The sequence below is a fragment of the Chenopodium quinoa genome, unplaced genomic scaffold, assembly GCF_001683475.1.
Source record: "Chenopodium quinoa cultivar QQ74 unplaced genomic scaffold, ASM168347v1, whole genome shotgun sequence".
Classification (NCBI taxonomy): domain Eukaryota; kingdom Viridiplantae; phylum Streptophyta; class Magnoliopsida; order Caryophyllales; family Amaranthaceae; genus Chenopodium; species Chenopodium quinoa.
The window spans coordinates 2,134,492-2,277,244 of NW_018744693.1; the positions used below are offsets into that span (position 1 = coordinate 2,134,492).

Here is a 142,753-nt window from a genome sequence, read left to right on the forward strand (position 1 = left end):
AGCGTTAGGCGCTACAGCTGGCGTTTGGCGCTGATCTGGAAATTCACGCGTTTTTTTAAAATTAGATAAAAATTGCTGTACAGGAGGATAAAATCGTATTTCCTTCAAAAAATGTTCTTTGATTTTAATTAAAACTCTGAAAGTCAACAAAAGTCAATTTATCAATGCTAATTGAATTAGGAATGAAAAGAACCTTCTAGAAGAATCTAGAAGACTAAAACCATTCCTAATTGCATTAGGAATGATAAATCTATATTAGGCCTTCCTCTAGGTCATTGGGCCGCACATAAGGCTCAAACCGGGCCCAGTTCAGTAAATTGGCCATAACTTCCTCAATATTCATCGGAATTGGGCTTATAATATATCGTTGTAAAGGTCTTTTCAAACCCCATCCAACTACACTACTATTGGACCCATATCATGGACCAACTAAACTGGATTGGATTTTTTCTTAAAATAAGTTTTCAAAAACAGAGAGAAGAGAAAAGAAATTAAAACTATCCGCAATACTAGACTTTCCACACTTTCACTTCATTCGATTATGATTCAACGCGCAAGGTACTCATCACCGGGTTTGGTTTTGGGGAGACACAAATGGGTGTCTACAGAAGCCCCCACTTTGACTGAGTTTGGAGAAACGCAAGTCTCAAAAACGAAAGTCAAAGTATCGATAGGGACGGAGAATGATTCAGAACGTTCTGCGATCCTAAATAACTCTTGTAATGCCGATACCTGCAAACTAGCGTTAGTTAAACATATAAAAGAGTTAAGAAATGTGTATCTTGCACCGTCGAGCACACGTCTCTGAAAGTAACCGATTTGCTGCCGCTTTACAGTTATTTTGATAACCTTCTGCCAAGAGAATGTCATCCCGCTTGAAAACCGCTACGCTTGTAACTGCTTCCAATATAGAAGATTGCTTCGCTTGAAACTATCCTCTTCCGCTTTGATAATATTCCACGTCCTAGGGAATACTATCGAAGATTGCTTCGCTTGAAATCACCTTCAGTTGCTTTTTGACAACTTTCCACAATCTATGGAACGCCATCTTGCTGTTTGTTTTGACAATCTTCCGCATTCTAGGGAACGTCATCGATCAATGTTGCTACATCTCGAGCCTTTTCTTGAATCATAGTGACAACCTTTCCAATCATAGCAAAAGTCGTCGAAGACCGCCTCATCATGAACCGCTCTTCTCATATCTTGGTGACAACCTCCACAATGCTAGCGAACGCCGTCGAAGACCGCCTATCTCGTGCTATTTTCTCAAATCTTGGGTGACAACCTCCACAATCTTAGCAAATGCCATCGAAGACCGCCCATCTCGTGCTATCTTCTCAAATATTTTCTCAAATCTTAGTGACAACCTCCACAATCTTAGCGAATGCCGTCGAAAACCGCCCATCTCGTGCTATCTTCTCAAATCTTTGGTGACAACTTCCACAATCTTAGCGAACACTGTCGAAGACCGCCCATCTCGTGCTATCTTCTCAAATCTTTGGTGATAACTTCCACAATCTTAGCAAACGCTGTCGAAAATAACTTTACTTGAAGTCATCCTCAGTTTTTGCGATAATATTCCGAAGAAAACTACCAAAGACCAACGCTTGTCGATCTTTAAAGCTCGCTTGAACTTTGCTGCCGCTAAAACCAGTATGTTGGTGTCTCCGTGATGAGCCAATTCCTAGGCGCTTTAAGCTAAGTGAGATGATCTTTCATCAGGTCGATCACTTATTGCGATTGTAATCAAATAGACTACTTAATCATGTCAAATTTCTTATAGGGGCTAACTGGCGTACCAAGGAACCCGAAATTGTTGTATGTGGTCAAAATCACCTTTCTAAGAGGCTTTGAGCTCTGTCGCTGATGGAATATCTCTGGCGCCAGAAATTGGCTCTGTCTCCCGACGCTGGAATCTTGCGCCAGGCGCTAAAAACTATTACCAGACGCTAGATGTTTTCGTCTGGCGCTGGAGTAGGGTCTTCCCTGTTCTGCTGCACCTGTATTTATTTTTTACTATAGAACTTTGCCAATCTCTTTAATTATATTAGGGTTGACCTAAGGTTTAATGTTACTTGACTTATTGACTCGACACGACTCAAGGCATAAACTTGACTTGCTGTGATTGACTCTAGGTTGACTCGACTCAAACTGTTTGACACATGTGCTAGACTCAAATCAAGGTGATATGACACAACATGACTCAATGTGTACATGACTTGTGTGTGCATCGTAATGTGATCGTGCGACTCGAAAATGCAAAAAGGCAAAAAAATTTCGTCATTTTTGTGGAGGGTACTGACTTTCTCCCGAAAAAAAAGACGCAAAAAAGAATCGAAGTGAAGTTTTTGAAGGTGCATGTTGAATGAGCTTAGTCAAATGTCATTTGATACTATCTCTCAAAGTGCAAGGATTAACCCATCCTAGGCTATCTCAATTGTTGACTCGATGATGAAAGCATTTGAGTAACTTAGGCACGGAGGCTAAGCACTTCATACTTCGATGTGCAATGATTGTTATGAGTGATGTTGGGCATTTTGACATGACAAGGCATGCTTCAGTGTTAAGATTTCATGACAAAGGGTTCCTAGGAAGTATATTTGGTCATGTATCTGTGCGGTGTGTGAAAGTGACACTAAAGTTAGGCCGCAAGGGCTAAGTGTGTGGGAAAATATATTGAAAAGAGTCAAATGGTGGTGACTCTTAGGCTAGGTAAGCTAATGATGTAGGGATCAAGCCCCCAAGTCTAGCTCTAAATGAATAGGGATGAGCATAGGAGATCCCTTGATATGATCAATTGTGAATGTAAATATGAATGCATTTTTATTACGGCCGCACCTCGATGTGAGGTTGCCTACGTATCCGTTAGGAATCAGGCCGAACGTAGCTCTAGCCGAACCTCGCACAAGTATGTGTATACCTCAAAAAGGTCTTTTTAAGGGTTGTAACGTGGTTAGGCTAAAGGTTATAGAAGAAGAGGATAAAGGCTCAAGACCCTCGATAAGCCCCCAAGGTGTACAACCTTGCTTTTGAATCTTTGTATTTTTATGCTTGAGTTTCTACTCTTTTTAAGCTCTTTTTTTTTCTTTAGCATTTATTTTTATAAGTGTGGGCAATCCCGATCATGCGGTTTATCACTCACTTGGCATTCATGTTTCTCAGGCACGGTACCGAGCACTCGATAAGAGACGCAATTTGAGACGTGTTCTTATCAAATATATTTTCGTATCAAAGACATTGGAACACTTACCCTTTTGTACACTTTTATTATTTATTTTTTCTTATTTTTGCTATTTTAATTTATTTTTTTTTAATTCACTCAAGCCTTTTTTTTTAGAATTGCATAAGTTACATACCATCCCGTCCCAAGGTTAGGTAGATGTGGGTTGAAAAAAGAAAGGTCCATCGTTAGACGAGGCTCAAAGTGGTTTACCAAAAAAAGATATATAATTGAAGGGTGAAAGGTAATATAATGTGGCTACAAGGGGTGCCTCAAATCATTGGTATACCTTGTGCTTAGTTCGACATGAATTTTTTTTTTTTTTTTTTTTTTTTGCAATATAATGAAATGATCATATATAAGGAAATAAATGCTCATTTTTATTAAAAGAAAATATATAATGATCCTAAAAAATAAATCTAAGGAGAATAAAAATTAAAGGTGCCTATGCTAGACTTATTGGGGAAAGGGTAAATAAAAAAGAAATAGAAAAAAGAGGTCACGAAATCTTGTCGTTGAAGCTCGCCTCTTGTCTTGTGTTGTTTCCTTTATCATCACTCGCTCTTCTTGTTAACTGGAGGCATGGGAAGCTTGTTATTATCAATCAAATGTTGGATAGCCTCCTTTAGCTTCTAACAGCTCTCAGTAGCATGGCTCCTACCTTCATGGTACTTGCAGTGTTCGTCTGGGTTCCAACTAGGCAATCTCTTTTCAGGTGCGGGATCTTGAATAGGTCCAATGGGAGTAATGATTCCTTTGGCATGGAGTCAATCGAAGGCATTATCGTAGCTCATCCCAATGGGGGTGAAGTCTTTCCTTAGTTGCTTCTTAGATCCTTGGTTATCCATGGCTAAAACTTCACTGAGATCAAAGGTACTAACATTGTTACTAGAGTGGGCGTTTACGGAGGAAGAAGGATTGTCGTTCTTCTTTCCTTTCCAGCCACCGTGGTTACTATTGTTAGTAGCTTTTTGCTTTGCGAGGTCATCTTCGATTTCAATTCCGATGTCATAAACGGCCTTGAAAGTATTCAGATTGTGTTGATATTTTAAATGCTTCGAATACTTCTCTTGGAGATTCTTGATAAACATCCTCACAAATTCTTTTTTAGTGGGCGCCTCAATCATCTTAGCGGAATTTTCCCTCCATTTATTAAAGAAAGAAGGAAAGCCTTCATTCTCTTTTTGTCTTAGCATCTCAAGTTGTCTGTAGTCGGTTTCTACTTGAATATTGCACTTGTACCTATCAACGAAAGCGTTTACTATCGATTCCCACGTAGAGGTTTTCTCTTTGTCAAGGGAGAAGAACCATTGTTGGCAAATGGTTTCAATAGATAGAGAGAACAGAGAGGGGAAAACCTTCTTATCGATACCCTTAATGTTCATTATAGTTTCGAAAACTCTTAGATGGAAATAAGGGTTATCTGTTGCCTTGAATTTAGGGATGTCAGTGGCGTTGAACTTATGCGGAAGAAGTTTCTTGTCCAGCGAGACCCCTTGTGAACTCATGCCCTGAAATTTATAGTCACTAGATAGCTTGCTCAAACTTTCTTGCATAAGGTTCATTTGTTGTTGCTTCACAGGGTCATCAATTTTGAGGGTTAAAGCCTTTAACACCTCAGTCACGTCATTTAATTGATTCCTAAGTTCATTGACCTCTTTTTGACTTGCCATTATCTTTTTAGCCTTCCTCTTTTGACGAATCGGTTTATCAAAAAGTGAGACCTGAACAAAGGTGTTGTCCTTGATTAATCGCCCTTCTCTCCTCGACCAAGTACTGTGGAAAAGGAATTTGGGGATATTCATTGTTAATTATTTGACTCAAACTTTATTCAACATGCAATGGATGGAAGAAGTGAAGAAAGATTGGAATATAATGTGAAGAGAAATGATGTACATGGAGAAATATGAAGAATTAGGAATAGAATGTACCCCCCAACTCAAATGACGGAAAGACCGACTCATGCATGAACCTAAGACATGGTCATGGTGATATATACTCAAAGTGTGTGCTAAGACTAGTGAGTGTAGGTGGTACGTTAAGACTCGTGTCATGACCATGTGGCTAGACTGTGACTTAGCGTCTAGACTCAATTACTGACTCGACAAAGTATTTTTGACAATTAATTAATAGAATTAACTAGCAAACTGGTTAATTAGACACTAGGTGATGACTCGACCAATAACGACAGGACTGGCGTCACACTGTGTAGTGTAGCGCCAGACGACAGAGCTGTCGCCAGGAACCACACTCCACAGAGTGGCGCTACAGTTTAGGCTTTGGCGCCAATGCTGGAACCTTAATCTGAGACTGTTTTCGGTGTTATTAATCAACAGGGGTATGCCTAAAGTCGTACTAGGTCAATTCTGATTAAAAAAATAGACTTTATTTACTCAAATTAATTGATTAATTAATTAATTAGGCAAAGTTCTTTAAGTCATTAATTTATTTAATCTCAACATAGGTCAAACAAACGATTAAGAAAACATATATATGCACAACGAACAATGCACAATTAGTCAACACAATATGATGCAATGAGTTTGCAACCTAACCATGTCGCATGGCTCTAGTTCTCTAAAGTTCGGGATATGGTTTAGCCAATAGAGGGTCCATGGTTAATTGTCCGGATGCACCGCGCGGAAGCCTAATCGTGAAGGGTTGGCGCGAGTAGATGGGACACCGCGAGTTTTAGAAAAACTCGCTTCCATGGTTTGGTGAATTCAACATTCTCGGATGTACCCTTTGTTTCTCAGAGCGTTCAATCAGGTAGATATAGCATGAATTCCCACAGGATTATGTCCATATGTAGAACACATATGGGTTTCAGAAAATTGAGAAAAAATTCAATCGGGAAGTAGGATCGAGCAAACAATACGAAAAACCGGTCGAAATTAGAACGCATATTTCTGGCTCGGTATTGGTGGAAGTTGGCGCCAACAATCAGAGACTGGCGCCAGATTTTAGCTGTAGCGCCTGGCGCCAATGCTGGCGTCTGGCGCTACGGTTAAAATGCTAGCGCCAATGCTCTGGCCCCTGGCGCTACTTCCCACATGCCTCAGCAGCTTTCTTTTCTCGATAAAATTTTCCAGTTTCACGCGGTGTTATTTCGGTCTTAGTTGTGAAAGATATTTCTCAAATTTCCTACGTGTAAAATCCTATGTTTTTAACTCATTACGGATGGTCTTTCCAATGAGATCTTTTTTATGCATATGTCAATAATGTTAATCAAAATTACGCACAAGAAATGCTTAGAACGCTTCGAGTCTCATCCACTCATTCTAAATCATTGCCGAAACAAATTCAGGAATTAAAATAAAAATCCTCTCCAGTGAAGTCGCCAAAAACTGAGGGAAATAAATTTCAAACGTTAACCCCTAGATTGAACCCCACTGTGATCATACGCTAAAGTCCGGTGGCGTCCAAAAGGGAAGAAGATAGAGCAAAAGAGTCGCCAACAAGTTTTAGGAACTTGTAAACCGTTCACATGGTGAAGGTTACACCCCTTAACGATCAAAGAGATCGTCAACTCCATAAGGTCTTGAACCAAATAAGGGTTAGGGGATGAAGGTACAAATCCAACCTAAAAGAGATTGAACCTGCCCTAATAATAGGCCTCTACTTTATTCTGATCGTATTCATGTGCGCTTTTTAATTAACATGCAATCAATAGGATTAACCCTAAACCTATTTATCTATGTTGGTTGAATATAAATGCACAAATAAATCTATTATTGGCGATCACTTGAATTATGATCACATTAACCCTAACAAGATTATTAATTATCTTATTAAGCGTGATTACAAGTACCAATTCCTTTTAAACATGCATAAAAGGCGTGATCAAGCAATAACAATAAATATCAAGCAACATAAAATTACTCAATAATAATAATATTCATAATCATCAAAACAATAATCATAATAATAATCATCATAATAATAATTATAATAATCATAATCATAATAATCATGTTAAAGCATAATAATAGCAAGATCCTAGGCATGATACTAACAAGATTAATAACAAACCCTACCATGTCACTAAGCAATAAAAATCAAAGCTTTAACCCTAACATGATACTAACATGAATATTAGAAAGAACATAAAAGGCATCATACTTTCAATCATACTAGATATTAAAATCACCCTAGACATGATACTAGGAATATCATAATAACAACCTAAACATGATTTCTACATCATAACATCAATTAAACCATTAAAGTACTTACTTTGATGCCTCGTACCTCTTTCTAATAACAAAATACACGCGTTAGTAACTTCAAGGAAAATAATAAAGCAACAATTAAATTAAATAATTGAAAGAGAGATTTGGGACCAAACCCTCAGAAATTAAACTTTTCACGTCTAGGGCGAATGCAACTTCGAATATGGCTAGGTGTATCTAGATCTAATGAATGCGGAATTTTGTATTTGAGAGAAGTTAGTTTAGAACAGAGAGAGAGCAATCAAGAAAATCTTGATGAGAGTTGGTGAATGTCTATAATTGGTGAATAAAAACGGAGTTTTTACGACGTTATTTATAAAGAAAAATCAGTCAAAAAGATAAAATATCAAAACAGAGTTCTGGCGCAGATAAAACAAGGTTGGCGCCAACGCTGGCTTATTGGCGCCAGACGCCAACATTAGAGCCAGGCGCCAATGCTAGCGCCAGGCGCCAAGCGTAGCGCCAGGCGCCAAGCGCCAAGCGTAGCGTTAGGCGCTACAGCTGGCGTTTGGCACTGATCTGGAAATTCACGCGTTTTCTTAAAATCAGATAAAAATTGCCGTACAGGAAGATAAAATCGTATTTCCTTCAAAAAATGTTCTTTAATTTTAATTAAAACTCTGAAAGTCAACAAAAGTCAATTTATCAATGTTAATTGAATTAGGAATGAAAAGAACCTTCTAGAAGAATTTAGAAGACTAAAACCATTCTTAATTGCAATAGGAATGATAAATCTATATTAGGCCTTCCTCTAGATCATTGGGCCGCACATAAGGCTCAAACCGGGCCCAATTCAGTAAATTGGTCATAACTTCCTCAATATTAATCGGAATTGGGCTTATAATATATCGTTGGAAAGGTCTTTTCAAACCCCATCCAACTACACTACTATTGGACCCATATCATGGACCAACCAAACTGGATTGGCTGTTTTCTTAAAATAATTTTTCAAAAACAGAGAGAAGAGAAAAGAAATTAAAACTATTCGCAACACTAGACTTTCCACACTTTCACTTCATTCGATTATGATTCGACGCGCAAGGTACTCATCACCGGGTTTGGCTTTGGGGAGACACAAATAGGTGTCTACAGTAACAGTCAGATATTATATAATTAACGTCAGTTATTATTCTATTTTTGTCAGGCATAATAATATATTAGTCAGCAATTAAAGTATTATATTCAGATAATAGATTAAAAGTTTCATATAATAGGAATTAAGGTAATTTAAGTTATTCCATTGTATTAAAAAATCAGAAATAATATTATTTCTTTCATGATTATTAAATTTTTAGTCAGGTATTATATTATTTAGGGCAGATCTCTCAGAAAAATGTTTTTGTTGTGTTTTTCTAAGGAATGATAAAATTTAATTCAGCTATTCTTATATTAAAGTCAGATATAAAATGATTCTAGGCAGATATTACTATATTTTAGCCAGAATTTAAATATTTTCAGAGTTTAATTAGTGTTAATATGTTATTCGATTTACGTCAGTTATTAATCTATTTTTGTCAGGCATAATAATATATTAGTCAGTTTTTTGATTATTTTGATAAGAAATTACATGAAATTCATAAGGAATTACATGATATTCAAATAGTTTCATTTTATAGTCAGATATTAGATAAGTAATGGCAGTAATTAATAAATTTTTGTCAGGTATTATAGAGTCAAAGTCAGGCATAACACTTAATAAGTCAGGAATTGAAGTGTTTTAATCATATATTAAATAAATAATGTCAATTATAAATCTATTTTCTTGATCGGTTTAAACTCAGAAATAAGCTAAACTTAGACAGGAATTAGATATTATTTGTCAGATATAATTTGATTTATCTTTAGTATTTGTTGATTTATGTGAAGCATAATAATATTTTAGTCAAGAATAATAATATTTTAGTCAGGAATTAAAGAGTAACAAGCTGATATTATATAATTTACATCAGTTATAAACTATTTTTGTAAGGCATAATAATATATTAGTCACCAATTAAAGTATTTTAGTCAGATAATAGATTAAATTTTTCATATAATAGGAATTAAGCTGATTTAATTTTTTTGTTGTAACCGAGGACGTCAGTTATTGAAATGACCTTTCTGCTTCTTTGTTCCCTAGTTTCACGCGCTCCCACCCTTTTCTCTTCTTGTTTACGGAGTACTATTTATTAACTCCAGTATTGACAAAAAAAGGATATTCTCCTCTAACTTTTCATCTTCTATTCTCTGTTTGAGTGAAGCATTTTCTGGAAAAACTTTGCACGATCGGATCATAATTGCATTTTAAGGTAAAATTCTGATCATTTTATACTTTTTTTTTTCATTGATTTTAACAGTTGTGCTTTGGTGATGAATTATTGATCTATTTAAGGTTTATTATGAAACGTTATTTATTTTAAAAAAAATCCCCTTTCATATGTGTAGGGAATAGTTTCAAGCCTTTAAAATCCCACTAGCTTGAACCCCACTGTGATCATACACTAAAGTGCGGTGGCATCCAAAAGGGAAGAAGATAGAGCAAAAGAGTCGCCAACAAGTTTTTAAGGAACTTGTAAACCGTTCATGAGGTGAAGGTTACACCCCTTAACGATCCAAGAGATCGTCAACTCCATAAGGTCATGAACCAAATAAGGGTCCGGGGATGATGGTACAAATCCAACCTAAAAGAGATTGAACCTGCCCTAATAATAGGCCTCTACTTTATTCTGCTCGTATTCATGTGCGCTTTTTGACTAACATGCAATCAATATATTTAACCCTAAACCTGTTTAATCTATGTTGGTTGAATATTAATGCACATACAAATCTATTATTGGCGATCACTTGAAATTATAATCACAATTAACCCTAAACAAGATTATTAATTATCTTATTAAGCGTGATTACAAGTACCAAATTCCCTTTAAACATGCAATAAAGGTGATCAAGCAATAAATAATAAATAGCATATCAAGCAAGATAATAAATAATCAATATCATGAATAATAATTATAATAATAATAATAATAATATCATCATAAATTAAGTAATTATAAATTATAACAATTATAATCATGTTAAAGCATAGCAAGATCCTAGGCATGATACTAACAAGATTAATAACAAACCCTAGCATGTCACTAAACAATAAAAATCAAATCTTTAACCCTAACATGATACTAACATGAATAAATATTAGAAAGAACATAGGAAGCATCATAACAATCATATTTAATATTAAAAATACCCTAGACATGATACTAGGAATAACATAATAACAATATAAACATGATTTCTACATCATAATATCACTTAATCAATTAAAGTACTTACTTGGATGCCTCGTACCTCTTTCTAATTACAAAATACACACGTTAGTAACTTCAAGGAAAATAATAATCAAACAATTAAATTAAATAATTGAAAGAGAAATTTGGGACCAAACCCTCAGAAATTAAAACCTTTCACGTCTAAGGTGAAGGCAACTTCGAATATGGGTAGGTATTTCTAGATCTTGTGAATGCGGAATTTTGTATGAAAAAGCAAGAAAGAAAGAATGCTAACAGATATTAATGTTATTGAGAATTGATGAAAGAAAGATGATGAATAAAGAAAATTGGTGAATGTTGGTGATTGTTAAGAGAGAATTAGAGAATTAATGATTGCGAAAGAAAACTGATTGTTGATGAATGATGATTGTAGATGGTGAAGATAGATCGTGAATTCGTGAATGAAAACGGATTTTTGATACGATATTTATAGAGAAAATCAGCCAAAAAAGATATTTTATCAAAACAGAGTCTGAAGATCGCAAAACCACCTTGGCGCCAGCCCTGGCTCATTGGCGCCAGGACCAGTGGCTAGCGTCAGGCGCCAATGGCTGGCGTCTGGCGCCAATCCTGGTTCCAGGCGCCAAGGCCTGGGGTTGGACGCTAAATTGGATTTCAACGCGTTTTCGAAAATCTGATAACTTTCCCGTACTGGAAGATAAAATAATATAATTTCAGTCGAAAATGTTATTTGATCTAAATTAAACTCTGAAGAATCCTAATTGAATTAAGAATGATAAAAACCTTCTAGAATGTTCTAGAAAACCAAAACCATTCCTAATTGCATTAGGAATGATAAATCATATTAGGCCCTCCCCTAGATCATTGGGCCGTACTTAAAGCTCAAACCGGGCCCAGTTTAGTAAATTGGCCATAAATTCCTTAATATTCATCGGAATTGGGCTTATAATATATCGTTGGAAAGGTATTTGCAAGCCCCATCCAACTACACCACTATTGGACCCATATCATGGACCAACCAAACTAGATTGTCTGTTTTCTTAAAATAAAGTTTTCAAAAACAGAGAGAAGAGAAAAGAAAAGAAAAGAAATAAAACTATCCGCAACACTAGACCTTTCCACACTTTCGTTTCATTCGATTATGATTCGACGTGAAAGGCACTCATCACTGGGTTTGGTTTTGGGGAGACACAAATGGGTGTCTACAACATGCTAATTATTTTCAGTGTTAGGTTTAATCTTACAATTATTTTTATATTATGTTTATTTTGCGTTTTTTATTAGTATTTATCAATTTGTTATTTGTTACTTAAATAATTTACTGCATGAATTATGAGTAACAGTTCTTGAAAAACAGAGTATTTGTTGCATGAATTATGTGTAATTGTTGTTGTGTTAATACATAATATAATTATTGTGTGTTTTGTTAGGTTATATGGATCCAGTAGATGACCCTCATCATATGGTGGCTATAGAGGATGCCCCACATGCGTTATCAATTCCAGAAATTTTATGCATGTACATTTTTCCTAAGTTGCCCCTAAAGCCCATGGCATGTGCAACTGTGTGTGTAAGCACTGGAATGAACTATGGTTTTTTAAGGCCTGGATCCCTCATCATGTTAGAGCCCAACAAGAAAGTGAAAGGTGGTGGAGGGCCAAAGATATAATTAGGAATAATGGCCATGGCTTTCATAATGGGATGGTTCAAGATTGGGCTGAATTTTTGGATGGGTTGCGTTGGTTATTTAAGGATGAAGAAGCTATGTACAGCAAAAAAAGGAAAAGGGAGGAAGCAACTCAACCAGTTATGCAGAAGAAGAAAATTAAGCTTAAATAGTCTTGTTAAAGTATAACTTGATGATTTAGGTAGGAATTAATGTATAGAATCTAATATAATTTCTTATTTTATTAAAATTAATGTAATGATGATTTTGAAGTACTAAGTTTATGCCTTTTGTATTAATTTATATCCCTTGTTTTCATTGTAAAGATGATGAAGCACTACAAAAATAAATGCTTTTTAGCAACTAAGTTTGGCAACAATTTTTTTAAACGTTGCTAAATAGCAACGAATATCCATTTTTTTCATTGCCTAATTAAAAGCGAAATTTTGTGCTTTAGTTTTTTAATAATTAATGGCTACATGTTTTTGATTTGTTGCTATTTAAAACAAATTGTCTTACTAGTTGTTACTAGATGGCATCAGATTTTTCTCTTTTTGCCATGTAGTAACAAATTATGACAACAAATATTTTATTTGTATTGATTTAGAAACAAACAAAGGCAATAGATCACTAGTAGAATAAATGTTATGGGAAGCCATAATAGGCAAGCGGTTTACAAAATCTGCTTCCCATTTAATTAATAAAATAAAAAGAGGGAAGTGAAATGGCAAGCGGTTTTGGCGCGAACAGCTTGCCTTTTAACTAATGGCCAGCGGTTTGGCCTTGAACCGCATACCATTAGTTAAATTGGCAAGCGGTTCAAGGCCGAACCGCTTGCCATTTAAAAAAAAAAAAAGCGGGATTACAATTCACAAACCCTAATCCCATCATATCCTCTCACGGCCTCTCTCCCCTTTCGCCCCTATTATTCTAGCTCACTTCTCAGTTCGCTCTCTCTCCTCTCATTCACTCCCTCACTTCTCTCTCCTCTCACACCTCCATTGTCACGTCATCTTCTCATCTCTCCTTTCTCCATCTCCTTCTCTTTCTCTCTCATCTCTTTCTTTCCTTTCTCAGTGAAATCCGGTGGTAGTCCGGTGGGTTTTCGACCCAATTTGAGCATTGATTTTCGATCCAATTCGAGCATGGATTTTCGAACCATTCGTGTGGGTTAAACGGTGGTAGTCCGGTGGTGGTGCGTGTGGGTTTTTATGGTCGAATTCGACGATAAAAATTCTAGATCTAGAGTTTTTATGGTCGAATTTGACCCATTAAACCCAAATTTAAAGCCAATTTCGATTTTTTTGTTGGTATTCAAGGTATTTCCTTTTATCCTTTTTTTTTTTGTTTTTTCAGTTTTTTTTTTAATTTTATTGTGATGGGTGGTTGAATTGGTTTGTTTAGGTCGATTTGTTGTTGGTGGGGGTCGTGGTGGACGGTGGTGTTGGCAGGTGTTCTCGTGTTGGTGGGGGTTGTTGTGGGTGGACGGGTGATGGTGGGTTGTGGTGCTGGCCGCTTTTCTGGTGTTGGTGGGGGTCGTGGTGGATGGTGGTGTTGGCAAGTGTTCTCGTGTTGGTGGGGGTTGTTGTGGGTGGACGGGTGATGGTGGGTTGTGGTGCTGGCCGCTTTTCTGGTGTTGGTAGGGGTCGTGGTGGGTAAGTGGCTGGGGGTCGTGGTGCTGGTGGTGTAGGGTGGTGGCTAGTGGTGTGGTGGCTGGCGGACGGTGGTGTGGGGTGGTTAATTTATTGTTGAAAATCAGAAATTGTAATTTTTTTTTGTTAATTTATTTTTTTTTGCTGTTTAAAATCAGAAATTGTAATATTACAACAATTAATTAATAAAAATATTAATGTTTTTATATATTTTTTGATTATGTATCAATTTAAAAACCAAAAAAAAAAAATTAAATTTTTAATACCCCTAATGAGCAGCAGTTTGGCGCCAAAACCGCTGCCCTTTCACTACAATTGGCAAGCGGTTCAGAACCGCTTGCCATTTTAAAGACCAATTGGCAAGCGGTTCAGAACCGCTTGCCATTTTAAAGACCAATTGGCAAGCCCCCTAAAGGCATGCGGTTCAGAACCGCTTCCCATTAGGGGGTTTGAACCGCTTGCCATTACTTATTTTCTACTAGTGGATTTTTGAATTGTTGCCATTAGAAACAAGTCGTCTAAAATTTTGTTGCTAGATGATAACGTATTTTTTTATTTGTTGCCATTGGAAACAAATTGTATTACATTTTGTTGTTCATTTATATGTAGTTCAATTTTTGCTATTATGTATAAAATTATTTGAAGACACTCTTCTTATTATTTGTTGCTATAATGACATCAAATAGAGACGAATTTCAATTTCGTCTCTAATTTAGAGACGGATTATTTATTTTGTCCCTAATTTAGAGACAAATATTTCAATTTCGTCTCTAATATTTCGTTCACTTATTATAAATTATATGTATAGAAGTAAACAAATGGTATTTTGTATAGTTGGTAAGAGATTCACCATGTGACTTTGAGGTCACAAGTTCGACTTCTACCAACTGCGACTCTTGAGACAGGGGATTCAAAGAGCCTTACATGCAAAGTCGAGCCAAGTTGACCTGACCTGAGTGAGATTTCAAATTGGTAAAGGCCTGGATCGGGTTGAACCGAATAGCTAATAGGGATTAGGTTTTTGTCTCGTAGTGTTGATAACAACCAATATTTATGATTTGTTGCTATTTTTATGAACCAACTTTAATAATTTGTTGCTATTTTTAGGAACCAACATTAATAATTTATTGTTATTTTAGGAACTAATATTAATAATTTGTTGCTAATTTTAGCAACGGCCAATAATGGTAATCTGTTGCCAAAGTTGGCAACGAATGCACCAAAAATAGCAACCATCATGGAAACCGTATTTAAATGGATGCAATATTGCAACAAAATTGCTTTGCAACTGGTACCCAAAATCCCATGCAACAAGCCTTTTTGCAACAACAAATTTTTGTTTCCAACCTGTAGGGAATATTTTCAAGCCTTTAAAATCCCACTAACTTGAACCCCACTGTGATCATACACTAAAGTGCGGTGGCGTCCAAAATGGAAGAAGATAGAGCAAAAGAGTCGCCAACAAGTTTTTTAGGAACTTGTAAACCGTTCACGAGGTGAAGGTTACACCCCTTAATGATCCAAGAGATCGTCAACTCCATAAGGTCATGAACCAAATAAGGGTTCAGGGATGAAGGTACAAATCCAACCTAAAAGAGATTGAACCTGCCCTAATAATAGGCCTCTACTTTATTCTGATCGTATTCATGTGCGCTTTCCAATTAACATGCAATCAATAGGATTAACCCTAAATCTGTTTATCTATGTTGGTTGAATATAATGCACAAATAAATCTATTATTGGTGATCACTTGAAATTATAATCAAATTAATCCTAAACAAGATTATTAAATATCGTATCAAGCGTGATTACAAGTATAGATTCCCTTTAAACATGCATAAAGGTGTGATCAAGCAATAACAATAAATAGCATCAAGCAACATAATAAATAATCATTAATAATCATGACAATAAATTATAATCATAATCATAATCAAAATAACAATAATAATATTCATGATCGTCATAAATCATAACAATCATAATCATGTTCATGTTAAAGCATGACAAAAATAGCAAGATCCTAGGCATGATACTAACAAGATTAATAACAAACCCTAGCATTTCACTAAGCAATAAAAATCAAATCTTTAGCCCTAACATGATACTACAATCATAAATATTAGGAAGAACATAGGAAGCATCACAATAATCATATTTAATATTAAAATTACCCTAGACATGATACTAGGAATATCATAATAACAATATAAACATGATCTCTACATCACAACATCAATAAATCAATTAAAGTACTTACTTTGATGCCTCGTACCTCTTTCTAATAACAAAATACACACGTTAGTAACTTCAAGGAAAATAATAAACAAACAATTAAATTAAATAATTGAAATAGAGATTTGGGACCAAACCCTCAGAAATTAAAACCTTTCACGTCTAGGGCAAAGGCAACTTCGAATATGACTAGGTGTTTCTAGATCTTGTGAATGCGGAATTTTGTATGTAAAAGCAAAGGTTTAGAAAGAAAGAATTGAATGTTTAAGAGAGATGAATGATTTTAGAGAATGCTAAAGAATTAATGATTGTTGATGAATGATGGATATGAAATGATGAATGAAAACGGAGTTTTTAATACGATATTTATAGAGAAAATCAGCCAAAAAAGATAATTAACAAAACAGAGTCTGACGCTCAGAAAACAGGACTGGCGCCAACCCTGGCTATCTGGCGCCAGACACCACCACTAGCGTCAGGCACCAAGGCCTGGGGTTGGCGCCAAGCCTGATACCAACGCGTTTTCGAAAATCCGATAAGTTTACCGTACTGGAGGATAAAATAATATAATTTCCTCAAAAATGCTATTTGATTTTGATTAAAACTCTGAAAAGTCAACAAAAGTCAATTTATCAATGCTAATTGGATTAGGAATGAAAAGAACCTTCTAGAAGAATCTAGAAGACTAAAACCATTCCTAATTGCATTAGGAATGATAAATCATATTGGGCCCTCCCCTAGATCATTGGGCCGTATATAAAGCTCAAACCGGGCCCAGTTTGGTAAATTGGTCATAACTTCCTCAATATTCATCAGAATTGGGCTTATAATATATCGTTGGAAAGGTCTTTGCAAGCCCCATCCAACTACACTACTATTGGACCCATATCATGGACCAACCAAACTGGATTGACTGTTTTCTTAAAATAAGTTTTCAAAAACAGAGAGAAGAGAAAAGAAATTAAAACTTTCCGCAACACTAGAACTTTCCACACTTTCGTTTCATTCGATTATGATTCGACGTGAAAGGTACTCATCACTGGGTTTGGTTTTGGGGAGACACAAATGGGTGTCTACACAACCCGTTGCTAAATAGAGTTGGCAACGAATTTTTGATGAATAACAATAAATTTTAGTTGATGCTATATTAACATAATTTTGTAGTGAAGTTTTTTGATTTATTTCTGTTTCTGTTATGGAGATGTATGAAGAAGGCATTCATTTTGTATTAAAAATCAGAAATAATATTATTTCTTTCATGATTATTATTTGTTTAGTCAGATATTATATTATTTAGGGCAGGATATAAATCATATTTCTCAGAAAATTATTTTTGTTGAATTTTTCTAAAGAATTTTAAAATTTAATTCAGCTATTCGTATATTATAGTCAGATATAAAATAATTCTAGTCAGATATTACTATATTTTAGTCAGGATTTAAATATTTTCAAAGTTTATTTAGTGTTAATATATTATATAAGTTATGTCAGTTATTAATCTATTTTTATCAGGCATAATAATATATTAATCCATTTTTAGATTATTTTGATCAGAAATTACATGAAATTCATAAGGAATTACATGATATTCAAATAAATTCATTTTATAGTCAGATATTAGATAAATAATGGCAGTAATTAATAAATTTTTGTCAGGTATTATAGAGTCAAAGTCTGATATTATATAACTCATGTCAGTTATTAATCTATTTTTGTCAGGCATAACAATTTGTTAGTCAGAAATTAAAGTCAATTATAAATCTATTTTCTTCATCAGTTTTTATATTATTTTCATCAGATATTACATGATATTCATTAGGTATTAGTAAAGTTATAGTCATTACTTAAACAGAAATCAAATAATTTCATTTTACAGTCAGATATTATATAAATCATGGCAGTAATTGACATATTTTTGTCAGGTATTAAAGAGTTAAAGTCAGATATTAAATAACTCACGTTAGTTTTTAATTTATTTTTGTGAGGCATAACAGTTTATTAGTCAGGTATTAAAATGTTTAAATTAGATATAAAATTTTAGTCATCTATTCGTATATTATAGTCAGATATAAAATAATTCTTGCCAGATATAACAATATTTTAGTCAAGATTTAAATATTTGAGAGTTTAATTAGTGTTTAGTATTTGATATTTTTAACTCAGAAATACATTTAACTTAGACAGGAATTAGAAAATATTAGTCAGATATAATTTGTTTTATCTTAGGCATTGATTGATTTAAGTCAGGCTTAATATTTTTTTCAGGTAATACATTATATAGTTAGTTTATAATTATAAGGAATTAAATAAAAAATTCAAGATTATTTTATTTGATACAAAACATATCCCAATATAAAATACAAATACAAATATTAAGCTGAAACTGCTTACCTCTGGTATGGAGTTGCTCATTGCAAGATCTTGATCAGTGAAGATTGATTTTGGTTCAATTCCACACATTGACTTTTTGAAATTTGAAAGCAGCCAAACAAATGTATCAGTCTTTTCATCAGTTATGAATGCACATCCAAACATTGTTGTTTTCCAGTGATTGTTTATACCAATAAATGGAGCACATATCAACCCATATTTGTTTGTTCTATATGTTGTATCGAAGATTAAAACATCACCATAAGCTTTGAAATCTTCAAGCATTTGGGAGTCACGCCAAAATAGCTCACAACATTATTTTCTTCTCCAAATTTCAATCTATAAAAGAATGAGGGGTCTTGATCTGCTCTTTCTTGAAGGGTGTCTAATACATTTTGCATGTCTCCACCTTCAACCATACTCATTTTCACCCTTGATACATAATTAAGGTGATCTCTCTTAGTATGACCTACACATTCTTCTCCTCCAGCTTCATTTCTTATATAATTATAAGCATCCATTGGTTTGATACCACTCTCAATCATGCTCTCAATTAGCTCACCCATTGGAGCTGATATTTGCCTTTCTGATCTTAAGTGATGTCTTTGAACTGTTATTACCAGTTCATGATTATGTTCCAACTCATGTGTAAGAACAACAAATCTATCTTCTGTATTTTTCTTAAAACGAATATGAGCTTTGCATCCAGTTCTTGTTTCATTTACCTCCCATTCTTTTCTCTTTCTTTCATCAGTTTTAACTAATATGGGTATTTCTACTGATTGTTGGTCACCAACTATCTTCATTTTACCCTTTGTATGTCCTTCTTTAGAGCATCTAAAATAAAACTCATATAGTTTATCATTGGTATCTCTTCTTTTTGTTGATTTTCTGACACTGAAACCAAGTGATCTTGAATGAGCTTTGTATAAAAAAAATCCATCATTGTAGTCCAACACAGTATAACCTACTAAACATCTACTTATGTTTTCATCCTTGTCATATTTGAAATAATCTGCAATAAAAGTAAATATAACTCATATCATATCGTATTTTTGTCAGGAATTACATTATTATACACAGTAATTATTTTTTTTTAAAATTTATAATACTCAGGAATTAGCATTTCTTAGTCAGAAATTAGAATATCCAAATCAGGAATTACAATATATTAGTCAGGAAATAAATTATCACAGTCAAGTATAATATTAGTCAGAATAATATTAGTCAGGAATAAAATAATAAAAGTCAGGAATTATATAGGAAATGAAAAAGATATAGATAGTATTAGTCAGGAAATAGATAATAATAATCAGGTTTCATATAATAATAGTCAGTTGGATTTTTTAATTTAGTCATAAATACATTAAAATTGTAAGGAATTAGATAATAATAGTCATAAAATAAATAATTATAAACAGGTTCAATATAAAAATAGTCAGTTAAATTATAGCATACAGGAATTAGATTTTTCAATCCAGTAATAAACATTTTGAACTTGTCAGAATCAGATTATTTTCACAAATTACCAAATTAGTCAGGAAATAGATTCTATAAGTTAGAAATTATATTGTTTTTGTCAGAAATTAAACTATATTAAACGCATACATCATTAAATTACAGAGCATTTAATTATCAATATACCTATTATAGCAACATCTTCATCTCTTTCTTCAGCATCTCTTTCTTCATTGATATTGTCTTCTATAATTACATTATCTGCTGCATACATTATTAGCATTAGTATATTTGAATTTTACTTTAAAATTATCAGAAAAATAGATTCAAATTTAAATTAATTTTCTACGACATGTTATATATACAATTCGAATTAAAATAGCTTTTATTGCAAGTTATTTGTCGAACTTAAATGCTATCGGAATATAATTAGCATTGATTTTAAATTATAAGTCGAAATTAACTACGATTTGAAATTGAATTAAATTATGCTTCATTCTAAATTAATAACGATCTGTAATTTCATAAGCATTGATTGCATATTATAGGTCTAAATTAACTCGAATTTACATACGATCGGAAATTAAATCGAAATTTTATACGATCTGAAATTCAATATGGCTTGCATATAAATTATAAATCGAAATTCATCATACAAATTCACTATTACATTTCACAAATATTATTTGAAATATTAAAACAATCTGAAATTATGAATTGTAATTTACCTTTTTCAGCAGTAATTGAACTAGAAATTGATTCTATGGGTGAATCAGATTCTACTTCATTCATCATTGTGTTGTTTGATTTCTCCATTTTTTTGATTTGAAGTGTTTGAAATTTGAAGATTTGAATGCTCTGAAATTTGAGGAAATGCAGTCGTTGAATTTCGTCGAAATGAAGAGTGTGAAGTTTTGAGAAAATGACGGTGCTCAAAATTTTAGGAAAATGATTAAAACAAAAAAATCAGACATTTTATTAAATGGCGCGCGGGCTTTGGTCGAGTTTATCAGGCCCGCGCCTTTTTCATTTACAGCCTGATCTCACGTGAGTCCAGTCTCACGCAAAACGTTTTGATGTTTATTTTTACGTCCTTGTTGAAACTTTTCAAGCAAAGCAATAGACAATTGAATTCAATCACAAATTCACAAGCATAACACGAGCAGACAACATTGTTACTTTATGACATTTTTTCAACAAATGGCAGCCCCTAATTTTACGTACTATTTATGCAAGTATTGCTGATATAATTTGCTATATTTTTCTTAAAAAATATATAATTTGCTATATTTAAACATGTGATTAAATGAATCTGAAGAGATTATTGGCTTTATTGTAATTAAGCACGTTGAAAGCCTTCCGCTTTTTCTACGCTAGCTAAACTGAGAAACCAATATAAAAGTATTGTAATTGACTAATTGAGCAATGAGCATGTTTGAAATTTAAAGTTAATTATGCTTGGCTTTTATTTTCTTGATCTAAGGCAATTTCAAATCTCTCCAACTTGCATTTTTCATATAATCAACGGGCTCAATACCTTTTAGGAGTGTTAATGGCCATAATCATACTTTTATAATATCATGATAAATCTTAACTTTTAAGTAGGAATTACACTAAGTAAAAATGTTGAGCCCATGAAAAAACCCCATATGTGAGTGGTGTGTTGTCCCACATTGGTTGAGTTTATAAGTAAGAATTTGTATTGGGATGTGTACTGTATCCCACATTGAAGAAATAAAAAAAGTTGTGTCCACTTTATAAGGCTAAGGGGCTACTCCCCTCATTGCCATATGGTTTTGAGATAGAACCTCCTTGATCGTATAAAGTGGACAGTTATGTCGGGTGTAGCCCTGGTTTGTTAATCAAAAACTTTGCATAATAAGAAGAGAGTTTGACAACACAATGTCAAAAAAAAAAAAGAAGAAGAAAGAAAGTAAGCTCTTTATTGTTCTAGATAGGGGCTTTGTTTGGCAAATGGCTGTTGGCTGGTTCACTTGGCTTGTTTGACCAGCTGGAATGTTTGGCTGTTTATAATGGCTTTTGAAATTGGCTGTTTAAGCTGACTGTTTATAAAAGTGTTTGGTAAATTAATTGTTTGTTGTTGGCTATTTATTAGATAATTTGTGGGCCAACAAAAAAGCTACTCAAAGCAGTTTTTTCATTTTGGCTTAAAAGCTAGCTTTTTCGCGGACTAAAAAGCCAATTATCAAGCACATTTTTTGGCTGTTTGACCACATAAAAAAGTCAAAAGCCAAAAACTAACCAAAAAGCCATTAAAAAGCCAATTACCAAACATGGCCAGGATTATTAGAGATGTCAATGGGGCAGGTACAACTTAAAATCCACCCCCGCCCCATCACCCATGGCGAATATGGTTTTTATCCCCATCCCCGCCCCACCACCCGCCAAACCAAGATCCATGCGGGGATGGGGCGGGTCTCCCACTTGACCTGCCCCACTGAATCCCTAAGGATAATAGTCTCAACTCTCAAGTCACATGTGGGTTAACTTAATCAATTTAGAAAAAAGTATTTTTTATATGACAATTAAAAAAAGTCTAGATTCAATCCTTCAGATAGTTTGTTACTTTACCTTTTTTTTTCCAGATCTAATCAGTTCAAATAAGTTAAGTTCGAAAAAAATAGGTTTTAATAAGGACTACTGTACGAAGTACAAATTACTATGAACATATATAAGTTTAGAAAAATGTTGTCCATCAATCTTAAACAACCAGAACCGTAAAGTAACATAAAAGAAAAATATAGTTGGAACTCTTAAAAGATTGTCAATATGGAATAGAGGGACTATTGGTACCGAGGTAGAAAGCTATATAACCCAAGGAATAATAGAAATTTCTTCACCTATTATCAACATTAAGGGGCCGTTTGGTTGGGGTTAATCATCAAAGGGAATGGAAATCAACTGCCCTCATTCCCTTTGTTGTTTGTTAGACCATTTTTCCCATTCCCTTCACCCTATTCATTCCCCAAATCCCTCTAACTTTATTTCCCACCCCCTAGGTATTTTCATTCCCATTCTCTACCCATCTTCACACCACCATCGGAAAACCAACCCACCTTCATACCTGACCACCGCCGCCCCTCCCCCCACCACCGCCCAGGCCCGTATTTGGGGCGGGGCAGGTGGGGCGGCTGCCCAGGGCCCCAAAATTTAAGGCCCAAATAATGCAATATGTTAAAAAGAAAATTAATACAGAATGCGTATTATAGGAAATTAGTCAAACCAATTGAATGCTTTATTAGTTATTCCCCTTGAAATTTCCACTAATCAGCTATCAATACTCCTTGAAAATAGCTCCTTCATTTTGGGAAATTGAATTTTCCAAATTCATTCCCCTAATCTAACTAAATTCCTCCGTATTTTTCACTCCTTCCATTATTACCTTTGTTTTTTCTGATTTTTTCATCTACCTTCCTTCCCAAATTAATTCTCAATAAAACGATTTCCCCCATAAACATTTTCTCTACATACATTCAATTTATAATGGGTTAACAAAATTTTAAACCTAAATATTTTCCTATAGTTATACTCTTTCAATTGCTTTCACATACGAGTATCAATTTTTCTTATCAATATTTTATACGAGTATTTGTTTATGTTTTTTTTCACCGTTAAGTGTTAAGTCTTATTTTGGATTTTCATCCTTGAATTTTGAAGATGAATTATTGCTGTCAGTCATATGAGCCATTATCCTAAATTCATTTCTAAGTTGTAAGTTCATCAATGTACTATTTTTTTCCTGAAATTATAAGTATTTCTTTTATTATAAATTTATATTATTGAACTATTCAACTGTACATGAAAATTTTCTGAAATATTCAATTTTAGATTAAATTATACGAATTATGATTAATAAAAACATGGATAAACTTTTACTTTATAAATTAATTCAATAATTTTTTTTTTTTTTAATTTCATACATTAACTAAATAATTCGTGTTTTAATGATTTTGCATCTAGGAAAGCTAGAAGAAAATGTTTGTAACTTTGTATAAGCGTTATAGTACAAATAAAATTTTATGCTTTAAATAAAGTGTTGCGTATTTTATTTAATTGCATACCCGATTTTTTTTATAAAAAATATACATTCTAATCTAATATTAGCAATTAGGGCCCATTTTTATGATTCGCCCCTATGCCACCAAAATCTCAGAAACGGGCCTGCCACCGCCGCCCCTCCCCCGTCCCTCGTCGCCCTCCCCTCCCTCGCAAAAACATCCCACATCCCCCGCAAAACCCTAGAAACCCCTCCCTATCCCCGTAAAACCGCCTCCCAGCCCTCCCACCATCTCTCGAAACCTTAGCGGCTAGGGTTTCGAGGGTAGTGGGAGGGCTGGACGGTGGTTTTACGGGGATAGGGAGGGGTTTCCAGGGTTTTGCAGGGGTTGTGCAGTGGGATGTTTTTGCGGGGGAGGGGAAATGTGTGAGGGCTCGAGGAGCGGCGGGGAGGTGCGGCGGTGGTCGGAGAGTGGTGGAGGAGGCGAGGCGGTGGTCGGCGAGTGGTGGAGGAGGCTCGGCAAGTGATGGAGTGGCTGTGTGGTGGCTGGAAATTGTGGGAAGTGAAGCAATGTGGTGGTGTGGTGGTTGGACTGGTGGCTGTGTTTCCTTTGTTATTCAAAACAAACAACACCCCAAATTTGGGGGATTTTCATTTTATTACGATTCTTTTCCTTTGTTCATTCCATTCTGATTACCCTTTGCGAACCAAATGACACCTAAGAGTAGTGAAGTAGTCTTACACACATAGCTAGGGTCGTGATGAGCTCACTATTAAGAGCTAGAACTAATCAGTGTGGCTTAGGTTTCTGTATTTTTGCCATTATTAATAATCCCATAAAGAATCACTCCAACTTCCTACTTACTTCATAAAAAATTATAATAGGTATGATCTTTTTGTCTATCTTGCATCTAAAACACATTCCAAAATCCAAAGTAGCATAATATTATAATGAGCTAGATACTATACATGCATTATTAATCGTCCTCAATTATTTGAATTATTATTCCAAACATTTATATATACATTTAATTAAAATCACTATAAATTGCTATAAATCACGAAACCTTAAACAAAAATCCTAAGAACAAAACTTTACTCCTAGACTTGATCAACCTCGTACTAATAATAATAATCCATGGACCACAATCCTCCAACTTCATCGAATCCCTTCGATTATGATTCAATTTCACTAGATGATGAGCTAATGCAGCTTATCAGTAATGCTTTTCCACAAACCCCTCAAAATTATGATGTTTCAGCTTTGTTAACTACTTCAACAGAGAATCAAGCTCAATATAGTCATGATAATTTATTGACTTTTAGTAACTCATTTCAAGCTTCAACTCAACTACCTCAACATAATAATGTTGTGGAGTTCAACTTTGCCACAGCCCCCGCCCCGGCCCCAGCCCCAGCTCCAGCCCCGAGTAAGGATGAGGCCGGGAAGAAGAAAGCGAAGGCCGTGGAAATTGAGCGGAAGAGGAGGCATGATATGTCCTCCCTCTACCAAGAACTTCGGTCGTTACTACCTCCTGCACTTATTAAGGTTAGTACTACTTTGTACCTCGTATACTTCTTGTAAGTGGACCAATTCAACCAAAATCTTAAGCTGATGGTTGAAAGTGGGGGTAGATGAGATTCGAATCCGTATCCTTCGTGTCACGCTGACTCTGATACCATGTTAGTGGACCAACGCAACCAAAAGCTTAAGATAATAATGACCCAGAAATATGTTTTATACTCTATTAATTATATTACTCTTTCCATTTCAATTTGACAATCTCATTTTGACTTTACGCAGTTTTTGAAATGTACCTTTGACTATCAATATCTTCATTGTTAATCGACCTAAGGTTTTGCATTAATTTGACCATTGTTCTGTCTGTAATTGCTTTGTTACAATGTTAGAAAATTTAGCCTCTATATACTAGCTTATCCATTTAAGATTGAGTAAGGCAGTATTTTGCTAATGTATGTGTTGCATTGTCCGATCGATGTAGCAGAAGAAGCGGTCGATTTCGGATCTCTTGCAAGTGACAACAAACCATATAAACAGCATGGAGGAGGGAATAAAAGCACTAAATGATAAAAGAGATGAATTATTGAAAATGACATCAGGTGCTGGAATAAGTTCAAGCAGTAGTAGCACTTCTAAACGGCAGCAAAGTCATCATGTGACAGTAAAACCTTGTAAAGATGGACTAATTGAAGTTATTGTTCGTACAAGTGCATTGGATGACGACGATCATGAAAATAACAGAGGTTTTCGCCTTTCGAAAATGCTCCGTGTACTTGGTGAAGAAGGGCTAAATGTGATCAACTGTGTTTCATCAAGAATTGGCAGTAATTTGGTTCACACCATACAAGCAGAGGTAATATATATATATATGTACTTCATACATTGCCCCCTCCCTCCCCATAAAATTGTCCCGTTGCTTTTTATTATTTGTAACTTTGAAATAATTTATATCTCACAAATAATATTCTAAAGTTGCGAATAATAAAAATCAAATTTTATTACTGGTTTAAGACGTGTTTTAGGCATCATCAAAAGTTTTATACTATCTCCGTTAAATGTTAAGTGCAACTTTGGAATATTTTATATTTCACAAATAATACCCCAAACCTACACATAACATTTTACGGAGGTATGTAGTAGATAATTTTTAAGGGACAAAGGAATTACTCCGTGTATATTTTATTTGTATATGTAGTTGATCTAATTATAAGTAACTTTGTTCCTCCAGGTTGACGATGGGAGAGGCTTTGATCTATGTCTACTGCGGCAGACATTGACGGATCACTCATGAATTATAAATTAGTAAAATTAATAAAATCATTTATTCGCATATTATATTGTACTTATTATAATATATGAGTATATGGCTTAATTTTCTTGGTGTAATTATTTTTTTAATCTATTTTAAGAGGCATTTTAGCATATTTTGTAAGGATGACAAAGACTTGGACGAATTGATTGAGAGTAGGTAAAATAGTACAAGTATTTCCCCTGGCCTCTTCCTTAATTAATGTACTTTTTTATTTGTTATAGTCTTATAGAGTGGATCATTATGCAACCCACTAGATTAGATCATTAGAGTATAAATAAGTAATTAATTAAATATCAAATACTTCTTCCTTTTTCAAAAGGTTTAAAGGTTATGTCTCAATACTTCAATAGTCAACACTCCCCCTCATATGTAAGATCGCTTAGTAAATTTTGTCATATATAATGTTTTATAGGCTAGAGTGCGTTTTTTTTCACTCCCCATTCACATGAATAAGTTGGCCTAATAGTGTACGTAGTAGTGTACTTCATTAAGCCATTAAAGATTCTAACAGTAGGTCTGATTCTAATATATACCATATTAAATTCGGGCATGGGCTACACCTTCACCAAAAGAGAAAGTCACTTTACAAGCAGTTTAAGGATGTTAGTTCCGTCCCAAAATCTATGAAAATAGCCCCTTTTAGCCTTATAAAATATAGTGTTTTATTCTCCCATACATTGTTTTATTCTCCCATACACACTCACATGTATTATATTGTTTGCAAGACTATGCCAACATATAACCTTGTATTTAATTTGAACTTCTGAAGTTATTTTTGTTCATTTTATATTCACCTATTCTAAAAAATAAAACTAAAAAAGATTAATAAGTATGAGACAAATAAGATTAAATAAGGGTTAATATTTAATAAGGGTTACTAAATTTCAAATTATAGTTTAAATTTTATACACACACATATATACACACACTTATTTTCTTTGTATTTGGCTCTGCCTCTCTTGAATCAAAAAAAAAATATATACACACACTAACAATGAAGTATAACTCAAACAGTTAGAGCATCCCTTTAATTATCGAGACCAAGTCTTTTTCATTGATATTTGATTTTACTCAACTCGTTTAAAGAAGGAAAATTTTATGAATAAAGCCTAATTTAATTTCCTTTAATTTACTTTTATTTATATCGTATTCAAGGTAATTATTGATTTAGGATAACTTTACAACAAATGTACACATGTAGTTTTTCATCGTTTGTGCCTACCCGTATTTCCTAAATATTAATGACATTACTTTCCAAGATATTTCATATTTTAAAGGAAATTTTACAAAAACCTCCTTATAATTTTTTTTTTTCGAAATCAAACCTTAATTAATTTTTTTTTTTCGAAATCAAACCTTGTCATTGAAGGGTATTAGCACATATCTAGGTGCGGCACCAATTGTCAGGTGTCTTGAGTTATACAAGCCAAATGTCATCATTGTATGTACAGATATCAATATATCATGAGATTCTTAGTTTCCAACATTTCATCTATGCTTGGCGCATATATGTACTCTACATTATTAGAATATATACAAGCCCAACATTTCAATAATTATTGTTTTGCATATTATTAAATGAATTAGTGTTATTACAATTTCTATTGTTAAAACCGTGGTTGATGTAAGATCAACAATATTTACATACAGAGATTAGAGGAATATTAAAAGGGGAGATTCTAGACAAAGACGGAGGAAACCATCCTTATAGAAGGAAGATATACAAGAAATCATCTTTAATGTAATTGTGGAATATATAAATAAAACTTTTTAAATTTTGATAAGTCATAAATATTGTACAATTCTTCTACATATAGAGAAGAGGATTTGACATTAAAAAGCAGATGTTGACTAAAATTTGTAAAACCATCAAAGTATTTTGCAAGGATAATTTTTTTTAACTTAGATATTCTCAAATTTGCAAACCTTACATTTGTAAAATTTGGAGTATTTCCAATATTGGTGAACATGATTAGTATCTCTTCTATATACTAGAAATTTATTTTCCAATACTTGGAATAATTATTGTAACTAGGAAATTGTTTAACTTAAATACTTTTTTGGGGTTACATGACAGAGAGAGAGAGCTTAAAGCTATGAATCCACTAAAAAAGAGCAAGGAGAAGGAGAGTTTTGAGAAATAAAGAAAAGGGCTAGGAGAGATAGAGTAGAGTCAAGAGAGGAAAAGGGACTGGAGGGAGAACGAGATATATAGATAGATAGAGAAGGCAATGTCGAGAGGAAATGTTAGCTAATTTGTAGCACTAATTTGTATCACTTTCCATAGTTATTTCCCCATAAAAACTTTATCACTAATCCTAACTTGTTAATACTACAAATTCATGTGTATCATTGCTATTATACAACTCGAACACACCCCGAATATCACAATAGCCGAACACACCACGAATATCACAATAACCGAACACAACCACGAATTTCACTTATCTTACCGTTGGGGGAGCACTCGCATCGCGCGTGCTCCAACGACTAGTGAGTACAAAATATAAGTACACGGTACAACATCAGCACACAATAAACATTTCAGTGTTTTTAATCTGTATTTGGAAAGAGAGGATCATTCAAAAAAAGGCGAGAGTAGAAAGAGCCAAAGAGCGTCGTTCCTTCTTCCCAAGTGCTTACTAGTAAAACACAACCAAGCTAAATTCAGCGGTAAGGATTTTTGGGGGCATTTTCAAAATTTTTCCAGAAATTCAACTCAATTTCTCACTCGCTAGGTAATTAATCCTTGTCTCATTCACTCTCATTGCTTAAATCTTTCGATTTTTCCTTTTTTTTCGGTTAATTTTTAGTTAAAATTGCTTAATTGAGGAATTTGCAAAGCTGAAACGGTTTATGCTGTAATTTGGAAGAGAAACGGATGAATTCTGGGAAATTGATAGCTGAATGTTGCTATTTCAGGATAAGTTATTGTTAATCCTTTTTAATTTAGAACTAATTGGGTGAAATTGAGACGAAATGTATTATTTGGTCATTTAGGGTTATTGTTGTTTCTTAATTTGATTGTTAGTTGTTGAATGTTTGAATAAATACTTTGAATTTAAAAACTATACCAAAATGGTTTATATATGTATAATTGTTGCAAAAAATTAGGAATATAATTAGTGGTCGGAATTTGAAACAGCGGGTGAAGGTTTAAACTAGCATGCCGGAACGATTCAAGTTGAGTCGAGTCGAGAAGTTTTCAAGAGGCATGGTCTTTTAGAACATTTATCAGGATCATGGCTTCATTATTGGATGAGAATAGTTGTGGCATTTTGTTTTGCTGTAGCCCCTTTTTGGTTAATTATGTTCTCGTGTTTGGTTTGCTAAATGACATGAGTATTCATAAGAAAGGAAGAGAAGTGGAAGGAAAGCCCTTTACAAAATCAAATTTCGCTTCCCTTCTCTTCGTTTCATTTTCTTTCATTAACCGAACATTGGGAAATAAAATCACTTTCCTTTCCTAACCTTTTCTTTTCCCCTCCCTTCCTTCCTTTTTCTGCTTTACTATAATTGAACTGAATAAAGCTGTAGTATGTGTTACTCGTAATTGGCTGAACATCCCGTTACTCCGATTTTTCTAGTGATGTCTACGTAAGGGGGGATATAGGGGCACTAGTGTACAATTTGTACATAGCCTTAGTGCCTTTACTCATATCAATGCAAAGAAGCATTATTAGTTTGATTTTATCATTGTAGAAAAGCAGCATCCATGATAAGATTTTGTGGTTAGAAGAACTTTGTTTGCTACACTTTGCTTCTTATTGGAGACAAAAAAAGATATTTCACACTTATAATCAATGTAATATAGTTTTTAGCCTGTTAGAGCTATTTCTTTCTCCCTCCATCCCTAAATAATTGGTTTCATTTCTACTTTATCCCAAAATTATACTTCATAGTCCACTTTCTAAATTTTCTTTGTAAAACTTGCTACTTCTTTGTTTTCTGCTTAATGATAAGTTAGAAAAGATTACTTTGTGGCATGGTAAAGATGTAAAAACTTAATTGAAGAAGGATAGTTATAGTAATTCAACCTAATTTCTTTAAAATGACCTTGAGTTAAATGTGGCCTATTGTATAGGACGAAAGGAGTATATTGTAACATCAGATTTGATCCAATGTGGAATCTCGTTGATGGAGATACAACAAACTTCATGATAAAAGAGAACTTGTGGCTTGGGAACTGTGAAATCTGAGGTATGGCTTTGTGCTGTCTGGCAGTCTGCTCTTACTGAAACAACTGAAATTTGGATTATATGTTTCATGAGAACTCTGGATAGAGGTAATTGCATACATTGACATGTGTATATCCATTGCTTGAGTTTCCTTTTCAATTCCAATTGCTATGAGTAGGGAAATTTTGAGATAAGAATATCTAGGTAGATGAGTGTATTGTGTAGATTTGAAAATTTTCATGCGCAGGAAGATAAATGTCATGCTGCACTTGCAATTGGTTAGCAGGAGTGCGCATGAAGATTATTGGCCTCTTACACTGCTTGGAATGCATTATGGATTAATAAATTAAGAGTACACATTAATGGATTTTTTACTATCAAAACAAACCATTCTTTTTAAGGGGATTTTGGAATAGGGTATAGCTGTATAGACTTGAGGTAATGTTAGCATTAACCTCCATCACTAAATGATGTTCATACTTGGCTTCAATGGACATTCCGAAAAAAAATTCACCTTTTTGTATATATGAAAACCTCGTTCATCTCCACACTTTCTTCTACTTTTCCTTCTTTATCCACATTTTCTCTTGCTTTTTCTTTCACTATCCACTTTTTTGTTTTAATTTAATCTATTTCTTTTTATTATTAATCCCTGATATATTTTTAAAAATTGGGTATACATTTTGTAGGGGATTATAGAGTAAATACATGCAATATTACAATGTGTGTGTTTATAGGTATTTTATGTCCATTTATTTACTTAAAAAATTATTATAATTTTGACATGGATTTTATAGAAATTAGATTAGCAGATTCAAGAGTTTCTCTAAAATGAGAATCTTGACTATTATATTGATGATTTTGTTTATTTAATGCAGAAGATTAATTTGGTTGAGTACATGCAAAGAAGAGCAGGCCAAATTAATGAAGGAAAAAGGCTTACACCATTTTGGGCCGGATAGACTATCCAAAGTTTGATGCTTGTTCTATGTAGCTCTCTAGCCAGTCACAAGGCTCCCATCCTTAAAACGTTACAATATATATATTCTTGGATCTTGATATCCCTAATTTTTCTCACCAAAACATTTGCTCCAAGTTCAAGCTGCAATTTGAGGTTTTCACACCTTTATTCTTTAAAGCACACTGCTTATTTTCCTCTGATTGATTTTTTAGTGCATTTTATTGTGGTCATTTGATTATTCTACTGCTTTGAATGTCTAATTTATTGTTAATTTTCTGTGTGTATTGATTTTCTGTGAATAAGAGTCAAGCGTGTTTGTTGCTGTTGTTGTAGATCTTATTTGATACCTAAATTGATCCAATCTTTCACCAAATGTGTAAACATGTCGTTTGAAAGATTACTCCAGATCATCGGAATCTGTAGCAAATTTGGCTACTTGTACTTCCTTGTAGCTCCACATCCGTTAATTGTATTATGGAAAATTCTATATGATGGCCTCTAATTATTCGTTGGTTTTTTTTTTGGGGGGCCATATTCTTAAGTGACCCTTTGCTTTTGTTTATATCTCCAATGTGCACTTGTATTTGTTTTGTGGTTAACCTTAAGTAAAATAAATAAAATTACTACCTTTTGGGTGCAATGGGTTGTTTTTTGTGGGTGGAGTTGGTTTTGGATGAGTGGGGTGGTTTTGCGTGGGTGGGGGTTGGTTTTGGGGCGGGGTGAGGTGGGTTTAGGGATGGGTTGGGGACTTGGGGGGGGAGGTTGGATTTGTTTTAAATGCGGTGGTGGTGGCTGGATGGCAGTGGTCGCAGCTAGGTGGTGATGGTTGGATTAATTAGGAGGGTAAGGTAGTAATTTTACTTATTGGAACTAAAGGTTAACCATCAACACCAAAAGTTAGCCATATAACATCTATAAGGGCATGTTAGAGATATTTGCAAAAGTCGTGGGTCACTATAGAATATGGCAATAGTAAATTTCCAATGTATACAATTATACAAAGTGCAATAATTAGAGGCCACCATGTAGAATTTCCCTTATTTTGGAATATCATATTTATCTGTGAAAAGTTGGTTGACATTTCAAAAATACGAGAAGAGGCTAAAAAACCATGTAAATGAGTTAGTGAAATGTTATAATTAGGATATTTATCTGTGAATAAACTGTTTTCCAAGTCATTTGACAAGATTGTTGTATGAGTATATAGTGAAGCATTTTCTAGATAATGGCTGAAACTCAATGGAAGTGGGTTATAACACTTTTATTTTTATTTTTAAGTACAACTGCTCTCTGTTTTTGTTCATGTACTTTTTGCTGATTGGTTATCTATCTAAAAGGATAGTTAAACCACTATTATTTTTAAGGACAACTTGTTCTCCGTTTTTGTTGTTGTACATTTTGCTGATTGGTTATCTATGTAATAGGATAAATACTCTTTCTCCTTGCTCCTCAATTATTATTTTTTTCTCCTCCCCGAATGGCTTTGCGCCATTTCTTATTATTTTCCTCCCCTGTTTGCCAACCCTTAGCGTCTCCATTTATGCGCCACAACTTTTCCACTGTTACTAATAGCCAGATCTAATAAACCCTGGGGAGAGTTAATGGAGGATGGATAAATAAAGTTTTGGTCTTTGTAGATATCCAGAATGGCATTGGCCTTTTTGGCAGAGAGATGGAGGAGGGAAGATATGTTGGTAGATGATAGATGGCAGAGGTGTAGTTCTAAATGAGGTGGTGAATGTGGTAATGAAAGTTAGAGTGGTGGTAGCATTGATGGACGTCCAAGAAATGGAAGGTTAGGGTAAAAATAGAAAAAGGAGGAAGAGAAGATAGAGGTTCATTAGTCAGAGTCTCAAAGAGATTGGGATATAGTATATGTTAATTTGCTACTCTTATTGACATATATTGCTTCCTTTTGACCTCCTATTATTAGGCACCTCTTTGTATCCATAGAATGATATAATTGTTAAATCTTATCTAATTAGCAAAGACCACATCTGTATCAACACCTCCAAGTTAAAAGTTAGACGAAGGCCGAGTTATGTGGTTATGTTGCAGGATTGTTCCTGAACACGTTAGTGCATAGTAAATTAGTTATATGGGAGCATTATTGTATTTATACATCTAAGAATACCTCCTCTCCGTGTCAAAAAAACTCTCTCTCTCTCTCGGGAAGGGAGTGTTAGAGGACTATACATATTTACTTGTACAATCTAATAATTGTACTTACTAACTAGGGGCAAGCAATTTGTATTTTTCTGCCATGTTTAACAACAATCATATTCATTTGTTCTGTAGTGTTGCCCCTCTTAAATCTAAGTCAGAAACCTGTGGCTAGGTTTGGGCTTGTATGCCTATACTCTTGTAGGGGAGAGTGGATTCATTGGGGAGCCTCTCAAGTGTGTGCTTCCTTGGGACTTGGGGAATCTCTTAGGTGAAATATCCTGAATCCCATATAGAGGTTTCTCTATCCTTTTCTGAATACAGAGAAGTAAATATTAAAACCAAAATATCAAAATTTAAAATACTTAATTTTGGACCTCATGTACAATATGGACTGTATGTGCAGCCCATTGTAATCATCTTGGTTTCAAAAATCTCTAGGCGTAAGAGGTACAAGTATTGTAAACCTGAGTGACGAGGCATGGGGCTGAGGCTCACACATCAAAGATTTTAGGTGCTAAGTTTTGGGGGAATGAAAAGTGCTTTGCCTCTAATAATTTATATTCTAATTTATAATTGCTACTGATGGCTATATGATTCCTGCTAAAGACTATTCCCAGTAGCAATGCATTGTTTTTCTGTCGTTTTGTCTGATATTAACTTTATAGATGAACCTAGCAGGCTATTTTTTCTTCTAAAAGTCGCTAATGCTGCTGCAGATTGTGCCATTATTGAATTGACTGGACAGATATATATAGGACATGTCTACTGACACTGCAAAGGAAAATGCCTCCATTGTTGATTCTTCTGTATCCCGGAAGCATGATGCCAAGAATTTGGAAGAACCAGGTATTTTCATGATGATTTTATTCCTCTTTGGCTTGATTCAAGCAATTTATTCTGCTAACGTAACTAGATTATAATACTGCAAGGAAAAAATTCTGTCAAGATTCGTTGGCCTTATCTTGTGGTTTTACTATTGATCATTTTTTTTCCAGCTGTTCAGTTGTAGTTTCCTTCTTGAATTTTTAGGCTGTCAAAGTTTGATGCCTGATTAGTGATTATGTCATTATGTGTCTTCCTGCACACTGTATTTTTCCTCTTCATTTTCCTTGACCTTTTCTGCATTCTAATGCGTGTTAGTACATTTATGTAATCTTTTTTATGCTTTTTGGGTATGCATGTCTACAGAACTGCGCTAATTAAAACTTTACCAAAAAGTGAAAATTTTGGTTTATGAGAACAGTGGTTGAGAACATCCAGGATTTTAGAGAATACTAAAAATGAATAGCAGATGCTGTAAAGGATGAGAAAGTTAACCTAGTACATAAACCTTTTTTAAATTAATTTGTTATTTTCAGTGAGGTCTTGCTGTGAATAATATTTTATAGCTACATACTCTAGTTTGAAATTTTGGCATTCATGAGCTTCTCAAAGGCTACCAACTAGCAAATATGGCAATTTTTTCGTTGATTGGAGTGAAAACAAGGGAGATCAACTAGGTTTTTGTTATTTATTTCCCAATATCCATTAGGTTTAGGCTCTTTTTAAGTGGATAGTGCTCTTGAACCATTCTATCTTTGCTCCCGAACCACTTTTTTTTTTTACACATACTTTGTATCCATACTACCCTAGAAACAAGAGCTTACATTAATTCGATTTCAGGAATGGAGGAAGTATATATCGTTTCTTCCCATATTTATTTACATATTTTAATTATTTTTTACACATTTTGTAAACACTAACAACTTAATATTTTTTTGACAACATATGCTATTTTTAAACCAGCAAAATGTTGCTTTTAAAACCATGTATAAGTGTAGTCAGTAAATGTACATAATTGGATATTTTCCTAGAAACTGTTTTATGACAATCAATGTATTCTCTCTCTCTCTCTCTCTCTCTCTTTTTTTTTTTATTTTTTTTTATTTTATTATTATTTTTTTTTATAATTCTGTAACATGCTTTATTTCAAAGTAGTTAACAAATAATATTGCTCAATACCTAATGAAATTTTTGTAACTTGAGCACACAACTTTGAGGTTAAGCAACTGATGACTTTATAAAGCTTTTATTGTTGTCTACTGTGTATTATGCATGTAAAAAATGTTTTTTTAAAATTGCTATAATAATTTATTAACTTTAATTTTTAATTTGTTCGCTTAGCCTTTTGAATCATTTTCGTTTATTTAGCTCTCTGAAGTTGAGTTTTGATTGACTTTTGCCAGCTTAGAATGCCTCTACATTATTACTTGCAAACAATTTCATTAGTATGTAGGCATGTTGCCAATTTTCACTCTTTATTAAGACTTTAGAGGTTCAGTACAATTCAAGTATAAAAATGAAGTTGATATTGACATTGATGATCAGATAGTAAATGATGCAATTCTATTTTGTAACAAAAGGTGATAAGATTATTAGCATGAAAGACTGATTTTGGTATAAGGATTGTTAATATCATACTTTCTCCCTTTCTATTTGTTAGTCCCATTTAAATTTGCACGGTTTTCAAGATAGTCAAAAAAACATAAATATCTCCAATTTAACACGCATAAATAATAAAAATTTGATATTTTTAAAGTAGACATTATAATGTACCTAACAAGATCCCACTTGACTATGTTATTTTTTACTCCATCCGTCCCCAAAACTTGACCCTTTTGGCCTAATTTTAGTCCCAAGATGATCGACCCATTTGCATTAAAATACCCACCGATTTACAACAATATTTGTGCAAAATTAGCTTCCAATATAAAATTTTGTTTTTTCATGTATTTTTAATCCTCTATCTTTCTACTTTTTTACAAACCCCATGTAAATTTATCTTTCCAATATGTTTTTATTTCTTTTTATTTAAGTTTTTTAATAACCACGAAATCAACCCAAAAGGGTCGAAGTTTTGGGGACGGAGGGAGTATGCTTGGCATTGAACACGACCAACACGTCGTCTATCAAAGTCGGATGACGGGTATATTATTGAGGATTTGTGCTCAAAGCTTCAAAGTTAAACCCCATTATTAGCATGAAGACTAATTTTGGTATAAGGATTGTAAATATCGTACTTTCTCTCTTTCTATTTGTTAGTCCCATTTAAATTTTGACGGGTTTCAAGATTGTAAAAAAACAAAAATATCTTTAATTTAACACGCATAAATATTAAAAAATAGATATTGTTAAAATAGACATTATAATTAACCTAACAAGATCCCACTTGACTATGTTATTTCTTATAAATTATTGAGGATTTGTGATCAAAGTTTTAAAGTTTAACCTCAAAAAATACAACGAGATAAACAAATAAAGATAGAGAGAGTAGGTGTTTAAGCTTCTAAAGTCAATTTTAGGATAATTTAGATGTAGTGATGTAAAGTATTCACCACATAGGGAAGCTATTTATTTGTGGAGAATTGGACTTCCAATTGGACATGTGGAGACAGTCAATGCGGTTTTGAGAATGTTTCATGCAATGTTACAAGGTACGGGGTACGATTCGAAACGTGGTACGGAAACGAATACGCGGAACGCTGCCCTTTGGTGATTCCGGTACGATGGGTACGAATATATATATATATATATATATATATATATATATATATATATATATATGAATGAAATACGAAAAAGTATATACTCTGTATTTTGAAAAAATAAAAATACTGCCTTGCCCTTGGGTCAATCGTATCTGATATTTTTAATAACCAAGGGAAAGTAAAACTGTAAAAGGGTGGGTGTCATAAAATAAAGAGGAAACTACTAGTGTGTGGGGTCCAATTGTTATATTTAAAAAGCCATTCAGTTTTCTGACTTGTCTCTCCTACTTTTCACTTAATTTATTAATAAAAAAATAAAAGTAGTATCCAATGTTCTGATTTCTCTCTCCTCTCTCCTATGTTTGTCTTCAACCTTTATTCTCCACCATTTTTGAAGCTTCAACACAGAGTGTCAACAACCTTTAACCCTAAAACGCAAAAGCATAACCTCAGTCTATGAAATCTAAATCGGGTTGTCAATTTCAAGATCTGAGTCGCGACCACAAGCAACCTGAGTCGCGTTTGTACCGCGTACGATGAACTAGGTCGCAATTCGCACCTCCGTACCGCGAACCTTGTAACACTTGTTTCATGGTGCTTTTGGTTATGGAGGATGGAATGACTTCTAATGAATTTCAATTCAAAAATTGGAACTAACATTGTTTTCTTAATGGCATGATGATATCAAAGGAAATTGTAGTTACACAATACCGACTTCTAGCCCTTTATTTTTATATTTAATTGAGTCTATGATGGAATAGATGTTAGGTGAGCAAAGGATTAGATTTTGTAATGTGGAGCTTATTGGGTCTAAATTTAAAAGGCTACTATAATTGAATAGTTGATGAAGTTGTTGGGGTAATAGGTGAAGAATTCTATTTCTATAGTGGAAAATAAGGTTTATGGTGTATGGATACTACCAATGCAACAGGAAACACAACATGGCTCAATAAGGATGTAAATAAGGCAATTATGAAGAGAATAGAATGGCTATCTTTGAATGATTGTAGAAAAGAACAAACTATAGCATAGTATGGTACATGCTGGTAAGATGAAGGAAGTTATTTTGATGATTAATTAAGTGAAAGGTGTATAAATATGTATACGACAAATTGCACTAGAGTTGCTGCAAAAGAGATCAATAAGATGGCAAGAAAAATGCAAGCAATGACCAATGGCCTCTTTATGGTGTGGTGTATGAAGGATGAAAGACAAAGGATTCTTGTTTATGATAGAGAGGTTGTGAACAGATTGACATAATACTTTGATAAGTTGTATAGAGGACATCATTCTTGAGGACGAAGAAGTCAAATTGGGCAATATGTGGAGGGATTAAAAAATATTGGTACAAAATGCTTTGGAGAGAAGAAAGTAGGGAAGTAGTTGCCTCAAATGGTATCCTTGTTGAGGTTTTGAGATGCTTAGGGAGGGATGTTATTGATTGGTTAATGATACTGCTGAAAAAAAAATTCGAGGACAAACAAGATACCACAAAAGATAGAGAAAAAAGACTTTTCTACCTTACAAGAATTAAGGATAAACCCAAGAAATAAAGCTTATGACTTATACCATGAAACCGTGGCTGGACCGGATATGCTTGGAATGTCTACCAATCTTTCAAAGCATCCATCTTACTAGTAATCTTAATACCCTGCTTTCTATTAGATCAGGTGTGGTTAAATTATTCATGCATATGGATATATTTTAAAAATGTTCAATTGCATTTGTATGTGCAAGGCTGAATTTTTTATCTTGTTTTGAACTAGAGCTTTGAAAATACTGTTGGCCTTTATTAACTGAATGAAATATTTAGTATGTTATTGCTCATATCTAACACTTTATATTTTTCGTTTAGCTTTATACATGTAAAAAAGTTTTTTTTTTTATTTTTTTTATTTATGTGTGGACTGATGTCGGACAAAGGTAAGTTGTAATCTCAGACAGTTCCAGCTGTAGAGCAAATGAGGAGAGAGACCCACCTAGGACAGAAGATAAGGGGCACAGTGCTTTGATGAACAATTCAGATATGGTTTTAAAAGATACGAAGTACTTTATCATTAAGAGCTTGAATCATGAAAATATCCAACTCTCAGTTGAAAAGGGAATCTGGGCTACCCAACTCATGAATGAGCCCGTACTGGAAGAAGCTTTTCATGTAAGATTGCTTCCTTTGATGTGATGATGTTTTATATCAATGTTGTATTTTATCGAGATTCCCTTATGTTGCAGAAATGTCGTAAAGTAATTCTGATATATAGTGTTAATTCAAGCGGATTCTTCCAAGGGTATGCACAGATGATGTCTTCTGTTGGCCGGAGGCGGGAGAATGTTTGGACACAAGGAACTGGTGCTAATAATCCATGGGGGCGCAGTTTCAGAGTCAAATGGTTGCGTTTAAGTAATTTGCCATTCCACAAAACTATCCATCTGAAAAATCCACTGAATGAATACAAACCTGTCAAAATAAGCAGAGATTGCCAGGTTAATAATGCATGAATTATCTCTTGCCTCCCCTGCTCAACTTTGAACAGAGTTTAAGTTGAATTAAAATATTTCAATTATTATCAGGAGGTACCTCCAGAAATTGGGGAAGCACTTTGTCAACTTATTGATAGAGAACCTGAAGAGGACCCAAGTCTGAAAAGGTAGTATGATAGGTCAGAGCTAAGCTAGTCAGGTTGGATGTGCTATTTGTGATTTTTTATTTACTCTATTTCAGGGACGCATTTGTTGTGAGGAGGCCTGGTGTGGAATCTGGATATTGTTTTCCTGAAGAGGGGTATGTTGCTCCTTCTATGGATATGACTTGGACCACAAAATCCATGCTCTACTCATCTTATCTATATCAATATCATACTGAAGCAAGTGGGTCCCTTATCGCACACCATGAACCTGTTGGATTATATCCTCCCAAGAGTCTGCCTATCTCAGGAAGTAAAGGTTCACTGACTAGGCAAGCCCATTGTAAAGGAAGTGCTTTAGACTCACCAGCTGATCACAAAGTTTCTTCTCAAGTTGATGGCATGCGGATGTCTGGTGAAATGAGTCCTCTGTGTAGTACTCTTTCTGAAGATGAGTTTCTTGAAATGGTATGGTCCTATCTTAGCTACTTTAGTTATCAAGAGGCTCATATGCTATATTCTTTTCAGCTTATAATTATTATTTTCTGCTGCTGATTGAATTATTTTAGAATATTTGAATTTTTATAGCTGCAGTAGTAATTTTGTATAGTTATCTTGCTAAAGCCTTTCCTTTGTATATACAGTTTTCACAAATATATGAATTATGAATTGTTAAATTTAGAGATAAGATATGGGAATATTACTCACATTAATCCTACCTTTTTCTTAATCTGCAATAAGAATTTCACTTTGTGAAGTCAATGTTAGAAATCTTATCTTTTGTTAGTTTTAATGAAAATTCAACCAAATTTACATCATTAGTAAAGGTGCCAAACTGCTGATTTGGTAATCATAATTCAAAATTTAGATGTGTAAACAACTCCCCCCTTCTCTCCTTCTCTCTTTCTCTCTCTCCACTCAACTCCCCTTTCTTGCTCCTAGCAAGCCTTCCACCTTGATAATGATACCTCATGGCTGCAGCCATTTCCCTGGAGTCTTGGCCAGCCTTTCGCAATGGCAATGACACCCTATGGCACCATCCACCATCACTGATATCCCCGCTCACTGCGTTATAGGTCATTTTATCTGAGAATGAATCGAGGGAGAGAGATCATTAATTGTAATAGATTGGCCTTAGGAGGGATATTTTGGTAATCCCGGTCTACTCTAGAAGCTGATTCGTTCTAATACTACTCGGAATTAAGAGAAAGACTGCTTCTTCAATAACGGAATAATTAAGGGATACAAGTAGTAGCTTTAGGCTACCAATCTCCTAGCAACTTGAGGCAACTCTCCAAGTTTTCCTCACTAATTTTTGGATACCTTTTTAAGTTACACATAGTGACTTACTTATACTAATGGTGAAGGTTGACCTTAAAGCTTACATGTGACTACTTAACGAAAATGGAGAAACCATAATAAAACATTCTAGATGCTAATTGCTTTTTTTCCTTCTCTTCTTTTTAATTAAATTTGTCGTCTACTTAAGTGGAGTTGTCTCTTCCTAGAATAGCTTTTTTTTGGCTGCTACGTCCTAAGGCTAGTCTATTACATTAATCCAATGAATTCTTCTTGGGCTCTTGATTCTGATTGTTTTTAGTATTTATGGTTGATTCGGTTGAATTTGATTCCTGAGCCAATTGCATAAAATTTGTGGCTCCCATGAATATGCTTATTGGCGTATTGCTGTTGTGATAGTGGGTGGTAATGTTGTTAAAGAGAAGATATGTAGCTGAGCAATGGTTTGTGATGGACTCGTGTCAACCGAACCTTCGGGTCTATGCTAGGAGGAGGGTTAAACAACAACCACAGTAACAGGAAGCAATCTCAAGGCATCAACACAACTCTAATGAAGTAGAAGACAACTAATTAAGAGGAAGAGAAGGAAAGAAAAGCAATCTAATTCTATTATGTTTCTTATGGTTTTTCTAATTATGATAAGTAGTCACATGTTAGCCTTAAAGTCAACTCTGAACATTAGTTATCTTAGTATAAGTATGTTAGTTTGGGTAATAGGAAGAGTATTCAGAAATTTGTAAGGACCCTTTGGAAAGTTGCAACCTCAAGTTGCTAAGGAGACTTGTAGCCTCAAGCTACTAACTTGTATTCCTTCAACCCATTAATGAGAAATTAGTCCTTTTATTATTATTATTATTATTAAGTAAATTTGTGTAGTCCATTACAAACTTGGTATCAGAGCGGTCGATCATGACGGGGCTGACGCTGACCCAACGCGCCGACGCGGTGGACAAGAAGCTTGAAGTCGAGTCTCAATTGAAGTCGATTGAAGAGAAGTTGATGAAACACGAGAGTTCCATTAGCACAACTGTTGCGGAAGCAGTGAAGCTAGCCATGGAGGATATCCAAAAAGCAATCACCGACCACTTCACGACACTGTTTAAAGTAGAGCAAAAGAGACAGGAAGAAAACAAAGTGAAGTTGAAAGGAAGGATTGATTGCTTCCAAACTGATCCAGGCAGCCATTGATAGGAGTAAAATCAAAAGGCTAAACAATTGAAGGTCTTAAGGGGAACTCAATCTCCTAATCCACCACTTTTACCACCGCCGGTGTTCAATTTGGAGGCAGAAACAAGTCAGAATCACGGGGAGTACCAAGTGCCGAATGCAACCCCGTATATGGAAGGCGAGCAGCAGTTCGCTGTTATGCCTGGAGACCACCAGACTAGTGGTTTGCGTGACGGAGAGCTCGGAGGATGGCGACGCGGCAACGCGCGTGACGGAGACCCTCGCGAAAGGAGCTAGTGGGAGCATAGGAAATTAGATTTGTCGGTATTTGAAGGTAAAGACCCTGATAATTGGATACTTAGAGCGGAGATGTTCTTTGACTTTTATCAACTCTCTCAACGTGAGAAAAAGAAGGCGGCTGTGGTAGCCATGGATGGCCCTGCCTTGAAGTGGTATCAACGGGAACAACGTCGGCGACGCATAACCCAGTGGTCGGAACTTAAACCAAGAATTTTGACCATTTCACGCCTGCACCCTATACGAATAGTGGCCGGCGATGGGGTAAGGGGGGATGGTGGAGGATTATCGCAGAAAGTTTATCGAGTTCGTTGCTCCCCTTTGAAGGAATTTCTGAAGACCTTCTCTTTGCCGAGTTTGTGAACGGGTTAAAAGGGGAAGTCAAAACCGAGTTAAGGACGTTGAACCCGGATTGTTTAGATCGGGCGATGGAATTGGCCGGATTGATTGAGGAGGACAAGGTGTACCACTATCGAAGAGGGGGAATTCGGGGAATTTAGTTTGGGCAAGCCCAACCGATGAACAGCGAGGCCTAATATCCCAACAATAGTGGCGCCCAATACAACAACAGTAAAGGGAAGGGTTTGGGCCTCGTGCAAACATACGGCCTGCCTAACCCACCGTAAGGCCATTGAACAGTTGGAAAAAGCCAGGACTCGCTTTAAAAAAGTCAAAATAGACGTGGATCAGTTTCGAGTGAATGGATGTTTTGAAATCGAACGAGAAAAAATGAATTTGATTAATTCAACTTAAACTTTAGAACAATTTGAAATTATGAAAACGAAACCATTCAGCTTGAACAACAAAAAGCGATTAATCAAGTCCGACAACGGGTTTTTCAACAAGCCTTACAAGGAGCTCTAGGGACTCTGAATAGTTCTTTGAACAATGAGTGACATTTACGAACCATCAATGCTAATATTGGCATGTTTGGTGCGATGAACGAAATAACTGATTAGCTAACAGGCCTAATACATGGCCTAAGGTAACTGAATCACAATCTTCAATCAATATGGCAGGCAGCTCCAGTGGATTGAACGACGGAAGGAGTGGACCACCGATGCGGAGACTCACCGTAGCGGATTTACAAGAATGAAGAGCCAAAGGGATTTGCTTTAGGTGTGATGAAAGGTGGGGGATGCAAACAAAAAGAGTTGAGCGATCTCATTGCCGGGCAAGGAGGCGAGGTGGAAGATGAGTAAGGTGGCGGCGGAGAAGGGATTGTTCATGATGAGGAAATCGAGGCTCCGGTGGAAGTGTCACTTTGCTCTGTGGTGGGTATCTCAAACCCTTAAACAATGAAGTTGAGGGGCACGGTCAAGGGAAGGAGTGTGAGTGTCATACATACATGAATTTTATATGTTTTTTTGTAAAAGTTTGTAAATATTTTAATTATATATATGCAATGGAAACTACGCAAAAAAACAAATTGGACAAATAGAAAAAAAACAAAGGAAGTATTTTTTTTATGGTTTAAGTTATGCAGCGGCAAATATGTTAAGTTAATATGATGTAAATAATCATAGAAGGGTGGCATGATATTTTGGGAACTTTTAGCAACCAAGCCAATCAAATATGAGGTTTTTCTATTTAAAATTACACATGAGAATTACTCATTTAAGTTTTTTAAGTGAGATAATTGTTGTGAGACGAGGACAATGTTTGAGTGGTAGTGTAAAATATTTTAATATTTATTGTGAGCTTGATTATAGAGTTTTGCTAGTTTCCACTCCTGTTTTTGATTAAATAGTAGGGTGTGCATAAAGTTCAAGTAAATTTTTATGGGGTGGGGACTTAAGTGGGAATGATATAATATAAAGTATCATTAATAGGGGTATATCTAATTGTATTGGGAAGAAAAATAATGCTAGTGAGGTTGTGGAAGGGAATAATGAAATAATATTGTGACAGAAATTAGTGGGAGTGAGAAATGACGAAATAGTTGTGGGTCTTTTTCAATTGTGAAAGCCTTGCAATAAATCAAAAACAAAGGGAGTCCCTGATGAATTCTTTGGATAAAGTCTATTTCTTTTGTTGAGAGAAGGCAAGGCTCGGAAGAGCACTTGGCTCCTAGTTAATCTTGTGGCCTCGTGGGAGCCTTGACCAGTCTTACCCTGCATTAACCTCCAATAAATATGATTTTCAAATTGTATTGCTCTTCTCATTGCATGAGTAATAGGGTTTTATTGTTTATGGATTACTACTTTACAAGCCCAATGAAGTCAAGGCTGCACGCTTTGTGCTTGGTTGGGGCCTCGGGGGGTGTTCCTCAGTGTAGAACATGCTTTGACAAGAAGTATCTAGCCCTTAGCTTTAATACTAATAAGGAAATCCTCAGTATAGAAACGTGGATTTCTGAAAAATATACTATGTGACGCAAAATACTTTGAAGCACAAAAAGAACCCTACCGATGATAGGAGGTAAAATCTCCTGCAACTTTAGCTAATGTAAAACACCGAAATTGACCTGAAGCTTAGGTTGATACAACTTCAGCCTCCAAGCTGTAATGTTGGCTTGACTGACTGAGCCTGGGGACTTACATAGTTTGATTGGTCGATTTACAGCCTGTTTACTTGATATCAGCTTGGCTATGGCTCAGGTTCTAGTCTTATCAATAGCTCACATAGTTTTTAATCTGCCTCAGCTGACATGTAACCTTATCCAGATGAAGCATGAATTACCAGATCTGGTTTTTTTCTCTATGGACAAGCTTTATAGTATATTAACCTGATTTTTGTAATCTAAAATTCTTGCTGCAGTCTTATGAAGAATATCTGGAGGCTCATACTAGAAGCATCAAGCAGGTAATTCATTAATCCATCCTGTTAGTAAGCATGCCTTTTCTATTATTTTTGTTTTCTTGGTATGAATTTTAGTGTGTAGTTACATTGCTTAACTCTGATTTACATCACTAAGTGGTCTCTTATTTCCCCTTTTATGACGTTCTTAAATTACAACTAATTCCTGACGGAAAATCAAAGAGGAATAAGAGTAGACAATTAGGAAAATTAGAGAATAGTCTTTAATTCGGAAGTTTGATTAATTCTTTTTTTAGGCACTTTTAGGGTTATTTTTCTTCCAATCTTCCATAAAAGTCAAACAATTTGTTTGGATAAGATTTTAGGCGCGTCTAGGCATTGAGGCGCAAGACGTTAGTGGTAATGCGCCATTTATTGTCTAGGCGAGGCGATTTTGATAAGGTGCAGCTAAGGCGCATCGAGGCGCACAAGGATTTTTTTTTTTCAAAAAATTTATTGTATATTATGTGCTCTTCACTTCAATGTGGCGCAAGGTGCTAGGAACTAGGAAATGCTTTGGTGCGCCTTAATCCTTTTTATACATTGGGAATTAGGAAAGGGAGAATTATTTTCACCCTTTACAAACTTACTATCTTTAAATTTCATCAATGGAAGTAGCATATTTACATAATCTGAAGGGAGAGAAGGGTAGAAGAAAATCAATTCCTCTGTTTGGGACTTTTGGGAGATGAATATTAGGAGAGGAAGAAAGTTTTATTTTTTTTATCTTACAAAAGGGAGAATTATTTAACCCTTCACAAGCTCATACCGATTTTAAACTTCATCCTTGGAGGTAGCATATTTACAAAAGCTGAGCCCCAAAAAAATTGGCCCTTAATCACTCCCTTCCCATGACCTCCTAGCCATTTGCTGCCACCACCAACCACCTTGCTAAATTTTTCGTCAATCTCACCACCAACAATACTGCGACAACCCTTGCAATTACACCTGAAGATGTCTGCACTTCTCATCATTATCACACCTCTAGTGAATACGAAGATAATGCAAATCAATTAAATAATTGCACCTCATCGGAAGAGAGATATAAATTCAGTCAATCATTAATAGTACAAAAGAGAGAAAAGGGGAAGAAAGAGAAATTTTGGGTTAGCTATCATGAGCGGGTGCGTGTAAGGGTAATCATAACAGTTTTGAAGGATTATATTTATTTAGGAAATTCTACATTGTGGCTTCCTGGTTTGGTTTGGGTTTTCTGCATGGTGAAAACAAGATTATTTTTTTTTTTGACTTTTTCTTTAGGGTTAATCTATATACATCTCCTTGTCAAAAAAACAAAAAACAAAATAAATAAAAAAAAAAGAAGTTAAATTACATCTAGTGCCCTCATTGCTCTTAATAAGGCTAACCCATGGAGAGAAAAAATATGGGTTGTCATTAATGGATGTAAGAGCATTTTAATCATTGTATTGTTTTGAAGGATTTTATAAATCTGGTAAATTCTAAATTTGGAAAATTCTACATGGTGGCATTTTGGTTTGGGGTTTTCTGCATGGTGGAAACCAAAATATATAGAAGTGACATTTTAAAGTGACCTCAAGGTATAGTGTATTACATCTGGTGCCCTTATTGCTCTTATATTATTTTATTGTACTGACCATCTCCTAAGTGAATTACTCTCCACTTCCACCATTGATATCTCCTCACTGTCCCAACCACCTGCACAACCAACCCATGACTCCACCTTCACCGCCAACCCCAGTAACCTTCACCTCCAAATTCTAATTTTTTGCTCATTAAGATAGGCAAATAAAAGTGGTTCTAAGACGTTGTCCATAAGTATTCTAATTCAGATAGTTCCAGCTTCGTTTCTAACTCTTAAAGTCCTAATATCTAGAAGTATTGTGGATGTGAGACCATGTGTCACAAAGAGTAAGAGTGATGCAAATGTATGAACCTGCATTATTGAGGAAACTCCAAATTTGTGTACTTTGTCTAGTACAAGTACATAAATGACAAGTACATAAATGGCAGAGGACAGAGGATTCAACTCAAGATTAATATTGATTGTTTGTCACTGGTATCATCTGATGAACTATTCTTTTCAAGTTAAGGTTACCAAATCTTCTCTTATTTGGATTAGGATATTACTAACAATGTGTTTGGATAGATAATTGGGAAGAAAAAGAAGGGGAGGGAGGGGAAGGGAAGAGGAGGAAAGGGATGAATGATTAGTTTTCCTCTCAAATCTCTCCATTCTTGGAGAGATCAATTTCTTACAACTTAATCCCTCCATTTCTCTCCCCTCCAATTCCCTTCCTTCCTTCATTTGTTATCAAATGAAATTTAATTCATCCCTCCATTTCTCTTTCCTTCCCTTCCTTTCCCTCCATTTTTCTTCCCTTCCTTTTGGTCCATTTCCTTCAATCCAAACAAAGTGGTCATTTTCCCTGCATTAAACTAGTAAATCAAGAAAAGTCAGGCAAGCCTTCTTCGGTCTTTATCATTATCAAGTATTACTTGTGCGTGCATGATGATGTGACTGAGATTAAAAAGGAGCTGCTTGTCTTTAATCTTTATGCTTATAATGCTTTACCTTTTGTGTGTTAGTGGCATTGCATATCACTGGGCTACTGGTATCAAGCAAGTGTTTTAGGTGCTAAATTTCTATAATAGTTTGCTACTTTATTTTTAAGGCATGGTCTGCTGAGCTGGTTTGTTCCAAGAAGGGGAGGGAGGTGCTAAAAAAAAGGCTTTGTTGATTGGCAGATCCAAATTTATATATAGATGTGTTGTGGTATCTTTGATGAAGCTTGTGTAATTTACTTTCAGGCTGGCAGAATATCACATGGAAAAGAAGATTCATCGAGTAAAGAGCGTGATCTTGATGACTTGTAAGCTACTAATTTCTTTCATTGGCTGTACGAAAGTAATGCACGTATGTTGCCGTCAAAAAAAAAAAAAAAAAAAAAAGTAATGCACGTATGTAATTGTCACTTACCGTTCTCTATCTTTGCAGACAAAGTCACAGTGAACATGGCAGTTCTCGCAAAAGGTCTCGTCGTTGATCTTCCTGTATCTTTATCTTTGGTGCCAAAGGAGGGTGAATTTGCAAAATCAGTCTGGTGTCAAGTTGCTGGCTTCGTGGTGATACTTGTCTATCAAGATTTTCGAAGCATATACAGGATTATTATGAGTTTTCTCCAGAACATAGAATTTATATTTCTTGTGCCTTTGTTCTGGCTGTAACATATTTATGTAACTATATATAGCACATTGGTTGTAGGATTAGAACCAAGTTGTACAGGAAAACAGCATTTATTCACCCCTGCTGGTTTTTTGGTGGATAGGGTTTTGGGATAGGAAAAAATAGGTATTGGCTATATAGCTTCATTGAATTCATTTAAGCTGACAAAACCCTTCATTTTTAGTGAATTAGAGAACAATATTGGGGATTCGAAATCCTAGAGGTGTAATTGTCAATTGCCAGCTTTTAAGATGCTAGTGAGTAGTGAGATAATTTAGGAGACTTCTCTCTCAAAACTACAATATATTCTGATGGATCTAATAAACTAGTCTTCATAAAGAATTGAACCTTTGTCTGGAGTCTGATCCCTTGAAGAACATAAGGCCCTTTATGACTTGGGTGGAATTACTTAATTTTTTTTTTTTTTTTTTTTTTTTTTTTTTTTTTTTTGTGGAAATCAGAATTACTTAACTAATTGTAGTCAGTCATCTTGAAAATGAAGACACTCAGATTTGTGAGAAGAAAGAATTTGACTATTTAGGTTGAGACTGTAAATTATTGTAATATTGGATAAAGCTTTTTGTTTTTCTTTTGTGTTTGTTTTTCTTTTGTTTTCCTGTAGTGTGTTTTTGTTTGCTTTGTTTCTAGGCTTTGCCCACTTTCTCACAAACAAAAAAAAAAAAAAAAAAAAAAAAAAAAAAAGAAAGAAAGAAAGAAAGAAAAAGAGAGAGAAAATGAAGGTTGGGAGGGAGGGTTTAATGATTGTGAGATATCTAGAAAATATTTCAAATTAACTTCGAAATATAATTCAATCCAAATTGAATAATCAATACTCATCGTATTCAAATTTCAAATTAAATCGTATTGGATTGAGATATTTTAAAAATTTAAATTTTCGGTTTGACATTGTTTGGAATTGAAAAATCTAATTATAAATTGTTCTCATATAGTCATGTTCTACAATTGGATGTTTGAGCCTCCAAAGCATAGCTCAATTATTTAAATTACAAGATTTCAGCAGTGCAGAGCAGAGCTAGATTTCCACGCAATGCGAAGCAGAGCAAGGCAGAGTAGTGCAGAGCAGGACAGCACAGAGTAGAGCAGGACATAGCAACTCTAAAGAACAAGGCCTTATTACACTAGGTTTTCAAGCTTTGTATTTTTTTTTTACTTGTATGAGTTTTGACCAAATTTATTACGCAGTATTATTTTTGAATTTGATTTGGTGAGAAATATAGACCGAAAGAAATTCAAATATTGAAAGCCAAATTTTGGTTAAATGAACACCCTTAGTATTAATCGAAATACTATTCGTTGAATGAATAATATTTTATTTTTTTCATTGGGAAAACATGTCAAGATCTATGGTAAAGTGAAGAGAGAAATAGAGTGTTCGTAGGTCTAATAGAGAATAATAGAAAAAAGGGTGTTAGTTGTGATTGTCGGTAAAGAGGTTGTTGATGTTATGTGGTCTATGTCAGTGTCCTATTCCAATTTCAAATGTCAGGAGATCTTTAGAGAATTGACTATGTCTAATTCTCTTGATATTTTAGCAATGATTTTTCAAATACTTACCTTGAAGGCGGCTCCCCAAATGTAAAATTTGGGGGTTCATAGCATGTCATCTGCAGTCCCTTTTCTTGAGCAGGGGCCACGTGTACCTGTTTATGGTACGGGGCCGCAAGTTGTGACTCGTTTTATCCGGTGTAACAATGACACTCTCTCTTTACCAACCCTTTCATCTCTATGGGTTTTGCTCTTCAACAACGTACAATGTTTACTCCGTCCTTATCTCAACTGTGGTGCCTATTAAAAAGTATGTTCCACGACGAGCAGATTTTGTAACAAGTAATCGAGACTTGTCGATCAAAAAGTTTTAAAGTTTTTTTCTTTTGTGTTATGCTGGTTTGTAAGAGCTGGTTTGGCTTGTTTAAAAGTTTCGTAGTTTGTAATAGTTAAATTTGCTATTGTAAAAAAAAAAAAGGCGAAAGAAGGAGAGATAAAGATTTATTTCTTGAAAGGACGTGAGAAAATGTCGGTGGATACTTAATGGGGGAGTTAAATACATATGCAATGAATGATTCCAAAAATATGTACAAGTAGTTATTTGTCAATAAGGTATAAATAATGGTACAAATTCTTTGGTAAAAAAAGGGTCTTTGAGGAAGTTCAAGTTAATATTGAAGATAATCTATCTATACTTAGTATTTAAAAAACCAAACCAAAAAAAACATATGCCATCATTCTATTACACTTCACTATCATCTTCTTCAACTCAATGTGTCACATGTCATTTTATATTTTTATTTTTAATTATACAATTCTTCTTAACTCTTTCATTAAACATTTTATCTTCATCTCACCTCTTTAATTCAACCTTTTTATTTTCTCTCTTTGATTTTAGTCCCTCCATCTTCTTTCTATTAAGTCTTATTTTAAATTAAAGTCCCAAAATTTTATTTCTTTAATTATGTTTTCAGTTACATATTACACTCATAATTATTGGTATTTCCTCACTCATCTCTCAATGCAATTTTCTATGAACAAGCTGTGCATTGCACGGGCCGGAAGACTAGTTTTGTTTAAGAGTGTGTTTGTGGACTATGACAATGATCAAACATATCATTTTAGAACATTTGGAAATATGTGATGTCAATGTATTAATTAAGAGACAAAAGGAGTAACACCAACTTATTTTCACATTATTTTTATTGAATTGAAATTATTTTTACTGAAGTGATAGTGATTTTACTAAACTATTTATTTACTCAATTGAACTATTTCTATTATATTTCTTTTTACAATTACTAATTTTTACTCGATTGAAAATTATTTTACTCAATTGAACTTTTTTTTTTTAATTTATTTTTTTTATGTGAAAAGAACAATACCTTACAAAAAAAAAAAAAAAAACTAATTAGAGCAAATTATCTCTTAAATTAATGGGTTGATCTAAATTTAATGATCTTTATGAATTGTTTAAATATAAACCGTTTCGATTACTTTGGAATAGAGGGAATAATCCGTAATTGATATGGTATAAAGATACTAGTACTCCTTAGTATAGTTTATGGTTAGTATAATTGATATGGTATAACATTGATATCTTAACTGATCTATACACTTTTTTCCTTGAACAAAGAAAGTTAAAGGAGAGTATCGCATACAGAAAACCTAAAACAATGAGTAGAGATGAAAAGATCACAGCTGAACAAGTCATTTCCAAGCTCAAAGATGATGGCGATTTCGACCGTCTTCGCTTCAAAATTGTCCGTCAACTCAAACAAAACGTACTCTTTCTCTCTCCTTTCTTATTGCACTTCTAAGAAAATCAAAATCTTTTATTGTTATTATTATTATTTTAATTGTTTTTGTTTGTGATTTGAGTTTTTGTTTGATATTTCGTTATCTTATCATATGCACATTGATTAGTTTCTTGGAATTTGTGGGTGTCAATGCTGAAATCTTTTAGTGTGAAAATTATCTATATTTACTCCAATTTTCTATTATTGGTCGAATTTTGGAGGGAAAAAGAGTAGCAAGAATATATTTTGGTGATATATAATTACTATTTATGTTGGGTTTTATCTATTTATTACGAATTTGTTTAAAGTTGGACTTTGAATTAAACTAATGTTTTGGTGGTGTTTGAGGTGGTTGGTATGAATCAATGGGGGTACTCGTAGCGAGAAGGAAATTGTTAAGGTAAGTGGAAAGTGGACTGTTGCTTTGGATGTTGCCGGGCAATGAGGCATTTGTTATTTCCAAACTAGTTTCTATCCCGGGTCGATCAATTTCTTGAGAGGTTTAATTGACTTGGTGGTTGTTGTTCATCTTTAGAAGTAATGTGATTGTTGTAACATTGACCGACAAATGAGGAAATACTCTTTCCTTAAGCTTTATTGTTGGTTGGATTTCTCTAGAGAAAACACTTTATGGCCATTCAATGCCAAGAATTTTGTGTTAGATTTGTTTGCAAATTGGGAAATATTATCTAGGGAATTCTATCAATATAACTGACTCTAGATAAGATAATGGATCTTAGCCTAGAACATTATGCATATATCAATTGATATATTTGGGATTTAGCTAGCAAATCAGTGCTCAAGCAGAAAGGATACCCCCCCCCCCCCTCTTCCTTTCCTTCTCCGTTCCCCACAAAATTTAAGATGAGGAGAGAGATAGAGAGAAATGAAGAAAGAGACCCATATGATGAGAAGAGAGAGTGAGAAAGCATTTGCAAATATGGTAATGTTGCAATGTTTGTGAAAATTTTCATGATGGAAATTGTTGCAATATGAGGAAATATATACGAGGGGAAAGCAAAAATGAAGGCTGCAGTTTTGCATAACTTAGTGCTATGGATAAGGTTGTGTTGGCGACTTTCTCTTAAGCTTTGACAATTGTTCTAGTGACTTCTCATCATCATAAATATACATCTGATTCACCAATATTTGCAGAACCCTGGACATTCTGGTAGAAAGAATAAGTTAATGGGTTCAGTTATCCACCTAAAGTATGAGAAAGGGCACTAAATTTCGTGATTTATATGCCCTGCTTTTGTTAAGAGTAAATTTACCTTTGAATGTTTCATCTATTTACGGTATTAACCTGTCTGGGTAGAAGAGTTAATTGAGTTGTTCGTAATCACGATTGATTTATTGACCTTTGACTTGCAAACCTAGCAATAGCTTACTAGCTTATGCGTTTCTTGAATACCATGTTTGTTAATGATGGGTGAATATTCGAGTTGTCAAGTATGAATTTGGCTGATTCTTTGTTCCCAAACCTGTTTGATAGTGGTCTGCAAGTTGAATCAATGCATTTATTATTTTGAATTCAATATATGTTAAGACTGAGTTCATAAGATATATAGCAAATGTTGACCCTAATCTCCTACATTTGCGTTGACATATTTACTATAAAATTAAATTCCTTGTTGTGATGCTACACTAAGGGTGCATTTTATTTACCTAATCTGAAATTATCTTATCTTATGTGAACTTATTAAACTTACCTAAAGTTATTTGAACTTATTATACATTATTAAAACTTATTTTAGTTGTAATTTGAATTTGGGTAACCCGTATCAACCCTCATTAGAACTTATTTTTGTAAAACTTATCTTATTAGAACTTATGATACCTAAAATAAGTGAAATTAAGGTGAACTGAACAATGCCTAATACTAAAAAAATTTATGTTCCATCCACAAAAGATGTAGAATTTGTTATATACGCTCGGGTGTTCCGTACACCCAACTAATCCGATGTTAGTTTTTGTTCTTCATTTAATGATAAAATGAAAAACAATCATCAAAATGAAAACAAATACTCATGGGTGTAAGGTATACCCGGGTGTATATGACAACCTCTCCAAAGGATGGTTGCCAAAGTAGGAAATCTATTATTGAGTACTTCGTATCATTTAATGGAAAAAAGAGATGAATTGCATTAAATTTGTCATTTTAGGAATATCACATCTATTGTTTGATTCCTTGTTAGTCTATATTCAAAGTACATGTTATAAACCTTTGAGGCATTGACAGTTTGGTGGATGTCAAATAATTTATGCTTTGGGACTATGAACAGCTTATGCTTTTGAAGACAAGTCCTCTCACTCTTTAGTAAATCGTTATTTATGGTGTTTCTTCCATCTGTGATAGCTTAACATGAAGAGAATATAATTTTTTATAAAAATAAATAAATAAATAAATTTGTAGATGCCTTTTAATATGGCCCACACGGCCACACCCCAGTATGAGCACATCTCTGGTTCAGAAGTGATATTGTAAATCTCCAGAGCTTGCATTCTATTATAGAATTTAATTATCTTTTATGGTATACCTTATCCCCCTCATTCTTTTAATTGCAATAGTTTGTTTTACATGTTTGCCGACTCACGACTTTGGCCATTAAAAGCAGTGTATAAAACAGCAAACCTAGGTGCTTGGTGATTAGGGTAGAATGCCTTTTGGCTCTAGGCGAGGAACATTCTAAGAGGCATACCTGAGGCACACATAAGCATAAATTTTAAACTGTTTTATATTGAAGAGGTGCATTGAAGTGAGCCCAAGGCGGGCCTAGGCGCAGCAGGATCTTTATTGCCTCAGTGCCGTGAGCTTTTTTTTATACATTAGTTAAAGTTGACCTTTGAAAATATGTGTTGAGATGAGTAAGATAAGATCCCACGTGGTTATGTTTTTTCCTGCGATAAATCTCCTAAGATGGTCAAAGTGGAAATATATACTGTTAAGGTCAAATTGTTGCAAGTGGCAACTAAAAAAACATGAATTATGTTTATAATTTGAAGGTTTTTTATTTAAAAGGTCATCACATCTACTACAATACCTGATTTCATTCCTTATTTTTATAGTTAATTCTGTCAGCTTCATGCTGGATTCTACATTTCTTGTGATATTCGTAGAATTGCTTACAAACTCGTTTTTATATCTAGGTAATCTGTCTTTGCAATATTTTCTTATTCTGAGATTTGCTGATTGCTGCAGGAGGACTTGCGTAACAATATTATTTCAGTGGTTAAGCAGTCCACTGTACTTAATCGTCCTGGTGCAGAAAATATGCAAACCAGGAAACTTTGTGATGCAATTTATGAAGAAATTCGGTGAGTTACAACACGTCTTTGCTATAAAGTGCATTGTGATGTAAGACAATATTAGTTTAATCTTTTATCGTTTTGATGATGATAAATTTTGCTCTCTAGACACATGCAAGAGGAATACCTTACCCTTTGGAAATATGTAGAGCATTTGATTGTACATGCCTAGATTGCCTACAAGCTCCAACATAATTATTGGAATAACATGTTACCCTGGTTATATGTAGGCATAACTTAGTCTTCAGGTTCATAGGACATGAGGAGGTGAGTTCATAATGGAGTATGTAAGTGCCAGTAGATCATGTGTGTAAGAAATCGAAATTAGATTGTGGGCTGATGGGCGACATGGTTCTGTACACTCACTTTGTTGATGTCTGAATGGCTTCTATACAAGTATATAGTCAACTAATGGTGTGCAAAAAACTTCTAGAATGGAAGGCTTTTAATGTCTCCAATAATTCAGCCTAGTCCTGCACTTGCGAAGTGGATGGTTTTGTGCATCACATAGACATGTTGTAGCTACTTTTTTAATAAAATGTACTCTCACATCTGTGGACAGGACTATGGTCTTTTCAACTTGGAAACAAGATACAGAGTAAAAAAATATTATATTTAGTCAAATGAATGTAAACTTAGCAAAAAAAAAAGTTCAGTTCAAGTTCAACTAAGTTCAAACAAGCTCTGCTGAAAATACATTCGATTTAACTAAGAAAAGTTCAGTTCTGCAAATTTAAGTCTGATTCGGCTAGATTAACAGGTTCAGATCAACAAAATATAGTTAATTCAGTATAAATAAGTTAAAAGTAACCTAGTGTATAGACACTGTGCTCTGCCATTCTTGTTTTGACTGTGTGTTTATGAAAAAACCTACAGCATGAAGCAAATTCGTCAATAGGTTGTTTTTACTAACCTTGATAATGTAAGGCTTGTAGATTTGATTTATATCTTGTGCTGAGTGTTAAGCTTGTATTGCCAGAGGTTACATTTGTTGCAGTTCATTGACTTCTTTACTGTGAGATTAGGTGCTGCAGTTTGTTAAGACTTTAGTTGCTTGTCACGATTGGCTCATTTCTAAGTTACTAACAAAGCTTTTTACTGCCCTAAAAAATTTCAATTTCATGTCTTCTGAGCTGTAGAACTCTGACATTCCATTTTATGTAGGCAGAGGTGATGGTTAATTGGTTGTGTTGCATCTTTGATACAGTGAAAAGGCGATGAGTCAAATTTCAGATGGCTTGTGGGAGATTATTCGATCAGGTGATGACATGAAAACTGAAATAAAAGAAACAGTTCACTCAGTCTATGATAAGCTACTGAATCCTGAGCGGAAAGCGATTGATTCAACGTCTTCCTCAGGCCAAGTGCCAATTAGTAGAGGAACTGAGTTTAATGGTCATGTCATTGTTTCTGGGGAAAGCAATGGTATAATGTCTAATGGAGAGCATAAAGAAGTCTCAGGTTTCTCTTTGCATAATAGTACTGCCACAAACAATCATGATTTAAAACCCGAGACACAGCAGCCTCATCCTGGTAATAATAGTTTCACTGAAGAGGGTATAGAACCTCATTGGCGCAATGGTCCATTGCAGTCCAAAAAAGGTGATTCCAGTTCACCTCCTGGCTATTCCTCATCTGGAAAGCGCAAGCGAGCTTCCGATGCTGATGCCGATGCAGATGAAGACCCTGATATTCCACCAGGTTTTGGTTAACCATCCTCACTAATTATAGAGATAAAGCATGATTAGCCTTTTAACCACGAATACTTTTGTAGTTTTTTTTTTCTTTTTGTAGGGTAAGGAGGACTCTAACTAGACTTCAATTCTCAAAGTTTAGTGTATTTTTTTTTCTAACCATTATTCGTTGGTGTCCGGAGAATTTAACCTTGTAACGAGAATACGAAATTACAAGGTGAATTCCTAACCAACTACATTGAGCCTTTTTGGTACAAATACTTTTGTAGTCACTAATCCTTTTCAGAGTATTGTTAACTTGTTAAGTGCTATCGGTAGAATTATACAAGTATATAGATTGTAATTGTTTCAGTCACACATTTTATAACAATTTATTTGTTGATGTTGATGAAAAGTTTGCTTTTGACCAGGATAAATTCTTTATATTTCGAAACATATATGATTTCTTTATTTCCGTATATGCTTGCTTTATTATTTGCTCAATTTGCACTATTTTGCACACATTTATCTTATTGTTAATACTTCCATGCCAAAACCAATTTGTTTTTGATGAATTGCAAAAATAATTATATTACCTCTTTAGTAGAGGAGTAAAGCAAACAAGTAATTTTCAACAAATGATCTTAGCAAGTTGTATACGTCAAAAGTTGCTCTTAATGTCAAGTTGATAAAATCGTGATTAGCTAGATTTCAACTAGCTAGATTACGCAATGCTTGTTCTAGAGGTTTTCGTAGGATCCTTATTTATTCCGACTGTGAGTCTTTGTGTCTAATCTTGGCCCCAAAAAGCGGGATGAGGTTTCTTTATGCTGGTTAATTCGGGATATCCGGACTCTTCTATCTACTATGGAGGCTTGCAAGATTCTAAAAAGGAAATGGGTGTCCCCTACTATGGAGGCATTGGTTCGCTGAAAAGGCTTGTGCTCGAGAGTGTCTTTTTTAGTCCTTTTAAATTGTTGTTTGTTGTTTTATTTCTTAGTTGTCAGTGTAAAAAAACAAAAAAAAAAAAGAAAAAAAGCTAGCTTTGGTAAAGTCTCAAAAGTGCAAACATTCTTACTATCTTCCCTTGAGATCAAAACCTGATTAAACAGGAATAAAACATTTATGAAGTACACTTCAACATACCATCGTAAACAAGAGGTGTCAATTCGGTTTTTCGAGTCGGAAGATCAAGTCGGATTTATTTTAAAGGTGTGTCATGCTATATTTTGTTCATAGAAATTGAAACATGAATCAAATTCTTGTGAGTTTATTCAGGAGACATTTCTACACTCTAATGGTACGCATACGCTGGTACCTTAACGGCTTAACCCAATATAGACCTAAAGACGAGTAGACGACATAATATCATTTCCGAATTGGCAAATTGACACAATTAATACAGTTGAGTACCTTAAAAAGACAAAAAAAAAAAAATGACGATTCTGAGGTCAATAGTCACAACAACAACCGCCATAGCAGCCACAGCTCTACCTGCAGCTTACGTCGCATCTTCTCTCTCCTCTTCATCTTCTTCACCATCTTCATCTTCTTCCTTCTCGAAGTCTCTGGACCTTCGTTTTCTCTCTCCTCAATCACCTTCGAGTTCAGGGGTTGCTGCTAGATTCGGCCTTATCAAGAGTTTCAGCTCTCCGCCTTCTGCTGTTCTAATGGAGAATCCTAAGGTCTTCTTCTCATGTTCGTTTCTTTGTCTCTCTGTTTCTCTTTCTATCTCTAAATCGAAGATATTATGCTGATTGATTGTCATTGATTTTGCAGGAAGATTTGAAGTTGCCGGAATTAATGGTCAGTTTTTGTTTTAAATTGATTGAATTGGGGAATGATATAATTGATTAAGATGATGTTTTGATTTGATTTGGAGATTGATAAATTGTGTTTAATTGATTGAAGTGGAGAATTAGAATGATGTTTCAATTAATACGAAGTATAATGATTTATAATGATTAATTATTGAATTTGGGAATCGTTTATGCAAACTAAGTTGAATTTCTATGCTTAAATGTTAGTTCTTTTAATTGAGAATCAGAGAAATGTAAGCTTTTTTACTATGTTGCACGGATACCGACACGGACACCATACGGACACGGGAAAACGGCAATCCCGAAATAGGGGACACGGGTACGGCATATAACAAGGCATATAATATATCAAAAAAACGAGAACTTGACAACCTATTCAATAAAACACTAAATAATTAGCCTCAAAACACACAATTTTGTTAAAACAAGTAAATAAACAAAGTGTACGAACGTAGTCTCATACATATCAAGAAACCATCAAACCAAATACATGTCTTAATAATAGTTTTACAAATCATAAATAAAATAAACAAAAGTACTAATAGTTTCATTCTTCACCATCACCAAGTACATCATCAAAAATCATATTCTCCATCTCGGGTTCATCAAGTGAGAGCTCGGCCATCTCTAGAATACCAACCTCTCCTAGGTTGTCATGCTCATCTCCACCCACATCCCACAACTTAGATCTCCCCTTAGTGTATTCTTCACTTCTCCTAGAAAGTAATCGAAGGTTGTTATGAATGTATACCAAGTCTTGAGCACGTTTAGGAGTAAGCTTATTTCTAGTGCAAGAATGAATAAACTTATAGGTGCTCCAATTCCTTTCACTACAAGAAGAGGAAGAAGGTTGACCTAATAGCTTATAAGCCAAACCTTGAAGCATAGGCACTTGGGAACCATAAGTTGCCCACCAATTTTTAGCATCCATCAAAGCCATATCATGCATGCAATCAATGTTGAGAAAGATCCCCTCTGATTTTTGTGAGAATATTGCAAATTCCGTGTTGATCTTGAATCTTTCATCGGGACTTTGGAAAAGCCTTCGAAAGCATTGTAATCTTTGTGTGGAAATTTCATTGTCGGCATTTGGAGCAACTCGTCCCGGGACCTCATTAAGCCATTCTTCCGTGTAAAATCTTTAACAACAAAATAAGAATAGCCATAAGAAATTAAATAAAAAACAAGGAAAAATAAATAAAGATGAATTAAATAAGTAAAACTTACCTTGGATTCAAAGAATGTGCTAATGAATGAAGTGGAGTACTACCCTTACTCCAACGACTACTAAGAATCCCTTTAACTACATTAAAGAAGGTAGATTGTTCATAATCTAGTTTACCCTCTTTCTTGTAGATGGCATCTTTCACCTTTTGAACCATAATGTCCCATCTTTCATAAACCAAATGCAAGGAAGATTTGTCGGTGTCACAAACCCTAATCATCTCATAGATTGGGCGTGTAAAATCAAGAATGTAATCAACTTTTTCCCACCATATTTCATCCAAAATCTTTTCCCTTACATGTGAGGCTTGCCCGCGTCGATCATCCTTGTATAAGGACCAATTCTCACTAATAACCATTGATTGAAGTGATGTTTTAAGGAGTTTCAACCTTTTAAGCATGCACACAATTGAAGCAAAACGAGTGTCGGCAATGCAAAGTAGTTTTAATGGCGAAAACTTATTGAACATTGAAAGCCTCATCGAATGATTCATTATGTAATTTTTAATGAACAAGGCATCTGCATGAACTTCCGTTATCCAATGACATTCATCATATACTTCAACATTATTCAACACATTCTTAGCTGCACAGATGCTTTTCATTGCAAGATTAAGTGTATGAACAACACATGGTGTCCAATATATATGAGGATACCTACCCTCAACCAATTCCCCTGCAGCCTTACAATTACTTGCATTATCTGTGATTATTTGAACAACATTTTGATCTCCAATTTCATCAATCACCTCACTTAGTAAGGTAGCAATGAAATCTTTGTCCTTAATCTCACCCGAGCAATCAATAGCTTTCATAAACATAGGACCCGTTTCAGAAGCAATCATAATGTTAATCAAAGGCCTTCTTTGTGGATCACTCCACCCATCACTAACAATGCTAACACCTTTTGTTTTCCATGTGGCTTTCATAGGTTGTAATAACCTATCCACATTTTCTGTCTCTTTACAAAGCAAAGTTGTTCTAAGTTTGTTGTATCCGGGAGGAGGCTTATAACCAGAGAGATTAGAATTGGCAGCCATTGTATATGAACTAACATAGTAAGGGTTTCTAGCAAGATTAAAAGGCAACCCCCCTGTGTAAAACATTCTAGCAATTTCAGAATCCAAGTGGTCACGAGATTTCACATTAAAAGCATCGGAAATTGTATTTTTTGATTTCCTCTTCTTTACATTATCAAATGAACCTAGTCTCATTGATGTAGCTTCAGTTGATGTGTGAGAAGATATGGGTTCATTTGAAAAAGGTGGAACTTTTGGTAACAAAGATTTTTTATAATCCTCGGATTCACGATGAAGCGATCTTAGTTTAGCAAGGTCATCAATTTTCACTTTATTACAAGTTTGAATCCCTTTCCCTTGTTCACCTAGCAAATGAGCTTTCACTCTAGTGTATGAACCATTTTTAACTTCGCCGCAAAAGTTACATTTCCAATTATAATTTCCTCCACCACCCGATATTTTATCACCCTTAACAACAAACTTCCACAAAGGGTAGAGGTCTTTCATTGACTCAGATGAATTACTACTACCACTGACATTGCATGAAGCAGAGGAACTAGAAGACATTCCTGACAATTTCAGCAACACAACAGCACATTTCAGCAAGACAACACAACAAAGTGAGCAACACAACAATACAATTTCAGCAACCAGCAAGTCAGCAATACAATTTCAGCAACCAGCAAGTCAGCAACTCAGCAATACAATTTCAGCAACCAGCAAGTCAGCGAGTCAACAATACAATACAATTTCAGCAACCAGGGCACAATACAATTTGACAGCTGAACCCATCTCACAATTAACATCACAATTAACAATTAACATCACATTTAACAATTAACAATTGCGAATTACAGTGATACTGCCTCCACGGCTCCACCTCACAATTAACATCAGCATTCAGCAATTGAATTTCAGAAAACAAAGTACAGAAGACAGAAGTCACATAACCCTTACCTGGTGGTGGACTGGTGGCTGGCGAGTGGCGACGGACGGTACTGGGTGGTGGACTGGTGGCTGAGGACGAACAACGACAGCCTGAAACCTAGGTTGAGCGAGTTAGCGACTGAATTAATTGAATTTAAAAAAAAAACAAAGTACAGAAGCCAGTCAAGCCACGGCCTGAAACCTAGGTTGAGCGAGTTACCTGGTGGTGGTCTGGTGGACTGGTGGCTGGCGACACTGGGGTGGTGGCTGAGGACGAACAACGAGCGGCGAGTGAAGTCTGTGTCTCTGTGAGAGTAGGCTGTAGGCGACGAAGCGACGGTGAACTGAGTGACGGTCTGGACCAGCAGCAGCAGGTGAAGCGACGGCGGTTATCGGCGCGACGGTGAGTGGCTGACGGTCTGGGACTCAGGGAGCTTGAGTAAGGCAGTAGGTTTGTGAATTGTGAATGGAGGAATTGAGAATGTGAGAGAGTCAGAGAGAATGGAGGAAGTTGGGCTTGTAAAGCCGTAATTGCGTGTCCATCACAAAACGGACCGTGTCTGGGTGAGACGGCCCGTGTCCGTACAGAAGAAATTCAAAAAAAAAACGGACACGGATTTTCGCGTGTCCAAGACGTATCCCCCGTGTCCCACGCGTGTCCGTGTCCGACACGCGTGTCGACTCGGACACGCCACTTGGCAGGCGTGTCCGTGCATCATAGCTTTTTTAATTACATGTGGTATTGAATCAAAGAGGAAACTGGATGGATGATAGTGAATGCCAAGAAAGTTATCTGAAACGGGCCACAATTCAGAAGACTAGAATTTCTAGGGTTAATTTGTGCATTATATATACATAATTATGTATATATGCATCCTATTCTTGTCCATGTTACGAATATGATAACGACGAAAGGAATAGCACAGGATCGCTGCTGTTTATGAGTGTCTGGAGTTCTTTTAATAGTAGTATTTGTTTACCATTCGGGTGATGGCTGTGGCGGTGGTATCTCTAATTTATACTATAGGTTTTTCTTCTGGATTGTTTGTCTTTTAACAATGATTTCCCTTTGCAATCAAGTCGATGATTTTAGATAATGTTCTATGTTCTATGATTTTGGGTACTGTAGTTTTAGTTGCAGAAACAAAAACAACCCCCTTATGGCCTATGGAAGAAGATATATAAGTTATTTTGCAGGACACCCCTCCCTGTATACCATTTTGTCCGTTGCCTGATGCAATTTATTGCATTAACTATCATAATGTTGCTTCAGCTTGAACTACAACAACTACTTTTTTTTTTCTTTTTTATTACTTGAGAAGATGATAGTTTCTTTTCTTTGGAACAGACAGAATTCATGGTGGATATGAAGTGTGAAGGTTGTGTTAGTGCTGTAAAGAGTAAACTAGAGACTCTAGAAGGTATTTGCTAACGACTTGAATCACTAGCACATCTATAACGTGCTGAATTCTTGTTTTCATTTGTTTTACTTATCTTTTTTGTTTTCTTTACTTCAATAGGAGTTAAGAGTGTTGAAGTGGACCTGAGCAATCAAGTAGTTAGGATTCTTGGTTCTTCACCCGTGGTAGCCATGGAAAATGCTTTGGAGCAAACTGGCCGTAAAGCACGATTGATTGGTCAAGGAGTACCTGAAGGTTGGTTACTTGAAATTTTTTGGTTCATCACTTTTTTTTTCCTAATTTAAAATTTGTTATTGGGTGATTTCTTGTCCGATAAAGTGCCGTACCATTTGAATGATGTTTGAAGGGAAGTGACATTATTTTGTGTCAATTGAAATTCTTTATTATGACTGGCTTTGCATGGTTTATATGTTTTTCTGTCATGGTTTCCTTACTAGTTTGTTATACTATATTATTTTTTCATGTCTTCAATGTGCTAGACTCTATTGTGATACAGGGCACCATGTATTGTGTAAAGCTTGTTAGGGTGATTGTTTTCTCTCAAAGTCGCATGGATGAATTTGTTTTCATGCCAACTGAACTTAGTAAATGTGAAGTAATGGGTCAAAGTTCATGGATTCTCTGATAACTCAGTGTCTAGTCACTGTGGCTGCAATCTTTATTGTATCTTTTGGAGCGGAGTTATTGATAGTTGTGATTTCTTAAAGTGCACAGGTGAGAGTAGCTTGAACCAAACACATTTGAGTGATCCTTCAATTTTGAATCATTTTGTAGTATATTTTAACACCTGCCATCATGACCTTCCCGCTTGTGTCTCGGCCAGTTTAGATTGTAACCTAAAGCTTTTGGGAAACAGCTAGATTTTATTTTGTTTTTACAATTTTTTTTGTAGATTTACTGGAGGTTGCCTACATTCATTAGGGACCTATGTTGGTCCATCAGTTACAATTATTCATTACTTATTTTGTGGTATATTTTGTGAAATTTAATTTCAACTCTTGACTTCGATGTAGGTTTAACCAATGGGGGGAGCCCTTGAGCTATAGGCTTTGATCATAATGTTTCTAATATCCTGCAACTATGCTGGTGCTATGAGTTATAGTTAGTCATGTTTATGGCTGCCCTTGGTTGTAGTAAATGCCTCCTGGCATGTATAAGTTGACTAATCTTCATGTAATTTCTTAGTTTGTGGTGAGGAAGAAAAAATTTAGGTGGAGTGCAATGTATTGGCTAGCTGGAAGATTTTAAAGCTCTTCAATTTTTTCAGATGTCAATGAAGATGATAGGGAATGAGGATGTTTTTAGAGCATGGAACATCCCAAGGGAGGTATCAGATATCAATATCTTATGAAGGTTGTAATTCTCTAGACTTAGATTATTGGCTTTGTTTGGCTCCGGCACATGAATGGCCATGAGATTCCCTCTAACTTGATTGGAAAAGATCATTTAGTCTGTAGCAAGGCATACTACCTATTCTTTTCTTTTTACCAAGATCAGTGATTAGATTATTACATGGCATTGTGTGTGTGTGTGTGTGTTGGGGGTGGGTGGGTGGGCGGGAATTTACATGTAATACGTTAGATGTTTATAGCCTGCAAGTTGTAACTACTTGAGTGTCATGGGTGGGAATTTACATGTAATACGTTAGATGTTTATAGCCTGCATGTTGCAACTACTTGAGTGTCACTGTATGTAATTTTGTATTGTTGCATTATTTATAGGGATGCTGACCTTGCGTCATTGAAAGCAGATTTCCTTGTGTCTGCGGCAGTTGCCGAGTTTAAAGGTCCAGATATTTTCGGTGTGGTTCGCTTTGCCCAGACACACATGGAGTTGGCCAGAATCGAGGCCAATATCAGTGGGTTGCCACCTGGGAAACATGGCTGGTCTATAAATGAGTTTGGTGATCTGACTAAAGGTCCAGTCAGCACAGGGAAAGTGTACAATCCACCAATCCAAGGAAGTGAAAGTGAGGTATTGTGGTCAATTCATTTTCTTGCATGTACACAAGCTATTGATGTGCATATTCTTGCATGCATACAACCCACCATACAAGGGAGGGCATTATGTCGGTTTTTGAGGGGAAGTACCTTCTTTAAAGCTGGGTTCAAAACTTCTAATGCAACATAATGAACTGTAGTACCTTAAACATCCTAATATTAGCGAGGTTTGCTGAGGATCAGGTGTAGGTGGCCTTTCTAAATGAGAGTGAGGCTACTATGGAAGGAAATAGTAGTAAAACTGTGTTCCATGGAAACATAATATATAAAATTTACGTGTCGTTGAGTTTGTAACTGATTTTTTATTTATCTTGTGAAATGACGGGTGTGCTATTCTCCAGCCATTGGGTGACCTGGGAACATTAGAAGTCGATGAGAAAGGTGAAGCTTATTATTCAGGAATCAAGAAGATGCTGAGGGTTGTTGATTTAATTGGACGGTCCATTGTCTTGTATGCATCCGAGGATAAGTCTGATCCTGGCCTTGCAGCTGCAGTGATTGCAAGAAGTGCAGGAGTAGGTGAGAACTATAAGAAGCTTTGTACATGCGATGGAACCACGATCTGGGAAGCGAAGCCTGATATTGTCACTAGCAAAGTCTGACTGTATCATTAAACCATACAACTTGTACAGATGTATGTGCCTTTTTAAGCAACTTACCAATTACAGCTCCTCACATATGGATTGTTGTACTACCTCCATCTTGATATAGTTACACTTTTCGTTAAAATTATATCAACAACTATTTCAATGAGGGAGTTGTACCTAAGAACATCAGATGTATTGAGGAAATACCGAAAAAATACAATCATAATATACTCAGGTCAATTCCAAATATTTTGGATGTCTTCGAAAGAGATTTCTTCGAAGAGATTTGATTGTGTCTATTTGTCTCTGTACTATCTCGTGTTTATTAGGAAATTCATTTATGTGCGTGAACACCCTGCTCAAAAAGCTGCACATTTACTGTGACACCTGACACTTGAATAGAATCATAAGATATCCAACATGAAACATTTAAACCTATACTATTGAATTTGTTTTACAGCTATAATGAAGTTTAAAGCTATATTTAACATAAAACCATTAGACATAAGTATATGAGTGCATTATAACGAAGTCATTGTTACATATCTTATGTCCTTGCTCAAGTATACAACATTTACATGACATTGGCATCACTGACCACATAACACAACCAATGAGTCATTGACAAACGTTTTCATGACTGAACATACAATCTCTTCAGTCTTCACCAATATACAGATTCATACAATAAATATGAACAGAACAACAAGATAATAGATTGTTTGATAGTGGTACATAATACTTTACAAAAGAAAAATGTACTTATAAGTAAACATGGTCGTGAAATAACAATTTTCTTTATATTCGTTTTTTTTTTTTCCTCTAAAGTCTAGTTCTTTTTACTAATTTTTATTTTAGCTTTATTTAACATAAGTTCACTAAAATTTAACTTAAAAGATAAACTAAATGGAGAAATTGACGTATTCATACACGGTTAAAAAAAACACCGGAGTACAAAATACAAAAAAATAAAAAACTCCAGAACCAAAAAGAGGTTAGAAGTGCGCCGTTTTTACGAAGCAGAAGAGGAAAGACTGAAAGACCTTAGTTCTTGTTCCGCCAAATTCTAGAACTACAACTCCAGAACTTCCAACACTACCTCACTTTCCTTCTTCTCGCAATCTCAAGAACCCTAGAAAAACCCCTCTTTTAATTTCCCAATTCAATTAACTTCTAACTTCTCAATAATCCCAAAATGGAAGCCACTAAAGACCAAACCCCCGACGTCCGATCATTCGTCGAAGCTGTTTACGCCGATGACGAAGTTCCAATTTACGAAATCGAAAGCCTTTGTATGCGTTGCCGCGAAAACGTATCTACCCTTTTCTCTCTTCATTGATTTCGCCACTTTTTCTGCATTTTTATTTGGTTTTTCAGTTGAAATTAACTAATTCATTATTTTTTATACAGGGTACTACAAGGTTAATGCTTACTCAAATTCCTCATTTTAGAAAGGTTTGTTCTTTTTTTTAAGTATTGATTTTTATTGAACGTTTGTTTGTTTGTTTTTTTTTTCTCTGCTAATTTTGAGTTTTTGGGAGTGTGTTCACTTTAGTAAGTTGTGAATTTAAGGTTGAATTAATTTTGTGTTGCAGGTTTTATTGTCGGCTTTCGAGTGCCCGCATTGTAATGAGAGGTAATTTCAATTGTAAGCTTGATTATTTAGTGCCTTTGCAATAGTAGGATTAAGAGCAATCAAAATATGTCTTTTTATCTTGCATATCCTATAGAATGCAGTAAAATATGATATTGTTTGTTCATACTGTTTATAATATGACACATTTTGTACTCTGATGTCAAAATTATTTGGAAAATTGTTACATTGTCAATTTAACGACGATGATATACTCATATATTTCTTGGTATAAGATATGTTTCTCTTATGTTGTATGAGTGATCAGGTAGCTTCTAGTGCTCTATAATTTGGCTAAATTGCTTGAATCTATTTGTTTTTCTATAAATGTCCTTGATTAGTGTATGATGTGGGTGACTTATCTATTGTTTGGGGTAAAGGGATGAATCGACATTAGCATTTTTTATTTGGCTTTTCAAGTGGAATTAGTGTAATAAGTTGTCATTTGATTTTGGAAGAGATTATCTGTGAAGAAAGTTTAAGTACTCTGTATTATTTGGGAGAACATTCAATTTATAATTTCTCTGGTAGAAATATACTGTTAAAAGAAACATAAGAAAATTTGTCACCTTGCTCTCTTACTGGCAGGAATAATGAGGTTCAATTTGCTGGTGAGCTACAGCCACGAGGATGTTCTTATACTCTAAAGTTTCCTGCCGGAGACTCAAAGGTCCATAATCAACTTGTGTTTATTATTTCTCAAAGTTTCATTTTTGTGGAATTCTGTTGTTATTAATATGCTTAATCAGTTAGACTCACAGTTGCTGATTGCAGATGCTCAATCGACAAGTCGTCAAATCCGAATCTGCAACCATAAAGGTACTTACTATTTTAGGTTTGCATAACTTTCAAATTGCCACTTGAGCCTTGTTGCAGATTAACAAAGTATTTACTGCTCTTATCTTGCTTCCTTCCTTTTAGGCTGTTATGGATTCTTTCCTTGCCTTTTGTTTGATGTTTGCATTGTTAAATTAACTTGACTAGGTGGCTATCCCCATGTTAAGTGCAATTGTTTTATGGGTTTTATTTTTTATAAATTTTATCTATCCTGTTGGCTATCACCAATTGCTATTGAGATCTATGTTATGCTCTCTTCAACTAAAATTCAGGGTTCATGTTTGAATATATTAAGGTTTTTTCATGTCTGATCCAATCTCGTGTTCTAATTAAACTTTGACGTTAATTTTACTCTAATGTATTAGGAAAAAATAAAGAAAGCTATCATGTGGGATCTTGTTAGATATGTCTCAATGTGTATTTTACAACCAAATAATTTAAATGATCTTAATTTATGCGCTATAAAAGATATCTAGTAATAAGCAAACGTAAATAAGAATTCTAGTAGCTTTAAATCTTTTTATTACCGCTCAAGTATTTCCTTTTAGGATCATTCTTTTGTACAGTAGCTCTATCTGCCTTTGGTGAGGACTGTAATGAAATTTTTTTCTTTACGAGCTTCATAAGCTAGTGATCATCTGATCAAAGTCCCTCCTAATGGAGTTTCCCTTAAGGCCTACCTATAGGGAATGGGGCCATTATTTTTTGAAAATTAGGCATTTGGCTTATTTCTTGGTCGCTTTGTAAATGTTTATGAAGTGAGATATGATGTGTACTTAATAGATGGCAGAGACTATATAAGATTCCTGGTTGTCTGGTCAGATGCATGCACAGTTGTACCAAAGATTGTGTTTAATTATTTGACCAGCTTATTTGTGGAGTGCCAAATCAATCCTGCTATTTAACATCAATTTGCAATTATGCCTCTTTCACTTGACAGCATAAGAACAGGTCCACTCTTTCCTAACACGGAACTATTGATTTTTGCAGATCCCTGAGCTAGATTTTGAGATCCCGCCAGTGTCTCAGCGTGGGAGCTTATCAACTGTAAGTCATGCTCTCTCCTGTGTAATTTGCTGGTCTACAGATTATCTGTTTGTGCAACACCACCATTGCTTCACATGTGCTTTTGCCACAAAATTAAAAAAATGAAAAGAAAATGGTGGAGTCTTGGACTCTCTGGTAGCCCATGTAACACATTTTTTTCTAAAAAGGGCAATGGAATACATAAAATGAGGAATTATTATTCTATTGGTTTGTATCTTTCATGAAAGGCTAGATTGATGGTTCATTGCGATAAGATCTGAGTTTGGTAGTTACTGTATTTTTTTGAGAAAAATTATGAATAGGCCTTTTTCATATGTTTCTTTGGTCTTATCATATATCATATAGAATGTGGGCTGTAAGAATCTGGATGTTTGCTCCCTGTTCATTTTATTGTGATGGTGGGCTGCTTGTTTTTACTGAAAACTCAAACATTTATAGTCTCATCATAGGTTTTGATGATTGCAGAAAGTACTTGAGATGGAATTCTTGTTTCTCCTTTTGAAGTTTCTATAACTGCTGTCACTATAACTTTTTTATTACCACTCAAGTTTTTCTGCACACCAATGTTTAGTTGTCTGTTTTAGGTAGAAGGGATTTTGACTCGAGCTGCAAGTGACCTGGAGGCTCTTCAAGAAGAACGAAGGGTGTGTAAGTTTTACTCAATAATTTTATAATTACAAATATATTTTGTGAAGTTTTTTCTGAATTATTTTGTTTTTGTAGAAAGAGGATCCTACAACCGCAGAAGCAATAGACCAATTTCTTTTGAAGTTGAGGGCTTGTGCAACTGCAAACTCTTCCTTTACTTTTGTTCTGGATGATCCTGCTGGAAATAGTTTTATTGAGAACCCGTAAGTGACTAGAATTTGATTTATCCCCTCCCCACTATATTTTATTGGATTCTTCTTGTCTTTCCCTTCTCTCCCTCTCAATTGGATTAATTTACAGGCAATCGTGCTGTCTATGCTGAAGAAATAGGCTTTCTTCTTTTGGAATTTTCTTTTTCCTCTCTTTATAATCAAATTTATCACCCCTCCATTTTTTTCCCCTAATTTAAATCTCTTCGGTATATAGTTTGCCAATTTATCTTCTGTTGGTAGGCGCTGTTCTTTGAATGTCATGTTATTTAACACTTTAACCTAGTTGACATTAGCTAATCTAATACAGGCATGCTCCATCTCCGGACCCAGCGATGTCTCTCCACTTCTATGACCGAACTCCTGAGCAGCAAGCTGCACTTGGCTATATTGTTGCCTCTTCTCAAGCAGAACCTGAGGAAGCAGTGGCAGGAACAGCAAACCATGCTACTGATCAGGTTGCTAGGGAACCACATGGGGCAGTTGGAGCTAGGGCTGGTCGCCGAGCTATAGCACAGGATAATACAGCTGAGATAGCTGATGCGATTTGCCGTTATACTGCACCAGAAGAGGTATCCTCTTCCCCTAAAAAGCAGATAAAGAGAGAAAAAAGTAAATCTGAATCTGTGCTCTAAGACTTATCTTATGCGGCAGGTGATGACTTTCCCTTCAACATGTGGAGCTTGTGCAACAAAATGTGAGACTAAAATGTTTGTTACCAGTATCCTTCTGCCTAAAACGTACAAAGTATATTTTATGTGTTTATGAGCCAAAACAGTTTATTGTTTTCTTCCGCTCTTTTTTTTTTTTTTTTTTTTTTTTTTTTTTTTTTTGGCATGTTAAAGAGTGATGTTAAAAAGCATCACATATCATAATGGATATAAAATGAGTGCTCTTACATGGAAGCACAAACAGAAAAAGCTATCAGTTTTACTAATCAACTGTTACAGAATTGAAGTGTTTTCTTCCCTTGTTAAGATGTTAACCTTTACGAAAGACAGATATTCCATACTTCAAAGAAGTAATTGTTATGGCATCAACCTGTGATGCTTGTGGCTACCGTAATTCTGAGGTTTGTCTAAACTTGTATCTCTATAAAATTACTTATATTCTAATTGTCAGTAACTTTTCAACCTAGGCTTTACCTGAAGCCCTAATATAATTGTTTGTTGCAGTTGAAGCCTGGAGGTAGCATTTCTGATAAAGCTAGGCGGATCACAGTTTCTGTCAAGAATCTCAAAGATCTGAACCGTGATGTGATTAAGGTCTTTTTTTCTTGTTGACATGATGCGCACACTTTTTTTTTTTTTTAATTGCATGTATGGAATTTGGTTGTTAAGGTGCACAAAAAGTAGTCTTATGAGGACTAGTAACCTCTGACTCTGTGCCTTTCAAGTAGAAATTGAAGATATGCTTTTTTGTGTGAGCTCAAACTGTAGGTATTTTGCTGTCTATAATTAGAAATGTAGTGAATAAGAGTATTGGAAAATCTATCTCAATTACGAGGCTTGCAAATTTGTTCTGTTTTGATTGTAATGTAATTGAGGAACTCAGGACCATGGTATTAAATCTTGGACGCATTACGACTGCATTTTAAAGGAATTCGAGCATATCAAGACCAATATTTTAGGCCGCTACAGCCACATTCCACTCAAATTGCCTGGAAAAGTGGTTACCCGATCGCGACTGTATCTGAGATTTAAAAGTTAAAACCATGCTCAAGACTTTGATCTCTGAATCTAACAAGCAATTTAATCTACATAATACATTACTCCCCTCATCACACAATGACTTTCCTGTTTGACCTTTTGTAAACAATTGTGAGGTAAGAGATGGTGAAGGTATATATGGAGTATTAAATTTGGAAAAAAGCAGAAGTCAAATAGCCTTTATCTTATTTTATGCGATGGAATTCCACCTTTCTCGACCACTTTGCCTGCAACATTGGTGGGTTTCCTCCCCTAGTACAATTGTTTGTTGTTGTCCTTTCCTTTGACTTGTATTCACCATATGTGCAATTCATATCTCCCTTAGTGACAGATGGATTTTTGATTATTTGATTATTATGTATATGCCTTGAGCAATGATCATGGTTGTAATCTTTCAGCTACCTTTCCCCCTTGCTTACCATCAGAGTTGTGGCCTGAATCAACAATTCTTATCAACTCAACAATTTTCTTGTCTAAAAATTTGTCACTTGTTTCATGAGCATTCTAACAACTTTTTCCTTTCATTGACCTGTCAACAGTCGGATAGTGCCAGTGTTAAGATACCAGAAGTTGATCTGGAGCTTGGTTGTGGCACTATGGGAGGCATGGTCACAACTGTTGAAGGTTTGGTGACCAAAATTTGTGAAAGTGAGTGTTATTCTCTTGCTTTATTGATGGTCACTTGGTTTAGTGTGCATGTGTTTCACTCTCACATAAATTTTAACATATTGAATCATGTTTGTACAGGTTTGGAGAGAGTGCATGGATTTACCTTTGGAGACAGTCTTGAGGAGGGTCGAAAAGAGAAATGGATAGATTTCAACGCAAGACTGAATAAGGTACAAGGGATGTATAATTTATGATGTATGAGTACTTTAAACAAACCTGAAGTTATGATTGTTTACTTATTATTATAGTGACGTTAGGTCTTTGGGCAATACTAACTGTAATATATTGAACGTTTTGACCTTTTGCAGCTCTTGAGCCTGAAAGAACCCTGGACCTTAATCATTGATGATGCGCTAGCCAACTCCTTTGTTGCACCCGCTACTGATGATTTCGTGAATGATGATCAGCTGAAAAGTAAGTTCTGTAAACTCTGCTACATATCTTGTTAAAGTGTTATAATGATGCTTTTGGAAGCAATTTCAATAAACTTTGAGTATCATGTATGATACAATCTAGTAGAGACAAAATATAATCGATGATAAATGGGGTATGTTAACAGTGTGGAAATAGAACTGCCATAAACTTTGAAAAAAAAAAATGCAGTATTGTCTTAAGATGCCTATTATAAGTTTCCTAAAAACTAGTTGTGTAATGGTTTATGATTATATCTCCTTTTAAGTGACTAATTTTTTTGCAAGTGATGTGAAAATAGACTTGAAACGGCTGTGGTGAGGGAATTTGTGTAAAATCTTGCGACACACTAACTCAATATAACAGTTTTAAGGGAAATGAAGCAATTAAGCAGCAATTTTTGAGGGAAGAAAGCAGTTGATTGATTAATGAAAGCTTAAAAATGGAGTCTTGGATCTGAGTGACTTCAGGCCACCACTCTCTAGGGAGCACCTTTAGGGTACAAATCTCTTTAACCTAGGAATTACAAAATGACTGCCTACCCAACACACTCCCCCTTCCCCTTTCTTATATTTACACAACAAGCCAAGAATAGATTGGACAAAAAGGCAGCTGTCACTGATTGTTAGGAAAATTCCCCTGCTCCTGCTGTGCTTGAGGTATTTGGTGTGCTTGTGTCAGCCCCTTCCTTCCCTTACGCTTGTAGGTGATCCATTCCTTGTGCGTGCTCTTCCCAGCATACCCAGCATTCGTTACACCTCCCCCTCCTTCAAAATTCACCTTGTCCTCAAGGTGAAATGAGGGAAACCTTTCGTGAATTACTGCTGCTTCTTCCCAGGTTGCATCAATTAAGGGCAAGCCTTGCCACTTAATGAGCACCTCCAAAATGTCAGGGTCTCCCTTGGCAGCCCTCGAGTCCAGCACGCTCTCAGGTTCTGTCTTGAACTCCAGTTCTTCTGTCAGCTGCACAGGAATGGTAGGACTGGCCACTTGCTCCCCTAAGGCACGCTTAAGCTGAGACACATGAAACACGGGGTGAACCTTACAAGTCTCTGGCAGCTCGAGCTTGTAAGCCACCTGACCAACCCGCTGAATCACCTTGAAAGGCCCGTAGTAGCGCGGAGACAACTTCTCATTGGGCCTTCTTGCAAGGGATTTTTGTCGGTAGGGTTGAAGCTTTAAATAACTGAGTCCCCAATCTGAAACTCTTCCTCCCTCCTTCTCAAATCCGCATGGTATTTCATCCTTTGCTGTGCTCGGACCAAATTCAAGTGTAGTTCATCTAACACCCAATCTCTTTCTTGTAACCATTCCTCTAACTTATCCACTGGGGTCTGCCCTCTGCCCACCTTGATCAGCTTGGGTGGATCCCTCCCATACACTACCCGAAAGGGTGTAAAACCAGTAGAAGCATGATAGGCTGTATTATAGGCGTATTCCGCCCAATGCAGCCACTTTCCCCATGATTTGGGCTTGCCATTAACAAAGCAACGCAAGTATGTTTCCAAGGTTTTGTTAACAACCTCGGTTTGCCCGTCAGTTTGGGGATGGTAAGCGGTGGTTCTCTTAAGGTCCGTACCTTGTAATCTAAACAACTCCTTCCAAAATATGCTTAGGAATATACGATCCCTATCCGACACAATTGATGTGGGCATTCCATGTAAACGTACAACTTCCTTAGTAAACACTTCCGCGATTGTTAAAGCACTATAAGGGTGCTTTAACCCGATGAAATGTGCGTACTTGGATAGCCTATCCACTACTACCAAGATCGAATCAACACCCTTTGAATTCGGAAGTCCCTCCACGAAGTCCATTGAGATATCCTCCCAAATGGCCTCGGGAATTGGTAAGGGCTGTAACAACCCAACCGGTTGCAATTGAGAGTGTTTGGCTTGTTGGCAAACGGCACATTGTTTCACATACGCTGCTACCTCTTTTCGCATCCCCTTCCAATATCACTCGGCAGCCAACCTTAAATAAGTCTTAGTCTCCCCTTGGTGTCCACCCACCGGGCTGTCATGGTATTCTCTCAACAATTTAGAGATCATGGAGGATCCCTTAGGAAAGCACTACTCTCCCCTTAAAGAGTAATCTCCCTCCCTCGAGTGAAAACCCTACTTGCGGCTCTTGCCTGCTGACAGCCACTAGTTTGCCAAGATCCAAATCAGCCTTTACTTCTTTTTCCACCTCCCCCCAGTCAATTCCCGAGGTAGTGACCATGGTTGTAAGTTCCCTCAGCCTTTCTCCCTTCCGTGACAAGGCATCTGCTACTCGGTTACTCGCTCCGGGTTTGAATTGAATTTCTAAATCAAACCCCAATAATTTTCGAACCCATTTTTTATAGTCACCGCCCACCTCCCTTTGCTCCATGATATACTTTAAACTTTGTTGGTCGGTTCGCACCACGAAACGGCTCCCGAGCAAATAATGCCGCCATTTAACCACGGCCAAACAAATGGCCATTAGTTCCTTCTCATAGATGGCCTTGGCTTGTGATTTCGGGCCTAGCAACTTACTGTAGAAAGCCACAGGTCGAGAGTCTTGCATTAATACCGCACCTAGCCCATAGCCGGAAGCATCGGCCTCCACTATGAACATCCTACTGAAATTAGGCATGGTGAGTACAGGGGCAGAAGTCATGGCTCCCTTCATCCTCTCAAAAGCTGTCGTGGCCTCCATTGACCACCCAAAATTATCCTTGCGTAGCTGCTCGGTCAGGGGCCTTGCTATTTGAGCATAGCCTTTGATAAATTTTCGATAATACCCTGTCAACCCGAGGAAGCCCCGCAACTCCTTCAACATCCGAGGAATAGGCCATTCCACCATCGCCCTAACCTTTTCAAAGTCTACTGCCACTCCTTCCTTCGACACAATGTGCCCCAAATAGGCTACTCTCGGTTGGACGAACTCACATTTTTTGAAATTTGCCACCAGTTGATGCTCCTTCAATGTGGAGAGCACCTTTTTCATGTGCCCCAAATGACTCCTTATCGGGGCTGTAAATTAGAATATCATCGAAAAACACGAGCACAAACTTTCTCAAGAACGGTCTAAACACCTCGTTCATAAGTGCTTGAAATGTGGCCGGTGCGTTAGTGAGCCCGAAGGGCATTACTAGAAATTCGTAGTGCCCTTCGTGGGTCCTAAAAGCTGTCTTATGTGTGTCCTCCTCCCGTACCAAAATCTGGTGATATCCCGATTTAAGGTCGAGTTTCGAGAAAACAGCAGCCCCGTGAAGCTCATCGAGCAATTCCTCGATTATAGGGATGGGGTATTTGTCGGGTATTGTCTCTCGATTCAGAGCACGGTAATCCACACAAAATCTCCACGAATTATCCTTCTTTTTAACCAACAAAACAGGCTGGAAAATGGACTAACAGACGGTTTGATTATTCCCGCCTCAAGCATCTCCTTGATTAATCTCTCAATTTCATCTTTCTGAAATTGGGGGTATCGATATGGCCTCACGCTCACTGGATTGCTGCCTTCCTTCAATATTATAGCGTGCTCATGCCCCCGTTTTGGAGGCAATCCTTTCGGAGCTGCGAAAATTTTCTGATGCTGCTCAATAATTTCTGCCAGCCACCCTGGCACCGCCGTGCACCCCACCTCAGCCCCAGCCACTGCCACCTCCACACGGTTGATTTCCAGCCACAACCCTCCTCCTTCGTGTTACAGGGTGCGGAGCATAGCTTTGAGGGAGATCTTAGTCCGTTCCAAGGCCGGATTTCCCCTCAAAATTATCCTTTCCTCTCCCACCATGAAGCTCATAATGTGAGTCTTCCAGTTATGCACCACCGAACCCAATTTCTCCGGCCACTCGATCCCCAAAATTAAGTCAGCATTCCCCAAACGTAGTGGTAAGAAATTTTCCACCACCACGTAGCCTTCACGTAAAACGACTCTAACTCCTCGGCACCTCCCTCTTCCCCGTATGACATCGCCACTTCCAAGAGACACTAAATTCTCAAGCACCATCCACGGGCACCCCCAGTTCCGCCACCAACCCTTCCAAAATGAAATTATGGGTGGCTCCCGGATCTACTAAAATCACCACCGATTTAGGTCCAACCTTGCCTTCGAGTTTCATGGTGCGAGGGCTAGAAAGGCCCACCAGAGAGCAGACAGAAGCTCCTGGTGTTAGCTCTTCGTCGCTAGAGCCGCCGTCGGGTGGTTTGGAGGGGCCAGCGTCTTCGTCGTTCGCGCCGCCGAGGAGCAGCACGCTCATCTCTCGGTTCTTACACCGGTGGCCGGCACTCCATCTTTCGTCGCAACGAAAGCAAAGGCCCTTGGCCTTCCGCTTTTGGTGCTCGGCGTCCGTCAACCTCCGTGGCTCAGTTGTTTTCGTCGAAGAGGAGCTGGTGGGTTTGGGGAAATTAATAGATGCTTGGGATTCTGATGGGGCTTTAGGCCATCCCTTGAAAGAAGCCGTGCTTTGGGTCGGAGTGCCATATGTGCTGATGAGGCCTGGCAGTTGAAGTTGAAGTCGGCCCAGGTGCAAACTTAAGCCCACTTTGGGCTCCCGTGGTCTTGCTCGATCCAAGAAATTCGGACCCCCTTCTATAACCACTTACCCGATTCCTTTCTTCGACCCGACCCGCAATCTCCATGGCTTGCTCCAGATTAAACGGTGGACTCCTCGGTTGCCGCCAGCCACTGCTCGTGGAGGCTTCCGGCGTGGGTTGGCCAGAATTGGCACAAGACGCGGACTTTCACGTTCTCCCAGCTTGGTATGGTCGACGCCTATTCTCCCATTGGTACCACCTCAACGCGTCGCCTTCCATAGCGGAGATGGCGGATTGCAACTTCTGGTCCTCCGTGAGTTGGTAATATTGGAAGTACTTTTCCGCCTTAAATATCCACCCATCGGGGTCCGTACCTTCGAAACGGGTAAGTCCAGCTTCCTGGGTTTCCAGCGGTGGTCGCCGCCACCATTTGAGTCATTGAAGTTACGCATCCCAAAGTTGCTACCTTGCCCTTGCTCGTGATTTCTCTGATTCACCAGGTTGCGCAACTCCTCAAAGAATTGAGCTTGGGTGGTTGTTTTCACCGTCATTTGAGCCTCCTGCTGTTGCCGCAACAGCTCGAAACGGTGGTCCAGCCGTTGAACCGCATCCTCCATCGACTTCTTTAGGGTGTCTTTCTGAGTCTTCATGGCCGTCTCTAGGGCTCCCAGCTGATTTTGAACTCCGGTCATCTGCTCTTCCAAGGTGTCACACCTCTGAGTCGCAGAGATAACCATGTTTGTGTTTTTTTTTTTTTTTTTTTTTTTTTTGATAATCGGAGTTGGTGCAGGGGTTGGTGGTTTCCTGCTTCGGTGGTCGCAAGACCGCCGCTCTGATACCACTTGCTACACACTAACTCAATATAACAGTTTTAAGGGAAATGAAGCAATTAAGCAGCAATTTTTGAGGGAAGAAAGCAGTTGATTGATTAATGAAAGCTTAAAAATGGAGTCTTGGATCTGAGTGACTTCAGGCCACCACTCTCTAGGGAGCACCTTTAGGGTACAAATCTCTTTAACCTAGGAATTACAAAATGACTGCCTACCCAACACACTCCCCCTTCCCCTTTCTTATATTTACACAACAAGCCAAGAATAGATTGGACAAAAAGGCAGCTGTCACTGATTGTTAGGAAAATTCCCCTGCTCCTGCTGTGCTTGAGGTATTTGGTGTGCTTGTGTCAGCCCCTTCCTTCCCTTACGCTTGTAGGTGATCCATTCCTTGTGCGTGCTCTTCCCAGCATACCCAGCATTTGTTACAAATCATGACTTATCCTAATGACCAAAGACAAAAATTGGAAAGCATTAGGATACTTTTCTATTATTTGGGTTGCTTGTGTTTAGCTGTTTGGCTTGTATTTCCATTGAGCTTTGAAAAGCAGTAGGATACTTTTCTATTATGCTCTATGTAGCTTAAATTTTGATATGTTTTTGCAGTTGAGGATTATGAAAGAACTGTGGAGCAGAATGAGGAATTTGGACTCAATGATATGGATACTTCTTCAGCAGATGATGCTTATGACGCAAACTAATATAATGAAACAAGTAACTTCAACCTGTGTCAAAAATCCCTGTTCTTTCAGAAGGGAAATATTTTTGTTTGTTTTGTAATTTAGTTTTTCTTTTCTTTTTTCTTTTTGGTAATCTATATCTGATGTTCTACTGCAATTTTTGTATCACTAGGTCATGTAACATTATATTTTATCAATGTAATACAATTTTTTCATTTTGATCATTATCAAATTGATACAGTAAAATAAAGAAACTTTTTTCTTTTTCTTTTCTTTTCTTTTCTTTTTTTTTTTTTTTTTTTTTTTTTTTTTTTTTTTTTTTTGCAAAGGTGTCAAGGAATTGTTTCTTTCTAATCTATTTTCAGATAGCTTGTTGTATCATACTCCTGCTTTCACACTTGAAATGGTCTTCATACCATGGTGATTTTTTTATTTTTTTGAAACAAATAAAATGATGGTTTTACAAGCTGAATTTGGGTTCTACACTAGTTTGAAGATCATTCCATAAATCATACGAAGTAAGATTTTCAATGCCCCTTGTGATATTTAAAGTTTGAGAATGAATAAAATGGTAGAAAACTAGAAACCAAAAATTGATTCCTATTGCTCTTTTGTTTCTGATTGTTCAATTGTAAGAACCGGTCATGTGTATGTTGGATAATATTTGAAATTCAGAGAAAAAAAAAACGTGATATTTGAATAATGAAAGACTATTTGTTACATAGACCAATTTTTAAAAAACTATCCTTACATAAGGACATTATCTCGAGATTGGGATAATGAAACAGATTTCAGAGCAGATAATAGCAGCATTGTAGAAGTTTACATCACAAGGCATAGGTTTCAAAACTCCTTGATAGTTCCTCAAGAGTGTATGTTGAGTTTAAGTTCACACATATTGACAGAGAAGCAACTAAAGGTAGAAGTCTCCATGGAATACTCTTGGCACCAATGGTAAAATTTTTCCTGTCGTTAGTTAAGAGTTTGACAACCACCCATCTCTTTTGGCCATTTCATAAAGAGCAATTGCCATGAGAACTTTGGCATCAGCTGTTAAGCGCCAAAGTTGAGCATATGGGACTACATGCACTTTTATGATCTCACCGTGATCTTGAAGACCAGTTTTCTTACCCTGCAGCTGCTGAATAATCTCTTTACCCACTTGTCTTTGATACAGAAAGACATTGAGTTCCTCATCACAACCTCCCTAACATGAAAAATAAAACAATGAAATTATAGAGCAATGCTATATACAAGCTGAAAGTAATGACAGCTAACACTTCATATTTGGTCATAAATGAACATGATCATACAGTTATCTTTAACACTTGTCATAAACTACTGTCATGCAAGAAATCAAGTCGACAAAATAGATTATATGTGTCATTCAAGCTATGCATATCTGCTTTAATAACACTAATTTGCAAATTTAACCATTATACAGGATTAAGGACCAACTAACCGGTGAGGGGAAAACTTTGCCTCCAGTTGATGGATCCAAGAAGGCTGTAAGCTCAACCATATCCTCTTTATTCAAGTTTATACCAGTTTCTTCTTCAACCTGTCACACAGATTTATATTTTGAGCAAAGCATTTCTAGGAGTCAACTTTAATCCCACATTACAATAATTACATAAAACAAGAGAATTGAGAAACATGAATATCACTAATTAATCTAATTTAGTCAATATACAGGATCACAATCAAGCATGCGATGTTTCTAACCAAAAATTCCAATTGAAGATGAGCAATTCGCAACAATAGAAGGAATAAACAAATAGGTCGTTTGTGCAGCAAGACAAAATGATAGCAGTTCTATAGGTGAATATTGAGAAGAGAACTATTACTTTTATGCTACAAAGTGTATATAAAAGACAAGGATATAGGAGGCAAAAGAGAGACCTCACGAACTGCAGTACCCACAAAGTCACCCTTGTCATCATCCAACATTCCAGCCGGCAATTCTAGAACAAATCGCCCTGTAGGGACCCTAACCTTGCACAGACAAAATATCAATTAGACTTGAGATTGGAGCAGCATATTAGCAATGATGCTCAACATCAATTGGTAGGTGATAAACTTAAAGCATGGCTTCTTTCACCCAGATAATAAATCTCATCTTGCAGTGCCAGTATTACTTAACATAAAAAAAGGGGAATACCTGTTCTGTCAGAACAGCATAAGTCTCACCCTCAGACTCCAAAAGGATGAGGATGGCTACAGCTGGTCCTCGTGCAAACACAATGCCAGGAACCTAAACCAATTCAATATATAAGTACACACATTTTCGAGAATTCTCAAAGCTATAATGGCAATTGGTAGTTTAACATCTGATACAATGTTAAGGGCGGTTTGAGCTTGCACTTACTAAAAACAGATTTTTAGGACTTCTACAACCAATCAGAAATTGATACCTTTTTCCCCATTTCCTTGTCAATAACATCTGCTTTGAACTTGAGAAACCCAATGCGCTTTCCAAAATAATCCACTCCCTGATACCATGCCAATTAACTCAATCAGTACACAGCTCTAACTAGCATCGCACGCCCATAAGGGAGAGGAAGAGAAGGAACAAGAAATGCTCCTTTCTTTATGAAAATAATTCTCTTACAGTAACAACCCTACATAACCTATGATCTCATTTTACATAATCCTACTAAAATAATTTTTGTAACAGTTTTATTCCCCTACCCCCCTCTCACTCACTAATTCATAGAGAAAGTGTCATGAGAAATCTAAGCATGATCTTTACAGACCTTCCTGAATTACTTAAATAGTTAAATGTCTGAAGAAGTTGCTAACAATATTTTTGTAAGATTAATCATGAAAAGTTGCTAACAGTGTAGCAATTATTCTGGAACGGAGGGATTAAGTGACTTATATATCAAATTGGGGGTGTTACACACTCACAAATCACAATGTATTCAGGATGGATGGAGCAGGTTTACCATATGAGCAATCAAGTTAAAGAGAAGTATATATTTTTGATATGTATGTGATTCAAACAATTGAAAAAACAATTACCAATAATTATCAAAAAATGAAGTTGGGAAACTATTACTACCTGAATAAGAACTTTGTTCAAAGACATAACCCCATTATTCAAAGCCCCATTTTCAGCCTGCAAGTTTTTCAGCCATTGTTGAAACAAAGACGAATCAATCGCATTCCTGTAAATACCCACATTCATCAATCAATTAACAAGTACAAAAACTTAAAATTTTCCTGTAAAATCAACATTTTACACTATAATAATAATAATTGATTGATGGGAAACTCACCTGAACTCAGAAGGGGTGATTCCGGGTGCAGCAACGATTTCGACGGGTTGACCCGGTAGAGTGATGGTGTGAGTGAGTTGGGTTGATGACTCGGTTGACATTGAAGAAGAAGGGAAGCAAAAGGGTCTTCTGAAGCGACTAAAGTGGAGTTTTTTAGAAGAGAGTGGAAGAAGAAAGGAGGTGGATGAATGCAATTGCGTCACTCTTAAAGCCATTGGATGTTAACTTGGAAATTGGAGGATCCGGTTGTATATGATACTCCCTGGGTGTTTGGTATGAAAATTTGTAGCATAGAAAACGTAAATGAATAAGTGTTTCCGTTTCTATTAGTTTGGTATGAGCTATAAGTAACAAATATCATTTCCAAAGGGTAACAAAATCCCCCAAATTGTTACCCTTATCCAACTAGTGGAAACAAAATGTGTTTTCCTCCTCAATCATAAACTCCTCAATTTGTTTCCATTTTATAAAGATACCAAACATATATCAAAAGTAATGTGTATCAATACCCTTTCCCTTACTTATATAAATTCTTTCCATTCCGTTTACGGAATTTATACCAAACGCCCCAAAATGTAATTGCGTTACTCCGTGTTTTAATAAGAGTTACACATCAATCGTCATATAGTTTTAGGCAAATCAATTGACTTAAATAAATAAATAATTTGCCAACAACTTCAATGACAAATATTGAGAACAAGTACCGTTTAAAATTTTCTTTTAAAAAAATAACACAGTCATAAAAACTTTGAATAGCATTACTATATTTAATTTTATGACAAAAATTTCCGGTTGAGAGAGTCTAATTGATAAATTTTTAATTAATTGTGGTATAAATAACAAGATATTTTGATAGTCTAACACAATTGTAGTTCAGTTATCTTTAATTTTGCATTATAGTTGATTTAATTTCTCAATTAAATCTTAAATTAGGCTTTATGGTAAAAAAAAAATTGAATTAACTTGGGGGATTTAGGGTTTTCCAGAAATGGGGTATCGAAGAGGAAAGTGGGACCCATTGGAGATAATCATGCTTCACCGACGGGAAGATGAAGGAAGGTGGTGGCGGGGGCTGGTTTTAATAGAGAGGAAGAGGGAGTATGTAAGTATGTTTTCATCGGAATGAAATGGGGAATGATATGACTCATCATATGAGTCAGCGGTTTCATGAGTTGTCTATGGATATCTGATGCTTTTATTTACAATTCTATCATTAGAATAACAAACTTCATTAATAAAAAAAAAAATCAACCTGTATTTCCTCAACTTTGTTACTCAACCTTTCTTACTAGGTTACTTCGTAGTGTAATAAGGGTTACTTGGTCAGTGTTAAAGGAGTTACTTTGTCAATGTTATAGGATAACTCGGTTGGTATTATAGGGGTCACTTGGTCAGTGTTGCTTTTCCTAATGTACTAGATATATAATTCGAGTAAAAAAAATACGTTGTATATGAAATTTGATTTAAAATCTATAACTCTGCCAATATCGATTCAAGAACTCTAATTATTAATAAAGTAGTGTTTGAATTCAAGTATCCAACAATAAATCAAATTAATTTTGTTATTGATTATTTGACGCAGTCAAACAATTGAAACAAAAACTTTTGTATCCCCGGTTTACAATAATTTTACTGTACATCGAACATTTTGCGAAAAGTGACCCTTTTTCGTACAAAAGTTACCCCTTTTTTTCACAAAAATGACCTTTTTTTCCACAAAATGACCCATTTTTTTCCATAAAAGTATTTTTTTTTTCTTCACAAAAACGACCCTTTTTATTCACAAAAGTGACTTTTTTTTCCCAAAAGTGATCCTTTTTTCCACGAAAAAAAGGCACTTATTCAGGCTCATCTACTTTCATAAAGAGATTTATAAGATTGTTGAATGCCTATACTTCATCTCACCCATCTTATCAGAAAGAGCCAATACTTTCAGTCATCTTTCCAGTACAGTAACAATTCAAAGAGCTCCATATGAAGCCTTTTTTCACTTCAGAAGGAAGACTATCAAAAGTACTTCTCTGCTTTGCAAATACCCTTAGCTTTACAGAGTACGATATACCAATAGGAAGTGCACTTTAATCACATACGAGATACGACATACCAATATACCAAGATAGTATCAAATTAGCAAGAATGCTTAAATTTGTCCTTCTCCATCCATTCAAGGATCGGTATGAAGCAAGATCACAAGATTCAATCATAAAAGAAAATGATTTGCAGCAAAAAAAAGAGGAGAGAACAGGAAAGTAAGAGTAGAGAAAGAAACTGAAAGAACAAAGCAGTCAAAGAAGATCCTAAAAATGAAAAAAAAAGGAAGAAGGTGCGAGCAGCGAGCCGATTTACAATATCGTTATTGTTAATCGGTTTTTAATAAATTTTAATAGCTACTCATTCCATCTACGAGTAGCTTCTGAATAGAGCAAAGTATATGTCAGCAAATTATTATAGTACCGAGGAGTGAGTCTGGGCGCATAGCACCTATGGGCGAGTTATGTACATAGGAGGGTAAGAAAGTAATTTCCGGTGATTTAATTTTTAAAACCAAAGGTCTAGTGGTACATTATAATGTACCATTATGCATGTATAATGTATCACTAAAGTATAAATTTTCTGAATAATACTTTTTATGGACTATTACGTGTGTAATGGTACTTTTTACTATCCGATAGGTTGAATATTTTCCCTCAAAATACTTACTACTTGTCACTTATTATGCATGTAGTGGTACATTTTTTCATTCACCTGTCACTTATTATACATGTAGTGATACATTTTTCATCTTATTATCATCCTATATGCGCTGAAATCTATAGGCGCTATGCGCCAAGACTTAATCAGTACCGAGTACTCGATAAAGTAGAGTAAGATTCAGCACAGCAGCTCAAAAAAACATGTCTAACACTAAGTATACAACCAACTCATTACATAACTTCGTACGTGTAACAATTTCCCGCTAATCGCCAAACATGTTTGGATTTATCGCCAAAAAATGACATCTTCTTCTCTCCAAACATTTTATACAGGAACTGGAATCACTCGAAGTCTCTGATTTTTCTCCAAAGTAAACGCAAAATTCTCCTCCATATCCATCTTCTCCGAAGAAACTTCATCTTCTAACTTCCAATCAAACCCATGAATCAACGAACCCAGAATCAATGGAATTATCCGAATCGCCAATGGCAACCCAGGACAAATCCTACGCCCAGCACCAAATGGAATCAGCTCAAAATCACAACCCTTCACATCAATTTCAGATCCCACAAATCTTTCTGGCTCAAATGATTCGGGTCTTTCCCAAACATCCGGGTCTCGCCCGATTGCCCATACATTCACCAGAACTTGAGCGTTTTTGGGTATTGTAAACCCGAATAATTTCACATCTGATTCAACTTTTCTGGGTACTAGAAATGGTACTGCTGGGTGTAATCTAAGGGTTTCTTTTACGATTGCTTGTAAGTATGGAAGATGGGTGATGTCGGATTCTTTTACTGGGTTTTGTTTTCCTACTGTTTGGTGGAGTTCTTGTTGAGCTTTCTTTAATTTTTCTGGGTTTTTGAGTAGTTCTGCCATTGCCCATTCTATGGTGCTTGATGTTGTGTCTGTTCCTGCTGCGAATAAGTCCTGTAAATGAGATGATTGAGATTTTTGGATTAGTGCATGTAAAGTGTTTGATGAAATGCTTCAAAGAATCTGGGAACAAATGATTAGGTTTTTGGATTGTTGCAAATAAAGTGTTTGATGAAAGAGACATGCTTTCAAAGAAAAATCTGATAAAAAATACACTTTATATTTTGGTTTTTGGCATATTGCATATGATGTGTTTGATGAAATGCCTAATGGATTAGTACAAATTTGATATGCAGGTTTATGGATAAGTGCAGATAAACTATTTGAGGAAATGCTTCAATGAATGTGGTTAAAAGTAAAGAGCAGCTGAGAAAGTATTATGTATGTACCACAAATAGATTAGGGATCTTTGATGGATCGATTTCCTCGGTTTTCTCTTGGTTAATGCCTAGTAATGCATCGAGAAAGTCGTTGTATTGTGTTGTGTCTGATGATCTCTTGCTCTGCAACCTTTGCTGAATCATGGAGTTGAATAAATCTATCATCTTTTGGAAGTGAACACTCATTCGCCGCCTGATGCCTTGTGGGTCTATCTTCTTAAGAATTGGGAAATAATCTGCAAAGTTTGGTTTTCCTGCTTCATCCATTATACATCGTACTGTCTCTTTAAATTCACGAGTAAACTCTGAATTAGGGTCACCCAAATTTACTGAAAAGAAAGTGCTTGATAGCAGATTCAGGATAGTGGTAAAGGCTGCTTGCCCAATATCAACTGTTGTATTGGTTTCACTGCATTTTTGTACATAGGAAAGGAGATCTTTAACCTGGTTTACTCGAAAGCTTTGGCTTGCATCAAGTTTATTGTTGGAGAAAACATGAGAGTTGCAGATTTTGCGAAAGTTTCGCCATTTTGTTGATACCGGTGACCAGACTATAGAATTTTCGTGGTGATTGAGTGCACAAACAGCATCAATAACCATCCGGTTGGAGAAGGAAATATCATTCCTTTGGAGGGCTTCCTTGGCGATGTCAGCTGAAGAAATGATTACTGTTGGGACTCGGCCGAGCTGCAGAGTCATGAGAGGGCCGTATCTCTTGGAAAGCTCAGTTAAGGAGACATGTGGTTTGGTTCCTAGGCTGAAGAGGTTCCCAAAGATAGGTACAGTGGGCGGACCCGGTGGTAATGTCCGTGGATGTGAATCACTGCTTTTCTTTGCATTTGAGAGGATAAGGTGGATTGCAATCCATGCTAGAAGAAGATACAACACAAAACTCAGGTAATCCATGATTATGTGATTTCAGTCTGTATTTCTTTGTACTTGATAAGTTGGCCTATCTTATACTCTCCACATCTGGGGTCCTTGTGGATCTAAGATTAATCTGCTTTGTTGTTTGGATTGTGAATATGATGGATGGATTAGTTACCACGTAATGCACGTGGTGTTGGAGGGGGCATATCATTTAAGTGGGAGCAGGCTCATTTAGATATCTAGTATATAGGACCATTCTGGATGAGACAAAATTAGAATGACAATTAATTATATAAAAAATATATAATAATCACTGACTCCCACTAAAATAGCTGGTTGCTTGATACTGCATGATTTGTATATATTTACTATAAAATTATAAATATCTACCATATATGTTTTCTGATCGCCTGGAAATATCTGGATCACCCTGGTATGTTCGATGGCCTGGCTCAGTATAGCCCAGGATCAGCCTAATTTAAACCGGGTCAGATCCAATTTTTGTGTATATCGCTGACAGTTGTACTTTGAAGACTCAAATACATAACCTTGTGATGAAGATGATTAATGCCAAAACCAACTACATTCAGGAGGGTGCACTGTGCAGAAGTGCAGACTAATCATGTTCTAAAAGTTGTATGTGTACTTATATAATTGCCTTTCCACTCTAATAAAATATACTAAGAGCTAGATGAATGACATACTGGATAGCCAATTGTATAAGTACACATATGACTAATCAATGGCTGCGTTCCATCTAAAGTGGCAAATAGATGTCATCTGGTGATTTGATATTGTTGAAACTTGAAAGGCTTGTCCGTGTATCTGACGGCACTCCTTAGAAGCCGTAATCTTCTTATAGAAGCATGTGACAAAACATTTCAATGTACCTCACTTTTTTGTCTGTGAAATAACCTTGTGAAATAGAAGATGTAAAATAGTTTACTTGTAAAGCCTGTGGCTCTGAAAAAGTTTATTTACAAACTTGTAGTTCTTGTGAATTATCACTATGTGCTTAAGCAAGGGAACCCCCCCAATATTGAGAGGCTGTAAATTTAAATTGTTTAATGGGATTATTTTTATATTGGGTTCTCTGTTTATTCTGAATTAACTATCCCTAAATATTAGGCCACACTTGAGTGAGGAATAATTGTGTTAAAATACCATGACTGTTGTATCTTCTACATCTCCATCCCAGTAGTCCCTCATACGAGCGAGTTATTTAACTTGCTTAAATCAAAAGTTGGCATATCAATTTGCGATTGCTGAAATAGTAACGTGGCCTATTTTTTAGGGAGAAGCTCTTCCATATAGGAAAACAGATGCCCCTTTTGTTTAATCTGAAACAGGGTCTACTCTGTTTGGTGCCTCCTGTACGTCTGTAAATGATTTTCATGAATTAGTACCACTTATTTGACATTTATCATACTGATAGCTGGATTTTCTCATCTAGCATTCTGGTGGTCTGGCTATCTCTAAATTTTCACAGTGATGAACAGTAATATAACTATACAAGCCTCTAAAATATGTAGAATTGTATATCAAGCATAAATAAAGATATTCATCTCTATTAGGGACTTGAGGGAAGTACAAACCTTGGCTGTAATTTAGACATTTTAAGAATCTTTAAATATAGAACAGCATTTTCTAAGAATCAGTTTTTCTTTGATGGGTGATCAACTTCACGTTTAATTGGAGTAGTAGTGTTCATATTTGGAATATCAATAACTCCTTGTTTATTTTAATACCATGATATCGACTCTTAAGTGATAGGTCTAACTATAATAAGCTCTTTACTGTTGCAGGTCTATGGTTGCATACTTGCATACACCTTATTTACTTCTACAACACAAACTGGTATGATACAGTAATATTCAGACACATACTGGAATAGCATGAAGTCGTTGAGCTTTCTGCAGTGAAATCCCAAATCTCTCCTCCATATTCATCTTCCCAGGTGAAATTCCGCCTTCCAGCTTCCAGTCAAACCCATTTACCAGTGACCCCAACATCAAATAAAGCATTCGAATCGCCAATGGCAATCCAGGACAGATTCGACGACCAGCATCAAATGGAATCAGCTCAAAATCATGACCTTTAAAATCAATGTGTGATTCCAGAAATCTTTCTGGCTCAAATGAATTTGGGTTTTCCCACACATTTGGATCTCTCCCAATTGCCCATGCATTGATCAACACTTGTGCGTTTTTTGGCACTGTAAAGCCGGAAAGTTGTGCATCTGAATCTACTTGTCTGGGTAATAGAAGAGGCACTGGTGGGTGTAATCGTAAGGTCTCTTTTACTACTGCTTGCAAGTATGGAAGCCGGACAATATCTGGTTCCTCTATTGGGTTTCCTTGTCCGATGATTTCATTGAGCTCTGCTTTTGCTTTCTTCAGCTTTTCTGGATTGTTAAGTAGCTCAGCCATAGCCCATTCGAGGGTGCTTGATGTTGTGTCTGTTCCTCCAGTAAAAAGGTCCTGGAAAAAAAAAATCCAAGTTGTGGAGTAAGCCAAAGAAGAAATTAAGTACAATTTTTTAATGAAGTGATGAAATAGTAATGGCAGAAGACAAACTAGTAATAGGTTTGGGATATCTGGTGATTCAATTTCCTTAATTTTCTCCTGATTGATGCCCAGCAATGAATCAAGAACATCACTCTTTGAGCCTAATGAGTTTTGATTGTCCCGTAGTCGTTGATCAATCATGGTCTGATACAGATTCATTAGCTTCTTAAAATAAACACTCATACGACGCTTGATGCCCTGTGGGTCTATCTTTTGAAGTATAGGGAAATAATCTGCAATATTGGGCTTCCCTAGTTCTTCTATCATTTCTCGTGTTGTTTTTTTGAATTCACGAGCAAACTCGGAACTGGGGTCACCCAAATCCACTGAAAAAAGGTGCTTGCTAACAAATTTAAGGCAGTGGTGAAAGCTGCTTGGCTGATATCCACAGCTTCACCGAATTCACTGCTTTTCTTCACAAACTTAAGAAGATCTTTGACCTTATTTCTTCGAAGGCTTTGGCTGGCATCGAGTTTGCTGATAGAGAAAACATGTGTGTTGCAGATTTTGCGTAGGTTTCGCCACTGAGATGCTACCGGCAACCAGACTATTGATTTTTCGTGATGGCCAAGTGCATGGATACCATCCAACACCATCCGGTTGGAGAAGCAAAGATTATTCTTTTGAAGGGCTTCTTTGGCTACGTCTGCTGAAGAAATGATCACAGTTGGCACACGACCGAGCTGCAGAGTCATGATAGGTCCATATTTCTTGGCAAGTTCAGCCAAGGAGATATGGGGCTTGGAGCCGAGGCTGAAGAGGTTCCCAACGATGGGTAGAGGGGGCGGCCCAGGTGGTAGTCTTGATTCATTGCCTTTCTTAGCAAATGATAGGAGGAGGTGAACTCCAGCCCATGCTAATACAAGACACAGCATAGAAGCCAGATAATCCATGGCACTTCTAATGGATTGTTTAATTGTTTTTATTGGATGTGTAATGTATCAATGTACTTTGTATATAGTTAAACTTGTTACAATGTTAGTACTTAGTAGTGCAGGTGTTATTTTATATCTCCCTTCCTCAGTTAATTTCAAATTTTAATCTTTTTTTTTAATTGTTTATAAGAGTTAATTTCCAAACTTGTGGATGATTGAATGGTCTACACTTCTTCTAGAATCAATTACGAAGTATCTGCTTTGTTTACATTTTTCACTTGAAGTATCTGCTTAGTCTGTAAAAACCCAGTTTGATTTAAGTACCTTTCAATACTAGGTTTTTTTTTAAAAAAATAAAATAAATTAAAAATAAAATTAATATCCAATTATGACGATTTAGTATAATTTTTTTGTTTGGATTTATCATTTGAGAAAGTGTGTTATCTGACACGACTTTCTAATGAATTAGTGAATTACATTAACATTTAAGTACTGGTACCATAATTCAAGAGAGAACATTGAATATATAACCTACTTAGCCAATGCGGGTTCATTTTTTGCAAAAATCACTCATGAGTGTGAGATGAGGTGTCAATTCGGGTAGGTAAGTCGGATTCGGTGAGTTTGGATCAGGGTTATTTCAATTTTGGATAATGCTATAATATTGTATTCATAGTTTCATACAATCATATATGTTGAAATCTTAATCGGATTTTGTTTGGATCGGATGAATTTTTAACATCTTTAGTGTGAGTATCTACTTGATGACCCCTGTCGAAAATTATGTCTAAACCCCGCCCAAAATTGGTCATATTAGGGGATTTTACTATTTATTACGTTTTGCTTAATATAAACAAAAACTTTTATGGTTAAAACCGTGAATCACATTGAACTAACCTACAATAATATACTTACCTAATTACATTTCAATCACAACTCTCAACATATTTGATTATCAAAACATAAAATATTGGTCTCCAACTTCAAATTAACAAATAATAAACTCCTCAACGTTCAAAATATAATTTTTTTTTAAGCCCTACCCCTTCGTTTCTTTTTACTATCTCAGTTGCATTATTGCACATCTTCTTATACCAAAAAAAAAAAAAAAAAAAAAAAAAAAAAAAAAAAAAAAAAAAACTTCTGGAGTGACATAACACAAGTCCTTTTTGGCAAAACTAGCAGTAGGTAGTGGTCGAATAGCGGGTAGATTAGAGTAGTGAGTAGATGTCATGCCTATTAATTAGTTTTGGGTAGAGTTTAGCTCTCAATGTAACGATTAATAGTTGAGTGTTTGGTAAAACTAGCGGTTAAATTGTTAAAAATATAGTTAAAATACATGCATAATATTTACGAAGTAAATAAAATTTGTCAAAAGCTACCATATACCTTTCAAACGCTAATATTATTAATGTTTGACAAAATCTAGATAAACGTTACTTCTACTACTAACTGTTACCTGAATTGTTACCTTACCAAACACTCTTACATTTTCAAGCATGTTTTGATTTGATCCAAATGTTAACTGCTACTTAAAACGCTACCGTCAAACAGGACCAAGATCTCATAAATTATAGAGTACGAAGTATGCTTGAATATCAAAAATCAAAACAAATGTAAATTATTATGTTTTGAAATATATAAGCATTAAAACTTTGTATTATACTTATTTTTTTTGTTTAAAAAACAGAAATTAGTATCTCAAATTTGGGTGTAGCACGCCATCTGGGGTTGGAGTTACTTTGTTAGTATTATCGGAATTACTCGGTCAGTGTTAAATGATATATTCCATCGGTCTATTAGGGTAACTCAATTAGAATTACAGTAGCATCTCGGTCAATGTTAAGGAATTACATTAATCTTTTAAAATGATCAAATCATGTGATCAGTCGCATACAAAACGCGTTTTTCGAGTTTTTTTTTACTTGTCCAAGCCTTTACTCCCTCCGTCCCATAATATATGAGACGTCGGACTTTTTTTCCACCGTTCACACATTAGATTTGGCCATAATTTTTAACTACATAATAAAAATATATTTTATCATAAAATATGTTTAAATATAAAGTTTCATAATATAATTTTTAAAATAATTTTCATTAATATTTATTTGTATAATAATAAAGTCAAATTAGTGTATTGACATGTGTGCAATATTTAACTGTGCAACGTATTATGGGACAGAGAGAGTAATTTACAATTAAAAAAAAAAAAAAATAGTCCATATAAGCCCACCTACATATAAAATGTGTTTTTGGAGTTTTTGTTTTACTTGCGAGTAATTTATAATTAGTCCATATAAGCCAACCCGCAACATGACCTTCATGTCTAATTTGCTAAATTCTTTACCCTTTATACTTTTTTACTCGTAACAATTTTTTCTGCTAAAACTTCCACAAAAAAGAAAATGGATTAGGTTTCAATCAAACCCAAAACAATTGACTCCAGAGTCATCCAATTAACCAATGGCAATCCAACACAGATTTATGGGTTGCGGAGTAATTCCTCCATTACCCATTTTACTATTTTAGGGTGCTTGATGTTGTATCTGTAAGAGAGATATCAAGTTTCTGGGTTAGTGCTGATAAAGTGTTTGATAAATTGCCACAAAGAATTTGAGAAGAAAAGGGTTTTTGGATTAGTGCAGATTAAGTGTTTGATGAAATGTGTCAAAGAATCCAATAGAAAATTTGATCAAATGCCTCTAATAATAATACTGTAAATAATCTGGATTGGTGCAGATAAAGTGTTTGATGAAATGCCTCAAAGAATCCGGAATAAATTTAAAAGGTCAAGTTTTGGAATAATGCATTCAAGTGTTTTTGATGAAACGCCTTAAAGAATCTGATTTTTTAAAAAAGATTGTTTTGTATGAATAGGTATCTATGGTTTATGATTATTGGAGAGAAGTGTATGTTGAATTGCCTCATAATCTGATTTAAAAAATTAAAAGTATGATATCAAGGTTTTGAATTAGTGAATGTAATGTGCTCGATGAAATGACACACTGAACCTGACAGACAATGAGAAGCAACAGTGGAATTACTATTTTTTTTTTTTTCTAAACCAAGCTGCGAGAATTTTATTAAAGGAGATCAATTTCCGCCTAAGATATGAAGCTTTGGGGAAAAGGACCAAGAGATACAAGTTCATCACAATCTCTAGCATGAGGAATTACTACCTAATTACCTATGTACTGGTAATAGATAAGGGAGTTTTGGTGGTCTGATTTCAACGATTCTCCAGTAGCCCTATATCCGTCTTGAGGGCATAAACAATATCAATGCGATAATGGAGCACTGCCTTTTCTTGTATATGAAGATGGCACACAATGCTCAGGTAATCCATAGATTTCTAATTTTCCTGAGCTCAGTCTGCATCTTTTGTTGTGTATTTGATTTGTTATAGTGTTAGGACTATGTTAGTAGATAAGTGAATCATACATGCTGCACAATGCTCAGGTAATCAAATATTTCTAATTTTCTTGCGCTTAATCTGTATCTTTTGTTGTGATTTTATTTGTTATAGTGTAAGAACTATGATAGTGAATAAGTTAATCATACAAAATTCTGATCAATTATCATGTTTTTTCCCCTTCAGATAATATCATATTTCTTTTCTATTTCATATGACTGTATTGTTAAAAAAAGAAAAATTGAATGACAATATTGAGTAATAAGTGTTTTTAAATTTGATGGTTTATCAAATCCACTTTAAATTGAAGTAGTGATATTCACAACACTTGGACTTCAGAAATCTACAACTCAGTGTTTATTTTACAACAATGATATTGATTTAAAGTAATGTTCTTGATACTTTGAAATTCGGAAAATCTTTAACTCCTGCTAAAATTAATTCATGATATTGACTCTTTTCTGTGGCAGGTTCATGGTTGCACACACTTTATTACTTGAATACTTGTACAATGCAAACTGGAATGATATGGCAATTTTCAGACACGTACAGGTATAGCATGAAGTCGCTAAGCTTTCTGCAGGGTGATCCCAAATTTCTCCTCCATATCCATCATTTCGGGTGAAATTTCACCTTCCACCTTCCAGTCAAACCCATTTACCAGTGACCCCAACATCAGATGAAGCATCCGAATTGCCAATGGCAATCCAGGACAAATTTGACGGCCAGCTCCAAATGGAATCAGCTCAAAATCATTACCCTTAATATCAATCTGTGATCCCAGAAACCTTTCTGGCTCAAATGAATTTGGGTTCTCCCACACATCTGGATCTCTCCCAATTGCCCATACATTGATCAACACTTGTGCGTTTTTAGGCACCGTAAAGGAGGAAAGTTTCACATCTGAATCTACTTTTCTGGGTATCAGAAAGGGCACAGCTGGGTGCAGTCTGAAGGTCTCTTTTAAAACTGCTTGTAAGTACGGCAGCCGGACAATATCAGGCTCCTGTATTTGGTTTCCTTGTCCAATGATTTCATAGAGCTCTGCTTTTGCTTTCTTCAGTTTCTCTGGATTGTGGAGTAGCTCTGCCATAGCCCATTCGAGGGTGCTCGATGTTGTGTCAGTCCCTCCAGCAAATAGGTCCTGTAAAAAATATAACATTCATTGTTTGGAGAAAGCCAAAGAAAAGGTGACTGCAATTTTTTGTTGAAGGGATGAAAAAGGAAAATCAGATGACGTACTAGCAAGAGGTTTGGAATGTTTGACGGTTCAATTTCCATAGTTTTCTCCTGATTGACTTCTAGCAATGAATCCAGAACATCAGTGCCTTTAGTTGAGCTTAATGACTGCTTTTCCTACAATCGTTCGTCAATCAGTCTTAAATAGGCCCATTATATTCCCAAAATGAACACCCGTACGACGCCTGATGCCTTGTGGATCTATCGACTGAAGTATTGGGAAATAATCTGCAATGTTCGGTTTTCCTAAGTCCTCTATCATATCTCGTGTTGTTTTTTTAAATTTACAAGCAAAGTCAGAGCTGGGGTCACCTAAATCCACTGAAAAAAAGGTGCTTGCTAACAAATTTAAGGTAGTGGTGAAAGCTGCTTGGCCGATATCCACTGCCTCATCAAGTTGACTGCTTTTCTCCACAAATTTAAGAAGGTCTTTCACCTTATTTCTTCGAAGGCTTTGGCTAGCATCGAGTCTGCTGGAAGAGAAAACATGTGTGTTGCAGATTTTGCGGAGGTTTCTCCATTGAGGTGCTACTGGCAACCAGACTATTGATTTTTCATGATGGCCAAGTGCACGGACACCATCAACAACCATCCGGTTAGAGAAGGAAATGTCATTCTTCTGAAGGGCTTCTTTGGCCATTGCTGCTGAAGAAATTATCACTGTTGGCACACGACCAAGCTACAGAGTCATGAGAGGACCATATGTCTTGGCAAGTTCAGTCAAGGAGATATGCGGTTTGATGCCAAGGCTAAACAGGTTCCCTAAGATGGGTACAGAGGTTGGACCTGGTGGAAGATTTTTTCGGTTTGTTTCATTGACCTTCTTTACTACTGAGAGGAGAAGGTGGATTGTAATCCATGTTGATGCTAGGAACAGCACTAAATTCAGGTAATCCATGGGTCTTTCAGTGTTTAGATTGTTTGCTTGGTGTAGATTTTTGGTAGAAGGCCTCTCTTGTTGCTTACACTTGTGAGAGAAAAATAATTATATTGAAAGCATAAGTTATTTTATTGCTTAATATGCCAGTTATCAACATTGGCCACTTGCTGTTTGGCAGTAGCAGACTGATGTAAAAATAATATGTATCATGTATTATGCATTTATGCCCCATTAAAAAAAGCAAGCATATAGAATTATGGAACCTAAATCAGATATGGAAATCTTGGATTCATTTGTCTTTATTGATTTTGTAGGTTTATTTCTCTTTCTCTTGGCTAAGCATGTTCTCCCTCAATTTGATACATCATAAAATAGGATTACATGTCGGGGATCCCAAGATCCCTTATTTTCAAATATCATTCTTTTGTAGTGTCAGAACAAAATGCAAATTTCATTATATACAGAGTGGTTTGAGCTTACTATATAAAAGTCTTCAGGCTAAGCACGCTTACTGTAGGGTACAACGAAAGTCTACGAAGTATATTAGTATAGTTGAGAACTGTGTGACAATGCTTTAAGAAGAGCTATTGCTTCAACATCTCTATTTTTTTGCTCAATTCTTTGATAAGTGTGATTGTAGGTTTGTAGGGTTACAATTCAGATACGAACTGGAATGGCACAAAGTCGCTGAGCTTTCTCCACGGTGAGCCCAAATGACTCCTCCATATCCATCTCATCTGGTGAAATCCCATTTTCTAGCTTCCAATCAAAACCATGAATTAGTGATCCCAGCATCAAAGGGATCATCCTATTAGCCAATGGCAACCCAGGACAGATACGACGGCCAGCACCAAATGGAATCAGCTCAAAATCATGGCCCTTGAAATCAATATTTGATCCCATAAATCGCTCTGGCTCAAATAAAGTGGGATTTTCCCACAAGGTTGGATCTCTCCCAATGGCCCATGCATTTATCAGTACTTGTGCATTTTTGGGGACATTAAAGCCGAAGAGCTGCACATCTGCATCGGCTTTTTTAGGCAGCAGAAGTGGCACTGGTGGGTGCATTCTCAAGGTTTCCTTGACAATGGCCTGCAAGTATGGAAGCCGAGGAGTGTCAGTTTCTGCTAATGAATTTCCCTTTCCAATGATTTCTTGGAGCTCCATTTGTGCTTTCTTCAGCTTTCCTGGGTTGTGCAACAATTCTGCCATTGCCCATTCTAGGGTGGTTGATGTTGTGTCAGTTCCTGCTGAAAATAAGTCCTGCAGAGAAGAGATGTCAATTTTTTTTGAACGCAACAAAAACATCTCAATAACTTTTTTCAAGAGAGATACAGCAGATGACTACCAGTAGAAGATAAGGTATGATTGAAAGTTCAATTTTCTCATTTTTCTCATGATTAATGCCTAACAGTGCGTCTAAAACATCGTTGCCTTCAATTGATCCTGACGGCCTTTCCCCTTGCAACCTTTGGTTGATCATAATCTTGAAAAAATCTATCAGCTTTCCAAAGTGAACACTTGTACGTTGTCTGATGCCCTGTAGGTCAATCTTTTGCAGGAAGGGAAAATAGTCTGCAAAGTTGGGTTTCCCAACTTCTTCCATCAGGCCTCGTATTGTCTCTCGAAATTCACGAGCAATTTCAGAATTGGGATCACCCATATCAACTGAAAAAAAAGTATTTGACAGCAAATTGAGGGTAGTAGTGAATGCTGCTTGGCCGATGTTTACTGCTGTACCATCATCGCTGCTCTTCTCAACATAGAAAATAAGATCATTGATCTTATTTCTTCGAAGGCTTTGGCTAGCACCCAGTCTGCTGGCAGAGAAAACATGGGAATTACAGATTTTTCGTAAATTTCTCCATTCAGATGATGCTGAACCTGCTGGCAACCAAGCCACTGAATTTTCATGGTGTTTGAGTGCACGAACAGCATCAAGAATATGGCGGCTGGAGAAGCACACATCATTCTTTTGAAGGGCCTCTTTTGCCACGGCAGCTGAAGAAATGATCACTGTAGGCACTTGGCCGAGCTGCAGCATCATCAATGGGCCATATTCTTTGGCAAGTTTTGTCAAGGAGACATGTGGCATGGAGCCGAGGCTAAAGAGGTCCCCGGAGATGGGTAGAGGCGGTGGCCCTGGTGGCAGTTTCTTTTCATTGTTTTTCCTAGCAAAAGATCGGAGGAGGCGAACTCAATGCTAATACAAAACACAACACAGAATTCAGGCCATCCATGACACCTCTAAAGTACAGTATTGTTTGTGTTGGCACTCATAGGTATATTGTGTAACGTGGTGCAAGGATTTGTTAAATGTATGATTTTATATCCTCCCTCATTTAACTTACAAATATGTTGATGTGGCTACATAAATGAATGGTATGATCTGAATCTCTTCTGAATTTATTTATAAATTGAATTTTCTTTCCTACTTTTTTGGCTTGTTTTTCAAAAACCTGTCACATAATTCCATTACTACCTAAGACCTAATTAGTTGGTATTGACTATTGAGAGGCACTGAAAATATATTGAGGCTAAAAAAGTTATGTAAAGGTGATGTTGCTTTACCGTAGATTTGGGTTTATGACTTTGGTTAAAATAAGTATATGCAAGTAGATACATACTACGAGTAATCCGTATAATAAATATTACGAGTAATCCGTATAAGTATATGCTTTACTCATCCACCCCTCACTTGTAAGTGGAATAGTTCGCGCTAAGTATAAAAAGCCTATGTCGCATCCACATTTCAAGCGTAAAGGGCTTTTATATGAGAGGGTGTGATAGAATACACACTTTAAAATGTTGGATCACCCCTTATTATTTTAATTAATATATATCAATGTATGTTTTCCACATGAACAAGCAACCAATTCTGTCCTTTCATAGATTTATACATGCATTAATGCAATAATCCTAATCATTATTGAATCTTTATAATCTACCTAACTTGGGTTACATCCCTTTAAAAAAAAATTATTCCATGATTTTTTTTTTCTCATTTTAATTACAAGAGACATTTTTTTTAAGTTCAAATTAGTACCATATACTTAAATTAATGCTGTTTTCTTGTATGCCTCACCCTATCTTTTTTGTTGTAATTAAAAGGTACTCTATTGTTAACAACTTATTTTATCTTTCAATGAAAGATATTGCTTGAAGGTGAAAGTTTAAAATAATGTTATAATGGACTTAATGGTTATGATAATAGATTTTACGTAGTCCATGAAAAATTGAGATTGTGATAACTGGGGTTTTTCAAATAACAAAAGGTTACTTTTTTTTTTGTAATTAAGTAGTTGATGTTTGTTTTATAATGAATTGGGGTTATTCTTATGGATAAAATAAGATAATTGATCTTTACTTATAAATGTGGTAACGATCTTTACTGATAAATGTAGTTACTCATATGAATGATTAAGTATTACTCTTGTAAAAAATGTTGCTACAGTACACCATGTGCTTAGTCACAAACTAGACTTGCTATCATTGAACTTCACAGAAGAATTTAATGAGGTCTAAAAGGAGACATAATATTAATGTACTAATAGTTTACAGATAATTAAATTCTAACCCTTTAAAAAAAAAAAAAGTGATTTTTAGTAATTGTAACAACTTTTTTTTTTTTAAAAAAAAAAGAAAAGAAAAACGAACGTAGCTATAACCATTTTCATCTAAATGGTAGATGCGGTCGGTTCATAAGAAGTTGAAAAACGAAAGATTATGAATAACAAATTATTCCAGTATTTTGTTATAACGGATTTGTGCAATGGAACGATTTGAAAATTCACCCACAAACGTTATATAAAATAAAGAGCAAAACACGATAATAAAAGAGACAACATTTTTCTCTCTTCAAATAAATTATTATTTTAATTATTAACTTCCTACAAAATAAGACAATAACCCTATTGATGATTTTTCCTCAATAACAATCATTAATTTTCTAGTAAGCCTAAACCCTCTTGTATACATAGGCTAACCTAAAATCTCGCATCAATAATCCATCATTAATTTTCGAGTACGTGTTTTTGTCATAAGTATTTAAATCCATAACATTATAGGAAATTCATCTTATGCTTATATAGATTCTATATCATGTACATTGTTGTCTGATTTATTACTTTATTTGCCACCTTAAGGCTTTGTAGCCAAGCTAGTAGTGACATAGTACTATTGAGCCACCTTAAGGATAGCTACACGTACGCGCCACCATATGCATTGTTAGACATTGAAGAAAGTGGTATGATCAATTTAAATAGCTTGTCAAATTAAATACACTTTGTATTGATGAATAATGATTGTGATGAAAATAGTAATTGCATTGGAGTGAAGCTTCAAAGAAAATAGAAAGCCGCCTCAGTTACGAGTACAAGTATAATGCTTCCTCTTGTTTTGGATTTTGGGAGCTAGCGTGTTTAGATCATACGTAACAACTTGTATTTCAATTTCAACACTTTGGTATTCAACATCCACCAATCAAAATCAAGTGGGTGGCTATTTGTAGAATTAGGTAGAATTGGGCAGAAATTGCTTAGCTTTCATTGATGGAAAAGCACGAAATATATAATACAAAAGATCTCTAGAATCCTAGTCCTAGATAAACATGGAAACAGAGAAGATAAAATATTTCCTAAATATATGATATTTCCTGAATATCCTAATACCCCCCCTCAAGTTGGAGCAGTAGGATAAAAAATGCCCAACTTGGAAAGAAGTTTATCAAACTGCGCCTTTCCGAGTGCCTTTGTGAATATATCCGCTAATTGATCTTTAGTGGACACATGTGACGGAGAAATTAATCCTTCAGTGATGGCATCGCGAACAAAATGACAATCAACCTCTATGTGTTTCGTACGCTCATGAAACACAGGGTTCCTCGCAATATGCAATGCTGACTCACTATCACAGAACAATTTAATGGCTTTAGGATGTTGCACACCCAAACTCAACAATAAACCCTTGAGCCACTTTAATTCGCAAGTGGCGCCATTCATACACCTGTACTCCGCCTCTGCAGAAGAAGTTGAAACTGTAGGTTGCTTTTTAGTCTTCCAAGAAATCGGTGATTTTCCTAGAAACACAAGCCAACCTGTCAACGAGCGTCGAGTTAAAGGACACGCCGCCCAATCTGAGTTAACCATCCCTCTAAAGTGAGCTCACTATCCGAATGCAATAATATGCCTTGGCCGGGAGATCCTTTGAGATACCTAACAACTCTCAAGGCCGCCTCCCAATGTTCTATGCGAGGTGCTTGCATGAATTGTGACAAAATGTGAACTGAGTAGGCTAGATCCGGTCTAGTGACCCCGAGATATATTAGCCGTCCCACAAGACGACGATAAGCTTCTGGATACTGAAGAAATTCGCCATTAGCACGAGCGAGTCTGTGATTTTGTTCCATGGGAAACCCACTCGGCTTTGCACCCAATAAACCTGTTTCAGAGATAATATCCAGAGTATACTTTCTTTGACACAAAAATAATCCGGACGGACTACGAGCCACCTCAATGCCTAAAAAATATTTAAGGGAACCAAGATCTTTCATTTTAAAACAATCACTAAGATATGCTTTGAAAGCCTTAAGTGCAGCGGAATCATTCCCAGAAATAATAAGATCATCCACATAAACTAAGACATTAATTTGAGTATTGCCATTAGTATATGTAAATAAAGAGTAATCTGAATAGGATTGGATAAATCCATACCGTTTTAGAGCCGTTGTCAACTTTGCATACCAACACCGAGGTGCTTGTTTCAAGCCATACAATGACTTGCGTAACCTACACACCAAAGACGGATCTGAACTTTCAAACCCGGGGGGAAACTTCATGTAAACTTCCTCTGCTAGGTCACCATGCAAAAAGGCATTTTGCACATCCATTTGATGTATTTCCCAGTTTTTGCAAGCCGCTATTGCGAGAAAAGCACGAACGGTAGTCATCTTGGCAACTGGAGCGAATGTCTCATCATAGTCAATTCCATCTTGTTGATGATTACCAAACACCACTAATCTTGATTTAAGACGCTCAATTTCACCATTAGATAACTATTTAGTTTTATAGACCCATTGACTACCAAGAGCACGTTTCCCAGGAGGAAGGCGTTCTAGAGTCCATGTACCATTGTCCTCTGGAGCACGAATTTCATCTTTCATAGATTTACGCCATCCGTCATATTTCATTGCTTCTTTGAAAGATTTAGGATCATTATCCTTGATAATAGCTGCAAGAAAGTTGCGATACTTGACAGAAAAATTGTCACAATTAATGTAATGTGCTAAAGGATAAGGAGTACCCGAGGAGTGATCGGAAGGAAAAGAGAGTGGACTATTAGCAAATACCGTATGTGTCACAAAATCTCGATGCAAGACATTCAGAAATTTTTGTCTCAAGCCACGGCCCAAAGCTTGATCATTTATATTAGCTTCCTTGTCATCCGATTTTGCAGCAGTCGTGGGCCCACTCGAAGAAGCCCCATCTAGCACCTGCTCAAATGGCGTGAAGGTGGGGAAAGCAATAGGTGGCCCATCTGGCGCTGGATTACCAGCGGGCTCACCAGCAGCCACTGTGGGCTGATCTGCCAAAGGCACAGCGGACCTTGGTGAAGCTTGTCCTGCCGCTGGGTCTTGAGTATGGGATTGGGCTTTGTGGTGTGGATCAACAACATCTTCATAAATAATTGCTGAAAAATCCTCATGGATATTATGATCCTCATACTCATTATTGGAAATATTCACGGCCTCCAGATTCCCAAACGGAAATACTTCTTCAATGAATTTCACATCCCGTGAGACAAAAAATTCCTTTGTAGTCAAATCAAACACTCTCCATCCCTTTTTACCAAACGGATAACCCATGAAAATACATTTGCGACTCCGACTAGCAAACTTATCTCCCTTGTTTTTCTGATTATGAGCAAAACATAAACATCCAAAGGTTCGAATAGAGTCAAAAGATGGGGGTTTGTGAAAAAGGATTTCAAAAGGAGTTTTGTTTCCCAAAAGAGGAGTTGGGGTACGGTTAATTAAATGAGCAGCAGTGAGTACACATTCTCCCCAAAAATAAATAGGTAGTTTTGCTTGAAATCTCAAAGCACGACTAACATTCAATATATGTTTATGTTTCCTCTCTACTCGCCTGTTTTGTTGTGGAGTTCCTACACAAGATGTCTGAAACAAAATTCCAGTGGCTCTAAAGTAGGCAAGTAGACAGTTAAACTCTGTCCCATTATCACTTTGTACTACTTTAATAGTTTGAGAAAATTGCCGATCAACCATAGCAACAAAGGCCATAAACATTTGAAAGACCTCTAATTTATCAACCAACAAATAAACCCAAACTGCTCGTGAATAATCATCCACAATTGAAAATAACGAGCTCCACATGACGAAACATGTCGATATGGACCCCATAAATCACAATGAATTTTCTCAAATATTCGAGATGCTTTATTATCACTTAAAGGAAATTTGTCTCTAGGATGTTTAGCATGCATACAAACTTCACAACCCGTATCTAAATGATCTTTGCTACCAAAAACATTAGGAATTAACTTAACCACTTTTTCAGAAGGATGCCCAAGTCGACGATGCCATAACTCTAACTTCGGTGTAGCTTCAACGTTTGACACTTTCAGTTTGCCAAAATAGTATAGTCCATCTCTTCTAGTTCCCATTCCAATTGGCTCCTTCGCTTGGTCCTGTATAGCACAAACATAAGAATCAAATTGAAAAATAGTGTGTAAATCATCATTAAGTTGAGAAACTGAAAGTAAGTTTCAATTCAAATTCGGAACATAAAGAACTCCAGTGAGAGTAATTGTTTCAGATAAACAGACAGATCCCACCAAAGTGGCTATTACTTTTGCACCATTCGGCAACCCAACAGGGCACTCAATATTTTTCGTGTCAACTAGCCAAGAACTCTCTCCGGTGACATGATGAGTCGCGCCGGTATCAATAATCCAAGATGAAACATCAAACTTACCGGTCAATCTGTTTCCGGAATTTGAGCATTACCAACAACCCCCGCAATAGCCTTCCACTGTTCAGGAGTAAATAATTGTCCCAAAGCCGAAACTGTAGAAGAATTAGATGCGGAAGACTGACTGTCACAAGCGGCTGCATTGGCACGAGGATGACCACGACCTTGGTCCTGGCGTCTACTCCCTGGCCTGCCCACAATCTCAAAACAGTGGGTCTCAGGGTGCCCTTTCTTCTTGCAGTGGGCGCACACCTTATCTGCCCAACAGGTGGAGGCTTCATGCCCCGTCTTGTGGCACTTGGTACAAAGAGGTTTGTCATAACCCCTTCCCCTGCCTCGCGACACACCTGCCGCATCAGCTCCAGTACGCACAGCAAAATCAACGGCCTCGGTTGGATGAGTGGCTGCTTCCTTCCTTGACAGGCGAACACGCTCCTCTTGAGTGACTAACTGATAGGCTCTGTCAAGACTCGGAAGCGGGTCTTGTGATAAAATTTGAGTGCGTAGGGATGAATAAAAATCGGGATACAATCCCATTAAAAAATCATGTAACTTTGCTTACGCTCTTCGCTCCTCGTGTAAACGACCACAAGGACAACCAGAAACAGAGCAAGAAATTAATGGCTCATGATGATCCAACTCTTGCCACAAGGAGTGTAATTGACCATAATAAACAGAAACCGGCATATCCCTAGATTGTTCACACTTGGCTATGGAAGATCTTAATTGTTGAATGCGAGGTCCATTAGTTTGAGCGAACCTCTGTTTCAAGTGATCCCAAAACGGTTTTGCTTCTCTAAATTTGGACAAAGAGGATTGTATTTCAGGAGTAATTGTATTTGATATCCATGATATTAGCATAGCGTTAATGGCCGTCCAATCGGACTTGGTGCACGGTGGTGATGGAGTAAGAATTGTTCCATCCAAGAAATCAAATTTGCGTCGAGCTTCGAGAGCGGTTTGAATATCAGCAGCCTAGCTATCATAATTATCGAAAGTTAAATGAGTAGGTGTGATGAAGTCTCCTGGGCGATCTTGGGAACCAAGATAATAAGGGGAATTTGGTTTTATTTCGGTCGGTGGTGGGGGTGGCGGTGGAACATCATCACCTGCCATTGAATGCTATTGATTAGAAACTTTGGCCTGATACCATGTAGAATTTGGTAGAATTGGGCAGAAATTGCTTAGCTTTCATTGATGGAAAAGCACGAAATATATAATACAAAAGATCTCTAGAATCCTAGTCCTAGATAAACATGGAAACAGAGAAGATAAAATATTTCCTAAATATATGATATTTCCTAAATATCCTAATACTATTACTGAATACCATTAAAAAATTTCGTACATTACTTTGGCTTGATTTTACATTTGTTAAATATACATTTGATTTTTTTTTTTTTTTTTTTTTTTTTGACACAATATACATTTGAATTTGACTATAAAGCGTTCGTATGTGGGAAATAGAAATGAGAGTATGTGGAATAGAGATTGGGATTAGATATGGGAATTTATGATTGGAAATCTTTTTTTCTTTTTTTTTTTGATATCCAATTAAAGACAATGCTCAAATCATGTTCCTAATATAACACTAGATTAACTCCCGTGCGATGCACGAATATAATAAAAAAAATTATAATTGTGTAAACTTCAAATACATATCAGTCAAAATAGGTAAAATCTTTGTATTACATACGATATTATTAACATAAACCAAACAATAAAATTAAAATAATATAAACAAAAGAAAATTCATGTCTACAATAAAATTTTGCAAACTTTGTAATTAGATGGAGTAATCACATATATAAAACATTGATATTTGTTTTCCTTAAAATTTTTAAAAGAAAAAGTATTGAAAACTAAAAAGTTTAAAATTTACTGTATTAAACTACTTTGCAATCAATAGTTGGATTAAAAAAAAAGAAGTTAATGCGGGAAAAAAATGAATGAAAAGCTAACACATATACAATTTGAAAAAAGTAATGATATCAGCGGTTGTTACTTTAATAATATTTATAGATTTTAAATGACAGTTTTTTAGTTTGTCATAAACTGTACTCAACTTCATATAAAAGACCTAAGCCAACTATGTCTCAACTAAAATCTCAAACAAACATTCTACGATAGTCTTCTAACTTCTAGGACAGGTTCACGACGGAAAACCCCGTCATAAATGTTCTTTTACAATAGGATATTTCATCGTTAATGGGCTCTTTTCTTAAGTAAAAATCAACGAGTACTTTTCTACCATGCAATCAATAGAGGAGTCTTAAACTCTTAGCCGTCCTAGAGTCCTAAGTACCTTATAAACTTATAAATAAGATAGTTCAAGCACGTAATAATTAACAAGTTACAACCCAAAGTTGTACAACTCTTACTCTTTCAAAGTTCAAAAATATGGCAGCCTTAACAGTTTTGATTATTCTAGGGGTGTTAGCCACAATTTACCACTCACAAGCACAAATGTTGCCAAAAATCTTAGAAAGAAGTAGTTCTCATCATACTTATTCCATTTCTGAAGATGTTACTATTTTTGAAAATGGAAAATTTGAGGTAACTAAACCTATTAAGGTTGGAAAATCGGAGTTTTATGCTCCGGAGCCTTTGCTAGTTGTTTCACCTCAAGAACCGGGGTCGTATCCTGTACTCTTGTTTATCCATGGAACTCTTATTTCTAATGAAGATTATTCTGATCTCTTTCAACATTTTGCTTCTCATGGCTTCATTGTGGTTGCTCCAAAGGTACGTAACAAACTATTACATATAGCTAGCTAGTAGCTATGTATTACTTCTTCCTTCACAAACTTCCATAACGGTTTTGTTAATTATTGGTTACGTAGTAATTATCTTGGAGGTCAAGAGTGTAATATATGTACTAAATATCTTGGAGGTCAAGAGTGTAATACATGCACTAGATAGTTTTACATGCATACCTTATAGCTAATATGTTCAAATGTTCAATACGAGACACGTCTTAACAGTACTTGATATATTGTTTTGGATGTAATGTAAAATTATGAAATTTCATCATATGAAAATCTACACCTTAAGTTTTTGGTTGAGGCCTTTGAAGGAGGGGCAGATGAGATTCGAACCCGTGACCTTTGTGTCATGCTGGGTCCGATACCATGTTAGTGGACCAACTCAACCAAAAGCTTTAGCTTATGATTGAGGCGCAGGAATATGTTTTATACTTTATTAAGATGCACTTAATTCTAGGCATAACCCTAGGAGTAAACGGATATTCAGCCGAATGTTTATCTCTTAGTAATTTTATTATGTAAAAGTTTTTTTTTTTTTTTTCTAAAATTTATTTTTAGGCTTTAAGGTCATATTTATACATTCGTATATGACCATTTAGCTATTATGTGGAAATAATCTCTTTTTCTTTTTTTTTTCCTTTTTTTTTATTATTTTTGTAAAACTCCAGCTCTTCTCAATAATCTACTTCCCTAGTCAAGAAGATGAGATAGAAATGGCAGCTTCAATAGCAAACTGGCTACCAACAAATCTACAAGACGTGTTACAAACACGTGTCAACGAAGGAGTGGAAGGCGATCTATACAAACTAGCAATATCCGGTCATAGTAGAGGAGGAAAATCAGCATTTGCTCTTGCACTGGGTTTCTCCCAAACAAAATTATCACTCAAAATTTCAGCACTTATTGGCATAGACCCGGTTGCCGGGTCTAGCAAAAATGACCGTACACAACCATACGTTCTAACGTACATGTCCAACTCGTTTAATTTATCGATTCCTGTCACAATAATTGGCACTGGATATGGTAACCAATCCAACTTCTTCCTACAACCTTGCGCCCCAAATTTGGTGAGCCATCAACAATTTTTCGACGAGTGCAAGGAAGGTTCACATTTTGTGATCACGGACTATGGTCATATGCAAATGTTGAATGATTTCGTGTATGATCCGGTTGCGAGTGCTGTGTCACTTGTGTGTAAATCCGGGAGTGGTCTTAAAAGTACGATGAGAAGAACACTAGGTGGGATTATGGTGGCTTTCCTTGACGCGTATTTTGGAGATGAAGAAGGAGAGTATTTAGCCATCTTGGCTAATCCTTCTTTGGCTCCTACTAATCTTTACGTCCAAAATAAGGGTAACTTTAGGTTTCCAGGAAATTATGAGCAAGTTTAATGGGATATGGTCATATCTCATATGGTATGTGTTGCGTGTTGCGTGTTGCGTGTTGCTGTCTTTTGCCTTATTGTAACAAAGTAATTAGTAGTATTGATGTAATTATTTTGTCAATTATGCAACAATAATGTTAAAAATTGTCTTTCTAATGATTACAAGCAAGCTAGCCTACCAACTCAAATAATTTGTGAATTAAATTAGGGTACTAAATCACGTCCAGTATTTACCGGATAATGTCCGTATTTTAAAAAATACATATTAAAATACCCTCCCTTAAATAACCCATCAAAACCTTTTCTTTAAACTTTTACCTTTCTCTCTCTTCACCCTTTTCTCCTACCCTTTCTCTTTCCCCCAAATTCAACCCCCCATTATCATCCACAAGACCACAACCACCGTTTATCACCATAATCAACCACCAATTTTTTTTTATTTTTTCATTTTTTTTTTTGTAAGAAATTTAAGGGTTGACGGTTCAAGGGTGGCGCAAATGTCTGGAAATCAGAGAGGAAAAGGCATCGTCTCCGGCGAACAGGTGAGTCGTTTCTTTTTTTTTTTTTTCCGTCGAGGTTGAGGAACGCCTGGAGATCTGGAATCTCGAGGCTAGGAACGCCCGGAAATTCCGGATCTCCGGGCGTAAGTTCGAAAATCCCAGACGAAACACGAACGCCTGGAATTTTCGAGCATACGCCTGGAGAGCCTAAACTTCCAGGCGTTCGTAGCCGAAAGATTCTAAATCTCTGGGCGTTATTTTTTTTAAAAAAAAAATTATTAATTTTGTTTCATGGGATGAATTAACAGGCGTTCTTGTTTGTGATGACATTCAAAAAGTTTGAATTAAAAAGCTAGTTTCTTAGTGTAGTTTAGTGATAAAAAATTGTTACTTACAATCCTTCTTGTTTGTGATGACATTCAAAAAGTTGTGTTTCATTATCCTCAAAATCACCTGTGACAACAAAAATTGCATTCAGTTTGTGGGTTTTATGCTATTTCATGATTCAGAAGTTTTTTTTTTTTTTTTTTTTTTGTTTGCTTTATTTCCCTGTAATGCAGTATTTGAGCAAAGAGAAGTGTTCTGTTTCTTACCTTTGCCTCGTTGCTTAGATTAATAGCGACAATCCTCACCATGCTCTTTCCTGTTAATTCATCCCATATAATAGAAGATTAGATAACTCAATTGAGAAATTCAGAACTTATGAAATTCTGAAATATAGTACTTGTTAATTGAGAAAATCAGAACTTATGAAGATTCATTCATGTTGGATTGTTGATCTGCTGGTGATATTTAAGTAAGGTATTCGATTGGGGGTTATCATTATTATGAAGAGCTTTAATTTTGGGAGTAAAGGCTTTAATTTTGAAGTTGTAGATGAAATTAAACTAATAAAGGCTTTATGTAAGTCTCTGCTGATATAACCTGAGGATGTCTACAAGTTACAAATCTGTAACTGTTGTAACATGAATACTTTTTAATCGAAATCAAAGTGGGACTATGAGCTCTTCTGCTTTCTGCTAGCAAGAGTGGCAACTTAATTTTTATTATTATTATTAGAATAATAATTATTATTAGTATAATTTTTATTATTATTATAATTTTTGGGAGTAAAGGCTTAATTTTTTTTTTATTATTATTATTAGTATAATTATTATTATTATGAACTAAAATTATACTTATTTTAATTTCCTTTTGCAAAAAATTAAGATTGAGGGTTCGGGAACACGACACGCTGTATCACAGCGCTTGAACGCGTCAATTAGGAGGGAGAGAGACCGATATCGTTTTCAGCCTCGTACCGAGACGGGACTAGCCCCTAATGCTAATATGGCGAGTTCGACCTCCGTAGCACATAGTCATCATTCAAGGTCTCAGAGGAATGGGTCGGGTTTCGAGTCTGACCAGGAGGAGGGTGAGTCACCGGGTCCCGAGTACTACTCGTACAGAGGAGGACAGGGTTTATCAGGCGATAACGATGACGAGGAGGAGGAGTCTGATGACATTATTCATACGACACTACAAAAAAACTAGTGAATTGCGACCGCCAGCACCGGTCGCAATTTTTGAGGAAAGCGGTCGCTATTCACAATTGCGACCGTCACCGGTCGCAATTCACAATTGCGACCGTCACCGGTCGCAACTGCACGGTCGTAATTTTAAGGGTCGCAAAAAAAAAAATTGCGGCCACGTGGCGGTCGCAGATCAAATTGCAACCATTTTTCGATTTTCAACGACCGTTTTTTTAACTGATGTAATTTGTTAATTGCGACAGGCATAGCGGTCGCAATTTCTGGAAATTACGACCGCCTAAGACGGTCGCAAAAATCGGGTATCTGCGACAGGCCTGGGGGTCGCAAAACCATGGGATCTGCGACATGCCCAAACGGTCACAATTTCCAGTGAATTACGACCGCCTAAGACGGTCGCAATTTCCTGTGATCTGCGACTTTCCTTGACGGTCGCAAAACCATTGGATCTGCGACAGGTTAGATAGACGGTCACAATTTCCTGTGATTTGCGACATGCCTTGACGGTCGTAAAACCATTGGATCTGGGACAGGTTAGATAGACGGTCGCAATTCCTTATAGAATTGCAATTTATTATTATTATGCAATTTTCAAATAATTACAATTTGCATTATCGATGCCATCCTAACCTGAACCTATAACCTGTTATCATGTGATTTAATTTCAAAATTAATATAAAATAAAAATAAAATGCATAATCCATATAGATAATAACATTAATAATTAAAAAGTCCAACTTCGAACAATATATACAATTATAATGTTCAAGTTAATAGTAATAGTAATTAGTTAGTAATAGTTTTATAAGCTTAAATTTAAAACTAAGTTAGGTCTATATGAATAAGTAATGGCCTATGTTCCTTCAAAAAATAGATAAGGCCAACATGTAACAATATAATACCAATTTCAGGCCTATATTCCCTAAAAAATAACGAAATGGCCTATATTCCCCCCTAAAAAAACCTAAGGCCTATATTCCCAAAAAAAATACCTAAGGCCTATATTCCCCCAAAAAAATACTAAGGCCTATATCAACAATACTAATGTAAGAGCTTTATGAACAAAAACTACGACACCGGAGTTTGGTGACCAAGCCCACCACCACTCATGTCCGGGTCATCTTCCCTACGAAACTGAAATGGAGGACCACCTGAACAGTTAGAGAACAAGTTCTGCAACATTGTCTCCATCATTCGCTTACTCTCAATTGCTGCCTCCTCCCGCTCCTTCTTCAATGCCTCATGCAATTGCGTTGCAAACTGTGCCTCCATCTGTGCCTGCATTTGCACTTTTGCCTCTTCTATTCGCTCGACAACCTCGGCTTGCACATGTTCCTCCAACTGTGAAGCTATAGAAGGATTGTACGATTGCGAGCCTTTCTCGGAAGAGGGGGTGTAAAACAAACTAGCACTTGCACCTAGGCCCTTCACTACACCCTTTTTCCTACCACCAACGACCTCCCAGTATAGCTGGTTAGGGTCCGGTTGTGACCCTTCTTGAGTGGAAGACTCGTCAAGCTTCTTTTGGTAGGCTTCCTGAAATCAAACAAAACAAATTATGCATATTAAACATGTTTATAGGTTCACATTGCGAAAACATACACATTTTCAAGTATTTACAAGGCTATAGGTTTGTGACTAGGCTAAAAATGGCATAAATGACCTTCTAACTTACCCATTTTCTTTGTTTTTGCTACATTCTAAGAATTTATCAATCAAACAACTCATATTTAGCATATTAAACATGTTTATAGGTTTAAATTGCAAAAACTTACACATTTTCATGCATATTCAAGGCTATAGGTTCATGACTAGGCTAAAATGGCACAAATGACCTTCTAACTTACCCATTTTCTTTGTTTTTGCTATATTCTAAGAATTTATCAATCAAACTATTCTTATTTAGCATATTAAACATGTTTATATGTTCAAATTGCAAAAACTTACACATTTTCATGCATATTCAAGGCTATAGGTTCATGAGTAGGCTAAAATGGCACAAATGACCTTCTAACTTACCCATTTTCTTTGTTTTTGCTACATTCTAAGAATTTATCAATCAAACAACTCATATTTAGCATATTAAACATGTTTATAGGTTCAAATTGCAAAATCTTAGACATTTTCATGCATATTCAAGGCTATAGGTTCATGACTAGGCTAAAATGGCACAAATGACCTTTTAACTTACCCATTTTCTTTGCTTTTGCTATATTCTAAGAATTTATCAATCAAACTATTCTTATTTAGCATATTAAATATGTTTATAGGTTCGAATTGCAAAAACTTACACATTTTTATGCATATTCAAGGCTATAGGTTCATGACTAGGCTAAAATGGCATAAATGACCTTCTAACTTACCCATTTTCTTTGTTTTTGCTATATTCTAAGATTTTATCAATTAAACAACTCATATTTAGCATATTAAACATGTTCATAGGTTCAAATTGCTTAATCATAGACATTTTCAAGCATTTACAAGGTTATAGGTTCCTCAAATTTCAAATCACAAGTATAAGTGCCTATGTTTTGCATGCTTCCTTCAAAAATAATTTCATTAGTTTCCAAAGTTAGATGTGTTACCGAGATTTGTTGTGCCCTCTTGTTAGCCGCAACTTTTCCTTTTCCTGGAACTTCCTTGAAATGTGTCTTTAGGAACACCTCTGGAGCAGTGGAAGCACTCCACCGGCTTTCTGAGCCTGCACAAATCAAATAACTCCATAAATGCTTAGTGTATGTAACTACTAAAACATATCAGTATCATTATATACCATTAAGTATTACCATTTTCTTTGCATGCTTTGATGCAGAGATAGAACCTTGGAAGTGTGACGGCTCAATTGGATTAGACAGGGAGCCGACCCTCCTGTTCTTCTTCGCTTTCTCTGACCTCTCTAGAAATACCGGATCCTTTCTTTTCGCTATAATTCGCTCAAACATAGACTCTCCTATCCATTTGGGAACTGACTTGTTTCTGACCAAAGCATTGTATGTAATCTCTTTCAGCCTCTTATGTGCCTTCTTTTCATACTCCTTCATGAGGGCATCAAGATCAGCATTCCAAAGGTATTGTTTCTGCAAACAAGAAAAATAAAATGTATGATAATTTATTGTAATAAGTAACCAAAAAACAACAAAGTTAGATGAGTAAACTAAACTCGGGGGTTTTATAATACCGTAAACGAGTTCCACCAGTGGGTCTTAGTATCCTTGTCAACCATTTCATAGTTAAGCCATGGTCCGCGCCAATGTGCTTGAAAAATATTTGTAATGGAGGTGCTCACGGTGTTATCATCGAACCTTTGTACCAATAAGCAAACAGATGAAGTCATTACATACAAATCTAACCAAGATTGTTCAAGTTGGAATGCAAATTAAGATAACCATGAGTAATTTACCATAACTTCGTCGGGTGCAAATTCCTTCTCGCAACGGGGGTAGGAACCTCACCCGTGGGAGAGTTACCGTCTTGCGTCTCAGGAACCTGAGTAGATGTCCCAGAACCACCTACACCTGGCTCAGGGGATGGGGTATGGGGTAACTTCCTGAGAAGTTTCCGTATTTGCATGGCTTGTCGACGGAAACAATTCTTTGAAGCAAAGGGGTGTGTTAAAGTTAGTGCTTTAAAGTTAGTTAATTAGATATTTAGTTTTAATATTGTTTTTACTTAGTCAAACTAGTAAGTTAGTAGTGATAGTAGTGGGCTAGAATTATGGGCACTATCAAGTATCAACAACAACAACAACCCACGTAATTAGGCTTGCATGCTAATTATTTGCTTTTGGTTTATTTTGACAGTTATTTTGTAGCCTATATAAGGCATGATTTGTTATTAGTTTATTTGAATGAGAATAGCATTAGCTTAATTCAACGTTCCTATTCTAGTTTTGCTTTCTTATTTCCAACAATTGACATAGACCCAGTTGTCGGGTCTAGCAAAAATGACCGTACACAACCCTACGTTCTAACGTACGTGCCCAACTCGTTTAATTTATCGATTCCTGTCACAATAATTGGCACTGGATTTGGTAACCAATCCAACTTCTTCCTTCAACCTTGCGCCCCAAATTTGGTGAATCATCAACAATTTTTCGACGAGTGCAAGGAAGGTTCACATTTTGTGATCACGGACTATGGTCATATGCAAATGTTGAATGATTTCGTGTATGATCCGGTTGCGAGTGTTGTGTCACTTGTGTGTAAATCCGTGAGTGGTCTTAAAAGTACGATGAGAAGAACACTTGGTGGGATTATGGTGGCTTTTCTTGACGCGTATTTTGGAGATGAAGAAGGAGAGTATTTAGCCATCTTGGCTAATCCTTCTTTGGCTCCTACTAATCTTTACGTCCAAAATAAGGGCAACTTTAGGTTACCAGGAAATTATGAGCAAGTGTAATGGATATGGTCATATCTTATATGGTATGTGTTGCGTGTTGCTGTCTTTTGCCTTATTGTAACAAAATAATTAGTAGTATTGATGTAATTATTTTGTCAATTATGCAACAATAATGTTAAAAATTGTCTTCTTAATGATTACAAGCAAGCTAGCCTACCAACTCAAATAATTTGTGAATTGAATTATGTGATTTCATTTTGTTGTATTATTGTACAAACTTCCATACTCTTTACTACAAAAGATCTTTATGATTTTATATACTAGCTTCTTCGCTTGATACACCCTGATTTGTTACATTTATTATGGCATGTAGTTTTTAAGCATACGTAGATGTGGGTGGTTAATTATATTATTTAAAAGTATTACATAAAACTAGTCAATCACTACAACGAATCACTCGTTATTACTATTATGCTAATAGCGGTTTTTTTTTTTTTTTTTGGTAATCACTCAAAATTAATGTCAACTGATAAGATTTGTGGTGCATTATTTGTGATGCAATTATAATATATATGTATCAATTATCATTTACTTGTATATCATGGCTATGGGTTATCAAAGTTGAATTTATAATTAAAATAAGGTCTAATAATAAATTCATATTAGTTTAGATCACTGAAAATCAGATGAATATGACAGGCAAATACATGTTAATCAGCTACATAAACGAATTTTTGTTAATCTGGTGGCATTTTTGTAAATATATTGAAAAAGTGTGTTATCTATTCAATACTTTAGATGAGCTGTCTAATTATCGTTTGCAACTTGCATTTACTGTTTGGTGAGGAAATTACATATGTACCACTCAACTATTATATGAAAAGACACATGTATCCTTCCTCTGGTACTTAAAAAGATGATTATACCCACAGATAAACAAAATGAGTAAACAAACTTACAACTCGAATAGGACAACATACACTGGGATGACAACAAATGGAAAAACATTAACTTAACGCTTGTTTGAATGATGAGTTAAACCGAAAAAGATGCATAATCTATTAACTATTACTAAAACAAAACGTTACTGACATCATCAACGCTCAAACTATTTTACGTGTTAAAAAATTTTCCTCCAATTCTATGTGTGATGTCATCAATTATTAATGATTTTTTTTATTTTTTTTAATCTACAATTTTGACTTCAATGCAAAAATTGTCTATAGAAATTTCAATTAAGCAAGTTTTTCTCCTAAATAATAATTTCACATAAATTGTTTGATATTTGATCGTGATTTCAAATTTTTACTTTCCTTAAATGTAAATTATTTGTATATCAATTTTAAACTTTATATACAACGTAATATAACAAAATATAAATTACAAGAAAGATTAACTCCATCCGAGCATGGCACGGGGATATCTTAGTCATATCTGTATGAAATGTCTTACCATTGGATATTAGTTTTTTATCATCAAATATCTAATTCTAACAATTTTAATTGGGAAATTCTAAATAATAGCCTTCAACTTTTATAAAATTTATATGGTGGCAAAACCAAACAATTTCTTCTACTCCGTACAATAAAGTTTGTTTTTATTTTTTATTTTTAAATATTTTTTTACTTTTTTTTTTTTAATTTTTATGGATCTTTATTTCATGGGTCTTGTCATGGACACATTCATATCATCATATTACTCCCTCCGTTTTTTTTTATTATTATTATTTCATTTGCATCACTTTTCTTTTTAGGGTTTTTTTTAAATGCATCACTTTGATATTTGGTAACTTTATACTTCATTCGTTTTTCTTTTATTGCACCATAGGACTTTTACACTATTCCCTTAATCTTCTTTGACCAGCTTTTGTGATTTATCTATTAGAAAAAATATAGTTATGTGGGATCTAGTTAGATTCGTCTTGAAATCTAATTCGTCTTGAAATATTAATAGTGAAAGTAATGCATTGACAAACGTGAAACCCCTTACCAGGGCTGTATCTGGGCTGGGGCAGCCGGGACACCCGCCCAGGGCCCCAAAATCTGAAAATCAAATTTGTGTAAAAAAAAGAAAAAAAATTAAAATTAAAAAGTAAGCAGCGTTTCTTTGTAAGTTAGTTAAGCATTCCCTTAATAACTCCTCACATTAAATCATTAATATTCTTCATTGAAATTAACTCCTTCATTTTGGGAAGTTAAATTTGACAAATTAATCCCATAATCTACTCAATTCATCCGTATAATCTTCTATTTTAATCCATGAAATCAATTATTTGTATCATTACCTATATTTTTCTGATTTTTCATCTTCCTTCCCAAATTAATGCTAAAATGGTGTTTTCCCCATAAACATTCTTCTTTGCAATCAATTTTTAACGGGATTAAAATCTATGAATTTTCCTATAAATTATACTCTTTCAATTGTTCTTCACATATCAATCTACTTAATTAATTTTTTTCTATTTGTTTCTATTAATTATTCACCATTATTATGGATTTTGGCTTTGATGTTCGAAGATGAACTCAGAAACGGTACGAGCCTACTATTAAGTCATTGGTAAGTTCTGTACATTAATTTTTTTCCCAAAAATTACAATTGATTAATTTATTTTAATGTATAGATTATTCGATTTTACAAGAGAAGTTCTGAAATACTCATATTAATTTTATGTCATACGAATTTTAATATGAATAGTATGTCAAATTTATATTTTTCCCAGTTCATTCTAATTTCTAATTTTGTTTGAATTATGATATTTCATATTTGATTAATGATTAATAATTAATTGATTATGAATTATCAAATTGTCGAATCGATAAATTGATTGATTTTTTAATTATGAATTATCAGTATGTATGTCGAAGTGTAGAAATGAAGAATGATAATTGATTAATTTTTAGTTAAAAATTATCAGTATGTGAAATGATAAACTTTTAATAATTTATTCAATTGTATCGAATTTTTAATTTGTACTATCAATATGATATTGTAGGCGTCGGGGTGTCTCTCATTCTACGATATCCGAGAAATTCTGAAATATTAAAGCCTTTAGTAAAAAAAATTTATGCATACCCAAAATTTTCTCTTAGTCAATTTAGTTGTTAGTTTACAAGGGCCCCATTTTTTTTATCCGCCCCTAGGCCACCAAAGTCTCAGAAACGGGCCTGTCTCTGACGGTGCAATAAAAAAAGAATGAAGGAAGTATTATATTTTATCATTTCTCTCTTTACTTTAAATCCCACTCAACTTCTTTATCATTTCTCTCTCTTCCATAGTCCCCACTAAAATAATAAAATATCATCTCTCACATACTTTCTCTTTCAGGGATGGTACCCCTCTTACAATATTATATTACTCTTCTAAAATTTTATAAAATCCAAAAAATAAAAATAAAAAAAATAAAAAAAACAAACAAAAAAAAAATTAAAAAAAACAACAAAAACGAGGGAGTTGTATTTTACGTAACGGATGGTTTTACACCTCCACAAAACGTTAAGCAAATCATTATCATCCATTAATAATTGATAAACATGAATACATGATGTTGCATTAGAATCACTAATCAGTCTCATACTCTCATCTCTTTGAATTTTCTACATACAATTTGGATTTCACCTATTCGAGCATCATCTATGTCCTTCATTTTTATTTGTTCTTTCAACTTATTTGAAAATATCATAGCATTAACAAATTAGGTCTCTTTCTTTCTCTCTATACTGCCATAACATGCATAGCAACTGTTGTGGAACAAAAGTATGGTCACCTTATCCCCTAAAAGAAAAGTGTATCTATTTTTCAAACTTTTTATTTTTTATTTTTACATAAAGTAATTTTGAAATTACATATCTTTAATAATAGGACTTTTAATTTTGTGAAAAATTACCTTGCTTATACAAGTCAATTTTTGTGAAAAACTACCTAATTAGAAAATGTTTTAAGAAACTAAGCTACCTTTTAAACAATCCATGTTATAAGGAACTACCTCATAAAACAATAATTAATGTTGTAAAAAGTTACCTCTTGCCCAATTATTGCATTGAATAAAACACATTTAATGACTATTTTCAATCAGTTTTTTCTCCTTTTTCCCCCCAATTTCTCCATAAGCCCCCTTATAACCCCTAATTCCCCTTCACTTTTATGCTATATTAAACATATGATAACAATTAACAACATTTAGTTTTTATAAGGTATTTTCTTACAATAATTTTTTTTTATAAAGGTAGTTTTTCACAAAATTTGATGGATGTTAGGTATTTTTTCACAATAAATCTTTAATAATATATAAAACTATTAAAATATAGAAAGCCCTTTAAAAAAAATAAAGCAAAATAAAAAATAGGAGACTTTTAGGTGCTATATATATGATGGTTTATACATAGTATAATCCTCAACCATATTCAAAGAAACTCATAAGATAGCTTAATAATATAATGGCAAAGTTATTATTATTAATTTTTGGGGTGTTCATCTTTGTTAACTCCCAAGCTCAAACTAGCCCAACAATTTTAGAAAAACATAATTCTGAAAAAATTACTGATGTTTTCCATAAGGGTAATTTTCAAGTGACAAATAATCCAATAAGGGTGAAAAAAATATGAATTTACTGCTCCAGAGCCTTTGATCATTATTTCACCTAAAGAAGCAGGAGTTTATCCTGTTCTTTTGTTTATTCATGGCACCATGCTTTCTAATGAAGACTACTCTGTATTCTTTAATTATATTGCTTCTCATGGCTTCATCGTCGTTGCTCCTAAGGTAAATCATAAACTTCTTACCTGTGCGTTTAATTTTTTTTATGCGCTATTTTATCCTGATTTTTATTTAATTGTAAATATTTTATTATTGATAAATGATAATTGCTTATACTAAATTATACTTGTATTAATGAAGTGTTGTACAATTATTGTTACTTTAATTCGTTATATTTACGCAATGAAGAGGGGCATGATGGTCATTATAATATGATCCGTTGGTCACAAGACTCACAAGTTACAACACATGTTATTCCGGTGGCCACTGACCAGTACATGGGTTAAGAGGTTTAAGTAGACGGTGGTAATGAACAACGTACACTTTTCTATAATTATTTAAAAATTGCTAGAAAAAAGGGCTGGGCATGCATATTTTATGTGCTTCATTTCACCATTTGTACTCCTTATGACCTTATTAATCCACTTTTTGTACTTTACAAATTCAATTCATTAAATTATCATCACTAAAAACTCCTATAAATTAAAATTGTATCATATCATGGTTCATATTGCTTTGATCGAATTATTATATGAGTACATATATGAGTATTTGTTATCGTATCATCATGTTTATAAAAATTGTAACCGTAACCTTAATCTTTGTCATTATTATATTTAAGTGACAGTAATTAATAATTTCAAACTTTTATTTCAGTTGTTCCGGTTATTCCCGCCTAAACTACCTAGTCAACAAGACGAGATAGACATGGCAGCATCCGTAGCAAACTGGATGCCTCTATATCTACAAGGGGTGTTACAAAGATACGTTACCGGAGTTGAAGGTGATCTCGAAAAACTCACAATCTCCGGTCATAGTAGAGGAGGAAAATCAGCGTTTGCTCTTGCACTTGGTTTCTCCAATATCAAGCTAGACGTTACATTTTCAGCACTAATTGGTGTAGACCCTGTTGCTGGTAGAAGTGTAAATGATCGAACATTGCCTCATGTTCTAACCTACAAACCCAACTCGTTTAATCTATCGATTCCAGTCACGGTAATTGGTTCGGGATTGGGTAACCACACCATCTCATATGCCCCGAATTACGTGAGCCATCAACAATTTTACGACGAGTGTAAGGAAAATTTGTTGCATTTTGTTATTACAAAGTATGGTCACATGGATATGTTGAATGAGTTAAGATTAAGGGTGCGTTTGGTTCGCTGGTTTCAGGAAAGGGAATGGGAATCATTCTCTTTCAACCTGTTTGTTTGCCACTTTTTCCCTCAATCATTCCCCCATTTCATTTTTCAAAATACCCCAAAACCCCTCTTCCCCATTCCCCACCCCCCCCCCCACTTTCCCATTCCATTCCCCACCCACCCTAACCCTAACCCTAACCCTAACACTAACACCCATATACGTCGGTGGTGGTCGGACGGCGACTGTCGGCGAGCACCGGGGAGTGGTCGGGGAGGCTCGGCGAGCACCGGGGAGTGGTTGGCGATGTGGTGCTGTGGTGGAGGAGGGAGATTGAGCGTTGGGGAGGGGAGCTGGAGCATCGGGGAGGGAGTTCGAGGTGGTGCTGTGGTCGGTGGTGGTCAGCGACCGTCGGCGAGGGGGGCTGGAGGGTCGGCGAGGGTTCAGCGACCGTCGGCGAGGGGGGCGCGACTGTCGGCGAGGGAGTTCGAGCATCGGGGAGGGGGGCTGGAGCATCAGGGAGGGAGTTCGACGGTCGGCGATGGGGGCTGGATGGTCGGCGACGGTCGTCGACGGTCGGGGATGGGTCGGCGACGGTTGGCGGAGTTCTGTGAGGGTTCGGCGGCGGTCGGAGCTGCGCTATGGTGGTGGTGCTGTGGTGGAGGGAATGATTCCCTGGTTTTTGTAACAAACAACCTTTCAACTTTTCCACTTTGCCATTCCATTCCATTTCATTCACGTTGTTCATTTCATTCCGATTCTCTTCTGTGAACCAAACGGCCCCTAAGTCCTATAGCCGTGACTACGTCACTTATGTGTGCACAAAGTTTCCGTCCGAAAGCTACTATGAGAAGAACACTAGGTGGAATCATGGTAGCTTTTCTTAACGCCTATTTTCGAGACGATGGAAGGCAATACTACGCCATTATAGCTAATACATCCTTGGCTCCTACTAACCTCTTTGCTGAGAAAAAGGGATTCAACTTTGGGTTTGCAACAACTTATGCTCAACTTTAAAGCTTAATTTTCTCATATAGTTTCATGTGATGTAAGTGTACTACGTTACACTACTAATCGTTAGCATTGTTTTAGCTTTTAATAAGTGATTAGTAACATAATGTTGTGATTTTCTTATTAAGAACGTTTTTCATGTATTAGGTTGATGACTAAATAAAGGCCTTCAAGCAAGGCCATCTTATGTAACTAATCGTGACTTTAAGCATGCTTTTTAAAATTAGCATCTGAAATAATATAATATTAAAATAAAATTCAAGATTAAAACATTCGTTCTTGTTAAAACAGAGACAAAAATTTAATTAAGCTAATAAAATAAATATTAGCGTATAATAAATTAGGTTTTAAAATCTCGGGTATTACATCCTTACCCCCTTAGAAAAAGTTTCGTCCTCGAAACTGGAGCTCAGTCGAACTTAGAACAATTATATCATTAAAGCATAGAGGTCACATTTAATCAATCAATTCTCATAATATTTCTACAATAACAATAATATCACAACATATAATATGTAATAGTCCATACGTTGTTTGTGGTTAAACAAACAGTTCGAGGTATTTTGTTCGCATTTGTTCCTCCACTTCCCATGTAGCTTCAGATGTTAGGTGATTGGCCCATAAGACCTTCACAATTGGAATTACCTTGTTTCTAAGTTGTTTCTCTCTACGGTCAAGGATTTCAATTGGTTTTTCCTCATATGTCAAATTGTTCGGCAACTGAAAGGGTTCATGTTGAATCACATGGCTTGGATCAGGGACATATTTCCGTAACATTGACACATGAAACACATTATGCACCTTCTCTAAGTCGATGGGTAAGGCAAGTCGATATGCTACCTTATTCACTTTTTCTAAGATTTCATACGGCCCGATGTACCTTGGAGTTAACTTTCCTGATTGACCAAATCTCATAACTCCTTTTGTAGGAGAAATTTTTAAAAATACATGGTCTCCAACATCAAACTCTAACGGTCTCCTTCGTTGGTCTGCATAACTCTTTTGTCTTCTTTGAGAAGCTTTCATTCTTGATTGGATAAGACGAATCTTGTCAGTTGTTTCTTGAATCAGATCTGGTCCTATGACACGTACCTCATCAATATCACTCCAACACAATGGTGTTCAACATCTCCTCCCGTAAAGGGCTTCATATGGGGCCATTCCAATGGTGGCTTGATAGTTGTTGTTGTAAGAAAATTCCACCATAGGTAAATATTTTTCCCAAGTTCCTTGAAAATCCAAGACACATTCTCTTAACATATCTTCAACAATCTGATTAGTGCGTTCAGTTTTCCCATCTGTTGTTGGGTGGAAAGCAGTACTAAAGTTGAGTTTTGTTCCAAGCGCCTTTTGTAATTCTTTCCAATATATAGCCTGATATCTTGTATCACGGTCAGAAACAATCGAACTAGGTACCCCATGTAACCGCACTATGGTGTTCACATATAATTCAGCAAGTTGATCCAGACTCCAGTTATTTTTCATTGCTAGAAAATGTGCAGATTTTGTTAATTGATCCACAATGACCCAAATAGCATTCATTCCTTTAGTTGACCTTGGTAGTCCTATGATAAAATCCATTGATATCGAGTCCCATTTCCATTCTGGTACATCCAACGGTTGTACAAACCTGCTGGTCTTTGATGTTCTATCTTAATTCTCTAACACGTCAAACATTTAGCTACAAATTTTGCCACTTCTTGCTTCATGTTACTCCACCAGTACATTTGTTTCAAATCCTTGTACATTTTGTTTCCTCCAGGGTGAATCGAGTATAGTGAACTATGAGCTTCCTCTAAAATCTTCTTTTTCAACATCTCTTCATTGGGAACACATAATCTACCTTGAAACCTTAATGTTCCATCCTCCTGAATTACAAAACCCGGGGATTTCCCACTTCGTACCTCATTCTTTATTCTTTCCAATTGTGATCCTTACTTTGGGCCTCCTTAATTTCATCTATCAATGTCGGTCTTATCTCTAGTGTATTTAGACAAGCATTCCCATCCTTATGAATAAATTCGATTCCCATCCTTTGTAAGTCGTTATAGTTGGCTTGGGAAAAAGGTAAAATTGAACTCAGGCGAGCTTTACGACTTAAGGCATCAGCAACAGCATTAGCTTTGCCAGGATGATATTGGATACTCACATGATAATCTTTTAAGAGTTCCAACCATCTACGTTGTCTCATATTCAGCTCCTTTTGGGTAAAAATATACTTGAGGCTTTTATGGTCAGTAAAAATTTTATATGAAGCACCGTATAAGTAATGTCTCCATAATTTGAGTGCAAAAATTACGGCAGCAAGTTCAAGATCATGAGTGGGGTAATTTTGTTCATGTATTTTGAGCTTGCGAGAAGCATAAGCTATGACTTTATCATTTTGCATCAATACACATCCTAAACCATGCTTGGAGGCATCACTATAAATAAGAAATCCTTCAGTTCCAGATGGAAGGGTGAGAATAGGAGCAGTGGTGAGACGTTTCTTAAGTTCCTGAAATGCAGACTCACAATCTTTATCCCAAATAAACTTGGTATTTTTCCTCACAAGTCGAGTTATAGGTAATGCAACCTTGGAAAAGTCTTTAACAAATCTTCTATAATATCCAGCTAAGCCCATAAAACTTCGTACATCAGGAACGTTGGTTGGTCTAGGCCATTCCACAATTGCTTTTATTTTCTCAGGATCTACAGATATTCCCTTATCAGAAATAATGTGCCCCAAAAATGATATTTCCTTTAGCCAAAACTCGCACTTTGTTAATTTTGCATATAACTGATTCTTGATCAAGGTATCTAGCACTATTCTCAAATGTTCCTCATGTTCCTCATTATTCTTGGAATACACCAAAATGTCATCTATAAAAACAACAACAAACTTATCGAGGTATGGTTTAAAAATCGGTTCATCAAATCCATAAACACCGCTGGTGCATTAGTTAACCCAAATGGCATTACAACAAACTCATAATGACCATATCGCGTTCTAAAGGCAGTTTTTGGAACATCTTCAGATTTAATGCGGAGTTGGTGATATCCAGACCTCAAATCAATCTTTGAGAATACTTTTGCACCTCGAAGTTGGTCAAATAAATCATCAATACGAGGTAAAGGGTATTTGTTCTTGATTGTGATCTTGTTTAGCTCCCTATAATCGACACATAACCTCAAACTTCCATCCTTTTTCTTCACAAACAAGACTGGGGCTCCCCAAGGTGACACACTCGGTCGAATGTATCCTTTCTCAAGCAACTCATCTAATTGTTTCTTTAATTCTTGTAATTCAGTTGGTGCCATCCTATATGGTGCTTTAGAAATAGGAGTCGATCCTGGAATTAACTCGATGGTAAAGTCTAATTCTCTTGGTGGTGGCATGCCAGGTATCTCTTATGGAAAGACTTCTGGGTACTCACAAACTATAGGAATGTTAGTTACTAATGATTCAGATGGGTTTAAGTCAACCACACTACAAAGATAACCACATATCCTCTTATCAATCTGGTGAGCTTTCAAAGCAGAGACTATTTGGATCTTTGGTTTTCTTTCAAACTTTTGATAGGATATCTGTTTCGGGGTTTTCTTTGGGCAAAGGGCTGACCAGCCTCGGCAAGGAATGCAAGTGAACCTTTAATTTCTGGAAGGCGGCCTCAGCATCCGGCCCCCATTCAAACCTTGCCTTTTTCTTAATTGCCTGGAAAAAGTATAGGCATTTGTCGCCTGATCGGCTTAGAAATCTTCCCAAGGCCGCCAGACAACCTGTTAACTTCTGAACCTCTCGGACGGTACGAGGCGACTGCATGTCAATGACCGCCTGTACCTTCTCAGGGTTCGCCTCTATTCCTCTCTGGTTGATAAGGAATCCGAGAAATTTCCCAGACTCAACTCCAAATACACATTTCTTGGGATTGAGCATGACATGGTGCCGCCTGAGTGTGGCGAAAGTTTCTCGGAGGTCCGTCAGATGATCTTTCTGAAGTTTAGTCTTGACAATCATATCATCAATGTATGCCTCGACGTTTCTCCCAATCTGATCAAAGAACACTGTGTTTATCATTCGTTGGAAGGTAGCCGGGGCATTCTTAAGACCAAACGGCATGACCGTGTAACAGTATAATCCCTGATCAGTGACGAAGGCCGTCTTCTCCTGATCTTTCTTCCACAAAGGAATTTGATGAAAACCAGAATAGGCGTCCATAAAACTCATCAAGGCATGGCCGGCTGTTGAGTCGACCAGGTTATCAATTTTAGGCAGAGGGTAACTGTCTTTGGGGCACGCCTTGTTCAAGTCTGTGTAGTCTACACACATTCGCCAGGTGCCATTCGGCTTTTTAACAAGTACCACATTTGCAACCCAATCTGGGAAGTAACATTGCCGAATGAACCCTGCATCAAGTAATTTTTTGACTTCGGCGGCTGCCGCCTGACCTCTTTCTTCACCATGGTTCCGTTTCTTTTGTCGTACCGGCTTCTTTTTCGGATCCACAGCGAGTTTGTGTACTGCCAGATCAGGACTAATGCCTGGCATTTCATGGACTTCAAATGCAAAGATGTCCTTGTATTCTTTCAACAGGTTGTGAAAGTCGTCACCAAGGTTTCTCAGAGCAGTCGTCCCTACTTTGACTGTTCGGTCAGGATTGGAGTCGTCTAATATCAGGTCCTCATGCTCACCAGCCGGCTGAGGGCGGAACTCATCCGGCCGGTCCTCTGCCAATGATTGCTATTTTCTTGCTTTTTTTGCGGACTCAGTCTGGGGTGCCTTTCTCTTTTTGTCGCCTGTTTCTTGAACAGGCGCACTTTCCTTGACATTGTCAAGGTCTGTTTTTTCTCCACTTGACCCAGTGGCCATAACAGTGGGCTTGACATCCGAGAGATAGCACTCTCGGGCCATCCTCTGATCTCCCCTTAGGGAGCCGACTGTTCCATTGTCCCTTTCAAACTTAAGCAGCATAAGTGACGGAATTATAACAGCCTTGGAATTATTCAGGGTTGGTCGACCCAGAATCATGTTGTAGGCCGAGAGTTCCTCTACCACTAGGAACCGGACTACCATGTGTCGTCCTTCCCCTTTTTCGCCCAGGCGGATGGGTAGATCTACTCGTCCCAGTGGGTGGACGACTCCTCCTCCAAAACCTATTAAAGGGTGGGAGGCCGGATGTATGCAGTCCGTCTGATATTTCAGTTTTGACAGACATTTGCTGCTGATGAGATCTGAAGAGCTCCCGGTGTCTATGAGGATTCGGCCAACTCTCTGGTTGGCCACTTTACATTCAATGACGAGAGGGTCGTCATGCGGCCCTCTTATTCCTCCTAGATCCTCTTCGGTGATGACAATCTCAGGAAAGGTATATTTGGACGGTCGTTCTTGGTGAACGGAATTTACATCTAACCGCCTTATATTATCTTTGTTGCCCCTAATAGTGGGACCGCCTCCTGAGAAGCCGCCTGCAATGGTGTAGACGACTGCATCATCTGTATCGGAACTGTCGGCCTGTTGGTTCTTTTTGGCCGACTGCTTTTTTGAGGAAGTATTCCCCGTAGATTTCTTGACATAAGTGTCAAGATCACCTTGATCAGCCAAGCGGTCTAGGTACCGCATGAGACTGATGCAGTCATTGGTGTGATGACCAATGTCATCATGATAAGCGCAGATTTTGTCTTGGTTCCGGTTGCTCGCAGAACCCTTCATGGGGAGCGGCTTCTCAATTGAGAGCCGTCCCTTTATTTCTTTTAGGATAAACTGGTTATCCTTGTTAAACACATACTTTGGGGAGTATGGTTTGAATTCTTTTTTTCTTTTTCTGGGCCGGCTGTTTAGAGGAATCAGCCGCCCAGACCTCTTTTCTTTTTCCATCTTTGTTGGACGACTGTTTCTGTCGTCCTTCTCTATTGTCGAACCTCTTCCCGTCCGACTGTTTCATCGTACACAGATCAGTCGCCTGTATATAGGCTTCTGCTTCAATCAAGGCCTCTTGAAGAGTCGCCACCCTTTTTCGAACTAAATCAAATTTGAAGGTAGACCCGTCTTTGAGACCTCTAAAAAAGTCAGTATAAGCTACCTCATCCGGTAACCCTTGAATCTGTATTCTCATCAGGTTGAACCGCCTGATGTAGGAACGAAGCCCCTCCTTTTCACCCTGCTGAATTGTTCCCAAATCAAGGGTCGTTTTCTTCGCAGGGATGTTCATTGCGAAGTTGGAGGCAAATAAGTAAGCAAGCGTCCTGAAGCTGTTTACACAACCAGTCGGCAGGTTGCCGAACCATTGCTGTGCAATTCCCTTGAGAGTCGCTGGGAAACACTTGCACCAAGTGGGATCATCCAACCCTTGAAGGTACATCAGGTTGGTGAATGCCATCAGATGGTCTTCCGGGTTAGTAGTGCCATCATAGGCGCCTACTAAAACATTTTTTACTTTGGCCGGCTGAGCGGCTTCAGTAATTTCCTTGGAGAAGGCCGACGGCTGTTCACCAAGTCTAAGCAGCCGTAGCTGCCAGTCCATAGGTTGGACGTTTTTTGCTGCAGGTCCACCAAATGGAGGTGGCTGCATAAAATATTGTTGTTGCGGCACAAATGGCAAGTTTGGTACCGCCTGTGCACTATGAAAGCCGGACTGACGGGAGGTGCCGCCTGACTGACTCTCATGGTACGACTGAGTTGGCCTCATCGAGGCATTTCGCAAACTGTCCTGAAAATTTGAAGTAGAAGCCGACTCTGATAATCGGTCACTCTTCTTCTGCTCTAGCAGGTGCCGAGCATCTGTGAACGTTTGCTTTGACCCGTCCGCCTGAATATGACGAACCGGTTTCCTATTTCCCGTAGGATAACGGAGTTTTGTGAAATCAAGAGCAGACGGCTCCCGCTTCTTAGATTTAGGATGGGGAGTCGCCTCTCGCCCTTGAACTGGCTTCCTCTTCAGTGAAGTGGAAGGTTTTTTGGCCGACTGCTCTTTGACTGAAGCAGGCGGTTTTTTGTTGATCAACTCTTGGATCTCTCCCTTGAAGCCCCTCATGAAGGTCATGAGTTCGTTCCTTGTGATGGGAGCAGACCCATCAGTCGGCTGTTGCCGAGCAAGCGGTGCGCCTGCTGGCTCGCTTCCTGTTTGAAGATACTCCCGTTCCCTTATTTCAGTATGACGGGTACGGCGGGCCCTTAGGGTCCCGTCTGGAGCTGTATGAGTTTCAACTTCAAATTCACTTTCGGTATCATGGTCCGACTGAACTTGAGGGTCGTCTAGGGGACGCCTCTCTTCTGGAATCGGTACAGACTTGGATGCCATCTCTGAAGTACTCTCCCCACAGACGGCGCCAGAGAAAATCTCTACATGTACCTGGCCGTCTCTGATCATGCGTTAAGCGCGGTGCTCCTTGCTGAAAGGGACGGCTGTCAACTTCCGGTCTACTTTGTCAGTCACGTACTGAAAAATGCCGAGTTGAGGTATCCCCTAGTGGAGAAATTTGGTCTTGCACTCTTCATGGCTGTTAAAAAATTGAAGCCCTACTTTCTGGCACATGCAGTCGTCGTGTATACCGACCAACCGATCAAGCGGCCCCTTACCACCATGGAGTCCTCCGGACGAATGATCAAATGGGCCATAGAAATGCAGAGTCTCGAAGTTACTTTCGAGCCTAGAAAAGCAGTGAAGGGGCAAGCCTTTGCTGACTTTATTGTAGAGATGACTCGTCCTCCTGACTCTCAAGTTCCAGACCAAGTCTGGAAGGTATATGTGGACGGAAGCTCTACTTCAAACGGTTGTGGAGCAGGCGTCGTATGTCAATCTCCAGAGGGCGACAGGTTCGAGTATGCTCTACGCTTCAGTTTCCAGGCTTCAAACAATGAGGCAGAATATGAAGCTTTACTAGCCGGGATCCGCATGTGTAAGGCGGCAGGGGCAAGGAAAATAGACGCCTGTTCTGATTCACAACTGATAGTAAGTCAGTACAATGGCGAATACGAAGCAACACATCCGGCCATGATCAAGTATTTACAGGCGGTCCGACAAGCAGTCGGCTCCCTTGAGGATTTCCATCTGATCCAAGTGCCGAGATCAGAAAACAACCAGGCAGATGCACTTTCGAAATTAGCATCATCCGCCTCCTCCGATACTCCTCGAACTGTGTTTTGGGAAGTAATGGAGAAGAGAAGCATCGAGGAAAATCCTATTGGAATTCTAGACAGAAGCTCAACCTGGATGGATTCAATCAGGGCATATCTGACAAACGGTACACTGCCGGATGATCCTCAACAGGCGGCAGCACTGAAAAAACGAGCCTCCTGTTTTGAAATGATACAGGGAGAACTTCACAAGAGGGGGCACCTTCAACCCTTCTTAAAGTGTGTTACTCCTGAAAAGGGACGAGAGATACTAGATGATCTTCACTCTGGTTTCTGCGCTTCCCATATAGGTGGTAGGATGCTTGCTCAAAGGGCAAGGCGGCAGGGCTACTTTTGGCCTACTTTGGAAGCAGATGCAATGGAGATGGTGAAAAAATGTGACAAGTGCCAAAGGTTTGGCAAATTAATTCACCGTCCGGCTACTGACCTCACTACCATTCACAGCCCACTACCGTTTGCTAAGTGGGGCATGGACATTCTGGGTCCATATACGCCTGCTACAGGCGGCAGAAGGTATATACTTGTTGCCGTTGACTACTTCACTAAATGGGTAGAGGCGGAGGCTGTAAAGGGAATCAAGACGAAAGATGTAATTTCATTCATTTGGAAAAACGTCATCACTCGGTTCGGGGTTCCCATGTCTATGGTTTTTGATAATGGTCCCCAATTTGAGACGCCTGTTCTCAAAAGCTGGTTGGGAGACCAAGGAATTGCACATTACTTTGCATCTGTCGGCCGTCCACAAGCAAACGGCCAGGTAGAAGCCTTTAATAAAATCATCTCAGACGGTCTCAAGAAAAAGATTGAACGAGCAGGCGGCCTATGGGCAGATGAACTACCACATGTTCTTTGGGCCATTAGGACGACTGAAAAAGGGGCGACTGGAGAAACTCCCTTCCTCCTAACTTATGGTGCAGAAGCTGTTCTTCCAATAGAACACTACGAGCCGACTCTTCGAGTAATGCTATATGACGAAGAGGCAAACTGGGAAGCTATGCGCCTGGCATTAGACTCACTTCCTGAAAAGAGGGGCAATGCTGTTTTGCGCCATGAGATCTATCGCCTGAGAATGACTAGATCATACAACAAGAAAGTACACAGGCGTCCACTCAAAGTAGGGGACTTTGTACTTAGAAAAATGGAAGCAGTTGGTAGGACCAATGAGTCTGGAAAACTAACTCCCAACTGGGAAGGACCCTACCGAATCTATGCGGAAGTCAGGGACGGTACCTACCGCCTGGAAACACCAGACGGACAACCGTTGCCTCGAACCTGGAACGTAGATAACCTTAAAAAATATTTTTTCTGAATGATGTAAAGTAAAGAGCTACTAAATAAAGTTTGCACTTACTATTCAATATTGTATTAAGAGGGGCATGCCGTCTGTTCCTTTACAGTCGGCTACTCTCCATCGAGTATTTTACTCACAATACTTAGCTAAAAAGATTAGGGCCTGGCCGATCCTGTAACTAACAGGCGGCTACCCTTCTTTTACTTAGCACCTACGTTCACCAAGAACTTACCAAGGCCACCGGCCGAATGATCAGACCAGGCGCCAAGCCACCTGATCAAAACTACAAAACTAATTCGACCTGTCCCAACATCATAGCAGGCGTCCGACGGCATCCCTCCGGATGAAATTCGTCGCAGAGAGCAGCTCCCTTTTGGGTGGAACATTGTTCTATAAACTAATTACACGGCACCTATACGACTGTCCCCAAGGGCAACCACGTAGCCGTTTTTGAGACAGATAACTCTATCACTAACCAAACCAATGGTAGCAGTTGACATCTGAGTCAGATAACCGCCTGTATTACTTGGGATAAATGCAGGGGGTACCTATTGAGTTAATAGCCAACAAACATTGGCGAATCAAGGGGACTAGCCGGCCTACGCCGCCTGGTACCTCTACTTCTCAAACAAAAGTGATGGCGACTGGGTAACTCCAAAGTTAACTCATAGTCACTCCTTCAAATTTGGTATGGAATCTAAAAAGTTTGAGTCGTCCGCCTGTTTTAAGCAAACAAGGGCACTCGAACCCCTGTTCCTACTGGATAACCTGTTGAGTTAATAGCCAACAAACATTGGTGAATCAAGGGGTCTAGCCGGCCTACGCCGCCTGATACCTCTACTACTCAATCAAGATTGTGACAAAGACTAAGTAACTCCTATGTTAACTTAATAGTCACTCAAACTTAGTATGGAGCCTAAAAGGTATGAGTCGTCCACTTGTTTTTAATAAACAAAGGCTCTCAACCAATACTCTTGCTAGGTTAACAAATAACGAGTTAAAAGCCAACATTGGCAATAAAGGGAAACAACCGGTACCCGCCGCTTGTTTCCCTACTTAAATTCCTTGGCTACTAGGTAATTCTATTTACTTGGTCAAATGGCCGACTGATCATCTATCCTGGAAACAGACAACCAGTCGTCCAGGGGCATAGGCGGCATACTTACTATTTGTACCTGTCTTAACGTTCGGCCATACACAACAGTCGGTCAAGTGAGCAAATTTCAAATACTTAGACAAATTCAAATACTTAGACAAATTTGAACAAAAACAAAAAATTTGATTAAAATGAGCCGGCCATAAAAGGCCAGCAGAATATTCAAAACCCCGGCCCCCTGGCCGGGTAATTACAAAGCAAACGGCACGCAGGCCGTGAAATGAAAAAAAAAAAAAAAATACTTAAAGCTTAAGAAGGGGGCAGTTCAGTATCAGCAGCAGCCGCCTGGTCAGCACTCTTCTTGCTGGACTTGGCCTTAGCTGCATCATCTTTTGATGCCTTACCCCCAAGTGGCACAAGCGCCACAACCGGCTCTTCCTCCTCCAACGCAACGTCCAACGCCTCCTCTTCAGCAGCCGCCAGGACCTGTTGATTATATATTTCCGAACACTGGCGGTACGTTCTTTCCCATGAGGCAAAGTCGGCACTGGGGAACAGTCGTTCCCAGGTCATGCGTTGGATTTGGGCGGAGTCTTCCACCATCTCCCGGACGAGCTCTTGTTTCTCTTGCTCGGCCTTGTCCGAGAGCTCTTGGGTAAGACTCTTCTCCTGGTTCACCAGGCGTTCTTTTACGTTAGCCAAAGATTTCTCCATGGCTTCGTAAGAGTGCATTTTTTGGCGAAGGGGTTTCAGCTCGGCTTTAAGTTTGGTGACGGTCCCCTCCAGCTCATCAACCTTCTTTTGGGCCGCCTCTAGCTGAGCCCGAACAGCGGCGGTCGCCTGCGCCTGATAATAAAGAAGATCAATGGTCAGTACTTCATTTTGGGCAATTTGAAACATTGCCTTATCACAGCTGGAGGCGGCCATAGCCTTTGCGGCCTTTACCTCTTTGTTTTTCCGATCAATCGGCTTGCGAAGGCTGTTGACTCGGAGCAGGGCCTAAGTACAAAGAAAAACAGGCGCCAGTTTCCAATCAAAAGAGTTAACAGGCGTCCTGGCACTCAAAAGCTCAAAAAGGTGCTAAGTATACCTCAGCTAGGATCCCTGAAATTCCATCGAGGTCAAGGGTGCCGGCACCCTTGACCGCCTCCCTGTCAGATGGAGGAACTACTTTAACCATAGACTTGGCTACCTCAACCAAGTCTAGACCCTGGGGGCCGGCTGCATTAAGCGAAAGGAAAAAACAAGTTAGACCTAATCAAGAAGGAAGCAAGGGTGAGTTTTTACAATCAAGCAAGGCCCCGCCTGGGTTTTTGAAGAAGTGGTCGGCTGCTTCTCAGCCGCCACTGTTTTCCTGGAAGATCCAGGAGAGCTTGCAACAGTCGTCCTCCGGGCCTTGGGGTCCGGCTGTTGCGAGGAAGAAGCCCTTGGAGTGCCAGACTGAAAACAAAAAGAGTTAGTATATGCATAAGACAACTAAAAGGAGAAGAGTTTTCAAAGCTTACCAAGGGTGCCTCCTTGCTGGGGGAGTCGGCATACGACTGCTTCATTAGCGAGACCCGCAGCATGGCCGCCGCAGTCTTAGATGCTGTTATTTTACTCATGGCGTCGGCTGAAAGAAATAAACAGCAAAGTTAGTAAAAATCCCAAGTAAACAAGGCGTGAAAAAACAGAATATTCGTCAGGCCGGCTACCTCTAGAGCACCGACTGCCGAGGCCACAGGCGGCCAAGAAGTACTCGTCATAGAGCCACTTGAAGCTCGGGACGCAATTTAGGGGTACTTGCTCTCGTACCCCTGAAGTAGAGTTCACCCTAGTCTCTACTTTGAAGAGTCCTTTGTCTAGGATCTCTTTTTTGGCCTTTGGGGGAACAGGCGGCATGCTGCGGCCGCCTGCGAGAAGAGGCGGATCCCTGTTCCACTTGTTAAAACATTTGTTCAGCTCCGTGTCTGAACTCTCGATAATAAGGAAGGTGTTCCGCCAATCCTTCCATTTGTTTGCCTTACCTCTCGTCATGAGGTAACCCCTATGGCTTGTTAATTGATAGCAGCCGGTACCTCCCGACTTAGGGGTCCGGCTGAGATAGTTCATGTGGGCGAAAGCCTCAAAACTTGGCTCCACCCCGTTCAGTTCGCACCCGGCCACATAGCCGAGTACGTTTACCCAAGAGTTGGGGGCTAACTGCCATAACCCCAGATCATACCCATCTAAAATCCGCTGAACAGCCGGATGTAATGGGAAGCGCAGTCCAGCTTTGATGGCCGCCACATAGCAGCCAAAGCAGCCGTCACCATAGCTGGTACCAGCCGGCCAGACGACAGTATCTTCTGGATCCGGCACAAACAGTAAATACTCCGGGCCCATTTTGTGGTTAGCAATAAAGCTCGCCACGTTGTCTCGCATTGTTGCGATCCGGCCCCGGGGTACCCTGCAGTAGTAGGGGGCGTTTTCTTCTCTGTAAGAGGCGGACGGCTCTGCCCAATTATCCCCCTTCTCCACTGCATGAGAACTTCTCGCCTCTTGTAGGCGGCTATGTTTTTCTTCTGAGCCAGAAGAACTATGGTCAGAAGAGCTGGATTCGGACTCGTCCCCTGACGAGTCCGAAGAGGACGACTCCTCCCCTCTCCTAGAGGGGCCCGCCTCCTCTCCCTTAGAAGGAGCAGAAGGAAAATTAGACATGTCCACGGTAAGATGAGAAGGGAACACCTTGGTCCCTCTCTCAGAACTGTCAGCTTGACAGTCGCCTCGTTCTACATCTGGCGCCTGGTCAGATGTTTCACTAAGGAGCACCCTTTGGGAGGAGCCGTCTGAGTTTGATATCATAGCAGTCTTTTTTGTTCTGGCCATCACGTTCTGCATAGACACAGATTCAGTCGGACTTTGTATAAAGGGCAAAGATGGGTCCAGAAAAGGGCAGGCGGCACTCCTAGTCCTAGATTCAGCCGTCCCCGGTGACCGGCTGATCACTAACTTAGGGCGTGTCGTGTGCTTCCATGGTGCCATTTCAAAAAATAAAAAGAAAATTAAGAGTAAGAGAACTGAGTTACCTGAACGGGTGACGGTTGATGAAGTCCTGGAAGTTCGGGTCAGTCGGCTTGTCAGAACAGGCGGTAGGCAGAAAAAGTCCGAAATGTCAGAGCAAGTTCAGGGGTCCGAATGTTCTCGCAAAAGTTCTCAAATGTGAAAATGACCGAAGTCAGCACTTCCTTTTATAGGCAAAATGAGAAGGCGAAGGGTCGCTTCCGAATTCAAAATTTGGGCGGGAAAGTCTCTCGGCCGTCTGCAAGGTGACACCTGTAACGGGCCGTCGCCTGTCACCGTGCGACACCTGTCACAGGCGACACGTGACCAGTCGCGTGCCACCTGTGAGGGGCAAATGATTAGGGGATTTTTATCCACCAATCACCGTCTGACAAGTGGACCAACCAGGTTCCGCCACGTGTCCTTCACGAAGGCCAACAGGAGCTTGCCACGTGTCAATCACAGATACGTCCTCCATGGACCACTTAAGACACGCCACGTGTCCGCCCATGCCAAATGGGAAAACCGGCCATCAAGGCCCAATTCAGTCTAGAGGCCCGATCAGCCCTAGGTTTACCTTAAACCTAGAGAGTTGCACGCTTCCCGAGGCTATAAATACCCGATTAATCCTCATTAATCAGGGACCGAATAATTAAGAGATCAAGCAGAGAAGAACAGACTTATTAACAACCGGCTAATCTCGCTAACAACACAGATTACCAACACTAAGCACTCTCACCTAGAGAGATCTGATTACTTTAATTTCTGTATTGATTACTCCTTAATCAGGTACTAACTTGACCGTTGGAGGCGGAGCTCTCAGGAGTCTCCGTTATTTTGCAGGTACAGGCGTCCGGTTCCAGTCTCGGAATTGTAACTCTCCCGCAGGACATCAGAAAACCCCGAAACAATATCCTTTCTCCATTTGGAGCCTTAAGGGTTAAACTTTGCTCAACACAATCAATTTTGGCCTCATGCTTAGTTAACCAATCCATACCCAAAATTATGTCAAACTCAGATAAGTCAAAAGCTATCAAATTAGCTGGGAATTCGACTCCCTCTAAAATAATTGGACAGTCTCTATACATGGTTCCACATTTTACGGTTTCTCCAGTAGGGAGGGAAACACTTATGCCAAGAAAGTCATAATATGGTTTCAATTGCAATTTATTGGCGAATATTGGGGAAATAAAAGAATGTGATGCTCCAGAATCAAAGAGAACATGAGCATGTGAATAATGGATAGAGAAAGTACCAGTGATCACAGTGTCATCATTATCTGCCTCATCCTGTCTCATCACATAAACTCTTCCAGTTGTGGGTGGTCGAGGTAGATTTCGGTTTGTGCCTCCTGTGTTGTTCCTTCCTCGATCTGCACCAGATGGAGCAGGTCCCTTTGAAATTGGTGTAAATGTTATGAACTTAGGACAATCCTTAATATAATGACTAGGACTCCCACATCGGTAGCAAGTATTGGTACCGACACGACATTCATTCTCAGTATGGCTTCTCCTTCCACATTTAGCACACACTACTTGAGATCTATTATTCTGATTTTTGTTCCCTCCTTGCTGACCTTGTCCTCTATTACCAGAGTAACCCCCTTGTTGACTTTGGTTTTGCCTCTTTGTTCCTCCTTGGTTTTGGTTATCATTCCTCCTTTTATAGCCAACATTTTGTGCCTCTCGAAGTAATACAACCCTTTCCACATTAACTGCTACATCAACCATATCTTGATAAGAAGTAAATCGTTGAGATGATAGTCTGTCCTGATATTTCAAATGGAGACCTCGTTCGAAACGATTCATCCTAGATTGTTCTGTTGATACTAATTCTGGTGCAAACCTTGATAACTCCATGAATTTGTTTGCGTAATCCAACACACTCATGGTTCCTTGTTGCAAGTGGAGGAATTCATCTTCTTTTTGTCTCCTCAAAGACAATGGATAAAACTTATCTCGCATCAACTCTTGGAGTTTGGTCCAACTAAATCCAGACTCATTCTTCCTTTCCTTGTTGACCTTCCACCATAAACTTGCTTGACCGGTGAGATAAAATGTAGCAAAGTCAACTTTCATTCTTTCAGGACATCGCAAGGTCTCGAACAACTGATCCATCCGGTTAATCCAATCTTCAAACTCGACTGGATCAGGCTTACCGTCATATGATGGTGGGTTAAGGGATGAAAACTTTTTAAACATTGACGCACTATCTTCCTCATTCGTATTTTTCTTTTTCCTAGAATCTTGAACTAGTTCAGCTAACAACGTACTCACATTCTCGAGTCGTCCCATTCTATCTTTGTACTCCTCCAAGGGTTGCTCCTTGTTGTTTTCCTCATGGATGTTTTCTTCGTGGACCATTTCATTTCTTATAAAAACATCGTTATGGGTTTCTTTGGAGGCATCGGTAGTTCCCTTGTAACTTGCCATTCTGCACATCAAATGTGATTAAGAAAACTAAGAATGGAAAAATAAACCCCTTTATCCCGTTCCTACACTCACACTCAATTATATATATATATATATATATATATATATATATATATATATATATATATATATATTTAAAACATATTTTATTAGCTAGTGATCTTATTCTAAAAATCTAATCAACTTTATATATAAATGTAAAACCAGTAGGGTTTCACAGGAACCGTTGCTCTGATACCACACTGTAACACCCCGACCTCTAATTCAATTATTAAGATAATCTTAGCAGCGGAATTAACCTAACACGGTCGGGACGTCACTGCCGTAAATCCCTCACGAGATTTACAAGGCAACAAACATACTTAATTAACAAACTTGATTTATAAAACATAGTAATCTATTTATAACAAACATTATTCTTAATTTTTATAATAGAAAATCCTATCTTATCTCAAACTTTACTAAGTAGCTTAGCCTTACTATTCAAATTAAACAAATTAAAACTATAACTACTATTAAGTGATAACTGAAAGTAAAATCCTCGCTACTACTCGTCTCCATCATCCCCAGCAGTACCTAAAACATAAAAACGGGTGAGCCGAAGACTCAGTAACGAACTACTCTAGTAGTGTAACATCATTTCAATTCATTTTAGTTAACAAAACAGGGAGAATAGAGTATCTTAAAACATTTAATAAAATTCATATAATGATATATATATAACGTTCATATTAACATGCTAGTCGCTGGCAAGTATGACATGGCGGAACGTCTTCCGCGATGGGCCGGTGCCCATAACATAGAGCAGATGCTCGACATAGTTGGGCTAATGCCCCATGGGTACATGCATGACCGAGAAGTAACCTGTAAACATATACTGCCAGAAGGACTAGGTCTTTCACTGTTATTTATCATGTTGTGTAACTTTTACATAAGTCATTCATAGATTCATGACATACTTTTTTAAGATCCAAAGATCAATAAAACAACGTTTATCAATAAAATCATTCATATAAATCATTAAACTGAAGTACATTAATACACACGTTCATCATCCCGCAAGTCATTAAATCCAGAGATATAAATAACTTTCAAAAATGACATCATGCTTTTATAAACACATTTCAAAGGGAATTGCGGGTACTAGCAATAGCCGTTACCTCGATTTACAGTCTGATAACCTTCCTATTAGCCTTTATTCTATCGTTCTCACTGAGCTCTGAGGTTCGATTCTTCTTTTATATAACAAAAGTTAAAATTATAGTATTAGTAGGGAAATTGATAGATATATAATAATTCACTCATTTTAAAGCTCTTTTTTTTAAAAAAAAAGGTTTACTATCTTGTTTGAAAATACATAGCATTGTAGGATTTATAAACAAATGATCAACAAAAATTCATTTTAAGAAATGACAAGGTATAACCTTTTTACATAATATGCTTATACAACTACTTAGAAAACTATAGGTACTACGTTACTACTCTTATTCTTTTTAATAACAAGAAATGAATACTTATCTATATCTCATGAATATACCAGTACATAGTAGTAAAAACAAAGCTATTATATCTATGTTAAGCAAAATAAGTTTTCCATCATAATACTATATACACTATCAATATCTAATCACCAAAATGTATACATAATCATTTTCAAAGAAAGTGAGAATAAATCTAAATAAAAGTTAAACTTATACTCAAAATTATATTGGGGAAGAGTAAAATACTCACTTTGACTTGCACAAATGGAGTAGTGGGTTTTTCTATGGAACAAGCTATAAATGGAGGAGGAAGAAGAAGGGCGTGAACCGGGTGGTTGCGTGAGCTGGGTCGGTGCGTGAGAGTAGCAACTTAGAGCAGGGGAAGGGTACGGTGGAGATGATTGAATTGTGGTAGTGGTGGTGGCGTTGCCTTGCGCAAATAGGAGATCATGGAGTATAACTTGTTTGTTGTTATACACTTAAAAGAGAACAAGTGAACTGATAGGATAAGATTTAAGTAGTATGTGTGATTAACACAATATTGAGAAGCAAAATTTTGACTTCACCTCTTCAATACTTAACCGTGAAGGAAGAAGGGAGTTAAGAGGTGCCTTTTTGTCTTTTGTTGCATGGGGATAAGCTCTTAATTGGGCTAAAATTAATAAATTAACTTTGATTGATTTGGGCATATAAAATTAACAGCAAGTATAAGGCCTTCAATACTTAATTGTGAAGAAAAAGGGGCGGAAAGAGGTGGGTTTTGTCCTTTTGTATGAATAAGGGTATTTTGGTCATTTTATTTTCTCGGATAAAAATATATATTTTGATACAAATCTTTAAACATTTTACTGATCGAAAATAAGCTGTAAAATAATAATTTACTTTCCTTAAAATTAGCATCTGAAATAATATAATATTAAAATAAAATTCAAGATTAAAACATTCGTTCTTGTTAAAACAGAGACAAAACTTTAATTAAGCTAATAAAATAAATATTAGCGTATAATAAATTAGGTTTTAAAATCTCGGGTATTACATCTACACTGTAACCCCAAGATATAATAAGTAACTCTGGTGTACCCTTGATGCTAAATCACCGTTAATATAGTTCTGTTAGACATAAAAATTTTATTTAATTAAATAAATAAATAAATGAAGTATATAAAAAAAAACCAAAACCACCCCATGGTCAGCCCGCTGCCACCGCCATCCTACCACCCTTCCCCCGGAGCGTCGACCGCCTAGATTTCTTCCCCTCCCCCGACGTTCGTGTTGCCCCGACCACCTCCCCTTTCCCCTTTGAATCACCCACCACGAAATTCAACAAAATCTCTCGAATTCTAACCCCCAAATCCCAAACCCTAACCCTAACTTTCAATTTCCGGCGGTAGGAGGCTAGAGCGGAGAGAGAGAAAGGGAACAACAGCGGAGGCTACGACTGCGGTGAAGGGAGATGGCGGCTCGTTGATTTCCGGCGATTGGAGGTTACTTAAGGTGTTTTTTCGAGGGGGAGGGGGAGGGGTTACGAGTGGTTTTACGGGGAAAGGGGAGGGTCATCGGGGCGGTGCGGTCACCAAGGGAGGGAAAGGGGGTCTGAGCGGCGTCCGACGTTCGAGGGGACGGGGGTAGGGTTGGCCGTGGGTTGCAGCGGCTGGTTATGGGTGGTTGGATTGGTGATTTTGGTTTTCTTTTTTAAAATTTTTTTTTTTATTTTTTTGGGATAACGGAACTTTATTAATGGACACTTAACGACAAGGGTACAACAGAGTTACCAATGAGACCTTAAGGTTATAGTGTAGAAGTTTCAAAAACTAGGGGCACAACGTAGAATTTCAAAAAGTAGCGGGTTATAATGTAGAATTTCCCAAAAAAAAATGGCTAAGTTGTTTTGGGTTACTTTAGGGGTGTTATTAGCCACCTCCCAAGCTCAAACATTCTTAGAAAGTAATACTTATTCTCAATATGTATCTGTTTATGACAATTTTTCATCTGTTTTTGCAACCGGAAATTCAAGTGTTAAAACATTTTGTCTAGATGATACTGAGTATTCTACTCCACTGCCTTTGCTCATTGTTTCACCTATTAAACCAGGAAAGTACCCTGTAGTATTGTTCATTTATGTCTTCGCCTTGTCCAATAGTTACTATTCTCAACTCTTTAATCATATCGCTTCACATGGCTTCATCGTCGTAGCTCCTCAGGTAAATCTGTTGAAGCAATATAATATAGTAGAAAGCAAAAGATGATTTGATTAACTCAAATTGAAAGAAGCAAATTACATCTGTTTAAATAGTGCAGCTTACTAACAAAAATAAACTAAAAAATAGGGAGCATAATCCCACTTCCTAACTTTACTGCATAAACTTACTAACCCACTAACAACCTCTAAAACAGCTTTATTAGCATCCTAAGTTACTGCTAACATTAAACTTAGCTAAATAATAGCAACTAACTTTGAATTAGTCAGTCAACACTTCCCCTTGATTCAAAGTTGCATACTCCTAGTTGCATCCGGAAGAACTCATGCTTAGCTTGAGGAAGTGCCTTAGTGAAGATGTCAGCCACCTGCTCATTTGTGCCACAAAATTTCAGAATAATTTTTCCATCGGCTACAAGTTGTCGAACAAAGTGATGCTGCACATCTATATGCTTAGTTCTGGCATGAAATGCTGGATTTTTGCTCATTGCAATAGCTGACCTGTTGTCACAAAAAATGTCAGTAGCTTCTGCTTGCATATAACCAAGATCAGCTAGTAATTTTCTAAGCCACAAAGCCTGACGTGCTGCTGAAGTAGCTGCTACATATTCCGCTTCAGAAGACGATAAAGCTACAGTCTCTTGCTTCTTGGAACTCCATGTTACTGCACCTAAACCAAGACTGAAAACACTCCCTGAAGTGCTCTTACGATCATCAATACTACCTGCCCAATCACTATCAGTGAAGCCCACAAGTTTGAAACTTGATGTTTTTGAGTACCAAATGCCAAAGTCTATAGTTCCAGCAACATATCGAAGTATCCTTTTGGCTGCACCTAGATGTTTCCGGGTAGGATCATGCAAAAATCTGGATACCAGGCTGACTGAAAAAGCAATGTCGGGTCTAGTGTGTGTTAAGTAATTTAATCCACTCACTAGACTCCTAAATAGCCTTGCATTTTCTGCTTCCGTTCCATCTTCACGTTGTAACTTTTCATTGAC

General features: G+C 36.8%; 12 protein-coding genes, 1 long non-coding RNA gene and 2 pseudogenes across 19 annotated transcripts; 7 read left to right on the forward strand and 8 right to left on the reverse strand.

Moving 5' to 3' along the window:
• Positions 1-18,892: 18,892 nt before the first annotated feature.
• On the reverse strand, positions 18,893-20,376 carry LOC110702304 (protein FAR1-RELATED SEQUENCE 5-like). Its single transcript, XM_021880007.1, has 2 exons — positions 20,289-20,376; positions 18,893-19,659 (listed from the first exon to the last, which is right to left on the reverse strand). The coding sequence occupies exons 1-2, from the start codon at positions 20,374-20,376 to the stop codon at positions 18,893-18,895; spliced, it is 855 nt and encodes a 284-aa protein (XP_021735699.1).
• Positions 20,377-26,132: 5,756 nt separating this feature from the next.
• LOC110702386 (transcription factor bHLH125-like) lies at positions 26,133-27,101 on the forward strand. Its single transcript, XM_021880088.1, has 2 exons — positions 26,133-26,495; positions 26,871-27,101. The coding sequence occupies exons 1-2, from the start codon at positions 26,181-26,183 to the stop codon at positions 26,931-26,933; spliced, it is 378 nt and encodes a 125-aa protein (XP_021735780.1). The 5' UTR covers positions 26,133-26,180; the 3' UTR covers positions 26,934-27,101.
• A 2,409-nt stretch (positions 27,102-29,510) lies between these two features.
• Positions 29,511-49,763, forward strand: LOC110702543. Of its 4 annotated transcripts, XM_021880262.1 has the most exons (11): positions 29,511-29,692; positions 31,039-31,154; positions 32,011-32,246; positions 34,976-35,105; positions 39,727-39,941; positions 40,016-40,267; positions 40,355-40,431; positions 40,506-40,875; positions 45,931-45,975; positions 48,760-48,821; positions 48,947-49,763. In XM_021880262.1, the coding sequence occupies exons 4-11, from the start codon at positions 35,018-35,020 to the stop codon at positions 48,993-48,995; spliced, it is 1,158 nt and encodes a 385-aa protein (XP_021735954.1). In that variant the 5' UTR covers positions 29,511-29,692; positions 31,039-31,154; positions 32,011-32,246; positions 34,976-35,017; the 3' UTR covers positions 48,996-49,763. The 4 variants fall into 4 exon arrangements, with proteins under 4 accessions (XP_021735954.1, XP_021735956.1, XP_021735955.1 ...); XM_021880263.1 differs by lacking the exon at positions 29,511-29,692 and having other exon boundaries at positions 31,141-31,239; XM_021880264.1 differs by lacking the exons at positions 45,931-45,975; positions 48,760-48,821; positions 48,947-49,763 and adding an exon at positions 42,106-42,555.
• A 2,481-nt stretch (positions 49,764-52,244) lies between these two features.
• Positions 52,245-57,906, forward strand: LOC110702544. Its single transcript, XM_021880267.1, has 3 exons — positions 52,245-52,464; positions 55,682-55,797; positions 56,996-57,906. The coding sequence occupies exons 1-3, from the start codon at positions 52,357-52,359 to the stop codon at positions 57,498-57,500; spliced, it is 729 nt and encodes a 242-aa protein (XP_021735959.1). The 5' UTR covers positions 52,245-52,356; the 3' UTR covers positions 57,501-57,906.
• An 808-nt stretch (positions 57,907-58,714) lies between these two features.
• LOC110702546 (copper chaperone for superoxide dismutase, chloroplastic/cytosolic-like) lies at positions 58,715-66,758 on the forward strand. 2 transcript variants are annotated; one of them, XM_021880272.1, is made up of 6 exons: positions 58,715-59,146; positions 59,241-59,267; positions 63,800-63,872; positions 63,972-64,106; positions 65,623-65,846; positions 66,214-66,758. In XM_021880272.1, exons 1-6 carry the CDS (start codon positions 58,898-58,900, stop codon positions 66,472-66,474), a joined length of 969 nt encoding a protein of 322 aa, XP_021735964.1. In that variant the 5' UTR covers positions 58,715-58,897; the 3' UTR covers positions 66,475-66,758. The 2 variants fall into 2 exon arrangements, with proteins under 2 accessions (XP_021735964.1, XP_021735965.1); XM_021880273.1 differs by having other exon boundaries at positions 59,073-59,159.
• On the reverse strand, positions 59,278-63,793 carry LOC110702545. Of its 3 annotated transcripts, none has more exons than XM_021880269.1 (3): positions 62,672-63,793; positions 60,509-62,562; positions 59,278-60,420 (listed from the first exon to the last, which is right to left on the reverse strand). In XM_021880269.1, the coding sequence occupies exons 2-3, from the start codon at positions 62,089-62,091 to the stop codon at positions 59,829-59,831; spliced, it is 2,175 nt and encodes a 724-aa protein (XP_021735961.1). In that variant the 5' UTR covers positions 62,092-62,562; positions 62,672-63,793; the 3' UTR covers positions 59,278-59,828. The 3 variants fall into 3 exon arrangements, with proteins under 3 accessions (XP_021735961.1, XP_021735960.1, XP_021735962.1); XM_021880268.1 differs by having other exon boundaries at positions 60,509-62,569; XM_021880270.1 differs by having other exon boundaries at positions 59,829-59,997; positions 60,158-60,420; positions 60,509-63,793.
• Positions 66,759-67,195: 437 nt separating the features above from the next.
• Positions 67,196-79,864, forward strand: LOC110702547 (zinc finger protein ZPR1-like). The gene is made up of 16 exons (XM_021880274.1): positions 67,196-67,771; positions 67,870-67,914; positions 68,055-68,095; positions 68,681-68,762; positions 68,867-68,911; positions 69,920-69,976; positions 70,561-70,620; positions 70,700-70,827; positions 71,144-71,405; positions 71,488-71,554; positions 71,835-71,905; positions 72,009-72,098; positions 73,082-73,190; positions 73,290-73,381; positions 73,520-73,625; positions 79,567-79,864. The coding sequence occupies exons 1-16, from the start codon at positions 67,655-67,657 to the stop codon at positions 79,659-79,661; spliced, it is 1,467 nt and encodes a 488-aa protein (XP_021735966.1). The 5' UTR covers positions 67,196-67,654; the 3' UTR covers positions 79,662-79,864.
• A 453-nt stretch (positions 79,865-80,317) lies between these two features.
• On the reverse strand, positions 80,318-83,184 carry LOC110702548 (nudix hydrolase 14, chloroplastic-like). The gene is made up of 7 exons (XM_021880275.1): positions 82,922-83,184; positions 82,705-82,810; positions 82,055-82,132; positions 81,802-81,894; positions 81,543-81,635; positions 81,103-81,201; positions 80,318-80,847 (listed from the first exon to the last, which is right to left on the reverse strand). Exons 1-7 carry the CDS (start codon positions 83,134-83,136, stop codon positions 80,617-80,619), a joined length of 915 nt encoding a protein of 304 aa, XP_021735967.1. The 5' UTR covers positions 83,137-83,184; the 3' UTR covers positions 80,318-80,616.
• Positions 83,185-85,643: 2,459 nt separating this feature from the next.
• On the reverse strand, positions 85,644-88,804 carry LOC110702551 (geraniol 8-hydroxylase-like). Its single transcript, XM_021880276.1, has 2 exons — positions 86,881-88,804; positions 85,644-86,545 (listed from the first exon to the last, which is right to left on the reverse strand). The coding sequence occupies exons 1-2, from the start codon at positions 87,775-87,777 to the stop codon at positions 85,940-85,942; spliced, it is 1,503 nt and encodes a 500-aa protein (XP_021735968.1). The 5' UTR covers positions 87,778-88,804; the 3' UTR covers positions 85,644-85,939.
• Positions 88,805-89,604: 800 nt separating this feature from the next.
• Positions 89,605-91,463, reverse strand: LOC110702550 (annotated as a pseudogene).
• Positions 91,464-95,004: 3,541 nt separating this feature from the next.
• LOC110702552 lies at positions 95,005-96,732 on the reverse strand (annotated as a pseudogene).
• A 274-nt stretch (positions 96,733-97,006) lies between these two features.
• Positions 97,007-102,661, reverse strand: LOC110702305 (geraniol 8-hydroxylase-like). The gene is made up of 4 exons (XM_021880008.1): positions 101,928-102,661; positions 101,420-101,619; positions 98,063-98,910; positions 97,007-97,977 (listed from the first exon to the last, which is right to left on the reverse strand). The coding sequence occupies exons 1-4, from the start codon at positions 102,659-102,661 to the stop codon at positions 97,372-97,374; spliced, it is 2,388 nt and encodes a 795-aa protein (XP_021735700.1). The 3' UTR covers positions 97,007-97,371.
• Positions 102,662-106,815: 4,154 nt separating this feature from the next.
• Positions 106,816-109,013, forward strand: LOC110702553 (chlorophyllase type 0-like). The gene is made up of 2 exons (XM_021880278.1): positions 106,816-107,447; positions 108,136-109,013. The coding sequence occupies exons 1-2, from the start codon at positions 107,103-107,105 to the stop codon at positions 108,856-108,858; spliced, it is 1,068 nt and encodes a 355-aa protein (XP_021735970.1). The 5' UTR covers positions 106,816-107,102; the 3' UTR covers positions 108,859-109,013.
• Positions 109,014-118,045: 9,032 nt separating this feature from the next.
• Positions 118,046-122,157, forward strand: LOC110702554 (chlorophyllase type 0-like). The gene is given in 4 exon segments (XM_021880279.1): positions 118,046-119,807; positions 119,809-119,976; positions 120,628-121,113; positions 121,894-122,157. Coding segments are annotated over 4 exon segments (1,044 nt in total). The 5' UTR covers positions 118,046-119,651; the 3' UTR covers positions 122,128-122,157.
• A 16,233-nt stretch (positions 122,158-138,390) lies between these two features.
• On the reverse strand, positions 138,391-140,100 carry LOC110702555. The gene is made up of 3 exons (XR_002507493.1): positions 139,806-140,100; positions 139,235-139,309; positions 138,391-138,650 (listed from the first exon to the last, which is right to left on the reverse strand). It is a non-coding gene; the product is annotated as an uncharacterized LOC110702555 (long non-coding RNA).
• Positions 140,101-142,753: the final 2,653 nt, after the last annotated feature.

Excerpts from the sequence above, each read along its gene's own strand:
- LOC110702304 (XM_021880007.1), bottom strand. The coding sequence starts at position 20,376 with ATGTATGCAGCAGATAATGTAATTATAGAAGACAATATCAATGAAGAA. Across the intron at positions 19,660-20,288 it reads TGAAGATGTTGCTATAATAG|ATTATTTCAAATATGACAAG; the intron begins GTATATTGATAA and ends CTTTTATTGCAG.
- LOC110702386 (XM_021880088.1), top strand. The coding sequence starts at position 26,181 with ATGGAGGAGGGAATAAAAGCACTAAATGATAAAAGAGATGAATTATTG. Across the intron at positions 26,496-26,870 it reads TTCACACCATACAAGCAGAG|GTTGACGATGGGAGAGGCTT; the intron begins GTAATATATATA and ends TTGTTCCTCCAG.
- LOC110702543 (XM_021880262.1), top strand. The coding sequence starts at position 35,018 with ATGTCTACTGACACTGCAAAGGAAAATGCCTCCATTGTTGATTCTTCT. Across the intron at positions 40,268-40,354 it reads AAATAAGCAGAGATTGCCAG|GAGGTACCTCCAGAAATTGG; the intron begins GTTAATAATGCA and ends AATTATTATCAG. Across the intron at positions 48,822-48,946 it reads GAGCGTGATCTTGATGACTT|ACAAAGTCACAGTGAACATG; the intron begins GTAAGCTACTAA and ends CTATCTTTGCAG.
- LOC110702544 (XM_021880267.1), top strand. The coding sequence starts at position 52,357 with ATGAGTAGAGATGAAAAGATCACAGCTGAACAAGTCATTTCCAAGCTC. Across the intron at positions 52,465-55,681 it reads TCCGTCAACTCAAACAAAAC|GAGGACTTGCGTAACAATAT; the intron begins GTACTCTTTCTC and ends TGATTGCTGCAG. Across the intron at positions 55,798-56,995 it reads GCAATTTATGAAGAAATTCG|TGAAAAGGCGATGAGTCAAA; the intron begins GTGAGTTACAAC and ends TCTTTGATACAG.
- LOC110702546 (XM_021880272.1), top strand. The coding sequence starts at position 58,898 with ATGACGATTCTGAGGTCAATAGTCACAACAACAACCGCCATAGCAGCC. Across the intron at positions 64,107-65,622 it reads TGGTCAAGGAGTACCTGAAG|ATTTCCTTGTGTCTGCGGCA; the intron begins GTTGGTTACTTG and ends CATTGAAAGCAG. Across the intron at positions 65,847-66,213 it reads TCCAAGGAAGTGAAAGTGAG|CCATTGGGTGACCTGGGAAC; the intron begins GTATTGTGGTCA and ends GCTATTCTCCAG.
- LOC110702545 (XM_021880269.1), bottom strand. The coding sequence starts at position 62,091 with ATGTCTTCTAGTTCCTCTGCTTCATGCAATGTCAGTGGTAGTAGTAAT. Across the intron at positions 60,421-60,508 it reads GCACATTCTTTGAATCCAAG|ATTTTACACGGAAGAATGGC; the intron begins GTAAGTTTTACT and ends TTGTTGTTAAAG.
- LOC110702547 (XM_021880274.1), top strand. The coding sequence starts at position 67,655 with ATGGAAGCCACTAAAGACCAAACCCCCGACGTCCGATCATTCGTCGAA. Across the intron at positions 71,906-72,008 it reads GTGGCTACCGTAATTCTGAG|TTGAAGCCTGGAGGTAGCAT; the intron begins GTTTGTCTAAAC and ends TGTTTGTTGCAG. Across the intron at positions 73,191-73,289 it reads GGTGACCAAAATTTGTGAAA|GTTTGGAGAGAGTGCATGGA; the intron begins GTGAGTGTTATT and ends ATGTTTGTACAG.
- LOC110702548 (XM_021880275.1), bottom strand. The coding sequence starts at position 83,136 with ATGGCTTTAAGAGTGACGCAATTGCATTCATCCACCTCCTTTCTTCTT. Across the intron at positions 82,811-82,921 it reads ATCACCCCTTCTGAGTTCAG|GAATGCGATTGATTCGTCTT; the intron begins GTGAGTTTCCCA and ends GGGTATTTACAG. Across the intron at positions 80,848-81,102 it reads GCAAAGTTTTCCCCTCACCG|GGAGGTTGTGATGAGGAACT; the intron begins GTTAGTTGGTCC and ends TTTTCATGTTAG.
- LOC110702551 (XM_021880276.1), bottom strand. The coding sequence starts at position 87,777 with ATGGATTACCTGAGTTTTGTGTTGTATCTTCTTCTAGCATGGATTGCA. Across the intron at positions 86,546-86,880 it reads AGATCCCTAATCTATTTGTG|GACTTATTCGCAGCAGGAAC; the intron begins GTACATACATAA and ends TCTCATTTACAG.
- LOC110702305 (XM_021880008.1), bottom strand. The coding sequence starts at position 102,661 with ATGACTACCGTTCGTGCTTTTCTCGCAATAGCGGCTTGCAAAAACTGG. Across the intron at positions 98,911-101,419 it reads TAAACTTCTTTCCAAGTTGG|TTCGCCTCCTCCGATCTTTT; the intron begins GCATTTTTTATC and ends ATTAGCATTGAG. Across the intron at positions 97,978-98,062 it reads TCATACCTTATCTTCTACTG|GACTTATTTTCAGCAGGAAC; the intron begins GTAGTCATCTGC and ends TCTTCTCTGCAG.
- LOC110702553 (XM_021880278.1), top strand. The coding sequence starts at position 107,103 with ATGGCAGCCTTAACAGTTTTGATTATTCTAGGGGTGTTAGCCACAATT. Across the intron at positions 107,448-108,135 it reads TCATTGTGGTTGCTCCAAAG|CTCTTCTCAATAATCTACTT; the intron begins GTACGTAACAAA and ends GTAAAACTCCAG.